This window comes from Euleptes europaea, chromosome 19 (genome assembly GCF_029931775.1).
Source record: "Euleptes europaea isolate rEulEur1 chromosome 19, rEulEur1.hap1, whole genome shotgun sequence".
In the NCBI taxonomy this organism is placed as follows: Eukaryota; Metazoa; Chordata; class Lepidosauria; order Squamata; family Sphaerodactylidae; genus Euleptes; species Euleptes europaea.
Window position 1 is genome coordinate 36,851,118 of NC_079330.1, and position 144,179 is coordinate 36,995,296.

The window sequence follows — 144,179 nt, forward strand, 5'->3', positions numbered from 1 at the left end:
TTATATCCCCTCCAGGCCAGAGAGGTCCCGCCCCTTCCTCCCTTAGCCCCGCCCCCGACCTTCTCAAATAAGGGCTCCAGCCGGGTCACCTGGCTGCCTCTGAGGTAGCTGGCCGGCCCGCCCTCATTTGCCCCGCCCGCGCTCGTCCGCGGCTCAGCTGTTGAGCGGGGCGGGGTGCAGGAGCGCGCGCAGTCTCTGCCGCGGCCGGCGCCGCGGCTGGGTGCTTGCTGGCGTCATCCCCTGGAGGCCCTGAAGGAAAAAAACAGGGCTGAAGCGCGGTCGCCACGCCGGCCGCCGGCAGGGCTGGCCACCCCGCTCTCATCTTCCCTCCCTCCAATGGTGAGTGGCACCCCCCCTGCATGGTCTGGTGGGGTGGTTTACGTCCCGGGCTGCGCGGGGAGGGGCTCGTCCCGGGACATCCTTACAAACACCACTGCTGTGGAGTAGACTGGGATGAAGCAGTGTAACTGGCCCAGCATCACCCAACAACGTTTTAGGCAGAGCGGGGATTCAAACCTATGTCTCCCAGATCCTGGTGGGGTACTCTAACCACTATACCACGCTAGTATGTACAGATACCAGTATGTGGATATGAGGGTTATTGCACAATTAAGAAAATAAGTCAATTCATGGGTTTCAGTTGATCAAACAGTTAAATCTGCATACATCTGCATTTGAGAAATGGTCTTTCCCCATTCACTCCAAAATACAACAGGAGCCCCTGTTATTTCTTACACAAAGAACGGCCGATCAGCACCTGCAACCCAGTTGGAGTGGTGAGAACCTGGGAAACGAATCGTCCAAAATCATAGATTAAATCAACATTTAAAAGCTGGAAGGAACAAGAGCAAATTGTCAAAAGCAACAAACCTGAATGATTATAAAATTAAGAGGAAAAAGCCCAGTTAAGGTACAACTCTTTTTTTCTCCTTTTATTAGACAGAGGATTTCTTTAAAATGCCATAACAAGTCACAGTGATTATAGATGGTTTACTGAAATGCAAATATACTGAAAGGAAATACCGTAACATGTTATGCTCCTGTTTTTTTAAATATGGTTTTACCCTGGTCCGCCAAACCATCTGTCTTTGAAGATTCAGATTTCAAAAGGATGCTCTGTCTTCTTAATCCAAAGGAAAGGTGTCTAATATTCCTGCAAAGAATCTGCCCGTATCAATGGCCTTCATTGATAATTATATTTATATATATATGTAGCTATAGGCAGGTAGATATATATATAAATATATATATATTTATATATATTTATATTCTTCTATGATTTTCTTTTTTTCTTACTCTATGCAAAGTCTCAATAAAGAGATCAGCCATTTTATTAAAAAAATTCTACAAAGAAGGTGACACATCAAAAAAAAGGTGGGGGAGGTGGAAATTTTTTTTAAAAGTCTTAAGAACGTTATTATGTCGTATCTTCTTGATTACATGTAAAAAGGGGGGATTAATAATCACTATGAAGGACCATTAAACGTTTTCTCTGATTGGGGGGGTTGGGTTTCAAGTGCAGAGCTGACCCGATTTCTCAGTTGCCGGGTTGCTTAAAGAAATGGAAAGGGGGGGAAGTGAGGGGGGGTATTTTTAAAATTTTGCCGGTGCCCCATCCCATCCCATCCTTCACACGATTCTCACGGCAGAGTTCCTGCACTCGCTGTGGTTCTCTTCTCTTCCTCTGGAACAGGGACGCACTTGGAATGTACGGAGTTTCGGTGGGCGCTCCACGTCACTCTCTCAGGCCAGCTTCAACGTGCTTACGGGGAAAGAAGGCATGGTGACCATAGTTACCGGGTTCAAGACCGTCTGCCCAACCAACTGTTGGTGATGGACCACTTGGGTTCCTAGGGCAGGTTTGGCCACGACCGCCGGCTGGCCGAGGCTGGTGGTTCCGTTCACTTGCTGGTGAGAGATGGTGTGAGCGATGTGGCTGACCACGGGCTGGCTGACCGCCACAGGCTGTGGGTAAATGGGGAGCTGCTGGCCCAGGTGGGCCACGTGGTTGAGGGTGGCCGGGTGCACAGTGATGTGGCCGATGGGCTGAGCCGTGGTGGGCAGCTGGACTGGGCTGGAGGTGGACGGTGCAATATGAGCAATGTGCTTGGGCTGGGGGCCCTGAATGACGTGGTTGACAGTCTGGATGACGGAGGCGTGGGTGGTGGCCGTGTGCGCAATAACAGTCGATTGCACCGTGGATGCGGCCACCAGGTGAGTCTGTGCGGGGACGATGGCCTGGGGCTGGACCAGTGCTTGAGGCTGGAGGGGGGGCTGCGTGTGGGGCGGGGTGTGCTTCTGGGGGAGAGGCAGCACCGACGGGTGGTAGGAAGCGGCGTTCGGAGGCAGAGGCTTCAAGAGCTCAGGGTGCTGGCAATGGGTGAGCTTCGGCAACGAATTCACCAGCCGGTCGTCTTCCATGTCCTCATCTATGTTGTCTTCGCCCTCTGGGGGAAGGGAAAGAACGGGAAGAGGAGGGACAAAGAAGGAGCAGGTCAGTGGAACAGAGATTTCACCAACAGACACCTCCAATCACGTCTCCTCCCTGCAAGCTGTTGTCTGGGCTGCAGCACCAAGTGAGGCTTCTCACACACGATGGGAGGCATCCTCATTAAAAAAAACACCACACACACAGAAAACCAGCATGCCAGAGACAAGGCTAGGCGCTTGTCCAAAATATGCTGGCTTTCTGCATGCAGGGGACCAAAAAGAGCCAAAAAAAGGCCCCGTGGATCAGACCCAAATTCTGCCAAGTGCAGCATCCTGCTTCTCACAGAAGCTCCAGCAAGACTCCCCAAACTGGACGTTTATGTAATTTATTCATTTAGAAAATGCACCAGAGACTGCTTGAGGCACAGAAAAACAATACCATAAAATCATGAAAACAGCATAATATTTGGAATAACTCACTGAAAACAAACCAGGGCATAAAACAACAACATTCAGCAGGTCAAAATAATCATCAAAGAACTGTTCTCATGCCAGAAGTAGGCCATAAAATCAGTTTAAAATAATGAAACCCCATCAGTTAAAAGTCTGGGGGGGGGGGGCCTACAGGAGAGCCGTGTATCAAGGGAATCCTTTCCTCTCCCCTGCCCAGCCCCCCATCCGTGGCTCAGGGGCACGCTGGGCACGGAGGTTCCATTTAATGCCAAGCAGGGCTACACTGGTCAGAACGTCAGGCTAGATCTGTGGAGACCAGATTTCAAATCCCAGCTTGCCATGAAAGTCACTGGTTGGCCTTGGAGCAATCTCTCTCCCGCAGCCTAAGCAACCTCAGAGGATTGTTGTAGAGGAAGGCTTGGATAAAAAGTACTAAAAATATAAATGAGTTTAGCCACCACCCTCTGAACGTGGGCCCCAAAACACCCAGTGAGTCAGGCCAGCATTAGTTTCTCAATCTTAGCTCTCGAGTCTGTGAAGTGGGATAACTGTGCCCTACCTCCTAAGGTTTAGTTGCACAGATAAAATTGTAATATTTTGACATCTAGCTTCATTGTTTAAAGCTCAATTTTTCTGAAAAGCAAGTTTTCTAGTCCTCAGAGTTGAATGGATAAGCTTGAAATTGTTCTGCAGCAACTTCACACATACTAAGACACACCCAGTATTTTCAAAACCCAAATAATTAAAACTAATGGGGTTTGGAGCCCAACTGCCTTCTCAGAAATCTGAGTCACAGCAGATGGGAGCAGAAGAAATAGCCTGAGAAAAGGGCAGATCTGAACATATGAAGCTGCCTGAAACCAAGTCAGACCTTCAGTCTCTCCAGATGAAGACTATCAACTCATGCCAGCAGCGGATTTCCAGGGTCTTGGGTCTTTCTCATCCCAAGACAGTTTTAGCTAGAGGTGCTGGGGACTGAACCTGGGACCATTTGTGCACACAAGAGATCTCTACCACTGAGATGCAGCACCACCCCACAGGAGAGTGGGGAGAGCTCCAGATATTCAGATTCTCTTGTCCAAAAATATTCATCCTGACACACAGGCAACAAAACAATGTGGAAAAATGGTATTCACCACTTCAGACTGTAGGCATGGAAGGTGGCACAGCATTTTAACGTTTCCCCATGCAGAAATCCCTTGGAGTAATAAAACTAGCCTAGGCTAGCCTGATCTCGTCAGATCTCAGAAGCTAAGCAGAGTCGGCTCTGGTTAGTATTTGGATGGGAGACTACCAAGGAATACCAGGGTTGCTGTGCAGAGGAAGGCACTGGCAAACCACCTCTGTTAGTCTCTTGCCATGAAAACCCCAAAAAAGGGGTCGCCATAAGTCGGCTGCGACTTGATGGCACTTTACACAATAAAACTAGCACATCAGGGAACAACTGCTCCAGCTGAGCCCTTCACGCATTGTGCTACCTTCATACTTCCAGGTAATTACAAGAAAAACAAGTAGGGGGCCGGCAAGGACTTGTGGGCAACATCACACTTCCGCCTCCTCTTTTGTTGTGCCTAGCCCCTCCCCCTTTCCTTCTCTTCCCACCCACCAGCCAACCTACATCTGCTCCCCTGTCTTCGGCTTTCCCCACTTCCCTCCCCCTGGCAATCTCTACTGAGGGAAACTACAGCCTAATTGCTTGGTGCCAGCCATCTAGCCACACCCAGGCGCATGGTAGGGGACCACAAGAACTTGCAGAGGGGAGCCTCATTCCCCCCTACGTCCCCTTCTACACACTATTCCCTCTTTCTCTCCTCCTGACAACCCCCATTTCCTCAACCCTTCTTTCCACCAACCAACCTACCTTTTATGTGTCCCTCCCATCTTCAGCTATATTCATTATTTATTGATTTCATCCATGCCTGCCTTTCCTCTCAATGGCGATGTAAAGCAGCTTACTTCATTCTCCTCCATTTTCTCCTCAGAACAACTGTGTGAGGTAAGTTAGACTAAGAGAACAAGACTGGCTCAAAGAGAGCTTCCACAGCAGAGTGGTGATGTGATCCTGGGTCTCAGAGATCCTAATCTGAAACCCTAACCACTACACCATACTCGCTTTCTTGGGGAGGTTGTGGTGGAACAACACCAGGCAGCCAGTGCTGGGTGAGTCATGCAAGTTCTGCGGCAAGGCTGGATCAGTCTTGGAGACTGCCTTTGCTTACAGAAACCAAGAATTGAAGGCTCCTGACACTGCAGGGTTGCCTAGCAATGACCACTGAGGGCATTTGTTTCTTAAACCTGCAGGTGCTGTTTCTATTATTTTAAGGGTTTTAACCTCCTCCCCAGTGCATTTTTTAAAATTGCAGTTTTTTCTGCAAACCTGGAGGATTTCTCGAGTTTGTAGAAAGATTAGTCTTGCCTGTTCATGTTCACGTATCCACAGATCTGGCCATACTGAGAATTAGATATACTGATGGTGATATGAACAGCGTAATTTCTCCCCTGCATCCTGAAGAGGTACGGCCCCATTTCCCTCTTCAGTACCTTCTTCCATGGCGAGTACAATCCTGGCCTAAGGGCCCAAGATAAAAACGCCACCCAGCCTGCAAGGAGGCAACACTATGGTTCGGAAAAGAGGGTGGTTTGATGCAAAACCACTTGTTGTGCATAAATGCTTTGTGTGCTTAAAAAGCACTGCGCATTTAGGGTTGCACTGAACAAGAGAAAAAGCACTACTCAGAGCACTCAGGCCACCCCCACAAAGGGGGTTCAAGAGTACCTGAAGCGGTCGAGGTGGACGCTTGGTCGTCCTCCGGCTGGACTGTCTGCCGGATGATGCGCTCGATCTCCATGATGTCCATCCACTGGCTCAGCTCGTGCTTCAGCTCCTCCAGCCGCTGCTGCGTGGCGATCTTCTCTCGGGCCAGGCGCTCCATCTCGTGCTCGTATTCCTTCTCTTTGCGCTTCAAGGTCTGGCAGGACAAAAAAAAGGACCGGTATGAGAAGAGGGGACACAAAGAATCTCATTCCACACACTTCCAACGAGCTGCCCTGAGACTCTTGCTCTACGTAGGGCTGCCCTGGAGACTGACCCGAAGGCTCCAGCTGGTACAGAATGCAGAGGTGAGGCTCCGGATGGGGGCCTTGCTCCAAGACCATATACAGCCAGTGCTCCGACAAACTGCACTGGCTCCAGCTGGAGTACTGAATCATGTTTACAGTGCTGGTTTTGACCTTTAAAGCCTTACGCGGCCTGGGACCCTTGCATCTTCAGGACCACCTCTCCTGGTACACCCCCTGAAGGGCATCACATTCTGTTGGTAATAACTTGTTGGTGGTCTCCGACTCTAGGAATGTGCAGCTGTCCTCTGGTGGAATGCTCTCCCTAGTGACATAAGGGCCCTGTAGGACTTGAAAAGAGTTCTGCAGGGCCTGTAAGATGGAGCTATTCCACCAGGCCTACCATTGAGGCCAGCTGCAGGTGAGATCAATGCCGGCCTCCTGGCTCTTCCCCCCTTACTTTTACAACTCTTGTTAGGGGGTGGTCTACGATTTGATTCTGGCATTTTTACTTCTGCAGCAGGTACTATCTTAATTGGTACACCATCTGCTTGAATAATTTTAATAATTTACATGATTGTTCTTATGCTTTTAGATGTTTTATTGTTTTGCATATATTTGTGATTTTACTGTTCGAATCAAATCTATTAATACGGTCAACTGACCAATCACATTCCAACACATCAAAATTTCCAGACTAAAGTGATTTTAGTGTTGTTATACTCGCCCTGAGCCTGGCCTTGGTTTGGGAAGGGCGGTTTAGAAATTCAATAAATAAATAAATATTACTTTTCATACATAATTGAAGCACTGCTTTCCATCCTTCCACAATGACAACACAAATCCCAATTTGTACCACCACCCCCAACCACAACAACACGAAATGGGCAAAAAGGACCGTTTCGTCCTGTGACACGGACAAATCAGGTGCAAGAGGGTGCATTCACTTGCAAGAGTCTAAAATGGTAGTTTCGAATGGTAAAGTCCAGACATAGGCTCACTCCAGGTTCAGCTCCGATCTGGGAGGAATTTGGAAGCATTTTACAAGAAAAAGTCATCCTGACAATACTATTATTAGCTGAGAGGAGGAGGGGAGAAATGCAGCCTTATGGGACAGTTCTCTTGTTGTGCTCCCTGGAGACGGCCTCTGGGCCACAACCTCCCTCTGCGCCGTTCTGCCTTGATTCAAACCATGGTATTTTTCTTGGCTACAACAACACTCCAATTGTGCATTTCCAATACCAAAACAAACTCTGGGTTTTCTTAGAAAAGTGAAGGATTTCGGAAGAGAATCCACAAACCAAAGGCAAAACTAGAAGGACAGACTGGGATGCCTTTGGGCACTGTGGGGCCCCAGCTCAAGGGATGGAAGGAGGGAATGACCACTGGGTTAGCAGCTAGAAGGACCCGATCGGACCTCCCCTGGCTTGTGATGCCACACTGTGCCCTTGCAGCTGTGGTCTGAGCAGAGACCCCACAGGCTGACGCTCATAAGGGATGAGGAAGAGAAAGGTGGCCGTAATGTTCCACGGCTGACTGGAAATTCCAACCTTAGGAGATGGAGAGTAAATCCTCGCGTTGTGGGGTCTGACAGCAAAGGAAATGCAGATGTGTTGACTGTGTCTGGTGTGCTGCCGTTCCTGCGTGTATGTGCACGCATACACAACTTCTGCACAAATCTGTCAAAATACTGCTGCCTACCAGAATGCAACCTCTGGGACACCAATGCAGCCTGCCATGGACTGGTGGACTCTTTGCAAACAGGGTGGAGGGTTGGGGTTCTAACTGTAAATCAATTCAGACTAGGACAAAAAAAAAGAACTGCCTTTTCCCCATAGATTCTAGTTTGGCTCACTGCCTTGAGACACCTGCTGCCCAGTATTTGCTGTGCTTAGTGCAACTACCATGTGGAGTAACCCAGTGGAAGGATCTGGGGGAGCCCCTTCAGCGCAAGCGGATGCCCTCAAAGGCAACCCAGGAGGGCAGTGGTGCTCGACATGGCTGCCAGCCTAACAAACGCTCCGCTCTCCAGTCAGAGGGGCAGGAAGATTTCCAGGCAAGAAGATCTTCCATGGGCACCATGCTAGTTCACCTTGAGATTCCACGCAATAACACAGAGACAGGGGTGGGCTTCCCAAGTTTATGCACCCATCCATGCCCAGGAAAAACCTATGCATGGCAACTGCCAGGGCACCCAGGCAGGAATGCCAGACAGGAATGCTAGCCTCTCCAGCCCCTCCTGGCTCTGTTTTCCTTTCCCTCCTCCTGCCAAGGAGGAAAAAATAAGCACGAGGCAAGGCTTTCATCACGTGCCAGGATCCACCCTCACCCAGCCGGGTCCCTCGTGACCCCGGGGTCAAAGGGTGCCTGTACACTTCTGCTGAGTCATGTGTTCCCATGGGGCCCTGGGGCTTGCGGGGGGGGGGGAGTGGGGCTGGTCACACAGGCTCTACCACAGCCCCTCCTCCTCCTGGGACCAAGGGCTGCCTCTTGCTTTCTGTGGCTTCCAACACCACATCTTGCACAAAGGGGAAGGAGAGAGAGGGCCTTTCCCTGCTTGGGGGCACCTTCACTGATAGGCAGGAGGAAGAAAGAGAGTGAAAGAAAAAGCCTGTCTCTCAGAGGCACAGGCACCGCCTGGAAAGTTCAACCTCCAGAGGCACGGCACTGCCTGGTCACACATCCAAAATGGGCACAGAGCCCATCCTGGCAAATGGCATCGATTTCTGTAAGCTTCCTCCTTCCGCTCTCAGCTGCGTCACAAAGCAACCTGTGAGAGAGCAGGGGTACAGTGGCTAAGATCACCTTTCCTGATGTTTGTGACATCCCCCCTTTTAAAGGAGAGTCAGCTTAATGTAGGGGACAAAGTGTAGAACTATATTATGTGAGACCCGTTCAAGCCCCTACTCTGCCATGAAGCTTAATGGGTAGCCTTGGCCCAGTCACATTCTCTCAGCCTAACCTACCTCCCAGGGTTGTTGTGAGGGTAAAATGGGGGGGGGGGGAGATCAATGTACAGCATTCCTTGAAAAAAGGTGGGATAAAATGTACTACTAATAAACAAACCTATTCTTCCATTCCCCACGCAATCTCAGTGCCAACACCTGGCCTGAAGCCATGTGAACACCACCTACTTTGTCATACCAGCCTTGTGGGCTGAGGTGGTAATAAGGCCAGACCTCTCACCCCATATCAAATATGATGCCCAGGGAGATGTCATAAGGGAAAGAACAGCCCACTCCTTCTGGGGTTTCCTTCTTCCTAGATCACACTGGGATGATGGGGAAGGTACACTGTCCTCACGCCTCAGAGGAAGATTCCCTGCCAGGCTCTCTTCCTGAGGATATTTAGTCTTCTACTTGCAAGAGGAGCCTAAATCCAGGCTCCCATTTCAGTTGGTCTCATCCCTTCCCCAGTGTTGCGAAATCCGGGTTGGGAAATTCCTGGAGATTTGGGGGTGGAGCCTGGGGAGGGCAGGGACCTCAATGGGGACATTTCCTCCAGGGGAACTGAGTTCTGGCATCTGGAGATCAGCTGCAATTCCAGGCGATCTCAGGCCCTCAAAGGTTCTCCAAAGGGACTCTCAGCAGCGCCTCCCCCCGCCCGGCCCTTCTACCCTCTGCATTCAAAGCATGCGTACTGCCCGCCCCCCCCCCGCCCAGCAATGGGCCGATCCTTGTTAAAGGAAGCATCGAGCATTTTTGCAGCTGCACGCACACACCCAAACAACGCCTGACGCGCACGGAGCACAGTCGGAATCAGACAGGAGGCCGCCTCTGACGCCCAGCCTCCTCAGGGCATTCTACAGGCCTCTGTCTGCCCACTGCTGGAAACAGGATGCTGGACTGTATGGACCTTTGATCTGATCCCACAGGGGTTTTCTTGAGTTCACAAAGAAACACAGAACAGAGATGCGCAAAACAATTCAGGCTGCCAGGGCAGACGTGCTCAGGTACCTGTGGCACAAAGAAGGAAGCTGAGCCCCAGGCACAAAGCGGAAAGGGGAGGGGTTTTTTATCGATGATCATCATGTTTCCTCCTCCATCCGAGGCAAAAAATTATGCCCAGGGAATCTGATACAGGAATTATAAAATTATGCTCAGTGCTGAGAAACAAACAAAGGACTTTCTCCTCCCTCTCACAAATAATAAAACTCAAAGGTTACCCAACCAAATTCACAAGCCAGGCCCGTCACTCTCTCTCCGCCAAACCTGCCTCACAGGTTTGCTTAAAGATAAAATGGAGAAGAGATGAGTGATGTAAGCTGTTTTGCACCCCCACTTTGTAGAAAGGTGGGGTATCTATGAAGTAATCAATATAGTTGAAGATGGGGGGGCAGATAAAAGGTAAGTTGGTGGGTGAGTGGGAAGGAGAGAAGGAAGCAGGGAAAGATGAGGATACGGGGGTACCAGGAGAAGGAAAAAGGGAGGGGCCGTGGCTCAGTGGTAGAGCATCTGCTTGGCATGCAGAAGGTCCCAGGTTCAATCCCCGGCATCTCCAGTTAAAGGGACCAGGCAAGGAGGTGATGTGAAAGACCCCTGCCTGAGACCCTGGAGAGCCGCTGCCAGTCAGAGTAGACAATACTGACTTTGATGGACCAAGGGTCTGATTCAGTATAAGGCAGCTTCATGTATTCATGTATATAAGTATTGTGGGGAAAGGGATACATGGGGAAATGAGGTGCCCCATACAAGTCCTTGCGGGTCTCCCCATGCAACTGGGCTGGACCAGCAGCTAGCACTGCGCAACTGGGCTGAGTTTTCCCAGGTCGAGACTGCCAGGGGGAGGGAAGGAGGGAAAGCTAAAGACAGCGGGCAGATAAAGGTAGATAGGTTGGTGGGTGAGAAAGAAGCAGGAAAGGGGGAGAAGGTATGGAGTTTTCAGGGAAGGGAGAGAGGAGAATAGTGGGAGGGAAATGAGATGCCCCCCCACAAGTCTGCAGGTCCTCCACTTGTGTGTACATACGTATGTGTGAGTGTGTGTATTTGAAAGCCCCACCATAATTAACTACAGCAACCTTACCAATGCATCAAAGAGACACTTTTTTTTTCAAAAAAACAAAGTGTTTGTTGTGCTTTTGGCATGGATATAAAGCACGACTGGACCATTTGGATGTTTCTACCTAGTTACTCACATAGACAGTCAGCCTGTGTCTGGGCTATACCCATTCAGACTGTTCAGGTAAGCAAATGTTGCTGCATGCTAATCAAAAACCCTACCTACGTAGGTAAGTGCCCTCAAGGCACAAATGACTTATGGTGACCCCTGCAAGGTGCAGCAGTAGAAACAAAAGTCCTGCAAGGAGAAAATTATCACGTTTTTGGTGTGCACACAAAGTTTGCAGATGAGGGAATATAAAGTCACATGAGTAGGACCCCATCTGCAGCCTGAAGTGGAACAGCTGGAGATTTAGATGCTTTATGATAATTCTATGCGTATACCCTGCTTTGATCCCCAATGGGGCACCCCACACAGCTTACAACATTGTTCTCTCCTCCTCCATTTATCCTCTCCACATCATCCCTGTGAAACTGAGAGAATAGCTGGCCCAAGGTCCCCTGGCAGGCTTCCATGGCCGGGAGGCAGGTTGAACCCGGGTTTCACAGATCCTAATCTAACACTCTAAACAGTCCCCCATGCTGCCTCAATTAGGACAAGTGCTTTCAGACCAGAAGGGCAGGAGCTAAACTGGGCCTCCTCCCCATTCATGCCACTGATGAAAAGTCAGCTGCCCCAACTCTGAGCAGCTGAGAGAGAGACAGAGGAGGAGCTTAGAGACAGCTGTAGCTGGCTGAAGGTAATTGCTGCGCTGTTGATTGCTGAGGGGTGGGGCTGACAGTATTTAAAAAGGGTCTGCTTGCCAGAGGCTGCCCTGAGCAGCTGGGAGAGAGACAGAGGAGGAGCGTAGAGACATGTCAGTGAAAGTTTTATTTTAAACTCACACAGATCGCTACTTACACAAAAACTCCAACCACCACCCCCGACAGAAAAGAGGAATAATCAAAATATTAATGGACTGTGCAAGACGGATCTGTGAACCACAATTTCTCAAGGAAGAAACTAATCATCTAAATCACGCACTGCTAGCAAACGGCTATTCCATAAATGAAATCAGAAGGGCCATTAAACAAAACAAAAACCAGAAAACTCAGGAAAAACAGTCTCCCATAGGAAAGGTATTATTGCCATTTATTAAAGGAGTCACTGATAGGATGGAGAAACTTTTGAAAAAACATAACCCACAAACAGTGTTTAAACCCACCAAGAAAATACAACAGATGCCTCGATCAGCAAAAGACAAAAGAGACCCCCTCACCTCTGCAGGAGTATATCGTATACCTTGCAGTTGTGGACAAGTTTACATCGGGACCACACAACTCAGCATACAAACAAGGATAAAAGAACATGAAAGATACTACAGACTTGGCCAACCAGAGAAATCAGCACTGGCTGAACATGGACTGACCCAAATAGGACACAGGGTCTTATTCCAAGACACTGAAAGACTGGACAATTCTACCAACTATTTTGTCAGGTTGCACAGAGAAGCCACTGAAATTCATAAACATCAGCACAACTTTAACAGAAAATAAGAGAATTTAAGAATGAATAAGGCTTGGCTTCCTGTCCTGAAAACCTCCAGACTAACAAAGACTACAGTCCACCATAGCCATGCGGATTAGCCTTGGATTCCACATGTTAACAGATCACTTCAGGATACAATGGTTCCACATTAACATACCACACCCTCATTAGCACATTATCTTGATTCTTACAGGACAATGATTTGCACATTACCTTTAATACTTTGCAGGACAATGACTCAGCTCAAACCCAACCCTCTTCTGACTATATATTACTCTTCCTACACACTTGACACTGAGAGACACTGTCCTTCAGTGTTACTCCTCTGAAGATGCCGGCCACAGCTGTGGGCGAAAAGTCAGGAAAGAAAATACCAAGACCACGGTTACACAGCCCGGATAACCTAAAAGAACCAATTTTATTTTAAAGTTTGTGTTTTTGTTTTCCTCAGTGGCTGGAGAGCAGTAGTTGAGATTGCTGTGTGTGAGTGAGTGCCTGTAGCCTGCTGGAGGGGGGTTTCTGACTGGTTCTCTTTGTTATTTTATCTAGCTGTAGCTGGCTGAAGGTAATTGCTGTGCTGTTGATTGCTGAGGGGTGGGGCTGAGAGTATGTAAATTGGGTTTGCTTGCCAAAAGGCGAGAGCACAAGGGCTCTTGGCCTGGAGGCCCTGTAATAATTTTTTTTTTTGGTGCGGAGTGTTTTACTTCTTTAAGGAGGGAGCCTTGAAAGAAGGTTTGTCAGGGAAACTATCAGAGTAGCCTAGGGAAGAAACTTCAGCAATGGATCACAGCACTGTGACTAGTGAGGGAGCTGAGGCAGTAACATGCAAGGTCTGTGGCATGTTTGTCTTTTTACCTGAGGGTAACATTAATTACACTTGCAGCAAGTGTAAGTTGGTAGCCCTGCTGAAGAAGATACAGGGTCTTGAGGCACGCTTGTCCACACTCAATTTTTTAAAGCAAGGTGAAGAGTTCATGGACAGAACTCATGAAGCTCTCTTTAGCGATCAACAGGAGCAGGAGAGTAAGGAATCTGAAGAAGTGGAGGTACAAGCAACACAGGAGGAGGATGCATGGAGGAATGTGGCCCACAGGAGTAGGAAAATCAGGACACATCAAGATCCTCTCTTGCACAGCAATCGGTTCCAGGATCTCCCAATAGATACTGATTCTGGACCACTGGAACAAGGGATATCCCCCCAAAGCGTGGAAGAAACTTCTCAGACTCCTGTGCATGAGAGGACTCCCTCAGTTTTTTTTTCGTGAGGGAAGTGGTGCTCAACATGGCATAAACAGAACATGTGATGAGGGAAGGGATTTGCAGCCTAGAATTGGCATTGGTGTAGTGCACAAACACCTGGTTTCTTTAAATGAAACAAAATCCTCTGGGCCAGATGAATTGCACCCAAGGGTACTCAAAGAACGTGCAGATGTAATTTCTGAACCTCTGTCCATTATTTCTGAAAAGTCTTGGCAAACAGGTGAGGTGCCAGAAGATTGGAGGCGGGCAAATGTTGTCCCTATCTTCAAGAAGGGGAAAAAGGAGGATTTGGGTAACTACCGACCCATCAGCTTGACTTCTATACCAGGAAAAGTGTTCAAACAAATCATCAAACAGGCAGTCCTTGAGCATTTAGAAAGGATGGATCTGATCACTAAGAGCCAGCATGGGTTTCTCAAGAATAGGTCATGTCAGACTAATCTTATCTCCTTTTTTGAGAAAGTTACTACCTTGCTGGATCAGGGGAATGCTGTAGTTATCGTTTATCTAGATTTCAGTAAGGCTTTTGATAAGGTTCCACATCGTATTCTAGTTGACAAATTGGGAAAATGTGGTTTAGATCCTATTATTGTTAGGTGGATCTGCAACTGGTTGACAGATCGTACCCAAAGAGTGCTAGTCAATGGTTCCTCATCCACTTGGAGAAAAGCGATTAGTGGAGTTCCTCAGGGATCTGTGCTGGGCCCTGTGGTGTTCAACATCTTTATAAATGATTGGCATGAAGGAATAGAGGGGATGCTTATTAAATTTGCAGATGATACTAAATTGGGAGGGGTAGCAAATACGGTAGAAGACAGAGCCAAGATGCAGGATGATCTTGACAGGCTGGAGAAGTGGGCTAGAACTAATAAAATGCACTTCAACACAGACAAAACAGAGTTTCACTTACCTGCAACTGTTGTTCTATGCAGTAACACATTGGGACTGCGCAGGTGCAGGCCAGCAACGGATAAGATTTGTCAGCTTCTAGCAAAATCGAAAGTGAGAGTGCTTCCCCTCCCCTCGGGGCATGCAGCCTTCCCACCCAGCGATCACATGACCCAGGGGGAGGGAGCACTCTCCCCTCCAGTTCTCCAACCTACCGCCACAGAACCAATAACCACATGATTGCGGAGAGGTCCCACAGCGGGGAAGGAGGGAGGGATGTGTTACTGTATAGAAGATCCACCAGATGAACAACAGTTACAGGTAAGTGAAACTCTGTTTTCATCTGCATGGCTTCTATGCAGTCCCACATTGGGAGAGTAGCAAGCTCGGTTCCCCGGATGGTGGGTGTGGGACAGTCACCGAAACCATGACTGCAAGACGGCACGTCCCACTACTGCCTCTCTAGAAGAATCCACGTCGACCGCATAGTGCTTCATGATGTCGCCGCTCGACAGATGTCTCGGAGGTCAATTTTAGACGAACAGGCGACGGAGGCAGCGTAAGCCCTTATGGAGTGTGCCTTGATCGTATCTGGGCAATCCACATGTGCTCTCTCATAAGACAGTCTAATGGCTGAGGCAATCCACCTGGACAGGGTCTGCTGGGAAGCTCGGTGCCCCCTACGGCAGCCACTACAGCAATAACATATTAATGTTTTCCCTGCAAACAAGGTTCTTTGTAATAGAGCCCCCTCCGTATTGAAGGAAGAAGGGGTCGGCAATGACATGGGTAAGACGAGACCTTGTGTGGGGAAGAAAGCTTGGGTTTCAACACCACTTGAGCAGCGTGAAACTTAGTAAACGGTGAGGAATGGCAAGAGCCGCTAAATCTCTGACATGACTGGCCGAGGCGATTGTGACCAGACAGGCAGTCTCAAGGACAGCAAAGAGAGGCCACCTGTGGCCAAAGGCTCAAACGGTGTTTCATGAGTTGGGACAACATGAAGGGAAAGCCCCACTGAGGAACAGGTGGAGATACCCGGGGATAGATGTTGATTATGTCCCCGTACAAAAACTTCTGTGAGTCTGGGTGTGAAAAAAACACAGAGAGTCCAACTCAGCGTGAAGGGCCGAACAGTAGTTGAGGGATTGGACAGTCCAGCATCGTTAAACATACGAGGTAGTCAAAAATTGACGACAGGAGAGAAGCAGCTCTGGACAAACCATTGTCAGCAGCCCACAGGGAAAAACGTTTCTGCTCAGCATCAAGAAAAACGTCTTGTGGACAACTTAATGGGGTGCAGCGGCAACAGGGCCACACTATCTGACCATAGAGTACATAGAATTCTCCATGCTGCCAGCTTGATTCTGGAAGGAATGTGAGAAATATCTTGGGGAGGGACAGTACTCCCTTAAGTCAGGGGCATTAGAATCGTGAACTGAGATCTCCTGGGCTGGATGGTGCTACCAGGATGCCACTTGTCCTCGTCTCTGTAGAGCTTTTTGCTTGGCTAGATTGAATGCTAACCTTTCTATGGTAATGCAGGGAAGAATTCTGAATATACCATACTCAGACAGGATCTGCCCTTGCTCTTCAGGCTCTATTGACTCATTAGCTCATGCCCTTTTGGAATGCCGCTTTTACGAGGAACTTCGATTGCACTATATTTCCCCCCTTCTAACATACAAATCCAATGCCTCTGTGATTGACATGCCTTTTTTAATAAGTGATAGGGACCCCAAGGCTACATTGTCAGTGGCAAGATTTGTTTCAGTTCTTATAGCCCTCCAACACTAGATATATGCTGCTCAAGATCAATTGATCAAGGAGCTTCTAAGGGATAAAAAGGAAAAGGAAAGGAATGCTGTCAGAAAAACTAAGCTTGCAAGGGGAGCATTCGCGAACGAGCAAAGGCAACAACAGCAGTGGAGAAAGCCATGAGTCTCAAGTAGTGAATTTCAGGGGTCGTTGGAACCTTTTCTAGAACAGGTTAACTAACTTTCAATGGAGCGTATTCCCTGTATTGGAAGGTAAGCTCTAGCTGTGGCCAAGTGCAGGTGGGTACCACAAATCTATGGCCTTAGAATAGGTGAATGGAGACTTTTATAGTTGACCAAGAGGCCCAGGTCTATTAGGGCGGAGAATAAAACTTCCACCTGACTAGCAAAGGCAAGCTCTGAGTAACCGGCTATTGGCCAGTCGTCTAAGTATGGAAATTGACACAGCCCTGCAGGGCCAGGTGTGTAACTCCCAAAGATAAACACTTCTTGAAGGCGTGAGGTGCCGTAGCACTACCAAGGGTGAACTGCATATCCATAGTGCTTGCCTTTGCAGAGAAAACGCAACAGGGTCCGCAGTCTTTGTGGATTGCAATGTGCAATATGCATCACTCCGGCCCAACGGCAAACCGCATCTCATCTGAAAGTGGCAGGACCTTGGGCATTTAACATATGAGCAACATATAAGTTTGTGGATCTCGACAGCGTCGTCAATTCCCCAGGTCTAGAGAGGAGCGTTCCCCCTGTTTTTGTTAACTAGGAAGAGACGGGAATAATACCCGTAGTCCCAATCCTCAGAGGGAACCTCCCGGACAGCCCCTTTCACCAGAAGTTCCTGAACCTCCTGTAGGGGTTGGGCGGGAGCCAGCGACGTAGTGCAAACCGGAAGAGGTAGGGTAGCAGCATCTTGAGCTCAATGAAGCATTAATGCTTTACTATCTTGAGAACCCAAGTATCCTCAGAGATGGACATCATATACTGTAACAACAAGACCACTGGACTGTGAAACACACTTGAGCGTCTAATTACGCTTGCTTAGGTTTGTAGGGCGGTTGAGAGATGGGCTAGGACCTTTCCTGGGTCTAGGTGTGCCCAAAGGTTCCTCTCCTGCTGGGCAGAAATGAGACTGGAGGGGGAAGGTACCTTGGTACCTGTATAGGCGGGATGGTTGAGACTGGCTGCCAAAGTATCTTGGCTATAAGCTGGCACAGTGGGGGCGATGCCCAAGGAGATGATCAAGAAGGCATCATTTAATCGCTGAAGAGCGAGATGCCCTCAAAGGGTGGGCTCCCAATACGCGACAGAGGTGCCCTCAAGGGCAAGGTCTTAGATACACGACCGAGTGTCATACGGATGGTTGGACTAGCTAAGTCATGCATGCCTCCGAAGGACTATGGACGAGGCCATGACCTTGCTGGAAGGGTCTGCAACGTGATGCGCCACAATAAACTGCTGTCTGTCGAGGGTCATGTTTATGCTCTGAGCAGTTTAGTCTGATGGGTGTTGATCCTCTGGTAGGATACTAATTTGGGATGAATTCCATCCCAGAAGGCATATTACTATCTGGCCATGATTGCCATGAAAGAGAAATGTGAAGGCCGCTGGCACTGGAAGTATAGACTTTCCTGGTTAAGGCATCCAGCCTGCGTCCCTTCCGGTTTAGGGGCAAGGAAAGTGAACACGAATCATATTTGCCTGACAGGGCTTCGACCACCATATAATTTGGGACAGGCTATTGGTACAGAAATCAGTGTCCTCACGACGGATCTTGTAAAGGTTCTCAACTCTTTTGGTGAAGAGGGAACGAAAGATTGGCTTGGTCCGATTAGAATCGACGACCTCCAAATGCTTGTAATCATTGGAAGGGCCGCAGGACTTGCCTCTGAGGAATGCAATATACCCATGATGGTCGTCATCCGAGACGTCAGGGAGTGAATATATATTAGCACCTTAGCCAGGTGGATCAAATCTACATATATCTCACATCACCCCGAGGGGGATGTGATTTAGTATCCCCCGCAATGTCTCCAGGTGAGGGTTGCGAGGTGTGGAATTCCAAGTCAGAGACCTGAGTAGCCGTCGCATTGGACTCAGAATGGACCATATCCTTTAATGTAGAAGGAGACCTTGGTTGGGAGAACCTCCAGGGGGAGTCTTTGCTATGACAGGTTCCTCTACGCCGCCTGGGCCCAGAGTAAAAGGTCGACAAATGACGAACTGAATTGGTAAGGCCTTAGGCGCCGAGACCGTAGGCACCGAGGGCCTAGGCGCCGAGAGCCTAGGCGCCGAGGGCCTCTGACGCCGAGAGCCTAGGCGCCGAGGGCCTAGGCGCCGAGGGCCTAGGCGCCGAGAGCCTAGGCGCCGAGAGCCTAGGCGCCGAGAGCGTAGGTGTCGAGAGCGTAGGCACCGAGAGCGTAGGAGCCAAGAGCGTAGGCTTTGAGAGCGTAGGCATCGAGAGCCTAGGCGCCGAGGGCGTAGGTGCCGAGACCTTAGGCGTCGAGAGCCTAAGCGCCGAGAGCATAGGCGTCGAGAGCCTCATCGCCTAGGGCGTAGGCTTTGAGAGCCTATGCTTTGAGAGCCTAGGTGCCGAGAGCGTAGGCATCGAGATGACATGGACGTCTGAATCAGCGCCGACACCTCCGCCTGCGGGCTGGGAGTATTTGGCGTAATGACGCTGACAGCTACCCTCGGGTCCGGTGACGGCAAAGGCGTATCGCTGTACAGTTGCGTCAGGAACTGCGTGCGGAACCGCCGGTCACCCTGGGGTCCACCCTGAATTATAACAGAGGGATATACCAGGAAATCACGAGGAGGCGAGTCCCCCAGAGTAATCGGTGATTCAAGGAGACATCGACGACCGCCGACAAACAGCGCTGAGGTGATGATGACCCCGATCGGCACCAAGGAGACTTCGAGGAAGACCGACGCTGAGGCGTTCTGTACCGAGGGAAGTTCGACGCCCGAAGGCATCGAGGCCCTCACTGACGGAGTTGAATGGCGCTCTGTGCCGAGGGAAGTTCAACGCCTGAAGGCATCAAGGCCCTCACTGCCGAGGAATTCGAAGGTGCTCTGCGCCGAGGGAAGTTCAATGTCGGATGACGTCGAGGCCCTCGCTGATGAGGAGAGTTCGACTGACGTCGAGGTGACTTCAATGGAGATTAACGACAGTCTGAAGGAGCCGGGGCAAGGGCTTGGCTGGAAGAATGATCGACTTAAATGTCTTGATGACCGAAGGGAGGATTTAGCACACTTAGACGTACCTCCAGCGTCCAGCCGAGCGTCCTGAGGAGAGGTTTCTTCTCAGGCTCCGTGGAAGTCTGTCCTGCAGGGCCAAGCCTTTTTAGAAGTGCCTTCTCCGGCATCCAGACAGTTTCAGACGGTCAGTACAAGCCTTCAGTGCTCTGAGGGTGGAATGAATGTGCGTTCCCTCAGGCAAAGGAGGCAAACCTTGTGGCAATAAGTCTTCGCATTTTGGTGCCACAAAAATGACATTGATTGAAAAGCGGAGCCTTCTTAGACTCCATTCAGTAATAACAGTAGAAGAGAAGCTATAGACACGTCCTCTCTCTGTGGCAGCAAAAAGAGAACTGGAGGGGAGATGTCAGGCTGCTATCTCGGTTTCGTTATTGCCTCTGTCTCTGTGCTGTATTGTCTGCCCCCCAAGGTCGCATGCCTAAGCCTGGGAACTCAGTTCCTGGGAAACTGTATTCCTGCGTGTAATCTCCCGCCTTTCCTGCCTTATAATATCTCCCAGCTAGTGAGCCTTTCATAGCTGTCATTTTATTCGTTTGCACTGTATGCCTATTTGATCAGTAAAAACCATCTGTTTGGACTCTATACGACTTTGTGGTGATTTCTGGTTCTGTGGGCCAAGGGCTGACATTATGACAGCTATCTCATCTTCACCGTTCTCCTAGCCAGGCTGGAGCCCAGGGGGGTTCGCCTGCCACTTGGATGGGAGCTGTGCAGCTCTCCAGGTGATCTACTACCCTGGAGCCCTTCTCAGAGGACCCTACTCTGTTACAGGACTTAATCGCTGAACTTTTCCGGACGAACCGAGAGGTTTGCCGCTTGAGGGGACTGGTACACGCGCAGTGGCAATCTCTTACAGGACGTCTCTGGATGTTAACATCGGAGGATACTGATGCTCGTTTAGATCTTCAGGACTTGGATCAATTACTGGACGATGCCCGATTGGCGACTGAGGATTTACAAATATTAACTGGACTTTTGGATAATCTTATTTCTCGACAAACTCTTTCTACCATGGCGGGAGCCCCACCGGAGGGTTTTTCCCTGATCCCGGATGCGGCCAGCTGCCAGGCTGAGGCCAAGCGAGTCGCTATTAGCACCGCTCTTCTCCTTGTGGAATGTACAAAGGACACCCCGGTAGCCACCTTGGCTCAAGTTTTGACCCCGACGTTTGGAGCCGAGGCATCCGCACTGGCGGTTCGAGTACAACCTCTGCTGGGCGGGGAACCTGACCCCATACTCTTGCTCCTCGAGACAGAACTTTTGCCGCGCATTACGGCGGAGGCTGCCCTAAGACTTGAGAACGCCAAAGTTCTTGCGGATCAGCAAGCCGCCGAAGCGGCTAGGGTCGCAAGAGAGAGAGAGGCGGCGGAAGCAGCCAGGGCGGCTGCAGCAAGGAATCAGGCGAACGTGGACACGCGCCCCAAGGACTATGTACTGGGACTATCAGGTCTAACTTTTTCCCCGGCGTTTGTCCCGTCGCGTGCGACCCAACGCGCACGCCGTTTGGCTGACCGACGTCGAGACTCAGATGAGTCTGAAGACGAGGATTTATATGGGGATAGCTCTCAATGGGCCACGAGCTTCCGAACCAGTAAGCCTCATCTTACTGGGGGCCCAAGTGAGGAGGTTCATCTTTTACGAGCCCAGAATCGGGAGCTCTCCGACCGTGTTGATCAACTCCAAGAAGTAATGGAACTTATGCTTCACGAGAACAGGCAATTACAACAAACCCTGATAGCTCAGAGACAGCCCGTTCCGATACCGGGTCAGGGGGTACCCGTACAACCACCCGCTAATGTGCCTGCTCCACCCTTACCTCCTGGAGCTCCTGTTGCTCCTCCGCCCGGACCACCCGTGCAACCACCTGCTAATGTGCCTGCTCCACCCTTGCCTCCTGGAGCTCCTGTTGCTCCTCCGCCCGGACCACCCGTGCAACCGGGTCAGCCCGCGCCCGGCCCTTGGAAGCAACTCAAATTGAGAACTACGTATGACGGATCTCTTGAGACTTTGCCTTGTTTCTTGCATCAAGTGGACAGTTATATGCGAGAACAAGGTCAACTTTTCCCCACGGAAGATAGCCGGGTGCGGTACGTAGCTTCCCTCCTGACAGGCAAAGCGGCTGACTGGATGGTCCTCCAGTTTGACACCCGCTCTCGTGCGATTCGTTCCCTCAACAACTTCATGACTGCCCTGAGAAGGAGGTTTGAGGACCCCTTCCTGGGAGAAAGAGCCAAAACGGAACTCTTACAATTAAAACAAGGCTCTGCTACAGTTCGGGAATTTGCCGATGAATTTCAGCGACTGGCAAGTAAAATTGTAGGTTGGCCCGAGACCACCCTAATCCATCATTTCAGGGAAGCCTTGCATCCTGACATTCTGAACTGGTCTTACATGCGGGGCGATCCCGATACCCTCGAAGGCTGGATCCTATTAGCCGAGGAAGTGGAAAGCCGCCGCCGCTTTATTTCTCTCGTCCGTCAAAAGCACAAGGAGAAGGGCACCCAAAAGCCTCAACCCAAGGCACCACTGCTCGTCCCACGAAATCCCCCACGTCCGCTCCAGGAACGTGAAGCCCGATTTCAGAGGGGTGCCTGTCTTACATGCGGAGAAATGGGCCACTTTGCAGCCGTTTGCCCACGCCGCCAGGAATTATTTCGTCCCAGCACGACAACCCGCGCCCGAGGTCGTCCACCACGCAGAGGCACCGCGGCCACCCGCAGCGCAGCTCCGGGAAGGCCCACACCCTCTGCACTCCATGCCGGGGACCCAGCCTCCCTGCCTGCTTCCAACGACCCCGCCGGGTCTCGGATTACAAGTGCCCCATTGGGGGACAGCTTTCCCTCTTCGGATGAGGAAAACCCTTGGATTGCTCCAGCCTTAAACCTGGAATCTCCCCTCGACTTGTCAAAAAACGGCTCCGGTCTGTGGTGAATGGAGCATCTCCACAGACCTCTCAGGATCTTCCTATCAAACCGAATGCTCCTACCAAAATCAAAGAAGTGGACTCCACCGTCTACGTAGATGCAGTTTTACAACAACTTAACGGAGGTCCACAAATCCCCGTCAAAGCACTAATTGACTCCGGTTGCTGTCGCACTCTCATAAGCGAAGCCACGTTTGCTGCCCTCAGAGCCGACTCAGAGGCTTTACCCGCCCCCGTCCAATTTGCTCAAATGGACGGGAGCCAATTCCAGGGGGGTCCAGTTGATCATCGCACCATAGGGGTGGCGATGGGAATTGGTTCCCACTGGGAACAAATAGACTTCACTATAGCCCCTATCCGATTTGACGTGGTCTTGGGAATTAACTGGATTAAAGGACATAGTCCCAGTATTGATTGGGAAACAAACACTATTTCTTTCGCTAGTCCCACCTGCGACCAGCATCGGCAAAACTTTGCTCTGCCATTTCCGCCCGTTCCAGCGTTAACCTCTACTGCCCCAGTACCACCGGCTCTACCCGCTGTATACCGGGACTTTGAAGATGTCTTCGACCTTAAGGAATGTGATGCCTTACCCCCCCACCGGGCCTCAGACTGTGCGATTGAAGTAGTAAAGGACTGTACATTAACCAAAAGTAAGATTTACCCTATGAGCGCTTCCGAGCGCACTGTCCTCCGGGACTTTTTGGACAAAAACCTCGCCAGAGGGTTCATTCGCCCTTCGAATGCCCCAAACTCGGCCCCCGCGTTTTTCGTCCGGAAAAAAGAGGGCGACCTTCGCCTGTGCATTGACTTCAGAAAGCTCAATGCGGTTACCCAGACCAACGCCTATCCTATCCCATTAATATCGGATATTTTGGGACAATTACAGGAAGGCCGTGTGTTTTCTAAATTAGACTTGGTGGAAGCCTACTACCGAGTCCGTATCCGCGAAGGAGATGAACACCTCACTGCCTTCTCTAGCTGTTTCGGAATGTATGAATTCCTTGTAATGCCGTTCGGATTAAAAGGGGCCCCGGGGGTCTTCATGCAACTCATCAATGAAATCCTACATGACCTTCTATATCGTGGGGTGGTGGTCTACTTAGATGACATTCTCATTTATTCGAAAACTATGGACGAGCATGTGACTCTGGTCAGAGAAGTTCTACAACGCCTGCGTAACCATCAACTGTTCGCTAAACTAGCTAAGTGTGAATTTCACCAAAGCAAACTCACGTTTTTGGGATACATCATCTCCCACCAAGGTCTTCGCATGGACCCCGCCAAAGTCCAAGCCGTCCTCGATTGGACTCCCCCCACCAACCGTAAGCAAGTACAGCAATTTCTGGGATTTGCAAACTTCTATCGGGGATTCATCCCTAACTTCGCCCAAGTGGCTCTACCCATTACGGACCTGCTGAAAACTAAAGGAAAAGTAAGCTCGGCTGCCTTGCCCTCCGCAAAAATCCTATGGACTGAGCAATGCCAAGCCGCCTTTCTGGCCCTCAAACGCCTCTTCACTTCGGAGCCGGTGCTACGGCACCCAGACCCAAATCAAATGTTCATTGTGCAAGTCGATGCTTCCGATGTAGCCATGGGAGGGGCTCTCCTCCAGCAAGGACCGGACGGTCTTCTTCACCCTTGCGCTTACTTTTCAAAAAAATTTGCGCACGCTCAATTAAACTGGCCCATCTGGGAGAAAGAGGCCTCTGCAGTTCATCATGCACTGACTTTATGGCGGCAATTCTTGGAAGGGTCTAAAGTACCCTTTGAAGTTTGGACCGATCACAAAAATCTAGCTGCCCTCACGGGGTCCCATAAGCTATCGGCGAAACAACAACGGTGGGCGGAGTTCTTTGCTCAGTTCCGTTTCACCCTGAAGCACGTCCCTGGGAAGCAGAACGTTCTCGCGGATGCCCTCTCCCGTTTACCACAATATCCGGTAAAACTCGAAAGACCCACCAACTCTCTGTTCACCCCTATGCAACGTGGGGCCCTACCTATGCTGGCTGTGCAAACCCGATCCCAGCATCAACACACCTTCCCTAACTCGCAAGCTCCGCCAGCCCAACCGGCTGCCCAGCCGCCACCGCAACAGACCTGAGTTAATTTGTGACCGCGGAAGTGGTTTCGTTTCTAAGTTTTGGAAAGCTTTCCTCAAGTTGGTGGGGGTGGAACAGGGATTGTCTAGTGCATACCATCCTCAAACTGATGGTCAAACTGAACGTGTCAATGCTGTACTCGAATGTTATTTGCGTTGTTATGTTAACTACCACCAGGATAACTGGGTGGAACTGTTACCTTTAGCAGAATATGCCTACAATAATGCCATGCATCAATCCACAGGTTTTAGCCCGTTTTTTGCTGTGTATGGACAAGATTTCAGTCCCATCGTTCCTACAGATGATGTAGAGGGGGAGGGGAACCCCGACATTGCCTCCTGGGCACACGCCCTCCGTACCACTTGGCCCTGGCTCGTTAGCAACCTCGACCGGGCCAAATGTAAATACAAAGCGCAAGCTGACAAACATCGCTCCCCCGGGGGTGATCTGCAAGTGGGTGCTTTGGTTTACCTTTCCACCAAAAACCTCCGTTCCACCCAACCGTGCCATAAACTCAGCGCCAAATTCATTGGCCCTTTCCCCATTACTCGGGTCATAAACCCTGTCACAGTGGAACTGGCTCTCCCCAAATCCTTGAGGCGTGTGCATCCTGTTTTCCACATAAGCCTCCTCAAACCCCATGTTGCTTCTCCACGGTGGCATCCGGACCCACCGCCTGCGCAACCCATCATGGTGGGGGGGGAAGAACACTTCGAAGTCTCCAAGATCCTTGACTCCCGTATTCACCATGGCACTCTCCAATATCTAGTTCGTTGGAAACATTTCCCCCCTGCCTATGACGAATGGGTGCGCGCACGGGATGTCTCCGCCCCCGACCTCGTCGACGCCTTTCACATTGCTTACCCGAACAGGCCAGCCCCCTTGCGAACTGGGAGGGGGCCTTGAGGGGAGCAGAATGTCAGGCTGCTATCTCGGTTTCGTTATTGCCTCTGTCTCTGTGCTGTATTGTCTGCCCCCCAAGGTCGCATGCCTAAGCCTGGGAACTCAGCTCCTGGGAAACTGTATTCCTGCGTGTAATCTCCCGCCTTTCCTGCCTTATAATATCTCCCAGCTAGTGAGCCTTTCATAGCTGTCATTTTATTCGTTTGCACTGTATGCCTATTTGATCAGTAAAAACCATCTGTTTGGACTCTATACGACTTTGTGGTGATTTCTGGTTCTGTGGGCCAAGGGCTGACAGGAGAGTGCTCCCTCCCCCTGGGTCATGTGACTGCTGGGCGGGAAGGCTGCATGCCCCGAGGGGAGGGGGAGCACTCTCACTTTCGATTTTGCTAGAAGCTGACAAATCTTATCTGTGGCTGGCCTGCGCCTGCGCAGTCCCAATGTGGGACTGCATAGAAGCCACGCAGATGAAATGTAAAGTTCTGCATTTAGGTAGGAAAAATCAAATGCATAATTATAGGATGGGGGAGACTTGTCTGAGCAGTAGTGTGTGCGAAAAGGATCTTGAAGTCTTAGTAGACCAAACGCTGAACATGAATCAGCAGTGTGATGCGGTAGCTAAAAAGGAAATTGCAGTTTTGGGCTGCATCAACAGAAGTATAGTGTCCAGATCATGCAAAGTGATGGTATCGCTTTACTCTGTTAGCTCAGACGAGGGAAGCCAGCCACTTATTGCAATCCGGGGCAATCCGATGGGGGGAGGAGAGAGATTCCGTCATGGCCATAAATGTGGCATGTGTCCCAGAAAGCAGAGTGGCTAAAACACCTGAAGCCGGTGGTAGAAAGTGCTGTCAAGTCAATTTATGGCGACCCTGTAGGGTTTTCAAGACAAGAGACGTTCAGAGGTGGTTTGCCATTGCCTGCATCTGCACAGTGACCCTGGACTTCCTTGGGGGTCTCCCAGCCAAGTATTGATCATGGCCGACTCTGCTGAGCTTCCGACGTCTGATGAGATAGGGCTCGCCTGGGCATTCCAGGCCAGGGCTGCCTGCAGGTTAGGCTGCTCATATTAACCTAGTGGGAAGCTGGGGCAGAAAGATACTAGGCTTGCCTAAAACTGCTTTTACAGTGCAGGTCTACTCAGAATCCTACCCAGGTCTACTCAATGGTGCTTACTCCTGGGAAAGCATTCTTAGGATTGCACTGTTAAAGAAGCTTGTGGCAAAGAGTCAAAGTGTGCACCCGCTGAGTCACAGCTCTGTCCTCGCTGTCAGGCCACATCAGGTTCCTACACTCAGCACACGTGATTCCTACTGTGCCGAAATAGGGTGCCTGTATGCAGACATGCAGATCCTGCTTTGCATACACAAGCTAAACACAAAATACAGGATTTGTTGTCATGGAGAGAAAGATTAGCATGCTCCAAGCCTTGTATTTCATTTTTAAAAAGAAGGTTCGAGTCCCTATGATGGCATGAAAGTACACAGTTAACGCCTTCTGACAGTTTGGAAGGAGAGAGAGGGCTGAGGAAGATTTTCATTGCTCATGTAGAACCCCCTCCCCTTTATTTTATTTGTAAAATAAGCAAATACATGCAGATTAGCCTCTGTATCTGGCTTACAGAGCATGCTCAGTCATATGTATAACAAGTACATTTTTGAGCACAGGCATCACAATCCCCTCCCCCTTCTGCAATTCATGGACCTTTCCCATGAGAGGCCCACAATATTTTCACTATTGCAAAGCAAGACTGCCCACGCATTTTACACAAAGCATTCATCCCACAGCACATGGAGAACCTGGCAGCGTTGCTAGCCCATTCTTCATCTACAAACCTCTTCCCCCTCCCACTTCGAAAAAAACAAGCAATTTAAAGCAGGGAGGGGGGAATCCATAATGCATGCAAAAAGGACAGGAATCCAAGTTTCCTAAGCACCCTCCACACTTCTATAATACACCACCACACACACATTTTTAAACATTTTATAAAGGGAAGAGGATTGCAGTAATTCAATATTCTTCAGGAGGGCACTTAGATAAAAGGAACAAGGTTGTAATTTATTGCTTGTATTGTGTGTGTGTAAAGTGCCCTCAAGTCGCAGCCGACTTATGGCGACCGCTTTTGAGGTTTTCAAGGCAAGAGACTAACAGAGGTGGTTTGCCAGTGCCTTCCTCTGCAAAGCAACCCTGGTATTCCTTGGTGGTCTCCCATCCAAATACTAACCAGGGCTGACCCTATTGCCTGTATTACCTTGGTTTTTAATGTATTGTTTTCTCATACTGTGAACCAGTTTTTTATTTACTTCTTTTATACCCCACCTTTCTCCCCTGTGGGGCCCCAGAGTAGCTTATATCATTCTCTTCTCTTCCATTTTATCCTCACAACAGCCCTGTGAGGTAGGTTAGGCTGAGAGTGTGCAGCTGGTCCAAGTGAGCCAGTGAGCTTCTGTGGCAGACCAAGGATTTGAAGCTGGGACTCCCAGCGCCTAGTCAGACACTCTAACCACTACACCACACTGGCTCCCAATGCTTTTGCATTGTTTATTAAAGTCTTGCTGCATTGCTTTCCAGTTTGGTAATCAGTCTTGAGTCTCAGCAAGAAAGGCAAACAAGAAATAAAATGAATCAAGAAATAAAATTAAACAAAAAGCCAAACAGAGCTACCTAATCTTCCATTCTTGCCCAGAGAGCCACTGCTGGTCAGAAGAGGCAAATCTGAGCTAGATGGACTGATACTCCAATCATCATGCCTGTTTTGCAAGTTCAATCAATCAACACCTTTATTGGCATAAACAAAAAGTTCATAAACGCTTCAGTAAGGGCAAGATCCAGGGCCCTCATTTCTATCCATGTGCCTGGGTGCTCAACCCATGCAGCATTCAGTATATTTCTCCCACCCTTGCGCCTAGCAAGTGGACAGGTTTGCACTGAACGAGCATCACATTTCAACAAACCACCTGCTTCACCCTCCGAGAACCCCCTCGATGGAGTCTCTGAAGAATCTGATACGGGCTCTTTTTAAAAACTCAAGAGGCTCAAAATGCACAATGCACAATTCATTATCTGCAAAACATTTATTTTGTCCACAGAGACTACTTTGCCAGTGAGCAATATGTAGAAAATCTGCAGGGGAGGAGGACAGGTCTAGCCCAGCTGATATCCATGCAATGGTCACCTCCAGGCTGGACTACTGTAACTCGCTCTACATAGGGCTGTCCTTGAGACTGCTCCAGAAGCTCCAACTGGTCCAGATTGTGGCGGCGAGGGCCTTATGGGGACCCCGCTGAGAGCACACATCCCGCCAGTGCTCCAGCAACTGCACTGGCTCCAGGTGGAGTACCGCATCAGGTTCAAGGTGTTGGTATTAACCTTTAAAGACTTATACGGTCTGGGACCTTTATATCTGCCGGACCTATGCTCAGCAAATAACAAGGTGCTGGTAGTCCCCAGCCTGAGAAGAGTCTGGCTGCCCGCAACCAGGGCCACAGTTTGTTCGGCTCTGGTCCCGGCCTGGTGGAACTATCTAATGAGACCCGGGTCTAGCTGGACTTGGTGCAGTCCCGCAGGGTCTGTAAGACTGAGTTGTTCCACCAGGCCTATGGTTGAGGGCAGCCACGGCTTCCATCATAGCTGGCCTCCCTCCACCTACCTTATTTGGTTTTGATTTGGCTAGGGGACCCGGACTCCCACCACAAGCTGGCTGCTGACCTTTCTGTCAATGAATTGGATGCCATTCAGATTTTAGAGTTAGTTTTAGAATTGTGGTTTTAATGGTTAAACTGTATTTACCGTAACTGATATAATTCGGATTGAATTGTAAAATGATTTTATGTTGTGAGCTGCTCTGAGCTGGTGTTGACTGGGATAGAGTGGGATAAAAGTTCAAAAACAAACAAGCATGCAAGATTTCTGTTTGCAGGGAATTTTTAACACATGGAGGAGCATTCACATGGAGCCCCCACCAACACACCTGAGTGACAGAGCCTAGACACAGGTTCACTGCCTCTGGGAGAACCTCTGCTTAGCACCGCCGTTAACAGCGCCAGGGAAAAGCAGGGAGCATCTCAGCGTGGATGAAGAGGGATGCTGGGAGCCTCCTGCACAGCCTCTCTCTGAAGACATGAGGTGGGTGGACTTTGCTGAATGCCCCCCCCCACACACACACACACATATAGAGGGGTCACCGAAACACCCCTTCCTCATCACGTCATCTTTGTCAAAAGCATGGTGGCCATTTTCAGCACACGAGGCAGGCAGGCAGAGCAGGCCACCTCTAGGGATCCGTTGCTAGGGCGACAGCACACCTCTCACACACCAGGAGGCTCACTAAGATTGTGGCAACCACACCTTGGAGATCACAACAGCGGCCTTTTGCCCACGCAGGCTGTGGGTTCTCCTCCCCACATGTTGCCTCAGAGCCTGGGCCGAAACAAACCACCACCAACGCCGCTTCACACTGTTCTCAGCAAGTCTCTTTTCCTCAGCAAAACTCTCCTCCCCTACAGATGGACATTATTGTTTTTAAACATGCGCACAGATATTTTCAAGGAAAACCCTGAGGCAATTCCAGGGAGATCTGCCAGGACACCGTACAACTAGGCAAAAATACCTTTCGAGGTTAAGGAATTTGTTGGGGGGAACTATCTTTTCCTCACACAGAAAGCAGAAATTCTTCTCCCACATGGGCTGCATTTGAAACCCCCACTTTCCCAGCTGTTCATTTTACATACATTTATTCTACTGTTGGTGTTTTGCCTCTTCTCAGAGAAGCTCCGTGTGATGCATGTGGTCTCCCCATTTTATTTTCACAACAGCCCAGCGAGGTAGGGTAGGGTATCAGGACAACTGGGTCAAAGTTGCCCAGCTAGCTTCCATGGCAGAGTGAGGATTCAAACCTGGGTCTCCTTGGTCTTCACCCAACACACCCACCACGACACCACACTGGGATGTCTGGTTCTGCTCATCATGCGGAAGGTACAGGGAGGTGTACGGGACACCGAAGGCCCCCCCCCCCCAGACACAGAGAAGGTCACGCTGCACCGTTCCGGTGCCCGGCACCATCAGCAGGCCCTGGACCCTCACCTGCGCAGGGTCCGCAGGGGTGGACTTCCACTGGATGGACTGCACACCGCTGTGCACCCCCCAGGCCGAGGGCACTCATCTGGCATCAGCAGGAATTGGGAGGCCCCGATCCCAAACCCCATTCAGCCAGAAAACTCACTGAGTGACCCTGGGCCAGTCACTCACTGTCTGGCTTACCTCACAAGGTTGTTGTGAGGACCAAACAGTAGGGGGAGAAAAACAGTGTTGCACTTACCTGTAACTGTTGTTCGTTGAGTGGTCTTCTGTGCAGGCACACATGGGACTGCGCAGGCGCAGGCCAGCCACGGAGAAGATTAGAAAGCTTCTGGAAGAGTCAGCTCCCTAGGAGCGCTCCCCCTCCCCCGTCAGAGACCAAGCCTTAACGGCTTTTCCCGCCCTCAGGTCACCTGACGGGGGGGGGAGCACTCTTCCCTCAGTTCTCCATTCGCTGCCGCGGGGAGTACACGCTTTTACGGTGACCACCCACAGCGGGGAAGGAGGGAGGGATGTGTGCCTGCACAGAAGACCACTCAACGAACAACAGTTACAGGTAAGTGCAACACTGTTTTTCGTTAACGTGGCTTCTGTGCAGTCCCACATGGGAGAATAGCAAGCTCACTTACTGTGGAGGTGGGTGTGCGGTGATCAACGAAATAACGTGTTCAACACTGCTTTCCCCACAGCCGCATCAGCCCTGGAGTCGACGTCAATGGCATAATGGTGAATGAAGGTCGTCGGTGTGGACCATGTCGCAGCCTTGCAGATCTCTTCGATGTCGCCCATCGCGCTGAAGGCTGCCGAAGATGCCTGGGCCCTAGTGGAGTGTGCATGCAGTTGAAGGGGGCAATCTATCCCTGCTGACTGATATGCCAATTTGATGGCGGAAACCACCCAGCGTGTTAGGGTTTGTGTGGAGACTACCTTCCCTTTACTTGGACCGCTAAAACAAATAAACAAGTTATTATCTTTACAAAACGGTTTGGTTGCTTGCAAGTAAAACAGTAAAGCTCTGCGCAGGTCCAGAGAGTGGAGTTGTCTCTCGGCTGGAGAGGTAGGGACCGGGAAAAACACTGGCAATGTGATGTCCTGGGACAGGTGGAACTTGGAGACCACCTTTGGGAGATAAGATAAACTAGGCCTCAGGACTACCCTGTTGGGAAAAAACTTCATGAAAGGGGGGTCTGCTCTCAGAGCCCTGAGATCACTGACTCTCCTAGCTGAAGTGACAGCTACCAGGAAAGCTGTTTTATATGACACCAGAGAGAGATCAGCTGATGCCATAGGTTCGAAGGGTTTAGTTGTAAGGTGGGAAAGAACTAAGGAAAGGCTCCACTGGTGGACAGGAGCTCGAACTGGAGGAAATACATTGTCCAGTCCCTTAAGAAACTTTTTACAAAGTTTATTGGAAAACAAAGTAGCACAATCTATACCATCATGGAAAGATGAAATAGCTGCCAAATGACACTTAATCAAAGAATTCGATAGCCCACCATCCTTTAAGGATAAAAGGTAGTCGAATACTAAAGGCAGTGAAGCCCTTTGCGGTTGAATCCCCAAACCAGAGGCCCAAGAGGAGAACCTTGCCCATTTGAGAGCATAAGCTCTCCTGGTGGAGGGTTTGCGGGAGGAAAGGAGAATGTGAGCTACCCTGTCCGACCAAGAGGTCACGGCATGATCCTCCAGGCTACCAGATGGAGTGATGCGGGGTTGTGGTGCAAAACTGACCCCATTCCAGGAGGTATGGGGTGTCTGGAAGCTTCCTGTACATGCGACGAGACATGCCCCATAGGGTGGCAAACCAAGGTCTCTTTGGCCAAAAAGGAGTTATCCGCCCTTTCTTGTCGAGCTTTCCCTACTACCCTGTGAATTAGGGGGGTTGGAGGAAAAGCGTACAGCAAATTCCGCCCCCAGTGAATCTGAAACGCGTCCCCCAGGGAACCCGGTTCTGTAGCCGCCCTGGAGCAGAAAAGGTTGCATTTTGAGTTGTCTGCCGAGGCAAAAAGATCTATCTCTGGCCAACCCCATTGTAGGAAAATGGGTTGAAGGAAAACCAGGAGTATAGCCCACTCGTGGTCCTCCGAAGTATCCCTGCTCAAGGCATCTGCCATTATATTGGAGGTTCCCGCTACATGTATAGCTGAGAGGGACACCCGATGCTCTATCGCCCATCCCCAGATTAGGGTAGCCTCTCTGCATAGAGCTAGGGAGATGGTTCCCCCCTGTTTGTTCAGATAGAACTTTGCGGTAGTGTTGTCTGTAGCGATGAGGACGACCTTGTCTGTCAGAAAGTCTGCAAAAGAAAGAAGGCCGTATCTAATTGCCCTCAACTCTAGGATGTTAATATGCAGCAAAGCCTCAGGAAGAGTCCAACGGCCCTTTGCTGAGAGGGAACCCATGTGAGCTCCCCAACCCCCTAGAGAGGCGTCTGTAAAGAGTTGAACGTCATGTGCAAGGACCCCGAAGCGCACCCCCTTAAGCAGGTTAAGCTCGTCTCCCCACCACTCGAGGGATCTGACGATGTACCTGGGATTCGATAATTTCTTCCCCTGAGGGTCCACATTCATTTTGAAAGCTCTTAGGAACCAGTTTTGTAATGGTCGCATGTGGAGCCGTGCAAATGGAACCACCATCATGGTGGATGCCATTAATCCCAGTAATTTCTGAATGATCACGGCCTTTTGGAACCTCTGTAGTGTGAGAAAGCCCACCAGTTTCTGTAAGGCTCGGACTCTGGGCAGAGGAAGGAAAGCTGCCTGAGAGTCCGCCCGCAATACTGCACCTATGAATTCTATGGATCTCGTAGGGACTAATCGAGATTTCTCGAAGTTTATAACCAAGCCCAATTCCGTGAGGGTAGAGGTGGTAATGGCTACTGATTGTACCAAATCTTGCTGTGAATTGGCTACCACCAGCCAGTCGTCGAGGTACGGAAATATACAGCACCCCTGTAAGGTAAGGTAGGCTACCACCTCGGACATGACTTTGGTGAAGGTACGTGGAGCTGAGGAAAGTCCGAAAGGTAACACCCTATACTCATAAGCTACACCTGCACACCAAAATTGTAAATATTTCCTGAAATTCTCATGAATGGCAATGTGGAAATAAGCGTCTTTCAGGTCCAAGACGGCGAACCACAAAGGACCTGAAAGAAGAGGCAAAACGTCTTGTAACAAAAGCATCCTAAACTTCCTGTAGCGCACATACTTGTTCAGCCCTTTAAGATCCAAAATAGGTCTTTTTCCTCCTCCCTTCTTGTTAATCAAGAAATATCTGGAATAATACCCCGAGAAAACCTCGTCAGCTGGAACAGCCTGGATCGCACCCTTGTGTAACAGGGAATGCACCTCATCCAGGAGCCCTTGTTGGACCGGCTCGGTATTGAACTGATGAATATGAGGAGTATACTTAGGAACAGAAAGGAATTCGATAGAATAACCATGCTGAACTACATTCAAAACCCAGGAGTCATGGGAAATCTGCAACCATTTACTGAAAAACTTAGAGAGTCGGTCTCCAAACATGGCATTATCACCATATACTGATAGTCAGGCAGGGCCCTTCTTGTTGTGCTGGTCCTGAGGAAAGTAATTACCTTTCCTGCCCTTCCCTTTAGGATTGTATTTCTTCCCTTGTTGGGGAGTGGGGTGGAAGCGTGGGTTAGCCTGAGATTGCTGATACCCCCAAGAATGGGACCTGTTAAATCTGCCCTGAAAATATGGCTGAGACTGTTTGACATATGCCCGGGGTTTGTAAGAATGGCTTGATTGGAGGGTAACCCCTAGGGATTTAGCTGTCGCTTTTTGTTTCCTGAGGTTATGTAAAACCTCGTCAGTGTTTTCACAGAACAATGCCTTGGCATCAAAAGGCATGTCCTCTATGCGCGCCCTAACATCAGGGGCAAGAGAGGATGCCCTGAGCCATGAGTGACGCCTTAGAGCTATGCTAGAAGCTATAGCCCTGCCCGAACAGTCCGCCACATGCCTTGAGGCAGCTATCTGGTTCTTTCCCAATATTTGTCCCTCCAGCTGGATGGATTTTAAGAGAGCCCTTTTATCATCAGGCAGAGACTCAAAGACTTCTGCCACCCTGTCCCAGAGGAACATCTGATAACGCCCCATAAGGGCCCCGTAGTTGGCTATGCGGATACCCAAAGATGCCGAAGAATATAACTTCCGGCCTAAGCCGTCCAGCTTACGGCCTTCCTTGTCTAAAGGAGAGGAGTGGGCGTCCGATTTGTACTTTGCTGCCAGGACTTCGGTAATAATAGAATTAGAGGGAGGGTGCTTATAAAGGAACTGACATTCCTGTTCGTTAACCTTATATAAATTCTCAACCTTTTTGATTGAGGCCACCACTGAAGCCGGTTTGTGCCAAGATGCCATAGCCACCTCCTTAATACCCTGTACCATAGGTAACTTGGGGGGTCCTGCATCTGGGCTATACAATACCCCCATAATGGGGTCGGAAGGTCTGGGATCTGATTGAACCGAATGCAGACCTAGAGCCTTAGCCAAACGGAGCAGTAACTCCGAAAAAGACTTTACATCCTCTGTAGGGGATATTGGTGTGGGGTCCCCCACCGCATCGTCGGGGGATGGGAGGGAAGTATCCTCTGAGTCCTCAGAGTCTCGGTCTGTGTCGACGTCGACCTCACGGACTTGCCTTGGCGCCGAGGCAGCGCTCCTGTGGTCGGGGCCGATGGGCGCAGTCGACGTCGATGGCAAAGGGTCTTGTGCCCTCGAAGCCGATATGGAGTCGAGTCGTTTCGCTCGACGATCGGGTTCGGCGTCGACCGCACCCTTCAGGGACCTCGTTGCGCGATGGTCGGAGCCGCGACGATGATGCTCGACGTCGACTGAGCAGGCGTAGTCGCTTCCTGGATGACGTCGAAGACCCAAGTCGGCATGGCGCCGATAGTCCCCATAGGCGTTCGGGAGGCCCCCGTATGGGAACGGAGTGTACCAGGGCGGTGGGTAAAACCCATAACGGTTCCATTCCTGAACGTGTGGGCGATAGATCATGCCTGGGGGATCTCTCTCTGGAACGTCGTCCGAATCGGAAGCGACGACCTCCCCGACCTCCATGACGTCTTCCTCCGAAGACGAAAGGTCCACCTCGACCCCCACGGGCGAGGGGGTTCGAGGACGCCCTGAAGCAGGTGCTACCGCACTCTGCGGGCGCTTGGTAGGGCTACGGCCCCGGTCCCCAGGCGAGCCGGCCCTGGGCGACTTGGATCTCACTCTTGGGGACCTGGAACCTCTGGATGGCGCTCTGTGCCTAGGAGAAGCTGACGACGCCGTAATCGGGGGCGGCGAGTAAGACGATGCCCTGGCTCTCGTTCCTATCGGCTCCGAGCCCGGAGTCGATATTTCTCTGGTCGACACCGAAGCTGTCGGCGCCGACTGCAGGCTGCCCCCTCCCTTGGAGCTAGAGCCCTTCTCGAGGTGAACAAGATGTTTCTTTTTCTCTTTATGTTTTTTTGCTGTTGGTTCAGACGAAGCCCTAGGGACATCAGGGGTATCGAGTGGCCTCTTAGAAGTTGACAGAGAGCCCCCGGGTCCCAAATCGGGTTGGAAGGCCTTCTCATATAGGGCTGCCTTAAGTTTTCTGGCCCGCTCACGGCGACCCTTGTCAGTAAATAGGGAGCAGGGCCTACAGGTAGCCACAATGTGGCCCTCCCCCAAACAAAAAAGGCAATCATGATGTTCATCCGCTTTCGCCATTTTAAGGCCGCAGGAGCGGCATTTTTTTAAAAGGTGCCATATCCATAAAACTCTTCCGAAAACAAAAAAACAAAAAACACGTCTTCCCAAAAAAGAAATAAAAAGGCGGTAAGAGGAAAGAAATCTATAGAAAAAAATCGATTTACTTTACCTCAGACAAACCGCAAAGGAAGATCGTGAAAATAGCTGTTCTCTCCGCGGCGGCAGAAAGAGAACTGAGGGAAGAGTGCTCCCCCCCCCCGTCAGGTGACCTGAGGGCGGGAAAAGCCGTTAAGGCTTGGTCTCTGACGGGGGAGGGGGAGCGCTCCTAGGGAGCTGACTCTTCCAGAAGCTTTCTAATCTTCTCCGTGGCTGGCCTGCGCCTGCGCAGTCCCATGTGGGACTGCACAGAAGCCATGTTAACGAACCATGTCTCTTTGGAAGAGAGGCAGGATAAAAACATATAGCTAGAAAAGGCAAGGAGCCAAGGAACAAATGTCTAAACTGCCTTTGCCACTCTTTCCCTCACAAAATGTTTTGTAGGTCCCCATTTTTAATAACAATATTACATGGATCTGATTCAGGGCTTGAGCATGGGGGGCTGGGGTGGGTCAGATCAGGAACGGTTCTCCGGTGCGTTGCTGATGTCACTCTGCCCCAGAACCCAAACTGGTGGAGCAATCTCTCTCTCCCTCCTCCTCCTGCCACATGTTACAGATGCACTGCCAAGCTCAGAGTGCAAGTCAGTTTCTCACCGAATCCCCCCCAACACACACAGACACACACACACACACGAAAAACACAAAAATCAGGAGATTCCAAGTTCAGGCACAAAACGTTTGAGGATTTTGGGGGAATCCCAAAGGAGCTGTGATAATCATGAGTTCGTCCAGGGGAGTCCACACTTCGGGAGGTGGGAGGGACAACACACAACTGCTTCAACTCCTGCTTCCAAGACGCTTCAGCAAGGCGCCTCTTCTGCAGGTGCACTTTGCGCATGATGCAACATGCGCTGTGGCAGAGGGTGAGCAAGACCAGGGGCGCCATTGTCTTGGCTGAAATGCTGGCAAGGGACGGAAGAGAAGGCACTCTCACCTTCTGCAGTCCACCCACCACAGTTGCGGAACTGCCTCCTCGCGCTCATGGAAGCTGGCTGTTGATGGAGGAAGTTGGTTCTGGGACACTTTTTGGCCCGCGGATTCCAACACCAAGAGCAAGAAAGTAGCGCAGAATTAGAGTTGCCAGGTCCCTGCTGGCCACTGGTGGGGGTTAGTGTTGCCAGGTCCAGGTTGGGAAACTCTTGGAGATTTGAGGACGGAGTGGGGTACAATGGAGTCCACCCTCCAAAGCATCCATTTTCTCCAGGGGAACTGATCTCTGTAGTCTGTGGAGATGAGCTGTAATTCCAGGGGACCCCCAGATCCCACCTGGAGGCTGCTGGCATCCCTACACAGAATAGTTGCTAGAAGCAGTTTGAATCTTAGCTGCAGAGAATTCACTAGGCGGTCTCAGAAAAGTCAGCCTCAGCCCTCTGATCAGTTATGTGTGTGTGTGGGGGGGGATAAGTCAGGCCTACCTAAGAGGGAGGTTGTTGAGAGTAACAGCAATAGCGAACATCTCAGTGCCTCCATTTCCTTTTAAATGCCTTCCGGAGAGAGAAACCCAGGCTCTGGGCCAGGCAGTGGCATTGTTCAGTGCGCAGCAACCCCCATTCATGATTGTACAAATATTGCCCCCAATTTTCTAGCCGACTGTAATTAAGTTGCTCGTTCAGGGCGTCTGGGTTGAAAGAAAAAGAAACCAAAACAAAGCTCCAGGGGTATATCCTCGGTGCACGCCTCACCTCCGGAAAAGCACTCTGCTGTACAATTTGCGTCTGGGAGGTTTGTAGAAAAGGTCTTATTAAAAGAACCGAAAAGAAAAGGAAAAGCAATGTGCTCATAAACGCTGGAGCAGCAATTGGCATACATGAAACGGCGCCGTCTGCTGTATCCTGACATCGAATGGCTCTTTCAGAGAACACAAGGAGGATCGCTTTTGAGCCTTTGAGGGGTAGTGGTCAAAGTGTCAGACTATGATCTGAGACTAGACCCAGGTTCGAATCCCCAATCTCCCATTAAAGGTCACAGGGTGACCTTGGGCCATTACTCTCTCAGCACCTAACACTACCTCGCAGGATTGTTTTGATGATAAAATGGAGGAGAGGAGAACAGTGCTGTAAAGTAATTTCAGGTCCTCGTTGGGGAGAAAAATGGGGTATCAATGTCTAAACAAATACTTACATACTGTTTTCCCCATTTAAAAAACACCTTGACAGCATATTAAAAATTCACTGATACACCTGCAGAGAGCTATTTTTGTGAGGGAGTAATAAAAAATTACTCCTCCATCTGCTGTCCGAAGTGGTACAGTCTAGGAACCTGTCAAGTGTCATATGTGATAGAACTAGGTGGTAGAGTCTTTAAGACACAGCAAGGCCTTTAACACTTCAGATCACAGGTAGAAGAAACCATTTCTGAACATTCCCCCACCATTCCTTTTTTTAAAAAATAGCAAACACAAAATAACTTCCCTGCAAGTAGAAAATTAATACAGAAGGGAAGGGGATAGGGCTGAAAACTTCTCAACCTGGTATGTAGTTCAGCTTGTAGAATAATTTTTTACATGGAAGTATACCTGAAATGGCATTCCTCACCTGCAGTCTGAAGTGGTACAGCACATCCTGCCACCTCAGGACGCTACCACCTGAGCCCCGCTGCCCATGGACTAGGTTTGTAAGATGGCTCAGATGTCCAGTTCTTCCAAAGGCTAAGCAGAGACTTCCGGGAAGGTATGAAACTGAGACAGAGTTCTAGCATCTTAAGAATTACAGCTTCTGCTTTGTTTTCCTCCCTCAGGTGTCCCTCTAGGACAGTGGTTCCCAACCTTTTTTTGACCAGGGACCACTAGGACTTTTTTGTTCGGAGCAGGGACCCCAAGGTTCAAAATAAAAATTCCGAGAATTTGAAAATAAACTTTAATCATAACTGTTAGTTAAACATTAAACTTAGAATAATATTTAAATATTTTTATAATACAGAACTTTTAATTGAAAATATTAATTATGGGTTTATAACTTTGTTTCAAGGACCTTAATTTAGTTCTCGCGGACCCCTGGGGGTCCACGGACCCCCGGTTGGGAACCAGTGCTCTAGGGAAAGGGCTTCTCAAGTGCCAAAGAAAGCAAGATCCAATACAATTTGCATAAATTTACCAAATCTGCATAATTTATTATGAGTACTTCTCACCCACAGGGTGTAGCCAAGAACCAGAGCCCTGGCCCTCGCCCAACATAAGCCCTGCTCAGACCACCACCCCCAATCCCATGTTGGGAGGGTTAAGAGGACTAGAAACTTGGCTTTGCATTTTTCCCCAAAGCTGATACTCAATTGTGTGATTGTGCAACACAAAAGAAAGGCAGAGAACAAGCACACCCCTGAATCGTCACAAACCTTGGGGGGGCATCAGCAAGACTGAGCGGGGACTACAGTGGGGGTTATCCCACTTGTATTCCCAGCGATGTATTAAGAGTTTGAAAACGTTATAAAAAACACTGTTCACACTTTGTTTGGCCCCTTTAGCTGTGAAGATGTCTCCCAACCATTTATAAGCTGTGGTATCCTAAAATCCTTTTTTACAACATTTTCAAACTCTTAATACATCACTGGGAATACAAAGTGCGATAACCCCCAGTGTTCAGTTGCTTCTCTTACAGGAAAAACCATGGACGCTGGAGGACATTCAAATGAGCCAAATTCACTGTAAGGTCTGAGACGCCAAGTATGCGGCAGGATCGAGCCTCAGCATTGTATTAAAAAGGTGCAAATTTCATATTCTGCATGTGTGAAAACTCAGTTTCCTAGGAAACCAAAGCTAGGGTTTCCATAGCAACTGTTGCGCGTGGCTGGCTCTTCCAGACAGTGGCGCCAGCAGCAGAGAGGTTCCCTTCCTCTGCTCGCCTTCCACAGAGGAGAAAATAAGGGGAAATCTTGGCACTGGGGTTGCATTAGCATGCAGAAATGAGAAGTGGTGAAGGGGCAAGAAATCCTAGCTTGGCAGCTCCTGTGAGTTTAAATGGTGAGGGAAGCAGGCAGGGAAGCGCATCCAGCAACATCCCTGGTGTTTCTGGGTTACGGCTGAGGCTCCACTATGTGAATCTCTGCCTACAGCTTCTGAATGACTCAGACCACCCAGTGAAAGAAGCAAGCAGAGACTAGATCTGCCCAGGAGGCGACAGTGTGGTTGTACTCACTTTACGGAGGGAGTATTTCAGAATGGTTTCCCCAAATTGACTCCCTGCAAGCAGAAAACTAGCACTTCAGGGAGGAAAGAAAAATCCTTTCAGCCTTGGCATGGTAGTTTTCAACCAGTATGGAAGTACTGCATTCCAGTTAGATAGCTGAGTATAACACCTTGAATGAAAGACAATAGAGAGCATACTCCATCAGGCCCCTCTCCCAATGAGAGCAAGTATGGTGTAGTGGCTAGAGCATCATTCTAGGATCTGGGTGACCCAGGTTTGATTCCCCGCTCTACCGTGGAAGCTCGCTGTACGACCTTGGGCCAGTCCTATACTCTCAGCCTAACCTACCTTACAGGGTTGTTGTGAGGGAGAAAATGGAGGAGAGAAAAATTATGTAAGCCACTTTGTGTCCCCATTAGGGAGAAAGGTGGGGTATAACAAAGCAAAATAAAGAATAAATAAATAAATTCCAAGTATTTGTCCCAATCACTCATATGATGATCCAGCATAACTAATCCAAGAAGACCTGATTCTGAATTCGATTTCAATATCCTAATTTTCAGATTAACTGCTTTCCACGAAGCCTTTGCTTCAAAAGGCATCTCCCCAATCTTGGCTCTCAAAGCCATTCCTGCCGCACATCTCGGAGTTCCCAGGATATTGTGAAAAAATCTTAGTAACTGTCCATCAATATTATCTGTTACCACACTAATCCAAATCCCTACAGCATACAGAAATAAATTTGATTTAAGACAATTTCAGCACTCTTTCTGTAAAGAAGGCCTCTAAGACCTCATGAAATCACCCTTCCAACGAGTGTGCAGTCAAGACAGACCGCACCAAACATTATTTTGGCAAAGGAAAATTAATGAGAATGAGGCAGCAAGGGGGACTCTTAACATGGGCAAGATACGCAGACTAGAAAGAGGGGCATTAACCCCATAGCGGGCCTGCCAATTCTCGTTTTAGAACCCCCCTCATCCCAGATGCTTTCCCCCTAGCCAAGATTGCCACTTTTGCCCTCAGAGCATGTGTGGGGGGCAGGGGGGCTGTTGGGGAGGTTGTAGGGTAGAAGAAAGGGTGACGTGTCACTCATTTTTGTAAGCCTCTGGGAAAAGCCTGCCTGTATTTTTAAAGGCTTTTTGTGCAGTATTTTACTGAAACACATCTGTACCACCGTGCAGCACGAGAGCACCACAGAAAAAGAATTTTGATACCTGATCACCCCAAAAAAGCTCCTCTGATTTTGGGAGTCTGGGGTTTCCTTCATGGCGTCCTGTTCTGCCCATAGAGTAAGGCCCAATTCCCGCAGAAATATCACATAGCCCACTGGGGGTGGGGGGTGGGAGAGTGTTCCCTTCTATGCTATTTTTCTATTTGCATGGTGTTCTTTTAACGCACAAGAGCATTCAAAGCCGAGATCCACTACTTGCCATCTGAGTAGCTCAGCCTATTCTGCCACCTCCGGGCTTTGCTTCCCCCCCACCCCCAGGGCCACTTTGGCCTCATCCTGCATGCCTTACAGCTGCATCAGGGAGACCCTGGCTAAAGGCCCAGCCATGACACCCACCTTGGATAAGTCATTGTGTGTCAAATCAAATGAGGAAAGGGGGTTCTATAATTTTATCGGCTAATGAAGATTCTACTGCAGATACTCTGGACCTATCCGTTCTTGCCCACTTCAATCAGTTTTCCCTCTGCAAAAAGAGCTGCACACCTCACAGCGATGTTGTGACCATGATTGCCAGACAGCACAAATATGCCCTATAAACATAAGAATGTAGGGGCAGAAACTGTAATTAAAAACTCTGTACCAACAGGTACAAAGTCCGCAAATGGTTTAAATTACATATTTTTGAATAATTGAACTGGTTCTGGCTTCTTTACAATTTACACAGAAATCCTGCTCATGCTGCCTGTCCCAAGACTGCACAGGTTTAGCGCACATGTACAAAACATTAAGGACTAGGAACATCCCTTTCCAAATTAAATTCTGTCCTGGAACAATGAACAGCTCACAGCAGCACTGAAAGAACTTACTAGTTTCTAGCATTAATTCAAAGCCCACAAAGACATGAAACACGCTGGGGTCAGGGCACCAGCTGGTAACTTTTGAAGGCTCCGATCCAGGTCCCGTTGGTTCTAGAAGCTAGGCTGGTGGTGACTGGCACCGGGGTCTTCTCAGTTACAGGTTCTCATCTTTGGAACACTCTCCCCAAAGAGGTACACTGGGACCCTGAGCGCTTTCTTTTAGATGGCAGCCCAAGGAGATTTCATTCCCCCTTCCTTGACTTGATCATAGGTTTTAACTACATCTTTAGCATCTCTCCAGGATTTCTGTGTTTGAGACATTTTACTGAGTTGTCAATAGTCAACTGATCATGAGCAGGCCTTGAGCAATTTTTGTAGCAACAAATGGAGACCCACAAGAAATTTTCAGAGATAGGTGGGCAGAGGTTCCCCCCCAATGGCGCAATGAGGCTTCCCCTCCTCAGCGGCTCACCTGGAGCAGAACGGGCGGGTGCGCCGAGCCTTCCCTCCACACCTGCGCTCTCAGCGGCTCGCCCAGACTGCTCCAGGCAGGTGCACCAAGGCCCCCGCTGGGAGCCACCACTGCTGCCGGGCATAACACAGCTCCCAGACTGCACCGCCGCTGCCAGCCTGAGGTAAGCTTGTTCTCTGTGCTTGTGAAGAGAACACTTTTTTATTTATGGGGAATTTAAAACTCCAATTTTAAAAAAAATGTCAGATTTTTCTGCAGACCTAGGAGGTCCCCCAAGTCTGCAGAAACATCCGTTGTGGGTAAGTGTGCTCCCAACCTGTGGATTTAGCTATCCACAGATTGGGGGAACAATGGGAATTAGATATATCGATGGAGGATATGAGGGTATTCAAGCAGTGTGCTGAAGTGAGACTGCCTGGTTACAAGCAGATGAGTCTGAAAACATGTAGCTGTGTGCCTTCTTTACTGTCGGTGCAAGAAACACATTTCTCTTGACCCAGGCTTTTAATTGAAGTTTTAACCCATCCTTCTTAGTTTTAACCCATCCTTTTTAGCCTTTTGTTTTTATATCTTGTATCCTGCCAAAGTGCTGACTGAAGGGAACCTTTATGTTCAGAGGCAGCAAATCTCTGCATCCCAGGGCCAGGAGGCAATATCAGGGGAGGGCCTCAGCCTCTACGCCCTGTTGCTGGACCTCCAGAGGAACTGGTTGGCCACTGTGTGAGACGGGATGCTGGACAAGATGGACCCTCACTGGTCTGATCCAGCAGGACCAAAGTGGTTTTATTGCTGTTTATAAATTCTGCTTTATGCCTCTAGTAGTGAGGGATGGAGTTTTGATGGGTTTTTTTTTTTTTTACATTTCATGGTGTTTTATGGTTTTACTGAACTGCTTTTGTCAGCAGTATTCCTTGAGCAGATCTCTGGAGAAGCAGTCTATACATTTTCCGAACAATAAACCCCAATAATTTTAAATTTAGCATTCTACTGTTAAAGAAGTCACATCACAGCCTCCTGTTCAGATCCCATTCTTATGCCTCACAAACACCACCACAGGAAATCCACACTAAATGCCCATGCAGTTTTCCGATCATTTTGTGGCAGTCATCCGATTTGAGAGGTGGGTTTTTCCTTTTTTTTTTTTTTTTTTTGCATGCTTTCCCTCCAAGCAACAGTGCTTCCTTCCACCTGTGTTATTTTAAACACCACACACCATCACAGCCTATTGTTGTCTGGCTGGATCTCACAGACAAGCTAGACGTAATTTAATACAGTAGCCCAAATCCTTTCTAATTTATTAGGTTAAAAGGGAACCGAGGCTCAGAAGAGGTCTTTTAATACCAATCGATCGCCTGCCATAGGGGAAGAACAACATGGTTTGCAATTGCAGGTGGGCTCAAGCTGTCTTCAGACATTAATGAAATTTGTCTGCAGTCTCAGCCCCATCAATTCATGTTTACTTCGCTGCTTCATCAATGAACAGAAAGGATTCTAACCGCAAACAGCTCCCAAGTCTCGTCCTCTTTGAAATCTTTCTCACAAGGCTTGGGTGTGGGCCCCTTTTCACTCTCCCCACCAAGAGAATTAAGCAGACGGACCTGACCGTGGTTCCCAAAATGGACAAGAGCTTGGCAAATTCAGAGATTCCATGGTCAGAAGCAGTGTGCTGCTGATACTTGCCTAAGAGCCAAAACTCTAGCAGAGGGCTATTGCCTTCAGGCTTGGGTAGCGAACTTCCTGGGGATTTCTTCTAAGTCTTTTATATTGCTTTAAGGCCCACTACTGCTAGCAAGGCCAAAAAGAAGGACGAGTGACCATCTGCTCCTTCCAGCATGAAATGGGAGACTGGCCCCAAGACCCTCGGGACAGCACAAAGATCTGTGGATGATTCCAGGCAGAAGCCAAGGAGTCAAGCAACGGCGCCTGCAGGACTACTGGAGTGGCAGATGGCCCACCACAGCCTTCGTGGACAACATTAGCCATTCAGTTAGGCAGCAATGGAGAGCTTCAGGTTACAACTTAAGGTTCTAGTCCTCATAGAGGCCTTCCGGTATGTCAGCAGCCAGAACAATACCAACACATCAGAAAGGAGGAGTCAAGGTCCCAATTAATTTCATCTTCGGACCTTCATGAACTATGGGAATCCATCTCAGCAGGGAAGTCCCCATTTGTTGCAAATGTGCAGTAAAAGTATAGGAGAACTAATGCAACATGCCTCACAGTGGGAGAGGAGGTGTTCATCAGGATTGGAAGCTGGACAGGGAGGGGGAGACAAAGTGGGAAAGCCTGGGCAAACAGAGGGGTGGGGGACACAGTCCTATATTTCAGGAGGGCTTGGAAATGACTGAGAATGTTCATCCACGATGGTTTCCCACCACCAGCTAGAAGAAGGTATTCCTGACTTTACCCAGCTATTTAAAGAAACTAGGGCGCCCACCTTCACTGGCAACCTTAATCACTCCCCCCCTCCCGCCCAGAGTCATTCTTAGACCACAAAGCTTTCACACAGGACACCCCTGGGTCGCTAAGCCTGTCACGGAAGCTGGCCTCTGGGGCAGAATGTGGAGGGCTTCAGACCCTTCCAAAAATCACCGCTTGCACCGACTTAATGGCCCCCCTTCCCCCAACACCGGAAAAAAGCTGCCCCAAAGCCTCTGCGTATTTGGTGGAGGAAGGGAAACATGGGCACCTTGAAGTTTTCTCTGGCCAGGGTAAAAGTGACACGGGCTGGCTTTTTTCTAGTAGGAAAATGGCCAAAGAGACCCTCTTCCTGCTGCTCTGTTCCCCCCCCCCCCCCGCTGATAAAGCAGCTCCAACAAATTAGTTTGGAAAGGGAGGGGGGAGTCTTCAAACCTTCTCATTTGGGTATGTTACCACAAAATACTCTTTTGCTTTCCTCATTTTGTTCACTGAACACTTGATCACACCAAGTTACTGGAAGCCATTTTGTTTAGTTTTGGCGTCAAGCTAAGTGCAATGGGGGGGAGAATAATATGGCTCCAAGTGACCCCCTCCACCCCCAAACTGCTTAACTTTATGATCATTGCCCATTAAACAGCTTGCAATTTGTTTTGATCCCCCCACAAGAACGTTGTTGAATACTGAAGATGAAAAGATTCCCCCCCTCCCCCAAAAGTACACAACCAGGCCCTGATAAGCTGGGGAGAGTTGTTGTTGATTATTATTGCTCCATATGGTCCAACCCAGGCCGATCAGAAGAGAAGGAGCGAGTGGGTCAGGCCAGGTAAACAACCCTGAGGGCACGTGAGCAGCCAACACGTGGGGACTGCAGGAGGAGGGACCCTCAGTAGGAACCCACCCGGGCCTGCGGCTTGGAGGAGGTCTGGTGGCTGCTGCTGCTCAGAGGTCAGCAAAAAGCAAGGAGGTCAGCGCAGATTTCTCAGAAGATGGGGAGAGCAGAGAAAGGGAGGGAGGGGGAGATGAGAACAAAATCCTTTTCAGTTTGAGAGCACTGCTGGAAACTTTTGCCTTAATTTCTTTTACATTTTTGAACAATGGGGGCTATAAATTTACTTTAAAAAAAGAGACAGAGCTAGGATTGCAATAGGCTGTCCGCAAGAGCTTTGGGTGTGATGGGCAAGTTGCAGGTTGCAAAGCTCAGAAAAGAAAACCATGGGGTCTGGGGGTCGGGTGTGCTGGTCCTCCCGGGGTGACCCCTTCAGCCAATGTTTCTGTCCCTGCCCTAATCATCCCCCCCCCCCCGCTCCCTTCCATGAAGCGAGCTTGCCCTCCTCTCGGCAGGCATTCCTGGGCCTGAGCGTGGGCCCTTTGCCTCTCTCTTATCCTGCTTCCATAAGCAAGGGAAAGGGGCACTCAAAAAAACAGAGGTCTGTAGAATTTATTTAGACTCCTGCTTTTGTTAGCAGCAGACTTTGGCGGGGGTGGGGGGGACAAGCTGAAGAACAGCACTAGCAAAGGCTCCTAGGGTGCCAAGGAGAAAAGCCACTCTTGACCCAGATTCCCACTTCTGAATGTCTTTAAATTGCACACTATGGAGCACAGGATCCAGAATCAGCAGCACTGCTCTTCTTCGGGAAGGAATAAACAGTGCAGTAGCTCAGAGAATGAACTGTGATTTGGGAGGGTTGTGGGTTCAAATGTCAGCCCAGCCACATACTCTCTAGATCAGTGATGGCAAACCTTTTAGAGGCCGAGTGCCCAAACTGCAACCCAAAACCCACTTATTTATCGCAAAGTGCCAACATGGCAATTTAACCTGAATACTGAGGTTTTAGTTTAGAAAAAACAACTCGCGCTTGCTGCACCACCAGGCACTAAACGCCGGGGGCAATGGAGAACCAGGCTCAGCTGGAAAGCAGCGGGAAGTTTGCCAGTTTTCATCCCTCACTCCCCCACCCCAAGTCTCCTCGGAAGAGACTAGTCCTTTCATGCTTATGCCGTATGATTGTTTATTGCTATTCCTTATTGTTACTTATGGAAGCTGGCCCTGACCCGGATGGCCCAGGCTAGCCTGATCTTGTCAGATCTCAGAAGCTAAGCAGGGTTGACCCCAGTGAGTATTTGGATGGGAGACCTCCAAGGAATGCCAGGAGCAAGAAGCGGAGGCAGGCAGTGGCAAACCACCTCTGACCAATATATATATATATATATAAACTTTTGGATTCAGATGGACAAATATTGTAGAACTTAGACAGAAAACACGCACACACATTTCCAATTATTGGGTAATCTCTGTAGCAGGCTCAAAGAACCAGCTGTGCCCCAGGAGGTCCTTAGTTCAAGTCTTCCCATGCCATTAACTCACTAGGTGACCTCGGACAATCTATTCAACCTCAGCTCTGGCACTATCTGCAGGAAATAACAACCCTGTAAGGTAGACTAGTAAGACAACATGTACATATAAATTCTAAGCATAAAGTATTCCAATATGGCTTAATCACTAAGACAACCGCACAGAATTCTGAGTCCAGGAAACTACGTTTAAAACAAGAACAAAGCAACCTCCAAAAATGGCCTGAAATGTATTTAAAATGATGATTATTATTTTAATATTGCATTTAATTTTCACAAAACTTTAACAACATTAAATATATATATAAAGCATGTGTCAGGAAAGAGAACAAGCTTCATGTAAGAGGATTTTCAAACACATTTCCCCCCTGCCAGGGCTCAGCCTGGAAACATGCAAAACAATGGTGCTTTTGAACACATGCAGAATGTTTTTCCTCTTGCTGCTTGGCAGTCTATACATTTAATTTTTATCCTGTCCTTCTTTCAAACTCAGGGGGATGCACATGTTTCTCCCTTCTCCCATTTTACCCTCACAACAGCCCTATGAGAGAAGTTAAACTGTGGGAGTGAGTGACCCAAGGTCACCCAGTGAGCTTCATGGCAGAAGCGGCATTTGAACCCGGGTCTCCCTAGTGCTAATCTGGCACTACACTATTCTAGCTTTCAGGCCAGATAGTTGACATCTAAAACAAGAGAGATGATTTCCCAAGTCAATTTGCTGCAACTTCCATAAATGCTTAGGCACCAACATCTTAATTTGGGAGGCGGGGGAAGAGACCGAGGTAGGGAGGAAGTTGCTGGCTTTATGCCCTGCTAGGGGAGGGGCCATGGCTCAGTTATAGAATATCTGCTTGGCATCCAGAAGGTCCCAGGTTCAACCCCCAGCATCTCCAGCTAAAAGGATCAGGTAATGGGTGATGTGAAAGAACTCTACTGGAAATTCTGGAGAGCAGCTGCCAGTCTGAAGAGACAACGATGACCTCAAGGGACAGAAGGGTCTCTGCTTCAGTACAAGGAAGCTTTGTGTGTGTTCATGTGTGCTCTGTCTGAAAGACAGACTGAATTTAAATGTTTCTCAAAGAATCACTTTTCTTGAGGATAAAACCTCCCAGACAATTATTCAATCCAAATAAAACACACAATCCCAAAAATGCAAAAACTTCTAAAAACCACTAATCAAAGGGAGGAATGCAACGGGTACACTGTGAGAGCCCATGTTTTGATACTGGGGAGGGGTCAGAGGAACTGCATCGAATGGGAATTCTCTCCTGGCCTTGGTTGCTTGCAGCGTGCAGTAACTTAGGCAGGAAGCATGCAGGTGGGCCCATGAAAATGAAAGCACTTTCCAGCCAATCCATTCCAACAGGAGCCATTTACACTCAGGGGTTAACTGGCTAAACGCAACCGGACCGGAGCTGATGTTGGCCCCGCTGTAGCCCAAGGGATGGGGAGATGCTCTGTGGAAAACGAACACCTCCTTTTATACTTCTGCACATCAAAAGAAAGGCTGGCTTCTTCAAATGATGGTGGCTCGTAACAAATAAAAATGCCAGTAGCATTAATATGCAGTCGTTATTGCTACGCCCTTCCAGAAGCAAGGCCTGTGAATGCGAGCTGGATGCTGCATCAGCCCTCGTTTACCTCTGGCTGCTTGCAAATCACCAGACCCACAAGAGTGGAAATAAAAAGCAGGGTGGCGGCGGCAGCGGAAGAGTGAGCTGGGATCCCCAGCCAGCCAGACACTCGCTTTTCCGTCAGGGGAGCGCACGCCTCCCTCCCCTTTCTCCAGGCTGCAGCTGCGTGTGTAACCTCGTGCGCAGCTCACATTCCTGTCTGGGCAGGCAGCCCTGGTGACGTCACATGGCCGGGGCAGGCCATGTGCTTGCTGTACACGTGGACCTGCTGGCGGGATAACAGAGGACTGGGGGTGGGGAGGAAGGAGGGCCATGTGGATGGAGTGACCTTTGGCTGCCAGGGAGGAAAAGGCACACAGTTCCTTGCTTGGCACCCCACCCCCCAGACTCCTGCCCAGGAGCAGAATACAGTGAGAGTTTCAGTCAAACACAGCTAGAGAAATAGTGGACAAAGACGACAACAACCCCCCCCCCACCCGCCCTGCATAGCCAACTCCTGCAAAGGAGCACATCCCCTTTCCAACCCAAGTATTCCCAGTGCGGCTGATCTACCAGACATGCATCCTCCCCCACGTATTAAGGGGGGGGGGAGAGAAAATGAAAAGAGGCTGGATATTTTAGCAAGGAACTGGATCTTCGGGGGGGGGTGGATGACGACACAGTGGTCTGTTTTCTAGGCATTGGGGTACTTTACAACATATGGTTTGGAGGATTATTGATTGCATCTGGGGGCCCCAATCCTTCCATCAGCTCTAACAAACTATGAAGAACCACACACCCCATTTATTTATTGCATTTATTTATTTGTTTGTTTGTTTAGTTAATAAATGTCAACTTTTGCCTGGGGCAAAATCCATCGCAAAACTAGAGATCTTAGAGCAGGGATCCCGATGTGGAACCATGTGCACCATGGCGCCTGCAAACACCCTTTTTGCCGCCTACCAAATGTTTTTAGGAAGTGGGTGGGGCCAGGTAGGGCTTTTGCCCAGCAAGACTTCTGATTTACTACTAGTGATTTGATTGGATGTGCAGATTTTTAAAAATGTTGTTTTGGCAGCAGCTGCCACCACAGCACAAGGATCTACACCGTATTACCGAAGTTAAGCTATAGCAATCATTTTGTGGCTGGCTCCCCCTCCTGTGGCAGCCATTTTGTGGCTGTTCCCACGGTGCTGTGTCATAATTTTAAACGTATCCACAGGCTCAAAAAGGTTGGGGCCCCCTGCCTCAGAGGCCATCCAGCCCAACCCCGAGAGCAACCCCCAACAGGCAGCATTTCAACCTCTGCTTGAAGACCTGCAGGGATGCCAGACTCTCTCTAGACCGCTCCTTCCCTCATCCAGCCGCTCCTACAGCAGGAATTTTCTCCTAATGGTCAACTGAAATTCACCCTTCTGTAACTTAAGTCTATGAGCTCAAAGCCTGCTTCACCCTCGCCAGGGAATGAGGGTGCTGAGTCCTGAGGTGGGAGAACAGGCTGCGGCACTTCAGACCACAGGCAGTGTGGACTCCAACTTTGAATATTCCATCACACACACAAAAAATCTTTGCATTCAGAAAGCTAGCAAAGCAAGGGAAAAGGCTCTACCTTTTCTGTTTGTTTGCTTGCTGTGCAGGTTTTCTGCTTTCAAGAAGAGTTCGAAATAATGCAGTATTCCAAAAATATGTGATCCTTCACCCCCAGCCTGAAGCTCCACAACCTCATTCCCCGGGGGCACATGCGAGTGAGGCCTGGCCTCGCCCTCTGGAGCAGCTGAGATTGTCTTTGCCCACATCCACATGACAGCCCTTCAGGAATCTGAAGAGCATGTCCCCGCTCACTCGTCTCTTCTCCAGGCCATTGTCTTTTGTTGTTGTTGTTGTTGGTAAATTACTTTCAGGAAACCCTTCCTGGGCCCCAGTACCACACCCTGTGCTCTGCAGAATCGGGGCAGACACACCACTCTGAACTCGGCCTTACAGTTAAGCTAGGTTTTGGTAATCCACCTCTAACTGTGCCCCCCTTCCAAACCCCAACAGGAGAAACGGGTACTGAAAGACAAATACTGTCGGCACTTTGGTTAAAATAAAAAAAAAATTAAGTCTCTCTGTTGGCACTTCTAAAACACCAAACACTGCTATTCTTGGCCTGCTAGTCACTCTGCGCTGCTCCGGCTGTTCTAAGCATGTTTTAAATATTGTTTTAGTGTTTTATTGCTGCCCATTCAATTGCTTTACTGCTAATAAGACTTCTGTTTATTTTCCATTGTTGATACTACTTTTTAAAATTGCTGCAATTACTCGACTATTTAATGTTTTATTGCTAGTGTTTGTAATTGATTCTTGATTTTTATTGATTGGTTTAATTCCCTTTCTTTGAAAATTAGTAAGCTGCCTAGGGGGGCCAAATTGGTTGACAATGTGGGTGGAGGGGCGGGGGGAATGTGGCTCAATAAAATATCTGATTGGCAGCTGTCCATTCCACTGCTGCGCCGGCGTAGGCCAAGGGCCGGGCAGTGCCCACAGTCCTCAGACGTGCGGGAGGTATCTAGCCCCTTTCGGAGCAGGCGACAAAGATTATGCTGTCTACCGAGGTCAGAAGTCGGAGGCGTCGTCAAAGCAGGCAGGAGTCAACAGCCGGAGAGATCAATCATGAGCGGTAGCGGGAACACAGAGAAACTGCACGGTTGCTTCCGCAAAGTGAAAGCACGCCTGCACTGCCTTTATCAGGCACTGCATTTCCAAGCTAGGCTTCATCCTGAAATGACTCAGCACCAGTTCTCTGTCTGCTTAGCCTCTCCAAGCGAGCACTTCTCCTTCTACCTTGCAGAACCACACGCTGCCGAGTCCTGATACGCCTATCAGGTTCAGGTGAGCTTGGAGGGCTGCCATTCTCAGCTTCCACTGCAGGGGTTGGGGGAAGAGTAGCTTCTGTCTGCCCTTGTTCCATCTCTCTGCCTAGCTGTGGTTCCTGCTGAGTTGTTTCAGGCTCCTGTGCTACTGACTGCAATGGAGGTACTGAGGGCCCAGAGGCAACCTGTTCGTCCACTTCAGCTTCCGAGTCCTCAGCTTCCAAGGCAGGGCCCATGACACCTGCTGAGCTTGAAGAGGTCTACCAAGCAATGTACAGCTAACTCATGCCTCACTGCAGAAAGGCTTTGTGTCGTAAGACAAAGCAAACTCCATGATTACAGTTCTATCTCACCCTTCCCCCAAGGAGCCCATGGTTCACCTCCATTTGATCCTCACAACAACCCTTGCAAGGTAGGTTAGACCAAGAGAGCATGACTGACTCACGGTCACTGAGTGAACTGAATACTAGAATGGAGCTTCGAACCCAGGGTCTTCTTGACCCTGCTCAGTCTGAGTACCACACCACAATGGCTCTCTGCACGTACCCTCCATTGATCTAAAAATCTACAAATTGAGAATTCCCTCAAAGCCAAAAATGCACACAACACCTTGGAATGGAACCAAGCAGAGACTAGATGGCAGAAGCCACCAGGGCGGGGGGGGGGGGGAGAAGCAGCTTTTACTGCAGCAAAGATCCCATTTTGGCTTGCTTTACACGTGATGACGTTAGCCAGGCATCTGAGGACACGGCTCCCATTTTCATTACTGCTCGTCCCTTGCAGAGAGCTCCATCACGGGTGAAAGGGAGAGGAAAGGCGGGAGAGACAGAGGCACTTAGGCGGATAATATGCAGGCAGCAAAGAACTGCACCAAAATTTTAGGATGAGTGAAGAGAAGCTACGTAAAGCAAAGGGGGAGGGGAGATTTCAGTGATGCATCAAAAGAGAGCTGCTGTTTGCAAAGACAAAGGTTTCCAAGGCTGTTGGTTGCCCAAAGGCAGAAATGTCCTTTGCGGAGCACATCAGTTCCTCACAGCTAGAGTGACATCCTGGCCCACGACACCGTGACCCCCACCCTACCGGAGCAGGAAGGTGAATGGACAGCTCTGTCTACAGTGGCATGAATGGAGGCTCCAGTACGCATTAATACCCCATAAAACTGCAGGTCTCGGGAACTGCCTTCTGCATGCACCCGCCGTCCCTCTTTAGCAGGGGCTGTCCCCTTTCCCAGCTCTGATCCCGATAAATCGCTGTCCCTCTTTTTGCTCTAGCACTTCACTATGCCAGCATCCCCCCACCCCCGGCCGGGTCTGTAGAAGTTAAATCTCCAAGCACAGAATGATGCAGCTCATCTCTGTGTCAGGCTGTTATCTCGGTTTAGATGTTTCCTTTCGTTTCTCTTCTGAACCGTCCAGACTCAAGGACGGCTACACATACCAAAGCCTCGGAACGCCACTCCTGGGAAATAATGCTCTGTTTATGCTTTGTAATCTCCCGCCGTTTCTCTGCCTTATATTTCCAAATAACGGGCAAGACAAGCCATAGCTGTCATCTTGCCTTCCATGCACTGTATTGCCTATTTGACCAGTAAAGCCATCTGCTTGGAATCTGATTGTCTCTGTGGTGATTTCTGGTTCGATGGGTCAAGAGCTCACATTATGACAGCTATCCCTTCTTCATCAATTCTTTAGTCAGGCTGGAGCCCTGGAGGGTTCGCCTGCCACTCAGATGGGAGCTAGGAGGGCGCTCTCCGAGTGAACCGTGACTACTGCTTCTTGGAACCCTGGAGTCCTCCTCAGAGGATCCTACCCTCCTACGGGACATAGTAGCTGAACTCTTTAGGACTAATTCAGAGGTTTGCCGCTTGAGTGGACTGGTCCAGACGCAGCGGCGATCTCTAGTGAGGGTTCTCTGGATGTTAACGTCGGAGGATACTAATGCTTGTTTAGACCTCCAGGATTTTGATCAGTTGCTGGATGATGCCCGGCTGGCAACTGAGGACTTACAAATACTAACCGGTTTATTGGATAAGCTTATTGCCCGTGAGACTCTCTCATCCACGGCTCTAAGGCGTCCTGTCGCCTTGGGGGAAGGTACCATGGCGGGAGCCGCACCGTCAGGTTTTTCTTTGGTACCCAATGCAGCTGACTGTCAAGCTGAAGCCAAGAGGATCGCCATCCAGACAGCCCTCCTCTTTGCGGATTGTACAAAGGATACCACGATAGCCACCTTGGCTCAACGTTTGACCCTGACCGATGCACCCGCAGTCGCGGTCCGAGTGCAACCATTGTTAGGTGGGGAGCCCGACCCCCTACTCACGCTCCTGGAAACGGAACTTTTACCGCACATTACCGCAGCTGCCGCTCTGAGACTTGAAAGCGCACAGGCTCTCGCGGATAGGGAAGCTGCTGAAGCGGCTAAGGCGGAAGCCGAGGCTCAAGCCGCAAGGGACAAAGAGCAGCAGTTGGCTGCGGATCGGGCGCGGACAGGCGGCCGCCCCAAAGACTCCGGATGGAGCAGTCCTCCATTGGGTCTGTCGTTTTCCCCGGTATTTGCCCCGTCGCGCACGACCCAACGTGCACGCCGCCTCGCAGAACGACGCCAAGACTCCGAGGAGTCTGAGGAAGAGGACTTGTATGGGGACGGTTCTCAATGGGCCACAAGTTTTCGGACAAGCAAACCTCATCGTACAGGTGGCCCGGGTGAGGATGTTCACCTGTTACGAGCTCAGAATCGGGAGCTATCTGGCCGTGTAGATCAACTCCAGGAGCTAATGGAACGCTTGCTTCAGGACAACAGGCAGTTACAGCAGGCCCTGACAACCCCGGCACAACCCGTTCCACAGGGGGCCGCAGTACCGGTTCAACAGGGAGTGCCAGCCCAGCCACCCGCTTATGTGCCTGTTGAACCCCTGGTTCCCGGAGGTCCCGTTTTACCTGCACCCAGGGCACCCGTGCAACTGGGTCAACCTATGCCCGGTCCTTGGAAACAACTCAAATTGAAAACTACTTACGATGGATCTCTCGAAACCCTGCCCTGTTTCTTGCATCAGGTAGACAGCTATATGCGAGAACAAGGACAGTTCTTCCCTACAGAGGACAGCCGGGTTCACTATGTGGCTTCCCTTTTGACAGGTAAAGCAGCCGACTGGATGGTCCTCCAGTTCGACACCCGATCCCGCTCTATCCGTTCCCTCAACAATTTCATGACTGCCTTACGGAGGAGGTTTGAGGATCCCTTTCTGGGGGAACGAGCCAAAGCGGAGCTTCTACAACTAAGACAAGGCTCTACTCCAGTTCGAGAGTTTGCCGATGAATTCCAGAGACTAGCAAGCAGAATTGTGGGCTGGCCCGAAGCCACCCTAATTCACCATTTCAGGGAAGCCTTACACCCTGACATTCTGAACTGGTCGTATATGCGGGGTGATCCCGACACCCTCGAGGATTGGATTCTATTAGCCGAGGAGGTGGAAAGCCGCCGGCGCTTTATTTCCCTTGTCCGCCAAAGAAACAAGGAGAAAAGCGTCCAAAAACCCCAGCCCAAGGCACCACTCCCCAATCCACGGAAGCCCGCGCGTCCACCCCAGGATCGCGAAACACGGTTTCAAAGATGAGCTTGCCTCACTTGTGGGCAACTGGGCCACTTTGCGGCAGTCTGCCCACATTGCCCTGAACCCTTTCGCCCCAGCATGGCAACCCGATCTCGAGGACGACCTCAACGCAGAGGCACCGCGGCCACCCGCAGCGCAGCGCCGGGGAGACCCACACCCTCTGCACTTCACGTTGAGGACTCATCTAACCTTCCTACATCGAGTGACCCCGCCGGGTCCCGGATTACAAATGCCCCATTGGGGGACAACTCTCCTTCTTCTGACGAAGAGAACCCATGGGATCCTCCAGCTTTGAACCTGGAAACCCCCCTTGATTTGTCAAAAAACGGCTCCGGTCTGTGGTGAGTGGAGCGTCTCCACAGACCCCTGCAGAATCTCCTGCTAAACCGAAAGCTCCCACCAAGGTGAAGGAAGTGGAAACCACCGTTTATGTGGACGCAGTTTTACAACACTATAAAGGTGGTCCCCAACTACCCGTTAAGGCACTCATTGACTCCGGTTGCGGTCGCACTCTAATCAATGAGGCCACTTTTGCAGCACAAAGTCAAATCCGAGGCTTTACCAGCCCCCGTCCAATTTGCCCAAATGGACGGAAGCCATTTCAAGGGGGGCCCAGTTGATCATCGCACTACAGGGGTGGCGATGGGTATTGGCTCCCACTGGGAGCAAATAGACTTTACCATAGCCCCTATCCGATTTGAAGTGGTCCTGGGAATTAACTGGATTAAAGGTCATAGTCCCAGTATAGACTGGGAGACGAACACTATCTCCTTTGCCAACCCCAAATGCGATCAGCACCGACAGCAAGTCACGGTGCTGTCTCCACCCGCTCTAGCATTAACCTCCGATGTCCCATCACCGCCGTCCCTACCTGATGTATACCAGGATTTTGCGGATGTCTTTAACATTAAAGAATGTGATGCCTTACCCCCCCCCCACCAGGCCACTGACTGTACAATTGAGGTGGTGAAGGACTGCACCTTAACCAAGAGTAAGATTTACCCTATGAGCGCTTCCGAGCGCACTGTACTACGGGACTTTTTGGACAAAAACCTTACCAGAGGGTTCATTCGCCCATCAAATGCTCCCAACTCAGCCCCCGCATTTTTCGTCCGAAAAAAGGAGGGCGACCTGCGCCTATGCATCGACTTCCGAAAGCTCAATGCAGTTACCCAAGCCAACGCCTACCCTATACCGCTGATTTCAGATATTTTGGGGCAGTTGCAGGAGGGACGTATATTCTCCAAGTTGGACTTAGTAGAAGCCTACTACCGCGTCCGTATCCGCGAGGGAGACGAACCCCTCACTGCCTTCTCTAGCTGTTTTGGAATGTTTGAATTCCTTGTGATGTCTTTCGGGTTAAAAGGGGCCCCGGGGGTCTTCATGCAACTCATCAACGAAATCCTCCACGATTTACTGTACCGCGGGGTGGTGGTTTATTTAGATGACATTCTTATTTATTCAAAAACCATGGATGAGCATGTCGCTCTGGTCCGAGAAGTTCTGCAGCGCCTGCGCAATCACCAACTCTTTGCAAAGTTGGCTAAATGCGAATTTCATCAGAGCAAAATAACGTTCTTGGGATATATAATCTCCCACCATGGCCTTAGCATGGACCCGGCCAAGGTCCAATCCGTCCTCGATTGGACCCCTCCCTCCAACCGCAAACAAGTACAACAGTTTCTAGGTTTTGCTAATTTCTATCGCGGGTTCATCCCTAACTTCGCCCAAGTGGAGCTGCCCATCACCGACCTGCTGAAAACAAAGGGTAAAGGAAGCTCAGCTACGTTACCCTCCGCTAAGATACTGTGGACTGATCAATGCCAGGCCGCTTTTGTAGCCCTCAAACGCCTTTTCACTTCGGAGCCCGTGCTACGGCACCCAGACCCAAATCAAATGTTCATTGTGCAAGTCGATGCCTCCGACGTGGCTATGGGAGGGGCCCTTCTCCAAAGAGGACCAGATGGTCTCCTTCACCCTTGCGCTTACTTCTCCAAGAAGTTTGCGCACTCCCAATTGAACTGGCCCATTTGGGAGAAAGAAGCATCGGCTGTTCACCATGCACTTACTCTATGGCGACAATTCCTGGAGGGGTCTAAAGTACCCTTTGAAGTCGGACCGATCACAAAAATCTAGCTGCCCTCACGGGGACCCATAAATTGTCCGCGAAACAACAGCGTTGGGCGGATTTCTTTGCTCAGTTTCGTTTCGTCCTGAAGCATGTCCCTGGAAAACAAAACGTTCTCGCAGATGCTCTCTCCCGACTGCCTCAGTACCCGGTGAAACTCGATCGGCCAACAGACTCTTTATTTACGCCTGCGCAAAGAGAAGCCCTACCCGTGCTGGCTGTACAAACCCGATCCCAAACACTGCCCCCACAACGGAAGCACGGGACCGACGCACCAACTCCTCCAACCCAACCGGCCGCCAAGCCGCCTGCAGTCAGCGCACCACCGCACGTAAGCGCTTCCCCCTCGTCGACCCCCATATCTGCTCCTGCTTCCACCGTAAAACAGGGGGGGGGCTTCCCGTCTCCGAGTCTTTCTTAAATTCCCTTCGGGAATAATGCCTCATGGAACGCTCTGCTCAAACCCTGCCTCCCGATGTAATCGAACAAGGAGGTTGCTGGTACAAAGACTCGAAATTATACGTGCCCAAAACGCTCCGAAAAGGTCTTACATTTGGCTCATGGAGTAAAAACAGCTGGACACTTTGGGTTCCTAAAGACCCTTCACCTGTTGCGCAGGCAGTTCTGGTGGGGGGGAATGCGTTCTGACATTGACTCTTTCATTCGCAGCTGTCCTGTTTGCGCCACAGTCAAACGATCTCAAGGCAAACCCCCAGGACTACTGCAACCACTTGAAATACCAAGCAAACCCTGGGAAGTGATTGCTATGGATTTTATGACGGATCTCCCTCTCAGCGGGGGAAAAACTGTGTTATGGGTTATCACTGACTTATTTCCTAAGCAAATACATTTGGTTCCATGTGCGGGGATCCCCTCCGCTCAGAAGTTGGCCGCCTCTTCGTGTCACATGTCTTTAGACTACATTCGTTTCCGCGCAAGATAATCTGCGACCGCGGAAGTAGTTTCGTTGCTAAGTTTTGGAAAGCTTTTCTCAAATTGGTGGGGGTGGAACAAGGGTTGTCTAGTGCATACCATCCCCAAACGGATGGTCAAACTGAACGTGTCAATGCTGTACTCGAATGTTATTTGCGCTGTTATGTCAATTACCACCAAGATGACTGGGTAGAACTGTTGCCTTTTGCAGAATATGCCTACAATAATGCTGTACATCAATCCACAGGTTTCAGCCCGTTTTATGCGGTGTATGGACAGGACTTCGGTCCTATCACCCCTGTAGAAGGATCGGAGGGGGAGGGGGATGCCGACATTGCCTCATGGGCTCACACCCTCCGTACAACATGGCCCTGGCTGATTAGCAACCTGGACCGAGCCAAGCGCAAATACAAGGCGCAGGCTGACAAGCATCGTTCCCCAAATATGGACCTGCAAGTGGGTGACCTGGTATACCTTTCCACCAAGAACCTGCGTTCCACCCGTCCTTGCCATAAGCTCAGTGCTAGATACATTGGCCCATTTCCCATCACCCGCCTCATAAATCCTGTCACGGTGGAACTGTCTCTCCCCAAAACTCTGAGGCGTGTGCACCCCGTTTTCCATGTCAGCCTTCTAAAGCCCCATATTGCTTCCCCACAATGGCACCCGGAGCCGCCTCCTGAACAACCCATAATGGTGGGGGGGGGGGAGGAACATTTCGAAGTCTCCAAAATCCTGGATTCCCGCATACCCCATGCAATACCTGATCCGCTGGAAACACTTCCCCCCTGCCTATGACGAGTGGGTTCGCACGCGGGATGTCTCCGCCCCCAAACTCGTCAACGCCTTTCACGATGCCTACCCGGACAGACCAGCCCCCTTGCCGGATGGGAGGGGGACTTAAGGGGAGCAGGATGTCAGGCTGTTATCTCGGTTTAGATGTTTCCTTTCGTTTCTCTGCTGAACCGTCCAGACTCAAGGACGGCTACACATACCAAAGCCTGGGAACGCCACTCCTGGGAAATAATGCTCTGTTTATGCTTTGTAATCTCCCGCCGTTTCTCTGCCTTATATTTCCAAATAATGGGCAAGACAAGCCATAGCTGTCATCTTGCCTTCCATGCACTGTATTGCCTATTTGACCAGTAAAGCCATCTGCTTGGAATCTGATTGTCTCTGTGGTGATTTCTGGTTCGATGGGTCAAGAGCTCACATTCTGCTGCACAAGCAAGGAGACTAAGCCCCCCACCCCCAGCCAACAAATGAAACACACCACAGCTGTTTAGGAACTTAGGAATGAAGATAACATCTTCAAGAACAAGTGGATCTCCCAAATTCAGCAAAATGCACAGCCATGTGAGGCTTCAGGCAGGATTCCTCTTGCACATGGGAACTGAGACCAGGGAATCACAGAATTGGAAGGGATCTCGTAGATCTAGTCCAACCCTTTATTCAACCCAGGAAACGCTAACGAGAGCAATCCCTGCATGAAAACCTCCAGAGAGGGAGAGAAAGAGCTCCTTCCTCTCCAGGCAACCGTGTCACTGGCGAACAGCTCTTGCCATTAGGGAGATTTAGGGAACTACTGGGTGTGACCCTGTGGGTGAGAATATTGAATGAGAAGGGAGTACATGAAGGATGGGAAATTCTTAAAAGGGAGATATTGAAGGTGCAATTTCAATCACTTCCCACGAGGAGAAAAAAAGGTATAGGTTTGAAGAAACCAGGGTGGATGACTAAAGAACTTTTGGTTGAGATAGGATTTAAGAAGGGCATGTACAAGAAGTGGAAAAAGGGAGAAATCAACAAAGAGGAATTCAAACAAGTAGCCAGCACACATAGGGAGAAAGTCAGGAAGGCTAAAGCGCAGAATGAGCTCCGGCTAACCAGGGAAGTTAAAAACAACAAAAAAGGGTTTTTTGGTTATGTCTGTAACAAAAGGAAGATCAAGGTAACGATTGGGTCATTGCGTGGAGAGAATGGTGAGTTATTAACAGGGGGAGGCAGAAAAGGCAGAATTACTTAACTCCTTTTTTGTATCAGTCGTCTCCCAAAAGAGGAATAGTGCTCAACCTGGGAATAATGGAGCAGAGGATGCAATAGGGGAATTACAGCATAGTATAGACACTGAGATAGTACAGGAATACCTGGCTACTCTCAATGAATTCAAGTCTCCAGGGCCGGACGAACTGCATCCAAGGGTGTTAAAAGAACTGGCTGAAGTGATTTCACAACCAGTGGCAATAATCTTTGAGAATTCATGGAGAACAGGAGACGTTCCAGCAGACTGGAGGAGGGCAAATGTGGTCCCCATCTTTAAAAGGGGGGGGGAAAGAAATCCCAAACAATTATCGCCCAGTCAGCCTGACATCAATACCAGGTAAAATACTAGAGCAGATAATTAAACAGACGGTTTGTAAGCACTTAGAAAGAAATGCCATGCTCACTGACAGTCAACATGGGTTTCTCAAAAACAGGTCATGCCAAACTAATCTCATACCTTTTTTTGAAAGAGTGACAAGTATGGTAGATGAAGGGAATGTTGTAGATGTAGTGTACCTTGATTTCAGAAAAACCTTTGATAAAGTCCCCCATGATCTTCTTGAAACAAAGCTAGTAAAATGTGGGCTGGACACTGCTACTGTTAGATGGATTGGTAATTGGTTGACCGACCGAACCCAAAGGGTGCTCATTAATGGCCCAACTTCATCCTGGAGTGACCAGTGGGGTACTACAGGGGTCTGTCCTGGGACCGGTACTATTTAATATCTTTATAAATGACTTGGATGATGGAATAGAGAGCATGCTAATCAAATTTGCAGATGACACCAAGTTAGGAGGGGTAGTTAATACCCCGGAGGGTAGGGTCAGAGTTCAGAATGACCTCGATAAACTGGAGAGCTGGGCCATAAGCAATAAAATGGATTTCAATAGGGAGAAGTGTAAAGTACTTCACCTAGGCAGAAACAACATAAGGCACAGGTACAGGATGGGAGAGAGTTGGCTTGACATGTGAAAGAGATCTGGGAGTCTTAGTGGACCACCAACTAAACATGAGTCAACAGTGTGATATGGCGGCTAAGAAGGCCAATGCAATTCTGGGCTGCATCAATAGGAGTACTGTGTCTAGATCAAGGGAAGTAATACTACCACTGTATTCTGCATTGGTCAGACCTCACTTGGAATACTGTGTCCAGTTTTGGGCTCCACAATTTATGAAGTATGTTGACAAGTTGGAGCGTGTCCAGAGGAGGGCGACCAGAATGGTCAAAGGTCTGGAATCCATGCCCTATGAGGAGAGACTTAGGGAGTTGGGTTTGTTTAGTTTGGAGAAGAGAAGGTTGAGGGGAGACATGATAGCCATGTTTAAATATCTGAAGGGATGTCATGATGATGAGGGAACTAGCTTGTTCTCTGTTGCTCCAGGGACTAGGACACGGAGTAATGGATTTAAACTAATAGAAAAGCAATTCCACCTAAACATTAGGAAGAACTTTCTGATGGTGAGGGCTGTTTGACGGTGGAATGTGCTGCCTCGGAGCGTGGTGGAGTCCCCGTCTTTGGAGGTCTTTAAGCAAAGGCTAGATGGCCATCTGTCGGGAGTGCTTTGATTGTGGGATCCTGCATGGCGGGGGGAGGGTTGGGGTCACTGGGGATGTGTGGGGGGGAGGGAGTTGTAAATTTCCTGCATTGTGCAGGGGGTTGGACTAGATGACCCTGGTGGTCCCTTCCAACTCTATTATTCTATGATTCTCCAAATGTCCATCTGAAATCTACCCTCCAGAAACTCACAAGCTTTTACAAGCAAAGCACCTACACTACCGATTGCCCTTCCTTCCATCCCTGAAAAGGGCTAAACGTAGTACTACACTGCAGGTTAAAAGTGTGAGCAAGGAATCTCTGTTCAGGTTTCAGCTCCCAGGCAAGCTGCTTTCTCTCAGCTTCTTCAGGTGTAGTGGTTAAGAGCGGTGGTTTGGAGCGGTGGAATCTGATCTGGAGAACCAGGTTTGATTCCCCACTCCTCCACATGAGCGGTGGAGGCTAGTCTAGTGAACCGGATTGGTTTCCCCCCTCCCCCACATGAAGCCAGCTGGGTGACTTTGGGCAAGTCACACTCTCTCAGTCCCACCTATCTCAATGGGTGTCTGTTGCAGGGAGGGGAAGGCAAGGGGATTGTAAGCCGGTTTGACTCTCCCTTAAGTGGTAAAGTTGGCATATAAAAACCAACTCTTCTTCTTCTATAACATGTGGATAAAAGTGCCAGCCTACCTTGTAGGAGTGTTGCAAGGCACTGGAGGTCTTGAACCAGGGATTATGACCACATGTGTGTGTTTTGCTGTCAAGTCACAGCTGACGTGAGGCGACCCCGGTGAGGTTTTCAAGGAAAGAGAAGTTGGGAGGTGTTTTGCCCTTGCCTGCCTCAGCATCACGCCCCTGGAATTCCGTGGTCTCCCATCCAAATACTTGCCAGGGTCAGGGCTGAGAGGGTGTGACTGGCCCAAGGTCACTCAGCAGGTTTTCATGGCAGAGTGGGGATTCGAACTTGGGTTTCCCAGGTCCTAGCCTGACACCTTCCCCAGTGCCCCCCTGGCAGCTTGTGGACCTGAGCCCGGCTGCTCCGTAGCACCATCGCTGCAGGTGGCCGGCAATCAGGTGACACAGGAAACCTCACCTGGACAAACAGGGCTGCCGATTCCATCCATGCTCTTCAATCCGAGCAGATTCGTGGCTGAGGAGAGGATAGAGGCGGCTTCTCCACCTACCTGTTTCTTTCTTGTGGGGAATCCTCAAGCCCCAAAGGATTTTCAAGGTAATACGCAGAGCTTTTGGCAACAGTACTCACCGGTACTGAGTACTGGCATCTTGTTGGGGGCTCTCCCAAGTCCTGATCCTCATGCATCAGCCCACCCCACTCAGCCAGAGGAAGAGAAAGGAGACCCTCAGGAACTTCCAAAGGGGGAGTCTGCAGGGGCAGCATTCAGCAAAACCTTAAATATGAGTACTGGGACCTTTTTAAAAACAAAAAAAGCATTGTAAAATGTGCTTAGTACTTAAGACAAGGATACTAATGCTAAGCATCAGCATTTTGTAATGGGGCCAGATTCAATACAGGACACTGTTATATCAATTGTCACTCTCAAGGGAGAATTCCAGAAGGAGCCACTTCTCCCGTGACAGGACAGCAGCTGCAAACATAAATACACCCCAGCCCCACTAGCAAGAGGGCCTGCAGACAAGTCCTGTATAGAACCTGGAAACTTCTGCACTTGCATTCCAAATTTCTGGTACCTTGCCATACACACACACACACACACACACACACACACACACTGGCCTGGAGGGTAGATTCTACACAACATCTGGGCCCTAACTCTACCACCCCAAGGCCTCAAGCCAGAAAGTGGGGAGGGTTCTATCCTGCATCCATCCCAGACCTTCTGCATCCCCCTCAGAGGCAGTTTACTTTCCCATACCCTGCCTGCCAGATCTGGCAGCTGCAGGGCCCACAAAGAGAGCTCCTTTGTATGGGATTACAAAAAGCTCATCCTCCAGTGGGGCAGCTCTTCTCTATCTGCGCTGGGATTTGCCACCGTGGCAATCAACCACAAGCAGGTTGTAAACAGCCACTCCCAACTGTAAACAGCCACTCCTCTCTCTGCGTCGCATTTTTAACCCAACTCGATCAGCTTGACTCCTTTTTTTTATACATTAATATTTCACCCATCAACACAACATTCCAAACTTTACACAACCATCTCTCTGCTTTAAGGTCAAATTTGATGTTTCCAGAATTGTGTCAACCCCATTCTAGCGCTGAACATTAAAATCTTAAGAAGATACAACTGAATCTTGGAAAGAACCTTGCTACAATAACCCCATGTTTAATGCTAAACAAAAAATTTTCCAGATCTCATTGTGAATGTTATTCCAAGGTTCCTTAGCAACTGAATGTTCCCACCACAGGTAGAAAAGAGTCCCAATTTGTTTCCTGCATCTCCATCATCATCAAGTGACTCTATCTATAGTACATAAAAATGAGAAAAAGACAGGAGTTTTGAGACTTCTTGTTTTGCAATTCTATTGTACACAAAAGGTAAAGTCCCAGCCGGGCCCCCACCTGCACTCCCAGGAGAGCTGGGAATCAGATTTGGATCCAAAGCTGGACAACACAGGCTCCTGATTCTACTGACACTAGACAGCAGTTTACAACCACACCCCTGAGAGCTCAGATCTACAAGCGGAAGTGCCTGGGCAAAGCAGCTTTCGCTCATGAGCACTGGAAGCATCCTTGAAAGGAAGAAGATGCTCCTTCCAAATCCCAATAGAGAAAGGATGCCCAAGGGGGACATCGCGGCCCACCCGACTCTCCTCAACATCCCAATGGGTCGTGGACTGCAGGGGACAGAACAAGCCAGCAGCAGCTCCAGAAGCACCATGTGAACAAACATGGAGGACCCTTGGCCTTAGAAGGGGGACAATCCTGGAGACGGATTGTGCGACAAAGTAACTAGTAGCGGCGGGATGGGGGGGAAGACTTATTCACACCCAGCAGAAAGAGAAGCAGCACATCAGAAGTGAGCCAGGTGCTTGCACAGCCGCCTACTCCATGCCACAAGCTCTGAAAAGCCCCACAGCCAGCACCTTTGCTGCAGAAACAAACAGAAGCGGCTCAGATCAGGGCTCAGATCAAGGCTGTCAAAAGCCACCACTGGCTCCAAATCACACCATCACTTGCCGAGCTTCAGAGGCCCCAGGGCAGCCAGGGCCCTTGGAATTGAGAAACCCCGGCATCCCTCACAGGGACCAGCCAATGCGTTTTCCTAGTCAAGATGGGCTTTTAGCACACGGGAAAAGCCAACGATGTACAGAAAGTGACTCACAGCATCTAAAAAGTCAGCCCACCACACACAGAATTGCAACCAATCAAAATCAAAGAAATCTGCTCACAAAGAACACATAGATGATGACTTTAACATTTAAAAACATGCATGTGCACGCATGGGAGGAGCTCCACTGAAACCTTTGGCCTATTTCAACCCAGAGCATTTCAGAAACCTACACACGCCCCCTTGGACAGCCCCTTTGCCCCCAAGCAAGCACGTCTGGGATCACAGCCGGATAAAAGACCTGAAGCCATAGATTTACCCAAAAAGAACACAACAGTTTACACGAGGCTCGGCCAAACGGGGGTGCTCACAGAGCCACAGGCGCAAGTGGAGACGGATGGGGCTCCAAGATCAACTTTTCAGACCTTACCTGGATATATCTCAAGGCACTCCTTAGGACGCTGAGGTTAGAGGTTTTCTTGTCATCGATGTTGGGGATGTTGCGTTTCAGGGTCTCAAAGCATTCTTTCAAGTGGGCGCGTCTGCGGAAAACAAAAGCCACATAGTCATTTAGCACTCGGAACAAACTTTAACCCAAAAGGCCCACTGATCTGGAAGTTGTGGGCCGATTACATGTGCCACGTGGTGGCATGCTTATTTGGGAGATGCTGAGCACTGAACCAGGGACCTTCGGCATGCCAAGCAGATACTCTCCCACTGACCCACAGTCCTCCTCCACACACACACCACACACACATACACACCAATTCCAAGGAATTCCCTTCAAAGGACAGTCGGTTTAGCTTCATCATTACATGGCTTCATGTGACAAGTAAAAAAGACCTGGGCAAGAGCCTGCTTGGCACAGCAGTCGGAGTAGGACTAGACGCCCGAGTTCAAATCCCCACTCACTCATAAAGCGCACTGGGTGATCTCAGCCACTCGTACACTCAGGCTAACCCGAAAGCCAGCATGAAGCAGTGTTTAAAGGTCCAGACTTGGGCCTGGGGGCCCCGGGTGTAAATCTCAACTCCGCCATGGGAGCTTGCTGGGTGTCCTTGGGCAAGCCACACACCCTAGGCCTAACCCACCTCACAGGGCTGGTGTGAGGATGAAATGGAGGAGGGGCAAATGAGGAAATCTGCTTTGGTTCTCACTGGGGAGAACAGCAGAGTATAAATGGATAAATATATTAAATAAAAATCCTTCACAAGGCTGTTGTTGCGATAAAATGGGGAGGGAGCTATCCTGGCTCCCTGGAGAGAGGAGAGGATAAAAAATGTCAGCCAGCCACCATCCTTCCAGAAGGTTTAATGGCCAACAATAATTCAGTATCATGGTGTGAAGATTTTTTTAGGCTTTTTGTCTGCTTGAATGTTGCTTCATTAGGTAGCAGGATTTCATTTTGTTATCACTTCGTTTTTGGCTCCATCCAGAACGAGAGCAGGATGCAAATCTCAGGTTTGTTCCCCAGCACAGCTTTCAAGAAGAGCACTGGCAACCCCCGCCCCCATCCGGTGGAACGCCCGAGAAGGCAAGCAGCGCTTTTCCCAAAGGGAGGCCGGCCAATGCTGTACCCCTTTCCCCCAAAGAGGAGACCCGGTCAGCAAGCAAACAAATCTTGTTTTAAGCCCAAGAAGGTCAGAGCTGAGAAATGGAAGGTCTTCGGGGGCTGCTGGAACAGACGACAAAGCTACTTATCAATGCACCCTTCCAAAGCGTTTAGAGTGGCAAACGAGGCTCTCCCTCACCATCCTATCCCCACAACAACCCTGTCAGGTCGATCAATAGGTTTCCCAATTTCTCCAGGCCTAGATAGGGTGTGGTAGAGCAGGCGGCTGCATTGGGGAGGCGCCTGGATGGTTGGGGCTCTCAGGGGGGCACAGACCTGGGAGACAGCTAATGAAATGGGAATGAGATTTGAGGAAGGCAAGAGGTAGAAGAGGTCGGTGTTCCTCGCCATCAAAGGCCCCGGTCCCCACTGAAGCTGGCAGCTTCCCAGTGCAGATCCTGGTGCCAAAGGCTCAGCCTCAGACGTACTCTCCGCTTGCGTGGAATGACCAGATGGGCCCCACTTCTGCGCCACAGTCTGCCCTTTGAGGCTGCACAGTGAAGGAGACCAGAAGGAACAGGACGGCTGCCTCAGTGAAGACACCACACCAAACCAGGGGTCAAGAAAGGTTCGGCATGACTTACAACCCACGAGGCGAGGGGCCAGCAACCCAGAATTGGAAACCAGTTCAACGTGGCCTTGCAAACTGTGGCTCATGCTAGTTAAAGTTTCATGCAAACCCAAAGGCTGCAGATACAGCCTTCATTCTGCCCCAGGAAGCTGCACTACACCAGGTGGAAAACAGATGCAGACCATGGCTTGCTCAAAACATGAACCATGGTTTGGGTTCAAAATTATGATCAGTACAAACTGTGGCTTGTTTGATGTCTGCCTTCAGTTGGGAACTTTCCCTACCACTGCTGGCCTTCTGATCAAGGAGCTTCTAATAATGTTCCAAAAAGACTTGGAATTCCATTTACACCCTCCTCCCCCAGCTTAAAAAACCAAAATGCCTATTTACTTCCCATTTTTCAACCATCTACATACCTGTTCTTCTCCAATTTATTATGGACCTCCCGAGTGCCAACCCTGGAATTTGAAAAGAACAAAACATGCCATCAGCATCATGTTCTGAAAAATCTCCCCACTGAGGTTTCCAAACAGCGACTAAGACCCAGAGGCCCCAGGGAAAGGCTTGGCTTCCCAATTTCTGCATGATACGGTGCTGCAAAGGCACCAGAACAAGGCCACAATTGTGCCTGAGCTACATGCGCAGCAGAATGGTTGCAGAGCACTGAGGAGGTCAAATGGACTGTACCACTTGAAACTGCGTGTTTCCAATTTTTTTACGCTTCCTTGTATTAAAGACTCCTTGTAAGCAGAACATCAGCACAGTAAGGTTCTATCCCAACTCTTTGCCTTTCCCCCTGCAACACAGCTTTTTTATTTGCAGGGAGTTTGTCACACAGAGAAGCAGTCAAACCACAGTCTGTAACATATGTTTGGAGGCTGCAGGTTAGATGATAGCATGCTCAAGGCTGGGGGGACGATATCTGGCACAATAACTGGCAATGATCAACATTCATGGCAAGCGTTAAATTGATTTGTGTGGCATAAATTATTTTTTAAAATCCCCTGGAACTCTGGACAATGTATGCCATAAGTCATTGCAGGGATCCTAAAGGAAGTTGTAGAAGTCAGTACTTTGAAAGCAGAATCATAGACACACGCAGTTAGTCTCCATTCTTTCAGAAGGTTTGGAATCAGAACTCTATGGTCAGCCATTACTGAAAGCCTCCTTCCCCAGGAGTATAATACAAACATTCTAATTGCCAATGGCCAAAAAAAGTTCCCAGGGAATTACTGAGGTGGAATATTGATGTGATAAGAGAGTGCATATGTCGTGAAAAATGTCCCTGTAATACCTGGAATGTCTAGACTAAGAATGGTTCACTCCTCCATTTTATTCTCTTGCATGGAGTAGGAGTCACTGGGGGTGTGGGAGGGAGGTAGTTGTGAATTTCCTGCATTGTGCAAGGGGTTGGACTAGATGACCCTGGTGGTCCCTTCTAACTCTATGAGTCTAGGTGCAAACCAGGCCTAAAATTGTGGCTGTGCAGCAATACATTCAAGGGGAGAGGGGGGATATCAGAAAGTACACAATAAGATGGGGAAAAGATCTCTCCATCTTCGAATGCGTTTCAATGGAATTATTCATCCTTATCCTACCATACAGAGCAGTGGATACCCACAATAGAACCCATGTTTTTCCAGGCATGCCACACTTGCATGGTGCACTGGATTGCCACATCCCAATTGCCCTGGCAACAAATGCAACTGTTTGCAGCCGAACTGCTCAGGGAGCACACACCATGAGCATGAGGGGCTTCGCTTAGCATGTCATGCAGCACAGAAGTCTTGCAATTCAGACTGCAGAATGCTTTGCTGTTGTTGGGGGGGGAGGGGGGAAGGAAACACCTCTGGAATTTTGTGTGCCCCAAATATGTTGATTGCCAACTTTGCACAAAAAGCCTTAGGAACACTGGCTGCTGTAGAACTGATTATTTCAATTGAATGTGGGCATTTGGTTGGTTAGCTTTGTTTACATGGATGTAAACAGTGTCAACGAAATGGAACATGGTGGCACATACTAATCTGCCCAATACCGAGTCGAACCACTGGCCCACAGCCCTCAGCACCGTTCTCCTCTGCCTGGCAGAATCCGCAGGCACAGAAAGCTCTTCCTCTGCAGCTGCTACCCAGGAGCTCATACATGGGCCCCTCCCCAATCAGAAACTGCCAAACCACTGGCCCACCCGCACAGTGGCTCACTCTCTTATGCTGCTGGTAGAGACCTTTGTCTTTTGCTACCGTTTTGCTACCCTTTTATTGCCGCGCAACATAGTGACGGCCATGAGCACAGAGGAGTCAACACGCACGGAGGAGGGACGTCCATCAATGGCCACTGGACATGGTGAGTAAAGGGAGACTCCACATACAGAAGCAGTCAACGTCTGACTCCCAGTGCGGGAAGGCAGCATCAGGGGAAGGCCTCGGCCTCTAGGCCCGGTTGTTGGCCCTCCAGGTCCACAGGCTGGCCACGGTGTGAAATGGGATGCTGACCGTTGGCCTGACCCAGCAGGGCTCTTCTTACGTTCTTATCTGGAGAGGCCCAGGGAACAGCCCAGGGACCCTCCTGCATATGGAGCAGGTCCCACTGAGCTACAGCCTTTCACCAGAAGTCTGCACCATCACCAGGATGTTTCTCGGGATATGGAAACATGTGATCTGCGCAGAGAGGGGAAGTGTTTCACAAGACTACACAGCTACAGACGGTTGAAGTTAACCCAGGAGGACTCTTCCAACCTGAACAAAAGCTGTGTGAAGAGGATGCAACAGGATTTAAGCCGATACAAATCACATTTAGACCGATTTGCTTAAGTTCTTGATTTGGGATTTATTCTGTGTGTGGAGAGGAAGAACAGGGAAATGAAACACGAGCAGCTGCAGGTAATGAAAAGGTCCCATGTTGGGCCTGCTGGATAAGGCCAGTAGTCTATCTAGCCCAGCATCCTGTCCCATACAGCAGCCAACCAAAGGCCCTGGAGGGACCACACAAACAGGGCACAGAGGCCGAGCCCCCCCACCCAATGCTGCCTGCCAGCACTAGCATTCAGAGGTTTGCTGGCTGGGTATGGAGGCTCCCGTAAGGCACTACAGCTAGAAGCCATGGATGGCCCCTTCCTCCATGAATCTGTCTAAGCCCTTTCAAAGCAACAACAATACTGAATTAGATCCTTGGTCCATCAAGAGCAATACTGTCTACTCAGACCGGCAACAGCTCTCCAGGGTCTCAGGTTGAGGCCTTTCATATCCTCTACTACCTGGTCCTTTAAATTGGAGCTGTTGGGGACTGAACCTGGGACCTTCTACAGGCCGAGCAGATGCTCTATCAATACTACTCCTTTCACAATCTCCACCTCTACCACTGAGCCACGACCCCACTACACTCCTCTCAGGGTGACAGATGCACACAAGAAAAGCTTGACCCAACAGTCTGAAGCTGGGAAATGTCCCCGAATGCCCCGCAAGAACCACCATGAATCCACTTCTGGGCATCATGATAACAACATCTCCAGAGGCGCAGAGCCTGGGAGATAAGGAGTGGAATGCGGTGGGACGGGGTGGAGGGTGGCAAAGGATGGCACTGGCAGATCACTGCAAGTGGGACTTCAGAGAGGGTGCCTGACAACACATCGGGAGGGCCAAACAAAAGCTCTCAAGCCAAGCAGCCACCAGGCCGCCCCCTACAATCTGGCCTTTGGCTGAACGGCTGCATGGGGCTCGGCGCAAAACCAAATATGGCTTTTTAGAAACCAAAAACAGCATTTTTAAGTTAAGGGGTATCAGAGGGGTAGGTGGGATACTAGAATAATCAGCATATGAAGGGCAGAGCAAGAAAAGGCTTTTATGGGACTGGAGGACTCCTTAGAGATGCTTGACAGCAAGAGCCATCAGAGAGGGGAAAAGCTGCCAGGAATTCAAGTGCAGACCACACACAGATTGATGCCCATATGCTAAAAGGTGTGTGCAGGGTCCTCCTGAGTATACTACTTATTGCGAGATCTTGTGTGCACCACTCCCTCATCAAGGTCTCACCGCATCCAGTCTTTGTGGGTGATTCACCCGCATGCCAGCTGTTGGTAACAAGAGGTGGTATAGTTTTACTTATGCCAATAGGCTTCCTGACACTGGCCCATTCGTGATTTTCTGCCCTGAACTCTGAGGTTGTTTGGCTCCTGAGTTGTAAAAGGTCGCTGACCCCTGGTTAGCCCACCCTTTCCATGCAGCCTTCAGCCAGCCCTTAGGAGGGACAGGTGACCCATCTGAAGCCCCAGAGATTCCTGCAGCGCGGCCACTCACCCGCCCGGTCTCTTCTTCTGCTCGCTGGGTTTGGCGTCCTCCGAGGGAGCCAGCTTCAGAGTGCCGAGTGGCTGGGGGGCCACCAGATGCTGCTGCAGCGGCTGGTGCGAGGGCGGCTGCGGCTGGATGGGGTGCTGGACCAGGTGATGCTGGGAGATGGCCAGGACGGGCGCGGCGTAGTGGGGGAGCTGCTTGGGGCTCCCAGAAGGGGGCGTGGGGGCTTTGATGTCGGGGAGGAGGGGGCCAGACGTTCTCTGGATCACGGGTGCCACCAGGGCTGCCTCCTTGCTGAGGCCCGGGGGGGCCACAAGAGGTTGGTGGCGCGGGATGAGAGGCGGGGGCAGGGCACTCTGGGCTGCCTGCTGGGCGGGGCTGGCGACCACAGGGATGGGAATGACGGAGATGGGGGCTGTGAGCGGAGGGGGAGGAGCCGGGGTGGGCGGAGACAAAGGCACAGCCGCTGACGCGCGTTCGTTGCAGGGCTCCTCGGGGTGAATAGCATGGTTAACCCTCTGCACGCTGGCCTTCTTCTGCTCCTGCTCGCGCTCCAGGCGAAGTTTTTCGTTCTCCTCTGGCAGAGAAAAATATTGGGAAGGGGGGAAGAGAAGAAATACGGCTGTATGTTAATAAAACAAGGATAATAGGAACCTCAAGTGTTTCTGTGCTATAGAGCACACCTATTGACTTCTGTTTACTATTTATTGTGTGACAGACACAGAAGTCTGGTCCCTGCCCCAAGGGGTTTGCAATCTCAATGTTGCCATGACTTTGACAGAGGGATTTCCCACTGAGTTAGTGTCCTCCCCAGCATAAGACACCAACTGCCAGCTACTCTTTGTTATTGAGCTGCCCCTGTTCGAACCTTTGAGCGGATATCCATACACACAGCACGCTGGCTTCAAGCTGCTAGTCCCCACTTGCCTGGCTGCATTCCTTCCTTCCTCTTTTCAGCTCCTCCCATTCTGCTCTCAGTCCCCCTCCTCTGTCTTTTCCTACTCTGCCCATTTCTACCTTTTGCATTTCTGTTCTCTCTCTCTCTCTCTCTCTCTCACACACACACACACAATGTTTTAAGTTGCATTTTCTCTGCCTTCTTCACACAAGGGGACATAAAAGTGGATCAACAAAATCATTCTTCCTTGTTGCCATCAGAGCCACCTAAAAACTCCAGCTTCGGAGGCAGTATATCTGAGTACAGCTGATGTGGGATACCAGCAAGAAGTGACACATAGCCCTGATTCCCAAACACACCAGCTCAGCAGGAAACCGGGTGCCACACAGGGAGCGCTTTGGCCTGACCCTGCCGGCCTCACGCTCACTGGTGCCCACTGGTCAAGCCTTTCGCTTTCCTAAGAGCATCCATTGCCACCCTTTGTGCTTGGATGAGACCAACAGAATGATGTAATTTAAAGACCACACCTTCCAATCCGGGGCGTAACAGAGCCACGGGGACCGCCGGGGGGGGGGGCTTCTCTACGCAAGACACCCGAGGGTCCCTGAACAGCTAGGGGCTTTGCAGCCACACAGATATCGCTACAATTACTCACATCTGGGGGGGGGGCATGGGATGGCATGGGCACGCAATGGAAGTTGGGAGGAAATGCTTACATAAGATGTGCAAATTATTAATCCATCCATGGTGCAGTGGTTAGTGCTGGATGAGGATCTGGGAAACCCGGGTTCAAATCCCCACTGTGGCACGGAAGCTCACTGACACCGAGTTGCGTCATGACAGTCACTCTCTCTCAGCATAACCCACCTCAGAGGGTTGTAGTTGTGTGGATAAAATGGAGTAGGGAAGGATGATGTTATAAGCCTCTTTTGGTCCCCAGAGACATGATCTGTCTTTTAACTGGGCAGACGCCCCCCCACCCTGGATTAAGCTCTTTATGCAAGTGTGCCTAGGCCATGTTCTGTCAGTTAAACAGTTTGTTTTTTCTGCTACAAAACATTTAAATAAACTAAGGAGCCCCCATTTAGAAAAGGAGCAGTTTTTTAACAAATTTAAATGTTATTTTAATTCTGCTAACCTTTGGAAGGGGCAGGAGCCCCGTGGCGCAGAGTGTTAAGCTGACTATCAATTGTCAGGAGCCACACTGGGCGAAGGGCTTGGTCCCCTCTACGCCCTGCTTACAGGCCTTCTATGAACATCTCTATGTCGACTGTAGAAACGCGAGGCCAGAGGAGATGGACCTTTGGGTCTGATCCAGTCGGGCTCCGCCTACATTTTTAGTTAAGCCTGAAATCAGCTCTTTGTTCACACAGCAAGAACCATGTTGGACGAGGCCACGGCCTACAGAGCTGCAAACTCACAGCCTGCCCATCCAGCACTATGCAAAAGGTTATCACTGTCTCAGTGGTTTTCACGGGATACCATCAAATAATCGCTTTGTTCTTTTGTGACAACACCACACACTGCAACGCAAAGGAAATATGTTTTTCTTATCAGACCTGCCCATCCTCATGAAAAGCCAAAGAAACAAGACTGGAGGGGGGGGGGTGGAAGAAAAAACAAACAAACAACCCACCACCTATCCAATTCTAAGATTGGCAGAACAGCCTGATGTGACTGCAAAAATTACTGCTTGGAGGCTCATCAGAAAGGGCAGCGTGGCACAACAGCCAGTGTCAGACTCTGTTTGACTCCTTCGCCCCTAACCTGCCGCACGAGCTTGCGGTAAGGATGTAAGGGCAGCTGGAAAGAAAACCACGTCCCTCACCCTAAGCTCCTTGAGGGAAGGATAGGTTAAAAAATGTATTAAATATTATATTCTAGTAGTGAAGTTGGCCATATCTTTGGATACTTAAATCCAGAGACTGGAGCTATGAATGGGCAAGACAGATCTTTCTACAAACCTGAAAAGGACCCCAGGTTTGCAGAAAAATCTGAAATCTAAAAAACAAAACAAAAAACAAAAGCAAACATTGGGGTTGTTTTTTATAATAAAATCCAAAAATGATAAAAGGAGCACCTGTATCTTCAAGCAATGGATTCCCTCAGTGGCCGTTGCTAGGCAACCACAGGTTCCAAGGTTCTGTCAGTAATAGCAAGGGGGAGAGGACAGGCCCTTTCCAGGTCTATTTTGGCCTTTTAGGGAGGACTCAGCGGGGCCAGGCCTGGCCAACTCAAGGCTGGGAAATTCCTGGGGATTTTGTGGTGGATTCTGAGGAGGGCAGGGGTTTGGGGAGGGGAGAGGCCTCAGCAGGATATAATGCCATAGAGTCCACACTCCAGAGCAGCCATCTTCACCAGGGGGTTAGATCCCTGTTGTCTGGAGCTCAGTTGTAATTACGGGGGATCTCCCGTATCTACCTGAAGGGTGGCAACCTCAGGCCTGGCAGCAACCTCTGGGTGACTTGATACCACATAACTTGCAGGACTCAACTTGGCCTGGCTGCTAGCTACTCTTCATCAGTAGCCACTCCATGAAAGTATGGTGTAGCACTCAGGGCTTCAGAGTAGGGTCAGGGAGAGCCGGCTTCGAATCCCCATCTTTGCTGCTGCGGAAGCTCACTGGCTGATCACATACTTTCACCCTAACTTACCTCACAAGGTTGTTGTGTGGATAAAAAGGAGGAGAGGAGAATAATGTAAGTTGTTTTGGTCCCCACTGGGAAGAAAGGTGGGATATAAACGAAGTGAATAAATAATAAATATAGCTGAAGATGGGAGGCAGAGAAAAGTTAGGTTGGTGAATGGCTGAGGAGAGAATGAGGCAGGGAAAGGGAAGAGGGTATGGAAGATGCCAGGAGGAGGGAAACAGGAAATAGTGTGGGGAGGGGGGATATGGGGAAAGTGATGTGACCCCCCCACAAGTCCTTGAATGTTCCCCACCATTCAAAGTGGGCATGGCCCAGTGGCCAGCACCACCACAGTTTTCCTAGGTAGAGTCACCTGGAGGGGGGGGGGGCTAGAGCCTCAGACAGAGAGGCAGATAAAGGGAGGTTGGCTGCTGCATGGGAATCATAGAATCCTAGAGTTGGAAGGGACCACAAGGGTCATCTAGTCCAACCCCCAGCACAATGCAGGAAACTCACAACCACCTCCCCCCACATCCCCCAGTGACCCCCACTACATGCCCAGAAGATGGCCAAGATGCATTCCCTCTCATCATCTGCCTAAATTCACAGAATCAGCATTGCTGTCAGATGGCCATCTAACCTCTGCTTAAAAACCTCCAGGGAAGGAGAGCCCACCACCTCCCGAGGAAGCCTCATTCCACTGAGGAACTGCTCTGTTAGAAGGAGATGGAGTTGGCAACTCCAGGTTAGGAAATATCTTGAGATTTGGGGGCTGGAGCCTGGGGAGGGTCCTCAGAGGGATATGACCTCCAAAGCAGTATCAAGTCACCCCAAGGTTGCCTGCCAGGCAGAGGGTTGCCAACCTCCGGGCGGGACTAGAGATCACATGGAATTACAACTGCTACCCAGATGTCAGAGAACAGTTCCCCTGGAGAAAATGGCTGCTTTGGAGGGTGGAGTCTATGGCAATATTCCCTTGCTGAGGTCACTTCCCTCCCCAAACCTTGCCCTCCCAAGGCTCCACCCCCAAATCTCCAGGAATTTCTCAATTTGGAGCTGGCAATCTTAATCAAGGAGAGAAGGAAGCAGGAAAAGGGAAAAGGTTATGGGGACTTTCAGGAATGGTAAAGACGAAATAGGGGAAATAGGAGGAAATGAGATGCCTCCTGCACGTGCTTGCGAGTTTTTGCTTGTAAAAACATATTATTTGGGCAGGCATAAGAAAGAGGGTGAGGGTGTGCTATCCCAAAAATAGAGGTGTCAGTGTGGAATAGGGGTAAGACTGTCTCCACTGAGGAGAAAGATGGGGGTAAGAAGGAAGGAAATGAATAAAACCTGTTTCTCTGAAGTACCAAAATGAACCTTGCTGGGACAGATTAAGTGTCTCCCTAGCCCTTCATTATGCTTTCAACCCAGATCCTTCCATGAAGGCAGTGCCCCCCACCCCCGGACCTGTCTCACCCCCGGCCTGCCGCATTCAGAGGTAGTGTAGTGGTTAGTAAGCTGAAGTCAACCTGGGAGACCTGAGTTCAAATTCTTAACCCACTGCAAAGCTCACTGGGCCATCTGGCACCGGTCACTCTCTCTCTCTCTGCTAAGCCTAGGGTTGCCAGCCTCCAGGTGGGGCCTGGAGATCTCCTAGAATTACTAATGATCTCCACACAACCAAGACCAGTCCCCCAGGAGAAAGCTGCTGCTTTGGAGGGTGGACTTCATGGCATTACACCCTTCAGAGGTCCCTCCCCTCCTCAAGCACTGCCCTCCCTAGACTCTATCCCCCAAATCTGCAGGGGTCTCCCCTCCTCCATTTATTCTCACAACAACCCGGTGAGGTCGGTCCAACTGACAGAGACGGACCGGCCAAAGGTACACTTCATGGCAGCTTCCCAGAAGCACCCGGCCGTCCATCGAAGGCTGCCGGATCCTGGAGGACAAAGAAAGCCTTTTGCCTTCACTGCCACTGTACCTCACCACAGGATCAGCAGCACAACGCTGGGCAAAGAGTTCCGGGGCAAAGGAGCTGAGAAAATCACTGAGCCTGCCAGAGGCTGCAGAGGGAAACGCCTCCCTGGTGAAAGCCCCAAGGGCCAGTTCTCGAGCACGTGTCTGCCTGCCTGCTGCACACCAAGGAACACAAATACAACGGGACCATTGGCTCGCAGCCAGAAACCAAAGCCAAGCCTGTCCCTCAAATACCACATGCCAGGACCGCCAAGCCAGCTGCCGAGCATCCGTGACGCAACCGCACATAGCATCTGTGGTATGGCATCTCAGTTGGCGGGCACGACTAAAATGACTTCGACAGAAAAAGACAATCCTCAGAGTTAGATAACCACATTGAGCAGAATTGGAAGGAGGGGGAAATTACAATTGAAATTCTACACCCTGAAGAGAGATCCTGCAACTTGAATGCATAATTAATCTGCACTATGCAATAAGCAATGCTATATATGATTTGGTTATTTTCTCAGCCTTGCATGTCAAAGGACATCAGGGGTGCAGCAGACGGTCCTACAGAGCATAGAAAAGCCATTCCTGGACTGTCAGAAAAATTCCACTCCAGCTGCCCTGGGGTTTTCCCTGCTCTCACTGTTAGGTCTGTTTTTTCACTCTTAAGGACTAGAAAATTTTCTTTTTCAAGTCAATGATATTCCATAGTCTATAGTCTGTGCCCACTCCAGTTCTGCATCTGCATGATTTGGTGCAGAATAATAATTAAAAAAAACCTACCAATGCAATCTTTTAAAAATAGCATCTTGGATCTCTCAGGCAAAAATCAAACTAAGAAGGGTGCAGGAGAGATTAAGTGGATCTCGAAGAGAAAGGAAGAGCTGCAGGCGTTATTCAAAAACGTTATGCGCCCAGAATCAACACAGGGTAATACTGAGAGCCCCGGGCCTGCCAAAGGAAGTGGCAGAATTTTGAGACGGTAGAAGGGGCTACCACATCCGAGCAGGCAATCACAGTTTTCAGATTCTTCCACATAGTGCCTGTCACTGGCTTTCCAAAACTGATATTGTCCACAGCACAGGAGTCTCTTCAACAAGCAGCTTGAGATACTCCCAAGGAGCAGCGAAAGACCAGCACCGCCCTCCCCTTGGCTACTAGCAAGGGCTGAGTATTTCATCCCTTTGGTGGCTCTTACAGCACCAGTGTCGTAACACCCTTGGGGAGATATATGGTGCAGCCACATTTGTAACCCTGTGCACAGTTGTGGTCACTCCATCTCCAAAAAGGGTAGTAGAGATGTGGAGAAGTGCAGAAAAGAGCTAACAAAATGATGAAAGTCACGCAGTGCCTTCCCGATGGGGGAAAGGCTGAGCTGGGAGCTCCTTTGCTTACAAGAAAGGGGACAAGGGAGGGGTGGGCATAGCAGAGATTCATAAAATTATGCACAAGGTGAGAGAAATGGATGGGGAAAAAACATTTTCTCCCTCTCCTGCAATATTAGAATTTAGGGTCACCAACAACAGGGGGCAGAGACAGGACTCAAAAAAGGAAAGAAAACCTTCACAACAACGCATAATTAACTTTTGAAATTCACTGCCATGAGATGCCGTCTCTTGCATGAGGTCAGGTGAATTTTAAAAAGGGTCCAACAAAATTCACAGAGAGCAGATCCACCAATGGCATCAGCCACAATGGCTCCATGGAGCACCCCCCCCCCCGCTTGCCAGCCTTGCAGGGCGGGAAACAGGTAGTAGAAGAGTGGGTTTTTATCACCTTCCCTTCCCCACAACATACAAGCTGAATGCTGAATTAAATCGACCTGCGGCCCGATTCAGCAAGGACTCTTCTGATGGTTTTATTCTCCTTTATGACTCACAAAGAACTTACCCCCTGTCCTGAGGCGGGTGGTCAGAGGTCATCAACCTTATGCTGGAAGGTGAACAAGACCCAGAGGGGAGCTCCCACTGGCGCATCTGCCTCCCCCAAGTGATCCTCCCACTTCCTGTTATATAGACAAAAGCCAAGAAGCGGGTGGCCCCATGGGCAGATGTGCTCAAGGACACAGCAAGGCCCATGGCCACTTCCACAAGCTCTCGGCCCACAGGAGGAGGAAGCCTTTCCAAACTCCCAGCTCCTCTGACCCAAACTGAAACCTCAAGCACTGGCAAATTCCACAAGGAGGAAGCCTTCAGAGAGCGCGTCTTCTGGACTATCTCAGGACTGGAGGAGAAAGAGAGCACTCTGTGAAGAACTCAGAGGCAACTGAAGAAGAGACAAAATGAAGCATGAATTTCCCAACACAGACCGTTTGGGAACTCCCAACACTTAGCACAAATCAAATCCTTCATCAGCCTTTTATCAGCCACAGACATCTCCAAAACAGCCTGCAAACTGCAAAAAAACCAAAAACCACCCTCTATGTCCAGTGACAGAACCTCTCTGTAACGCTGCCAAAACAAACAGGGGAAGCCTGGGTGCCTTCATGCCATTGTTGGGTACAGGATGCCAGGCTCCAGAGGCTGTGGTCTGATGTGGCAAGGCACTCAAATAGGGCTCTGCCTCTGAGGGAGTCAAGCTCCGTGGCAGAACACGAGCTTTGTGCGCGCACAGCTCTAGCCTCAATCCCAGGTAAAGGATCTCAGAAGACAGCCGTCTCTTCCCTAAGGCCCTGGAGAGCTGCTGCCTGCCAAAGCAGGCCACCCTGAGCTATACTGACCAATGGCAGCTTCGTACTGCTCCACCTGACATTATCAAAAACATGCAAGAGGCAATTAAACGTCCCAGAGCAGTCTCTGGAACCCACTCTGGACACAGACAATGAGAACTGGTGGGATTAGATTAGTGTGCAGTTATCTAGGGAAACAAACCATCAGATCTCCTAGAGCTTTAATTTCAATTTCCTCTCCACCTTTCTTCACTTGACTCATCCCTTGAAATAATATATGCCAGGCTACCTCCCGTCATAATGACACATAATAAGACACACTGGTTCCTCCCTCAAGATCGCAAAAGTATGCGCTACCTGTTGCTGACCCTCACGCTGCCACCAAAGACACTCCGCCATCCCAAAGCTACAGTAATAAGCAGAAGCCAACAAAGGGGATCCCCGAGAAAATCTGACGCTTCACTTCCAGGCCACCCTCTCTGGCTTTGAAACCACACACAGAATGCTCCAGGTTATTAAGCTCACAGCCCCCCTTTGTCTGCCAACATGGCCGTGCACATCTTCCCAGAAGCCTTCCGGGAAGGTTTCATTAGGATTGCAGAGAGCGAACAGCCTCAAACTGTGCCAGAGCTTGGTGGAGCAAACACTGTCCAGATTGACAGGAAGGCGGGGCTGTCACGCAGGTAGTGCTCTTGAGGGGAGGAGCCGTCCTGTTGTTTCTGTAGTGCGTGTGCACATGGTGCTCCACAAAGTAAACAACAGGCAGCTTCCTGCCCTGAGGGGCACACAGTCTGGAATTCCACACAGGGTGGAGGCGTGGCAACAGAAAGAGGGTAACAACAGTAGGAAAACACACCAGCTGACCCAAACTACCACATTTAGCCATTTTCATACGCACGGTACCTCCGAATTCCAGTTGCTCATGGGACAAACAACGGGGGAAAGCTTCTTGGTTTTGTAAGGTGGTTGGGGGTTTCATGAAAGCCACTGGGGGAAACCAGAGCCTGGGTTAGAATGAAGCCTGGCCTGATCCAACAGGACTTCTTGTTTTGTTCTCCTGTTAAAAACATGTGTGCCTATCAAAGGAAAATGAGGCAGGGCCTATAGCAGTGACTGACAACGGGCCAGCTGTGAGCCAAATTTGTCCATTAGCAGGATGCATTAGGAAAAGGGAGCCCCAGTCAAGAATGTGTTTTGAGCACAGGGCCTCAGGAAATCGGAGGCAACCATGATGAAAGGGACCTTGGCCAGAGGCTGAGTGTGTCTCCCTTAGCAGGGAGCTTCCACAGCTCATCTCCCCTCCTGTACACACCGAGTATTTCTCAGAAACTTTTTACCCACTCACCTACGGTGACCAAGAGTTACCTCCTAGCGACCAAGCTGGAAAGCTTTAACTTGGCTTCTTTTCTTAGGCTACCAGAGTGCCATTACTGGAGAGTAACCTCTACTGAGCTGAGTAGGATTTACTCAGCAGACTAAGCAAGCATCCTAAATGGATGTGTTGGAGAAGAAATGGAAATTCAAGGTGGACTAGTAATTTCTGTGGACGCACTTGTAGGACTACTGATCTCCCCCTTGTATGCATGGTTTCCAGAGAATCATGTCACAATCAGCTCTTTAGACTAATTCTATACACCACTAGGCATACAGGCTCAGAGCAAAATCTCAGCCCTTTTACTCCAGAACTAGTGGAGAAACCAGATCTTAATAATTCTTTTCTTGTATTTTTAAAAATCCTGCAGTGATCCACTGCAAAGATCTTTACATGGTGGAAAGGGATGCTTCAAAATAAATCTATGCGCATAATAATAATGAGACCTGGATCAAAAATAAGGGGAGGTGATAATCAGATATTACAATGAGTGATGTGCTGTGTACCTGATCTTCCCTGCACGTATTTTGCCACAATAATATCTGAGTAACAAAAATGAGAAGCACGCGTACTGGATGGGCGATACACTTCTGGGTAGCAGTGTGTGTGAACAAGGTTTATCGGTACAGGTGGACTGTAAGCTAAATATGAGCAGTCTGTGTGATGCAGCAGCAAAAAAGGCTAAAGCTGTTTTGGGGTGAATCAACAGGGGCATAACATCCAAATCGCAAGATGTCATAGTTCCTCTATACACAACATTGGTCAGGCTGCACCTGGAGTATTGTGTGCAGTTCTGGAGGCCTCACTTCAAAAGGGAAGTGGACAGAATGGAGGCGGATGCAAAGGAGAGCGACGAGGATGATCTGGGGCCTGGAGACGGAGCCCTACGAGGAAAGGCTGAGGGAGTTGGGAAAGTTCCATCTGAAGAGGAGGTTGAGGGGGGACGCAGATTGCTCTCATTTACATATTCGAAAGGCTGTCACTTAGAGGAGGGCAGCAGAGGACAGGACTCACAATAATGGTTTTAAATTACAGGTGGAATGGTACTGGCTGGATATTAGGGGAAAAATTTTTTACAGTGTGTATTTCAATGGTGGAATCAGCTGCCTAGGGAGGTGCCCTCACTGGCAGTCTTTAAGCAGAGGCTGGATGAACACTTGCCAGGGATGCTTGAGGCTGACCCTGCATTGAGCAGGGGGTTGGACTAGGTGGCCTGTATGGCCTCTTCCAACTTTATGGTTCTATGATTTTACTGCGGGTTGGGGGGGGGGTTGTGGCATCTAAAAGACTAATTGATTTATGGGTGCTCCAAGTATTCATGGACTACAGCCCTCTTCATCAGATGCCTTGAGCTGTATGCAATGGGCATCCATTCACTTCACGATAAATGCCATGAGTTTACACTTTAAGCATCTGATAAAATGAACTCTGACTCACAAAAGCTTCTTGGGGGGGGGGGAGGGACTGGGTGTCTTTAAGGAGCCGCTTCTGCTGCACTGGACAAGGCACTCCTTGCAGGCGCACGCACACAGGATCATGGGGGAGGGGAGTAAAAGGTTGCGATGCGATATATGTCAGCCAGAGCAACACTGCACCCCCTCGCAGAGTCAGTCGATGTGACTGGAGGAGCTCTACCTGCAGCTGCCCGTTAAGAGGGCGCCGCGGGGCCTAAGTGAGCAAAGGCCAGAGGACGCCCCGGCCTGTCACTGCGCAGCCCCAAGCAGAGAGGCGCCCTTTCGGAACACCCCCACGCACGCACGCACACCCGGTTCTGCCCCGATCGCCCCGCAGGCTGCGAGCCCAGGCCTGGGCGGCGCGGGCTGGCGGGGAGACGACCGCCGCCGCCGCGCAGCCTTAGAAGGGCATCCACGGAGGGAGGGGGGGCCGCGCTCCCTCCCTCCCTCCCTCTCCACGCGGCAGCCTCCCAGCCTCGCCAGCGGAGACGGGGCCGCGCGCGCCTGCCCCTCCCTCCCCCCTCCCCCGCCGTGCGCGCGCGCCGCTGCAGAACTGAGATCGCGGGCAGCGAGCGGCGAACCCCGGAGGGCGTGTCCCCCGCGCACGTGGTAGGGGGCGGGGCTGGACACGTCACCCCTCGCCCCTCCGCCCGCCAGCCAATAGAACGCGCTTGGAACGCCGAGCGAACACGCAACGTTCCAAACCGGGGGGGGGGAGGAGGTGCGCGCGAGGCCGCCGCTCTATTGTGCCCGCAGCCCCCCCCCCGCCACGGGCACTCCCAGCAGGGTGGGCTCCCAAGAGGGGGGAGGGGCTCGGCCCGCGGAGTCGCCCGTCGTGCGCGCGAGTGAGAGCCCCCCCCGGCCCCAATGCTCAGGAGGGCGGGGGGGAGAGGAGGGGGAACCCCTTTTGGCGCAGGACTGCGCGGCACCCCCCCCCCGCAGAAGCACGCGTGCCCCCCCTCCCCTCCCCTGGCCGCTTTTCCGAGGGCGCCGCCGAGCGCAGGAGAGCGCGGGCCCGGGGGGGGGGTCACCGCAAGTCGCCCCCGCCCCCCCACGGCTCAGCCACACGCGCGCAAGCCCCCCCCCCCGCGCCACTGCAGAGGGAGGCGCGGCACGTCCCGCGGGCGGAGGGAAGCGCGCGGCAGGCAGGCAGGCAGGCAGGCGAGCGCCCCCCCCCCCCGCTGCCCTTGCCGGGTGGCCGCCCCCCCCCGAGAGCGCTGCGGGGCCCCCCGTGCCCGTGCCCGTGCCCCTCACCAGGCGGCGCCTTCTGCTGCTGCTGCGCCTGCCATTCGAGGAAGCGCGCCGCCTCCAGCAGCGTCTCAATGCTCATCGCTCGCGCCGCTCCCCCGGCCGGCTCCGGCCCCACCGGCACGGCGGCTGCAGCGAGCGGGGCGCACGGAGGGGGCCGCCGGGCGGGCGGAGGCAAGATGGCGCTGCGCGACAGGAACACAACAAGGCAGCGGGACGGGCGCAGCCCCCCCCCCCACACACACACACACGCGCCCGCGCGCGCGCACACGCTCCGCCGCCGGACGACGCGGAAACCCGGCCCGGACTCCAACGACGCGCGGAGCGGCAGCCCCGCCAGACGGGGGAGGCGGGACCACGTGTCCCCGAGGGAGGGGGAGGGGGCCGAGGGTCCGTCCTGTCCCCCCCCCCCCGCCGCCGCCGCCGCCCCCGGCCTGCGGAACGCCCAAGAAAGGCGGCCGCGAGCGGGAGAGAAGCTCTGGGCCCTTCCCGGCCCCGAAGCCCCTGACTCCGGAGGAGCTCGTTGAAAAGAGGCAGCCCGGTGCAGTGGTCACAAGGGTGAATCGGGGTCTGGCGGGGGGGGGGGAGGAGGGCCGGCCTCACATCCCTTGCCCCAGGCGCATCACGCTCGGCCACAACTACCTCGCAGGGCTGTCGTGGGGAGAAGTGAGAAAGCAATGCACTGGACGAGTAATAGATACACTAATACATCACCTACAAATAAATACCTCTGCATAGTACTCCACTGTTACAGCGAAAACAGCGGGCACTTGAAGTACAAGATTTCCCCCCAGCATAAATATTGAAAACTACCGTATTTATTTGTACGGGAGTAGTTATGAACACTTATGCCACAATAAACATTAGTCTTTGATGGTGCTGCAAGAATGGTTGTTACGTATGTGAGCAGCACACACACACGTTAAATTTCAGTACACTTGCCATATGTTAACCAACTGATGTGCTACGCTAGTACATGAAGCATGGCAACACAAAACAGGAACCCATTAGCATAAGTGTCACATTTAAGTTGGTTTTCAGGTGTCATATTGTAGTAGCACATCGCTGACAGAGGGGAGTCCTGTGTCGGTGTGGTTCCAGAGCACATCAGTAAGTGCATTTACACATCACAGGGCATTCACGGAGTACAGCTGCCCAGCATGGCAGTCAGTCCACTGTTTCTCTGGCACTTCTAAGCAGCCGGAGACGTACCCGCCTGTTGCTCTGACGGGGGTTGGGTGGGGAGCCGTGGCTCAGGAAAGCTCGCAGCCTTGCTCTGCTACGGCAGACGATTGTGGCTGCCCATCTGGGATTAGGGTGGTGTACGGCCTGCTTCCTGGTGCTGCCACTCCAGAGGGTCGGCGCCAGGCAGCTGCACCCACCACAGGGATCCAGCCGAAAACAGGCTCACCAAAGTTAGTGATCCTGTCTTGTCAAATGTGATGGGAAACTATTGAGGCAAACAATTCTACACATTCCTGCAGGTGAAGCAGTCCCTCCCTGTGGGAAGGCCAAGGTTCTGGCAACTCTTACATGGATTTAAGGAAACAAGCCGGGAGCTCCCAGGTTCAAATTTTGCCACTGCCGGAAACTCGCTAGTGGCTTTAAGCAAGCCACTGTTTCTTTTTGCTGCAGGTTCCCGCCTGCAATATAAGCGTAAGACTACTAGCCAACCTTATAGGGCAGTTGTAAGAATGACAACGAGACAATGCAGGTGAAGCAATTTGAATGCTGAACAGTTAGTTTATTATTACAGTCCTGTAAGTGTAAATTCCAATCCTATGCATGGAAATAAAATGAGTAGAGAGCAACATAATTTGTAGTGTAATCCTACACAGCCTGGCTGCAGTAATTCTGCATAGAATTGCACTGTGACTTCCTATCAATTTCAACCAGGATTGAAACTAGGGTTGCCAACCTCCAGGTAATGGAAAACAAATCAGACACCTCTATACACTTATCCTAAGATGAGAAATTCAGTATAGGAATAGCTGTAAATAATGCCAACAAATTTGTGGCTATATATTTTCAGTATGTGGTAATATACCCACCAACATCTCATATTACCAACAAAAACATGTATTTATTTCTTTTGCACATAGAATTTTTAAACAGTGAAATATTTCAGCAATTCCTATAAGAGATAAGTATTGCAATAGTTTAAAATGTCCCCTATAAGGTATATAATGTCCTATAAGATGTATTTCTTTTCTTTTGCAGCAGCTGGTTGGTTGAAGGAGAAAACGATCGTTTCAAGGCACAAAGGCCAATTCTTCTTCAGTTCTTCCTATATGATACAACAAATAAAGCTTTTTGATAATTATACATATCTTTAAAAATTATTATTCTATATCAAGACTGCAATAAATAACAATTCCAACACTCTCATTAATAAATATATACTTACAAAAATACGTCCTATGCAATTACTCATCATCATCCATTACCTCCAGGTAATAGCAGGAGATCTCCCGCTATTACAACTGATCTCCAGCCAACAGAGATCAGGTCACCTGGAGAAAAATGGCCACTTTGGCCATTGGACTCTATGGTGTTGAAGTCCCTCCCCTCCCCAAACCCCACCCTCCTCAGGCTCCACCCCAAAAACCTCCCACCAGTGGCAAAGAGGGATCTGGCAACCCTAATTGAAACAAAACCAAAATAGCTTGATTGTGCACAAACCCTAATTCACAGCACATTTGCAAGTTTTTTGTGTTTCACATAATCCTTCTTCAGGCAGAATCTTGGGGGGGGGGGGCTTTCTTCCATAATCAGTTTTAAAACAGCAGATCAAACCCACGCACAAGACAGAAACTCCCCCAGCAGAAGAAACAACCATTACTGCTTGAAATTTACCCCAAAGGTGGATCTCATAAAACAGTTATAAGAGTTTTTATACAGAGGGAAAAGATATAACCAGCCTACAAGAATATTATAAAACCAATTAACACCAAACAAGCAGTATCTAGAGAGCTTTGCTGTGTGAATCTCGTCTGTTTACTAGTTTGCAGACTTGAACAGAACTCCCTTAAATGCCCTGGACTTAGTCATCTTTGAGGAGTCAGTTGTCCCATTAAAAATCATACTGCAAACTTTGGCTGATCACAAAGAAGTGATTGGCACATCACTTGGTGACCCAGTCACTCTTCACTGCAGATAATAAGAAAGGTCTTTTTCAGGGAGAAAAGGTGGTTCGAGAGTGTACAAGACAGAACTCGCATGCCATAAGCCTTTCTGGCAGGGGACTGGTCTCCGCTGGGCATTTGACGTTCCCAGAAATGTCACCTGCATGGTGTTGGAGGCCTTGGCCTCCAGTTTACTTCCCTTCTGTATTGCTCCCTTTCTACTGCATCATAGACTGCAAGCTCCTTGGGGTAGAGACTTTCTGCAAGGCACGTCGGTGGCACTATTTTATTATTTCCTTTATCCCTAGAAGCTCCTTGATCCATTGATCTTGAGCAGCATAGTTTTGAATCGAATGTTTGGGAATGGCACTATTTTAATGCTGATAGTAATATCAGCGCCGCAGTAACTATCATGTATTTATTGACGTCATCCAAAGGGGTGTACGACTTTCTCCCTTCTTCCATTTTATTTTCACAGCAACCCTGTGAGGTAGGTTAGTCTGCGAGAGCGGTTGGCCCAGTCTCACCCGGCATACGTCCACGGCAGAGTGGCCATTCAAGCGTGGACCAGGCAGACCTTCGTCCGACATCCCAGCCAGTGACGGGCGTGGCTCCTCCTGCGTGGCGGGGCCGGCTGCGGGGCGCGCCCTTCCCGTCGAGCGCGGCGGCTCGGGGCTCCTCCGGGTTTTGCGGCTGGCCCTCCCCCCGCAGGGCGTCCGCGTGCTGCTCGAAGACGTCACCCGGGCGCCAGCCAATGAGCGGGCAAAACAACAAGGCATGGAGCAGCTCCACATGGGCACTCGGCGCCCCGCGGCCCCGCCCGCGCCTGCCTTAAAGGCCCCGCCGCCCCGCCCCGCCGCCCCACGGCGAGGGGCAGCAGCGCCGGCCGGGGGAGCCGCGTCCCTTGCTTGCTGAGCCCTCCCGGATCCCTCGGTCAGCCCCCCCTCCCCGCTGGCGCGGCCGCGACGTCCACCGCTCGCGCGGGATCCGGTGGGGGGGGAGGTGGGGCGACCCCGCGCAGGCAGCATGACCCGGGAGCCCCGCCGCCGAGACGGGCCGCCCTCGCTCGCTCGCTCGCTGGCTGGCTGCGGAGCGCGGGGCCGGCGGGCGCGGCTCGGTCGAGGCGGGGCGGGGCGGCGCTCTCGCCGGGCCCTGGCCAAGACGGCGCGGGCTGCAGCGTGGGCCTTGCCGGGGCTTCTCCCCACGGGGCCGGAGCGCCGGCCGGCCGGCCGCCCCCCTGCCGCGAGGCCGGGCCTCGGTGGGCACGACGCCTCCCCGGGGCCCCGCCTGCCTGCCTGCCTGGCCGGCCGGCCACCACGGGGCGGCGAGGGGGGGCTGGCGCGCGAAGCAGCCCCGCCTGAGCTGCGTGGCGGGCCAGGCGGAGTGTCCGGGGCCGGCTGGCCGGCCGGCGAGTCAACCCCGCTGGGCTCCAGGGCCCGGGGCCCCACGACGCGTCGGCAGAACGGCCGCCGGACAGTTATTGCAAGTGGGCAAAAGGGGTTTCCTTTCCTTTCCCTATTCGTTTCTTGCTTTTCTCCCCATTGCAGATCTGTCTTAGGATAGTCTCCACCGGTCCTCCATTCTACCCCCACGACGACAACCACAACCCTGTGGGGTAGGCTAGGCTGAGAGACGGGCCCCAAGCAACCCGAGGCGCTTCTGTGGCAGAGCGGGAATGGCACCGCGGGCGTCTAAATCCTGGTCCTAATCCTCTGTCCGCTCTGCCACGCTCGCCGTCCTTTAGAAGCCCACCCTGTGTGGCCAGTGGGGCCTTTGCCCCCAGGCTGGCGGGGGCAACCACCGGCATTTAGCCAAGCAGCCTCGTGGCCGCTGAAATGCTGATCCCCTGATCCCACTCGCGTTCCTTTGTTGCTGCTGCACAAGACCGCGTTCGCTGAGGCCGGTCAGGTCACGGCTGCCATAGGGCAACCCCGTAGGGTTTTCAAGGCAAGAGAGGTTCAAAGGCAGTTGGCCTCCGTGTGGGCTGAGAGGGTTTGGAGAGAACTGGGACTGGCCTGAGCAGGCTTCACCTGGAGGAGTGAGGAATCGAACCCGGTTCTCCAGATTAGAGTCCGCCGCTCTTAACCACTACACCGTGCTAGCTCTCTCAATTAAGCTTATTTGGGAATCAGCCCCACTGGATTTACTGCTGGGTAGACACACATCAGACTCTGCTGAGGCTGGGCAAATGGATGTGCTGAGCTCAACAGAAAGTACCCGGCTTGGAATGGCCCACGAGTAAGCAGAGTCGCATGACTTCACAACAGCGTGTGACGCCCAGATGCCCGCGCATAACACGTAACGAGGCAGTGAAGAGACAGGCCTGCCCAAAGAGAGCGTGCTTTGGGTTGTGGAGGACATCTCTCTAGAAAGGTATCTTTGAAAAAAGAAGTCCCTGCCTGACTTTATTCTTCTTCTTATGTACATGTATAGATGTAATTTAGCTTTGGTTTGAATTGTTTTTATGATGCTCTTTAGTAATGCTTGTTTTAACTGATAGTTGCCTTCACGGGACAGGCAGGCAGGGTACAAATTTTGTAAATAAGTAAGTCCCACCCTTCAGTGTTTTGCCAGAGCAAACGGGACCATTCCTGTAACCCCCCCAGGTCACTGCCCCAGCTGCCAGGTTATTTCTTGTGTTTTGCTTCCCCTTCTGCACACCGAATCCTTCTCTTCCACCGGTGTTAAAAACCAGGTTAGTGTTGATTCTTCCGGTTAAAAGTAGACAAGTTCATCTCATTAAAAAGGACAAGGGCGTACCTCAGCAGCCCCGGGGGCAAGCAGAGTACAGCGTGGGGAGACTCAGGCAGGCTACAAACAAGGGGACCCCCTCCTGCTCCCCCCACCCCCAGTTTTAACTTCTAAAGATTCTGAGAAACTCATGGCGAATGGTGACTGGGGCGAGTGGCTTGGCATGCTGTCGTCCCCCCCCCCCCCGGACAGTCTGATGTAGTGGTTGAGAGTGCCAAACTTGGAGCTGAGGGACCCAGGTTCGAGTCCCCACTCTGCCATGGGAACTTGCTGAGTGACTGTGGGTCAGTCACACACTCTTGGCCTAACCTACCTCACAGGGTTGTTGTGAGGATGAAACGGAGGAGGGCAGAATGATGCTGGAAGCTGCTATGGGTCCCTGGTAGGGAGAAGAGTGAGGAGAAAACCGGGCCAGCTTTCATGGCGGAGGGGGATTCGTTCGTGGTTCTCCAAGGTTCCAGTCTGACACTCTGCTACGATGACCAGAATATGAGATTGGAATAAACCCCGGCCAGCATGACATTTGCCACCTTAACAGTTCTGCATCTCCACTCAGGGACGAGCCGCTTGTTCAGAAGCGCAGCAGGCAGGGCGGCCATTTCCTGTTGCATCACAAACAGGCCAGAAGGAAGGAGGAATAAACTTCGTAACCAGTGACTGTGCATGTCGAGACTCCTTTACCAAATATTAGCCGGATGATGTGGGACGTGGTTATACATCCTCTTCCAGCAATGCTCCACTACTTTTAGTCAAATGTGAGAAAACACAGAGAAGTTACAAGCCCACTCGTGTATCTGCGGCTGTTGTTTGTGTGTTAAGAGGAGGAGATTTCAGGGCTTGGAGACATTTGCAAAGAAAAGCTGTCTGTGTGCCTGATGTTCTAATATGGCACAGTGAAGGTCACATTCATCTGATCTCAGCCTTCCGTCTGGGCATTCACTGTAGCATTCTGGTGTTCTCTGCTTCACAACAACCTTGTGGGGTAGGGTAAGGTGAGAGACAGTTACCTTTTTATCCAGTGATCTTCATGGTTTAGTGGGGATTTAGGCTTCCCCAATCCTAGTCTTCTATTTTAAACATTTGACATAGGATTGCCAGCCTCCAGATGGGGCCTGGAATCCTCTTGGAATTATAACTGATTTCCAGACGATGGTTCCACTGGAGAAAATGGCAGCTGTGGAGGGTGGATTCTATGGAGTCTCATCCCTGCTGAGGTCCCTCCCCAAGCCCTGCCCTCTCCAGCCTCCACCCACAAATGTCCCGGAATTCCCCAGCCCAGAGTTGGTCACCCCAACTGGACAACGCTTTTCATCTGTAGGTGTTGTGGGCTGATCAAAGACGAGAAAGGCTGCGATAGGCCTGCACTGATGCGGGCGGGTCGAAGTGCTCCTGCTGCTCGCGCTCTCTCTCAACCAGCTTTATGTAGCGGTTACTGTTGACTAGAATCTTGGAGATCCAGGTTCAAATCCCCATACTGCTATGGTTTGCTGGGCCCAGTTACTCTCTCTCAGCCTAGCCTACCTCACAGGCTTGTTGTGAAGATAAAATGGAGGAGGGGAGAGCAACATTGTAAGCTGCTTTGGGTTCCCGCCAGGGTGTGTGTGTGTGTGTGTGTGCAGAGTATAAATATTTAAATAAACCTTTCCAGAGCCAGCGTGGTGTAGTGGTTAAGAGTGGTGGTTTGGAGCGGTGGAGTCTGATCTGGAGAACCGGATCTGTTTCCCCACTCCTATGCAGGAAGCCAGCTGGGTGACTTTGGGCTAGTGTAAGCTCCTGACCCTTCGAACCAGAAATCACCACAGAGTCATATAGAATCCAAGCAGATGGCTTTTACTGGTCAAAAAGGCAATACAGTGCATACAGGGAACTATGGCAGCTATGAGAGTCTCACTAGCCGAACGATAATATAAGGCAGTAAATGGCGGGAGATTATACAACATCAGCATACACAGACAGAGTCAACTTTCCCAGGAGCAGTATTCCCAGGCCTTGGTATGTGTGGTCGGCCTTGAGGCTAGACAGTACAGTACCGACACAGAAACAATACTGAAACCGAGATAGCAGCCTGACATCCTGCTCCCCTTAAGGCCCCCTCCCAGTCTGTAAGGGGGATGGTCTGTCCGGGTAGGCAGTGTGAAAGGCATCGATTAGTTTGGGGGCGGAGACATCTCGTGCGCGAACCCATTCGTCGTAGGCAGGGGGGAAGTGTTTCCAACGGACCAAATACTGTAGGTTTCCATGGTGGACACGAGAGTCAAGGATTTTGGAGACTTCGAAGTGCTCTTCCCCCCCCACCATAATGGGCTGTTCGGGGGGCGGATCGGGATGCCATTGTGGAGAGGCCGTATGGGGCTTTAGGAGGCTAATGTGGAAAACGGGATGCACACGCCTCAGGGTTTTCGGGAGAGCTAATTCCACCGTGACAGGATTTATGACCTGAGTGATCGGGAATGGGCCAATGAATTTAGCATTGAGTTTAAGGCACGGACGGGTGGAACGTAGGTTTTTGGTGGAAAGATAGACCAATTTACCCACTCGCAGTTCGCCCCCGGGGGAACGATGTTTATCAGCTTGTGCTTTGTATTTGCGCTTGGCTCGGTCGAGATTGCTAACAAGCCAAGGCCAAGTGGTACGGAGGGTGTGTGCCCAGGAAGCAACATCAGGATCTCCCTCCCCCTCCACATTATTTCTGGGAGTAACAGGACCAAAATCCTGACCATACACTGCATAGAATGGGCTAAAACCTGTAGATTGATGTACAGCATTATTGTAGGCATATTCTGCAAAAGGTAACAGTTCTACCCAGTTATCTTGATGGTAGTTTACATAACAGCGTAAATAACATTCAAGGACAGCATTTACACGTTCAGTTTGACCATCGGTTTGAGGATGGTATGCAGTAGACAATCCTTGTTCAACCCCTACCAACTTGAGGAATGCTTTCCAAAACTTGGAAACAAAGCCACTGCCGCGGTCACAGATTATTTTGCGCGGAAACGAATGTAATTTGAAGATATGTGTCAAGAAGAGGCGGGCCATTTTTTGAGCAGAGGGGATCCCTGCGCATGGAACCAAATGGATTTGCTTGGAAAACAAATCAGTAACAACCCATAATACAGTCTTTCCCCCGCTGAGAGGGAGATCAGTCATAAAGTCCATAGCAATTACTTCCCATGGTCTGTTGGGTGTTTCTAGAGGTTGCAGTAGCCCCGGGGGTTTGCCTTGTGATCGTTTCACTGTGGCGCAAACAGGGCAGCTGCGAATAAAAGAGTCAACGTCGGAACGCATTCCCCCCCACCAAAATTGTCTGCGCAATAAATGGAGAGTTTTTAGGAATCCAAAGTGTCCAGCCGTTTTTACTCCATGAGCTAAGTGTAAAACGTCCTTTCGAAGTGCCTTGGGCACATACAATTTAGAGTCTTTGTACCATGAGCCTCCCTGTTCTATTACCCCAGGGGGTAGGGTGTGAGTGGAGCGTTCAGAAAGGCAGTGGTCCCGAAGGGTATTTAAAAAGGATTCGGAGATGGGAACCTTGGCGGGAAAACCCCCCCCCCCGGCTATAGTAGTCTTAGGACCAGCTATGGGGGTAGTGCTTACGTGCGGTGGTGCGCAGATTGTAGGCGGTAGGGTAGCCGGTGGGGTTGGAGGAGTGGAATCGTCGGTTCGTTGTTGTTGCGAGGGCGGTTGGGTAGCCGCTCGGGTTGGAGGTGCTGGAGAACTGGATCTGGGATGCTGTTGCTGAGATCGAGTTTGCACAGCCAGTACAGGAAGGGCTCCCCTTTGCGTAGGGGTGAACAGAGAGTCAGTTGGTCTCTCGAGTTTTACCGGGTATTGTGGCAACCGGGAGAGGGCATCTGCGAGAACGTTTTGCTTCCCAGGAACATGCTTTAGGACGAAACGAAACAGAGCGAAGAATTCAGCCCAACGTTGTTGTTTTGCTGATAGTTTATGGGACCCCGTGAGGGCAGCTAGATTCTTGTGATCGGTCCAAACCTCGAAGGGGATATTGGACCCCTCTAAGAATTGTCTCCATAGAGTCAGAGCATGGTGAACGGCCGCTGCCTCTTTTTCCCAAATGGGCCAGTTCAATTGTGCGTGCGCAAATTTTCTCGAAAAGTAAGCGCACGGGTGAAGGAGGCCATCCGGACCTTTCTGGAGGAGGGCCCCTCCCATAGCTACATCGGAGGCATCGACTTGCACAATAAACATTTGGTTTGGGTCTGGGTGCTGTAGTACGGGTTCGGATGTGAAGAGGCGTTTGAGAGCCACAAACGCGGCTTGGCATTGATCAGTCCACAGGATTTTTGCGGAGGGTAAGGTAGCTGTGTTTGCTTTCCCTTTGGTTTTTAGTAGATCAGTAATGGGTAGGGCCACTTGGGCGAAGTTAGGAATGAATCCTCGATAAAAGTTCGCAAATCCCAAAAACTGTTGCACTTGCTTGCGGTTGGTGGGAGGAGTCCAATCGAGAACGGCTTGGACTTTGACAGGGTCCATGCGAAGACCTTGGTGGGAGATTATGTATCCTAAAAATGTGAGCTGGCTTCGATGAAACTCGCATTTAGCCAGTTTTGCAAAGAGTTGGTGGTCGCGCAGGCGCTGCAGAACTTCTCGGACTAGAGTTACATGCTCTTCCATGGTTTTTGAATAAATAAGAATGTCGTCTAAATAAACCACCACCCCGCGATACAGCAAGTCATGAAGGATTTCGTTGATGAGTTGCATAAAGACCCCCGGGGCCCCTTTTAATCCGAACGGCATCACGAGGAATTCATACATACCGAAACAGCTAGAGAAGGCAGTGAGGTGCTCATCCCCTTCGCGGATGCGGACTCGGTAGTAGGCTTCCACCAAGTCTAACTTGGAGAATACCCGGCCCTCCTGTAACTGTCCCAAAATATCAGATATTAATGGGATAGGATAGGCGTTGGTTTGGGTAACCGCATTGAGTTTCCTGAAGTCAATGCATAGACGAAGGTCGCCCTCTTTTTTTCGGACAAAAAACGCGGGGGCCGAGTTCGGGCCATTCGATGGGCGAATGAACCCTCTGGTGAGGTTTTTGTCAAGGAAGTCCCGGAGAACAGTGCGCTCGGAAGCGCTCATAGGGTAAATTTTACTTTTGGTTAATGTGCAGTCCTTGACCACCTCAATTGTACAGTCCGAGGCCCGGTGGGGGGGTAAGGTATCACATTCTTTAAGGTCGAAGACATCCGCAAAGTCTCGGTATACATTAGGTAGGACTGGAAGTGCTGGGACATCGGAGGCCAATGCTGGGACGGGCTGATATAACAGTGCAAAGTTCTGCCGGTGCTGATCGCACATGGGGCTGGCGAAGGAGATAGTGTTTGTTTCCCAGTTAATACTGGGACTATGTCCTTTAATCCAGTTAATACCCAAGACCACTTCAAAACGGATAGGGGCTATAGTGAAGTCTATTTGCTCCCAGTGGGAGCCAATTCCCATTGCCACCCCTATGGTGCGGTGATCAACTGGACCCCCCTGGAAAAGGCTCCCGTCCATCTGGGCAAATTGGACAGGGGCGGGTAAAGCCTCAGATTCGGCTCTGAGTGCAGCAAAAGTGGCTTCGCTTATGAGAGTGCGACAGCAACCGGAGTCGATTAGTGCTTTGACGGGTAGTTGTGGGCCACCGTTAATGTGTTGTAAAACTGCATCCACGTAGACGGTGGAGTCCACTTCTTTGATTTTGGTAGGAGCATTCGGTTTAACAGGAGGATCCTGAGAGGTCTGTGGAGACGCTCCATTCACCACAGACCGGAGCCGTTTTTTGACAAGTCGAGGGGAGATTCCAGGTTTAAGGCTAGAGAATTCCAAGGATTTTCCTCATCCGAAGAGGGAAAGCTGTCCCCCAATGGGGCACTTGTAATCCGAGACCCGGCGGGGTCGTTGGTAGTAGGCAGGGAGGCTGGGTCTCCGGCATGGAGTGCAGAGGGTGTGGGTCTTCCCGGAGCTGCGCTGCGCGTGGCCGCGGTGCCTCTGCGTGGTGGACGACCTCTGGCGCGGGTTGTCGTGCTGGGACGAAATAATTCATGGCGGTGCGGGCAAACAGCTGCAAAGTGGCCCATTTCTCCGCAAGTAAGACAGGCACCTCTCTGGAATCGGGCTTCACGTTCCTGGGGCGGACGTGGAGGATTTCGTGGGACGGGCGGTGGCGCCTTGGATTGAGGCTTTTGGGTGCCTTTTTCCTTGTGCTTTTGACGGACTAGGGAAATAAAGCGTCGGCGGCTTTCCACTTCCTCGGCCAATAGAATCCAGTCTTCAAGGGTATCGGGATCGCCCCGCATGTATGACCAGTTCAGGACGTCAGGGTGCAAGGCTTCCCTGAAATGATGAATTAGGGTGGTCTCGGGCCAGCCTACAATTTTACTTGCCAGTCGTTGAAATTCATCGGCAAATTCTCGAACTGTAGCAGAGCCTTGTTTTAGTTGTAAGAGTTCCGTTTTGGCTCTTTCTCCCAGGAAGGGGTCTTCAAACCTCCTTCTCAGAGCAGTCATGAAGTTGTTGAGGGAACGAATAGCCCGAGAGCGGGTGTCAAACTGGAGGACCATCCAGTCAGCTGCTTTACCTGTCAGAAGGGAAGCTACATAACGCACCCGGCTATCTTCCGTGGGGAAAAGTTGTCCTTGTTCTCGCATATAACTGTCCACTTGATGCAAGAAACAAGGCAAAGTCTCGAGAGATCCGTCGTACGTAGTCCTCAATTTAAGTTGCTTCCAAGGGCCGGGCGCAGGTTGGCCCGGTTGCACGGGTGGTCCGGGCGGAGGAACAACGGGAGCTCCGGGAGGCAAGGGTGGAGCAGGCACATTAGCGGGTGGTTGGGGTGGCTGGATGGGCACCCCCTGACCTGGTATCGGAACGGGCTGTGCTTGGGCTATCAGGGTTTGTTGTAATTGCCTGTTATCCTGAAGCATACGTTCCATTAGTTCTTGGAGTTGATCAACACGGTCGGAGAGCTCCCGATTCTGGGCTCGTAAGAGGTGAACCTCCTCACTTGGGCCACCAGTGAGATGAGGTTTACTGGTCCGGAAGCTCGTGGCCCATTGAGAGTTATCTCCATAAAGATCCTCGTCTTCAGACTCTCCTGAGTCTCGATGTCGGTCAGCCAAACGGCGTGCACGTTGGGTCGCGCGCGACGGGACGAACGCCGGGGAAAAAGACAGACCTAATAGCCCTTGTACAGTGTCCTTGGGGCGCGTATCCATTCTCGCCCGATCCCTAACCCTTGCTGCTACCGCCTTGGCTGCTTCAGCAGCCTCTCTCTCTCTTGCGACCTTAGCCGCTTCGGCGGCATCCATATCCGCAAGAACTTTGGCGTTCTCAAGTCTTAGGGCAGCCTCCGCCGTAATGCGCGGTAAAAGTTCTGTTTCCAGGAGTGAGAGTATGGGGTCGGATTCCCCGCCCAGCAAGGGTTGTATTCGAACCGCCAGTGCAGGTGCATCGGCTCCAAAAGTCGAGGTCAAAGCTTGAGCCAAGGTGGCGACCGGGGTGTCCTTTGTACATTCCACAAGGAGAAGTGCGGTGCGAATAGCGACTCGCTTGGCTTCAGCCTGACAGCTGGCCGCATCCGGGACCAGGGAAAAACCCTCCGGCGGGGCTCCTGCCATGGTAGAACTAGAGGAAAGAGCCTCTCGAGAAATAAGATTATCCAAAAGTCCAGTTAGTACTTGTAAATCCTCGGTTGCCAACCGGGCATCGTCCAGTAATTGATCCAAGTCTTGAAGATCTAAACGAGTATCAGTATCCTCCGACGTCAACATCCAGAGAGTCCCTTTAAGAGATTGCCACTGGTCCTGTACCAGTCCTCTCAAGCGGCAAACCTCTAGGGTAGTTCTGAAGAGTTCAGCGACTATGTCCTGTAACAGGGTGGGATCTTTCCGAGAGGAATCCAGGATAGTAGGTCACTCGGAGAGCTTCTCAGCTCCCATCCAAGCGGCAGGCGAACCCCCCTGGGCTCCAGCCTGACTAGTAGTACAATAAAGAAGGTGAGAGATAGCTGCCATAATGTAAGCTCCTGACCCTTCGAACCAGAAATCACCACAGAGTCATATAGAATCCAAGCAGATGGCTTTTACTGGTCAAAAAGGCAATACAGTGCATACAGGGAACTATGGCAGCTATGAGAGTCTCACTAGCCCAACGATAATATAAGGCAGTAAATGGCGGGAGATTATACAACATCAGCATACACAGACAGAGTCAACTTTCCCAGGAGCAGTATTCCCAGGCCTTGGTATGTGTGGTCGGCCTTGAGGCTAGACAGTACAGTACCGACACAGAAACAATACTGAAACCGAGATAGCAGCCTGACAGCTAGTCACACTCTCTCAGCCTCACCTACCTCACAGGGGTGTCTGTTGTGGGCAGGGAAAGGGAAGGTGATTGTAAGCCGGTTTGAGTCTCCCTTAAATGGTAGAGAAAGTTGGCATATAAAAACCAACTCTTCTTCGTCGTCGTCTTCTTCTTCTCCCCCCCCCCCACCCCCACCAGTGGTAGGACAGAACCCATTGAAGTGCAAAAACATGACAGGAAGCAATGTGACACCACAGTCCCGTGGCAGGAAGAGCCCTCTGCCTTGGCTAGAAAGGAATCCTCTCCGCCACTGACTGCCCTCCCGGCACTCCGATGTGGCTCCCCGTGGGGGTGTGTGCAGAGGGGGAGCGGCTCAGCGGCTCAGTAGGGACTTGTGAGCCAGCACCTGAGGGCCCAGACCTAGGGGTTGAAGCCTACTGCCTTACAGGGTTGTTGTGGAGATGTGCTTATTTCCTGCTTTGCTGCCCACCGGCTTTCAGCACTCTCCCCTCCTCTGTGGTATCCTCACAGCAGCAGCCCTGTGAGGTACGTTAGGCTGTGAGAGAGTGCCTGCCCAAGGCCACCCAGTGAGCTTCCGTGGCAGAGTGGGGATTCGAACCTGGCTCTTCCACATCCTAGTCTGACAGTAACTACTATTCCACTTGTATCCTCAAAAGGGGTTAAACCAAGTTTACCTAGGACTCTTAAAGCCTGTTAGACAGATAGCTTAATGGAACATCTAGCTTCAGAGGCAGTATACCTCTGAATCCACGTTGTTGGGCCACAAGCAGCAAGGGAGAGCGGCTGATGTCAGGATCTACCTCTGAGCTTTCCAGAAGTGTCTGGTTGGTCACAGGATGCTGGACTAGTTGGAGCTGAGTTTTGATTCAGTTGGAAGCGTCTGATATCAATAAGAAGCGAGGTAGAGTCTATTGCAGTGGATATGGAGGAGGAGCGGGAGGAGGCAGAAATGTCTTTTAAAAATAAGAGTATGATCTGCCGATTGAAAAGACATCCGCCCCCCGCCCCCCCCCCCCCCGGCCGCCCTCCGTATCAACCACTCTCTTCAAAGGGTTCCATTTGTCATGTTCCCGAGCCGTTCCTACCCTACAATGGCCTGTCTGTTCGCTTTTGCAAATTACTTACCAAACTAGGATTCCCTCCCCCCCCCCGCAACATAAAGGGGGATGCTTGATCAGGCAGCACTTTCAAGCCTGCGGGGTTCCGGGGGGGGGGGGGCGGCAAAAAGCTCTGCTTCTTCAGCTCTAGGGTGAAGGGAGGATTTTGTTTAAAAAAAGAAAAATACCACTATTATTTTAAAAACAAACAGTTCCTGGGATTGCTGGTTGGGGGCCTGGCAAGGATGAACAGGCTACATGGGCAGCCCCACAGTAGGATAGACGACCGCCTTGATTTGGCTGGGGAAATGGCAGGGGGGCTGGCTGGAGCCCCTTCGCTTCCCCCGTGCAGTGGGCCTGACCCGAATTGGGGCTCCGGGTGCTTGGGAAACAAGTTCCCTGCCGTGTGTGACTCAGGGTCCGGATCAGAATGTATATGCCAATGGCTGGGTTGGCCCACGGTGACCTTCAGCCTTGCCAGGCTTTAACCCCAGGTGGCAAGGGGGAACCTGTTGAACTGCAGTCCCATGACAGGAAGTAATGTGACCTCACAGTCCCATGACAGGAAGAGCCCTGCCTTTGCCAGAAATTAATCCTCTCCACCACTGACTGACCTCTTGCCATTCTGGTGTTCCATTCTTAGTTGAGCATGAAAGCAGAGACAGGTGGGCTGGCACCCTTGCTCTGGGCATGGTTGTCCGCTAGCAGCAAACACTTTCCCCCAAATTGGTGGCTTACAGGTTTGCAACCCAGGGGAGGGTCCTGCCACCACCGTAGCAGGAGATGCCAAAGGCTGAAAACACCTTCTGAGTGTAAATCAGTGGGGATGGCCTGCTGTGTGAGGACAGGAGAGGCTGAAGTTCAAATCCCCGTTCACCCATTAAGGTCCCTGGTGACCCTGGGCTCCTCTCTACTCAGCCCACCTCACAGGGCTGCTAGGTGGATAAAATGGGGAGGGAAATACAGCTGCCCTGAGGTCCTTGGGAAAAGGCAAGGACATAAAAACAGGTGACAGTTGGAATGTTTTCATCCACATAAGAACGTCTGAACGTTCCTCAGATCTAAGATGTGATGAAAAATGTACTGTGGCTGGAAGATGTACTGGGTTTTCTGTAGTGACCATCCCTGGCCGGTCAGCCAATAGTCCACAGAGGCTCCTGCCTTCTGCTGCAGCCTCTGCATGCAGAGGTTCCATTTAGTCATCATGGCTAGTAAGATGGACCCCCACCCTCCACCACGAATTTGTCTAATCCCTCTTTAAAGTTGGTTAAGCTAGTGGTCATTGCTGCATCTTGTGGCTGGAGTTTTACAGGTTAATTAGGGGGGGAAAGACTGGGAAAGACTTCTGCCAGCAATCTGCTGCTAGTCAGAGCAGGCAATGATAATTTGATGAGCTGATTAAGTAAGAAGGAGACCTCACTGTAGAATATTCATTTCTGGCAGTACAGGAAGAGCGGTGAGACGCACCTGAATTTCTGGTTACCTCTTCTGTAACAGTAACCTCCAACGAGCCCGTGTTTGTTCCAAAGCCAGCAATCTACTGGGCTCGGTCTAGCAAGATTCTTTCGGAGTCTGGCCGGCAGCCAGCGTAAGGTTGGCAGCCGCTGTGCTGCTTCCTGACACAGACTGGCTTTTGCTTTCTTTTGCCAGCAACTCCAGCATAAGCCTTTTGCCTCCATAGGAGGGACATACCCAAGTAGGAGTGTCCAGGAAGAACATGTTAAGCTGGAATGGAAAGGTGTGCCAGCAGGGATTTAACCTACAATAAACAAAGTGGTTTGCAATGCTTTGCTTGGCTGTATCTCTCCATTAAGAACATTTGATGTTTCCTTATACAGGGTGGGCTCATTGGTCTGCCTAGTTTAGCATAGTCTATATGATCGGCAGCAGCTCTCCACTGTCTCCGGCAGAGGAAGGGCAAAGATCAGCGTTGTTGGACCCACCTGGGCTAGGGGGGACAAATAAACCAAGAGGACAGTTCTCAGAGCCCCAAATGGGCCACGACTCTTGCCAAGGAGGTTGTGAGCTCAGGAGGAGGAAGAGGGTGAGCTGGGGCCAGTGGCTTTGGCAGGCTCCATCTCTGTATCATGCGGGAAAGAGCCCAGGAAGACAGTCTTTTCCTGGATAATGATGTATATTTATAAAAATGAAAAAATCTGCTCTTGGTCAGGTGTTAAATGATGCGAGATTCCAGAGTTTTATGTTGGAGAGCAAGAAAGCAGCACAGACTTTCTTTTGTGACCCCCCTGGGCCACATGGGGCAAATAGCAACTCCTGGGGGGGGGTCTGATGGGGAAAATAGCCAGGAGCTCCCTGTTCCAGCACACTGTGGTTCTGATCCGAATTAGTCCCCTGCTCACCAGCGGCCACGTGGGTGACACAAGGCTTTAGAAGTGGCCCCTGGGTACGTTGGGGAGCGGAATGCATTTCTGACAGGCGGCGGGGGGCGGTTTCACTCCAAATATAGTTTGGGCCCACTCTGTCAATAAATGAACTGGAGGAATCTTGGAAGTAACAACGTCTCTGCCTGCTGGTTATCTCCAGAGACATTTCCCTCTTTTTCAAGAACTGCTTCCCCCTCCCGCTGCTTTCTGAATTTCTGGCACTTTACAGCACCAAGTCTGCTTGGCAGGAAGGAGAAGTAGAGATCTGGGGGAGGGGAAGAGGCAGGGGCCACTGGGATCCAGGAGGGTGGAGAAAGGCAGGGACCGGCCATGAGAGCCACTGGAGGCCTGACCCTTCCCATTCAGGGCAGTGGCTTCAAGGAGTCATGTACCCACCTGCCTTCTGGGAAGCCCACAGTTCAAATCTGCCAGCAGCTGATGACTCTAATGCCAACTGCTGTGCCAGTTTTGGGGAGTGAGAGGCCACCAAGAGCAGGGGCAGGTTGGCTCTTTAGCTTCCTGGGAAGGTTCCCAGTGGGCCGTTGCCCTGAGCCCAGCGGAGTCCAGGCAGTGCTGGCAGGGCCAAAGGGGCTGTTCAGCTCAGATCCATTTGCCATTATAGACAACAGTCTCCTTGGAGACTTTTTTGTTGTTTGTTTAAATAGCTTATCCTTCTTTCTCACTTTTGAAAAGTTTGCATGATGGCTTACAATCTTCCCACAAGTTATTTCTGACTGCGGCTTCTGTGATCTGAGGACCCTTTCCTTTATTAGGCTTATTGTACAGTCTATGTTGTTTTAAAAATTCATCTCTCTGTGTGTAAAGTGCCTTCAAGTCGCAGCTGACTTATGGCGACCCCTTTTTTTGGGGGGGGGGTTTCATGGCAAGAGACTAACAGAGGTGGTTTGCCAGTGCCTTCCTCTGCACAGCAGCAACCCTGGCATTCCTTGGAGGTCTCCCATCCAAATACTAACCAGGGCTGACCCTGCTTAGCTTCTGAGATCTGACGAGATCAGGCCAGCCTTTGGCCCATCCAGGTCAGGGCAAAAATTCATCTAAGCCCTACCCAAATCTTAGGGACCCCAAAGCAGAAAGTATGTTGTCATTCAGATAAATGAGGTCAATGAGCTTAGTGGGATTTTAAGACTAATGCTGCCACCCACTGTTTGCAGAAGGTATTTCAGAGGATCAAGCAGGCACAACATCAGTTCTGGAGGGCTCTGGGCCGAATTACCTTGTGCATGTGTTCTCACAAATACATATATGAGCAAGCATTGCAGACACATGCTCTCCCTCCTGGGTTGGCAGCTTTGTTCTCCTTCAGGGCTCACTGGTCCAACAGGGCTTAAAGGAGTGTGGGAGGACCTTCCTTCCCCTGCTGCCTCTACCAGTCAGAAATGGGCTGTTCCAGAGGCCTTCGTGATTACCTGTGGAGCAATTTCCCATTTCCAAATGGGGGAACCAGTACAGCACATGCTCCTTCAAAAACACACACACACTGGTCAGGAGTTGGTGCCGGGTCTCCATGCCCCACAAACAGAGGTCAACGGGAGCCCAGGCAGTTGACCAACTATGCAGCCTTAAAATCTAACAGATTTATTGTGTCTCAGGCATTTGTGGATTAGATTCTACTTTATCAGATGCATGAAGTATTATTCCCAGCTGGTTCATTCTCTCTCCCTCTCCCCCCCCCTCTCTCTCCCTCGTGCCGCCTCCTTTGTCTCAAGCTCCACCCAAGGTGAGGTGGGGAGGCAGTGCCCAACCTGTATGGGGTGATAAGAGGGAGGCGGTGTCTGGCCAACTGAATGGGGCATCTAGCCAGCCTTTGGGGGAGTGGTTCAGAGGCAGGAAGACTGCCTCTTCCTCTCTTCCCTCCTCCTTTAGCGGTGAGATCCTTTTCCAGGGCTGTTTTTCGCTCCCAATGTGTCCCTGCCTCCTCACTCAAAGCAGCCCTGGAAAGGACCATGCCTCTTCCACCTGCTACTGCCTTTTACTGTCAGAAACCAAGGCTCAAAGCCTGGCAATACTGCTGTGGTTGCCTAGCAACCCCCACAGTAGTCATATGTTTATTAAAGGTACAGGTGTTGCTTGTATTGGCGGTTTTTAACCCCTCAATGTTATTTTTTAAAGATTTCAGCTATTTCTGTAAACCTTCCGTTTTTCTCAGGTATGTAGAAAGATCAGTCTTCTGTGTTCATGGCTCCAGTCTCTGGATTTAAGTATCCACAGGTTTGGCCGCATTGAGAATTATATCTATTGATATACACATTTAACCCAGCAGACCCCTGGCTACATAGATCCCTGTTGGAAAGTGGGAGGGGGGGGTCAAAATCAATGAAACAACAGCACCCTTGTGGCTAGGTAAACAAATGTGAAATTGCTTCTAACAGGAAAACAACATTCATGGTAATAGGGTAAAAAATATTTACTATAAACACAACAACTTTACAGCTAGAAGTAAAACTAAATCATAATGGCTTTGAGCATAGTACAACTGAAGAAGACAGGAAGGGCTCTCAGAACAATAACAAATAACAAACAGGTCCCAGTAATACAAAGAAGGGAAAATGTTGACTAGAAGTGCAGGGCTGCTTCTTTGTTGCTTCTGTGGCTCCTGCTGCTCCTGCAGATCTTTCTCCGGCTTGGGCCTGCAAGGAAGTGGGAGAGGAAATGGCAACAGTGGAGGAAATCCGAACTTTTCCACCTACGGGGCAGCCACCCAGGCTTTACTCCGGACTTTCCCAAAACTTCTGCGCAAAGCAGATTTGAGAAAATGCAGAGAAAAGCTAGGGACACCCCAGGAGGTGCATGAGTGCACCACGATGAAGCAGGAAGAAGCCCACTTCCCAGCAGCATCGAACTTGGGGCAAATACCATGTGCCCTATGTCCCCAGAGGGTTTGCAATGTAGCACTTCCCCACCATTCTTTTTACTTGGCCACTAGGTGGTGACCTATCCCCACTGTCTGATCCACAGGCGTTTCCTCAGGAGACTATAGCTACTGTCCTAAACCGGCCTTCAGACTCGGTTTTTGAGAAGAACGGTGTCAACAAGAAGGCTTGGGGGTGGGGGAGTTTGGTGCCTTGGAAGTAAAGGAAAATTTCTTAAAAGAAGCCAGTCTTCCTTGGTCGAGATCAGGCTAGATGGGCCAGTGTTCTGACTGAATATAAGGCAGCTTCCTATGGCCGTCTCTGGCTGTGAAATGCACACCCATGGAAACGGTCCTGAGCCCGCCTCTCGTGGAGACCAGGCCTTGTGTCTGTGGTAGGGTCCCCCCACCCTTGTTCATTGGTGACACAGCTGCCACATGTTCATTGGTATGTTCATTGGTGTCACAGTTGCCACATGTGGGAATTTTCTGCACACTTCCCTTTGTCTTTTCTCTGGCTTCTCCTGGGATTCCTCATGCGCCACAATGAATCCAAATGGACTCTTGGGCGGGAGGTCATCAGGGCTGTCCTGGTGCTTTGCCAACCCTTTTGCTTCTTCGTCTAGGTGCTACACTGCTATAATGGCCATAGTAACCACTGAAATCTGCAGGCGGCAATTGAGCCAGTGTGGAGTAGTGGTCAGAGTGCTGGACTAGGATCTGGAGACCCATCTTGTTCGCGGAGAAACCATCTTGTTTGGGAACGGAGCTGTCAGAAGCCCTATCTGACAGTTCCTCAGGGATCTGTCCTGGGCCCTGTGTTGTTCAATATCTTTATAAATGATTTGGATGAAGGAATAGAGGGGATGCTTATTAAATTTGCAGATGATACTAAATTGGGATGGGTAGCAAATATGGTAGAAGACAGAGCCAAGATGCAGGATGATCTTGACAGGCTGGAGAAGTGGGCTAGAACTAGTAAAATGCACTTCAACAAAGACAAATGTAAAGTTCTGCATTTAGGTAGGAAAAATCAAATGCATAATTATACGATGGGGGAGACTTGTCCGAGCAGTAGTGTGTGTGAAAAGGATTTTGGGGTCTTAGTAGACCAAACGCTGAACATGAGTCAGCAGTGTGATGCAGGAGCTAAAAAGGCAAATGCAGTCTTGGGCTTCATCAACAGAAGTATAGTGTCCGGATCTCGCGAAGTGATGGTATCGCTTTACTCCGCTCTGGTTAGACGTCACCTAGAGTACTGTGTTCAGTTTTGGGCACCGCAATTTAAGAAAGATGTAGACAAGCTGGAACGTGTCCAGAGGAGGGCAACAAAGATGGTGAGGGGTCTGGAGACCAAGTCCTATGAGAAAAGGTTGAAGGAGCTGGGTATGTTTAGCCTGAAGAGGAGAAGATTAAGAGGGGATATGATAACCATGTTCAAGTACTCGAGGGGCTGTCATATTGAGGATGGTGCCGAGTCGTTTTCTGTTGCCCAAGAACCAATGTGTTGAAATTAAATGTCCATCTAGACATTAGGAAGAATTTTCTAACAGTGGAACAGGCTTCCTCGGGAGGTGGTAAGCGCTCCTTCCCTGGAGGTTTTTAAGAAGAGGTTAGATGGCCATCTGTCAGCAATGCTGATTCTATGACCTTAGGCAGATTATGAGAGGGAGGGCATCTTGGCCATCTTCTGGTCACTAGGGGTGTGGAGGGGGGAGGTAGTTGTGAATTTCCTGCATTGTGCAGGGGGTTGGACTTGATGACCCTGGTGGTCCCTTCCAACTCTATGATTCTATGATTCTATTCTAGGAATGGTTTGATCCTGCAGTAGTTTTGAAACAGAGCCATACACCACGATCATATCTTGTAGAAACCAGTACTGGAACAATTAGAAGAAATAGAAGACATTTGCAACTTGTGCCAGTAGAACGTTCAGAAACAACACCAACAAAAGATCCAGAAACTGAAAACCCAGACAACGTTCAAAGCTTATCTGCAGATCACCAGACCGGAACTGACTCACCAGTGTATGACCCAGGTCCAGTTCAGTCTACACTTAGCAAATCTTATTCTCCACCTTCAAACTGTAATGCCTTAGAATCTTCATTAGTATTGGAAATATATGCTTTTATATTCAGTTCGCATATTCACACTTATAAAGATGCTAAGCCCGGGGTATAAGGGTTAGCATCTAGCACAATACCATATTCTGCACACATATATATAATGGCAATACCCCATGCATAAGGGGTCAAGTATTATTCTTTGGTTCCTATTCACTCCTGTGTGAGCACCGAGTTAGCATAAACTAGCAGCCATTATGAATCAGGTGCTAGTGAGATCATCCTTTCAGGCCTGGTACTGCCAGCCACCTTAACAGGGCCTAAAGCTTAAGACACCAAGAATGTTAAGTTTCATTTCTCCGTTCCAGATCATGTAGCCACCTAAATCCCCGCCTCAATCCACACTGATAGGCCTATGCTAATCCAAAGGTGTCCATCATTGGGTCTTTGTGTATCTATGCTCTATATTATGCACTATATTACGTATATTGTAACACCCCTGACCAGAGGTTATAAATGTTGTGGCAATCCTTTGCTCTGGTGTGTGAGCTGTCCTGCGCCTTAGGGCAGCCCTCACCCGGTATGTATTATTAAGCTTAATAAACAAACTGCCTTGAAATATCAACCTCTTCCTGTGTTATGGCCGTTGGGACTTAATACTATAACGCAGGCTCTTCAAAACCCTGTCAGAATGACCTCAAGAGGTAGAGTGATTCAGAAACCAGCACGCTTCAGAGATTGACCTCTTTTCCCTATAGATAGCAATAGCAACCTGCAATGGGGCAGAATAATCCCCAGGTGCTATTAGGGGTGGTTGACAGTCTACTCACCACCTCAAGGTAGGATGTTCATAGAGAATGTTAATAGCTTATAGTTTAATGTTGTTGTTGGTATAATTAAAGCAAAACTGTTAACTCAAAGGAGGGGAAATGTGGTGAAATGTAGTCTTGGTTGGGGAGTTGGAACGGGAGGAGCAACTAATAGGAAACAGGAAGTTACAAGGAGATTGAGAGAGAAAGAGCAAGCAGGCACTAGTGAGGAACTGTTGACTTTCTTTTTTGTGGACCCACGGGCAAGTGGCTCCAAGGAAGTAGGGGAGTAAGAAAATCAAATAAACACACATACACTGTATTCTTTGGGAAATAAATGGCCACAGTTTTATTGATCAAACCAGAATGGAGCGTTGACGGAAAATCATGGGGGCGGATCCAAGATATCGGGTCACCACCCTGTAACCCGATAGTATCGAACCACTCGATAAACACCCCCCAACACCCGTGGGGGGTACCACACCGGAGTAGCGCTTAGGTGGCCCCACCGGACGCACATCTCTATGTGGAGCCAGCGCCACCTGGGATTGTAGCTCCCAAACAGGTCCCTGAGCCGGGCAACGCTGTTGAGCTCCATCCCAAGACCCCTTATGGGGGTCCCCACAAACGGGAAGGAAACGCCCATCTTCCCTTCTTGGATCAGACCCCATGCAAAAACCCGCCAAAGAGCAGGGCATTCGCCCTGCTCCCGCCAACGCTCCTACTGCTGTGACCAACAAAGTAGCGAGCCCCGTACAGCATGTAGCCACAAATCGTGACCCCAGTCTGACAAGTGCACACCATCAGGGCGATACAGCTCCGGTAACCGGAATGAGATCTCCGTGTGGGGAATCACAACGCCCCCAAGTGACTCAATGAAACGGCCCACCGCACGGGACAACTTCTGTCTGGCGAAATCCACTCTTGTCGGTTCCTTCGCGCCACGCCACACCCGCCGTTGCAACAGTTCTGACCAAAACAGCCGGGTGTCCGGCAGCTCTGCATGCAAAGTCCCAAAGTCTCTGGACATCCTAGAGCACAAGTCCATTCCGTTCTGAGCCGGCAGGCCGTTCTCCCCCAGCTGAACCACTATGGCATCCGGAGGTCCGAAACGGGCCATGGACGTCCTTATCACTTGCGAAAAGGAATCCCAACGCATCCCACGTCGCCCGATCCACCTCACGGAAAAGAAGTCCTGCAGTCCAAGCACTCTTCCCCAACCCGTTGACTCCGCATATCGCCTGGCCCAGTGCACTATGCTATGGCCCAGGATCCAAACCACCTTCCGATGCCCTAGAAAGAGAAAGAAAACAAAACCATTGCCAGGACAGCATCCAGCCAAGTCACCTACGGAGGTAAGTGCGAAAGGCCCCAGACTTCCACCGCCCAATCGAGCGAATGACCTCCTGGGGTAAACCGCAATCTGCGGGGTAAGAGGCCGCCCCTATGCGGAAGGAATGCGTCCCAAATTCCTCAGGGGGCAAGCCTGCCGCTCTGAGACAGGACCGTAGAACTGCCATGAACTGGTATCTGGTCAGCAAAGACCCGTCCTCATGTAGCAAGAGGGGGTCACCGGCAGAAGGACGAGCCCGGAGGTAGGCCCTAAGCGTGGATACCGGGCAACAGGGCCCACCCTTTACTGCATGAAGCACTACCGTAACCCCACGGCCGGACTGGTCGGTCTTGGACTGTCTTACCGTGATCGTAAGAGAGGATGCACAGATAGTGACATCCGCCAACCTGATGGCACGACCTGAGACATCCCGAGCGGAGGCCGAGACAATCTCACTGCATCGAAAAGCCCCGTAAAAGGACAACACAAAAGCAGCAGAAAACAGTTTCACCTCAAATCTCGAGTGACACAGCGAAGGGAGGAGGCCCATCAGTCGACGGAGGATGGGGAAAGTGATGGGGCGTCTGGCATCAGGAGGACGGGGGTTGGTTCTCTTCCATCCTTTTATCGCTCGTGGTATGGTGAAACCCTGGCAGGGATCATTGTGGCCGTATGCCTTACTAAAAAAGGCCACGGCGGCCATATGCAGGGACATAGTTGTTGGAGCCAGGCCCTGCAGCCTCATCCCGGCCAGGTACCGAAGAACCGTGTCCCGAGCCAGAGGCAAGGCCCCGTGTCCCCCAATACTCCGGTCAAAGGCCATTACTTTCTCAAAGGCCCCCTCATAAGCCCGCAGGGTGGAAGGAGCAATGGAATTCAATACTCCCTGCAAAACTATGTCCCTCCAAGTGTCCACAGGTCCGCAGGAAACGGGTCTGGTTGAGGGTTCGCCTCCGGGGCCAGGGTCCGGAACCTCTCCTCCTGAAATCGAGATAAAGCATCTGCGACCTCGTTATTAACGCCTGGAATATGCTTGGCGGAAAAAGAGACATTGTATGTAAGACAGGCCAACACAAACCTGCGCACCAGGCGCATCACCCGCTCAGAGCGTGAGGATTGACGGTTGACCATGCGAACAACGGCCTGATTATCACACCAAAAGGTGACCCTTGAATTGGCAAAGGAAGGACCCCAAATCACCACCGCAACCAAAACGGGAAAAAGCTCCAAAAACGTTAAATCCCGCAGAACCCCGGAGCCCTGCCATTGCAGGGGCCAGCGCTGAGCACACCATCGCCCATTAAAGTAAACCCCAAACCCAACGCTACCTGCCGCATCGGAGTGAACCTGCAGGGCAGGACTAAGTGCCTGGGGAGTCTGCCACAAGGAAACTCCATTGTAGCTGGCTAGGAACGTCTGCCAAACCCGCAGGTCAGCCTTAATGCCTCGAGTTACCCTCACCCGATGGTGCAGTGACTTAACCCCAGCAGTCGCCCTCGCTAGCCTGGCGCAAAAGGCCCTGCCCGGACGAACCACCCTGCAGGCGAAGTTCAAGTGACCGAGAAGAACCTGTATCTCCCTCAAGGTGCATTTCTTCTGCGCCGAGAGCCAGGAAAGAAGCGCCCTAAGGGCAGCTAACTTATCCTCTGGCAGACTAGAAGTCCCTCGAACCGAATCCAGTAGGATGCCCAGGTACACCAACTTAGTGGCGGGGCCTTCCGTTTTTCCCGGGGCCAAAGGCACCCCCAGCTCCCCAGCGAGCTCCCCGAAAATCCTGAGGCCATCCGCGCAAGCCGTAGTCCGGCATGGCCCAGCGAAAAGGAAGTCATCTAAATAATGGGTCACCCAAGAGGTGCCCGCCCTCCTCTTAAAGGCCCATTCGAGGAAAGTACTAAAAGTCTCGAAGGCTGCGCAGGACACCGAACAACCCATTGGCATCGCCTTGTCAACATACCAAGCCCCATCAAGTTTAAATCCAAGCAAGCAGTGGTCCCGCGGGTGAACTGGGAGGAGTCGGAAAGCAGATTTAACATCACATTTTGCCATAAGGGCCCCCACTCCGCAAGCCTTTACTATGTGTACGGCCTGATCGAATGACGTGTACCGCACCGAGCAAAATTCAGTGGGTATGGCGTCATTCACGGAAGATCCCTTAGGGTAGGACAGGTGGTGGATCAACCGGTACTCACCCGGGGCCTTCTTAGGAACTACCCCTATCGGAGACACTCTGAGATTGGGAAACGGCGGGGAGGGGAAGGGGCCAGCCACCCGGCCCGCGTCACACTCCTTCCGAACCTTAGCTGCCACTACGTCAGGTAACTCCCGAGCTGAGCGCAGGTTAGGTGCATCAAAAGGAATGCGAGGGCCACTAAAGGGTATCCTGAAACCAGCAGAGAAACCTTCCAACAAGAATTTCGCCGCTGGGCGGGAAGGGTACAGTGAAAGCAATTTTTCCAAGGGGCGGAGGCGAACAGGAGTCGGGCAAAGGGGCAAGAAACCGGTGGTACCTGATGCGCTATTTACTGGCACCGGCATTGTCGGGTACGGCGGCCCCCTTTCCACCCTCTCCCCAGCCAGCAATTGGGAGGGGGCGGGAACGGCGAAAGGCCTGCTGATTATGCCGCTCCTTGTTACAGGACAGTCTGGCATGGGGGCCAAAACAAACCTCACAGTCATGTGCATATCTGCATCGCACACGGTTGCACCGCCCCTGATTAAACTCCCAGCACACCTTCCGGTTGGGGTCCCCTTTGAAACCACCCTTGAATGGTCTCCGACCTTCCAACCTGCCCTTCATCCGAGGCCCCACCAAACGCAGCCACAATTTATCATTCACTAGATCCCACCTAGTGTGTTGACTGTGCGAGGCTCGCTTTCTAAACGCCTCATCGTAACTAAAGGCCGCAGCCTCACCCGCCAGCTCTACAGCGGACAGTACGTTGGCCATATGATTCGTCAAGTGCCAGGCTCGCTCTGGGAAAGCTGCCTCGACCACCCCACGAAATACTGCGAACCCAGCCATCCAATTAAGCAAGGTACGCTCCGCCCCTCCAGCCTTGCCTCTCTTCTTACCGGATTTAGGCCCGTCCTGCCCGTCATCCGACTCAGATTTGAGCAGCGAGAAGACATCTATGAAGTAGCCTTCTAAAATCCTTTCCCTGACCTTTCTAGCCAGGTGAATGCCCGGGGGGTCCTCCGAATCTAAATAAGCCGATGAGGACTGCCCCGATCCAGGCAGAACCTCTGGGACCCAACCCGCCGCAGGGGAAACCTCCTGCGCCAACCTACTCCTCCTAATCACCCATCGGGGGAGCCCAGGAACCCGCGCCCCCGCCAACCAATACCGGCCCCCGGTGTGTGCAGAGTCCTCATCCGAGGAAGACTCACCAGTGGAAGACCCATCCGTAGATGATTCCCTGGGTCGCCGAGCTCTGCATCTCCGCCGCTCCTTCTTCTTAGTCGCCGCACGGACCCCAACCTCAGGCATCACCGAGCCATCGGACGAGTCGGATGACTCGCCCCTCCGCCCCACCAACCTAGTCATCTGCACGGCCCTGGGCCCAGGAACGTCAGACGAGCTGGAAGACTGATCCTGTCGCCGTGCACCAGCCCTGGTCCCAAGTGTGCCCACGCTCGTGGAAGGAGCCTCGGTCAAGGCCGAACTTGCTGACCCTTGCAACCCCTGTGGAGATTCCCACCTCTCCATCCTCTCCACCAATCTGGCCACAGTAGTGGTCAAACCAACCAGTATATCTGGTGCCTGTTGAGCAGCAGCGGCCGCCATAGGGGCAACAGCCCTGGGCCCAGCACCCCGCCCCCCCCTGGAGGCAGTTGCCTTACCAGACTTGGCCGGAGCTTTCGCCCCTGCAACCTTAGGGGCCGGCCGGGCCTTAGCCTTAGCCGAAGTAGCTGGACGTGAAGGCGCTGTTGTTAGGGCAGACTTCCATGATGGCCCTGCAGAAACCTTATCTGGTCCAGGCCGGGCCCTCTTTGGCTGCGGAGTAGCCTTGCCCTCCCCTTTGCCAGCATTGGCCTTGCGCTTAGGCCCCCCAGCTTGCTTTGGTGCCATGTGGTTGCTATCTATGTATGCTTTTAGTGAAAGCGCAAATAGCCTCTGCAAACACTGCAAGCAAACCCAACTAATCTAGCGTCAAAAGAACAGGCAGAGAATCACCCCCCCGGCCCCTAAAGGCAAGCAAATCAATCAATTGAATTAACCAAAGCAAGGTGCCCAATGAATTCACCACTCCCAATTGATTACAAAAACACAGACTACCTTGGTAAATAACCAAACATAAGCTATCACCCCTCCCAGAAGCAAGATCCTATAGCCTACAACCAAGTAAATCCTGCTCAGAAAAGAATGGGTAAGAAGAATAAATTAGCAGCAGTTCAAGACAAAAGTGGGAGGGGTGGGGGTTGGCGAGAAGTGGGGATATAAGCCAGGGAAACCACTCACACACACAGCTGCAACCACCCGGGTAATAACGGAGACCAACCAGGAGCCTAGGAACAATGTAGGGCAAGTAAATCCCTAACAAAATGGAGGGGGGGGGGTAGAAGGTCGCTGCCGCCCAAAAAAGCTATCCAACACCAACCGGAAAGCAGGGGCAGACACACCCAAGTCCCAACCGAGAAGGGGACCCACTGGTGCCGAGGGGGGGGGGACTTCAAAGGCCACCTGCACGTGTTCCCCCCAAAAACCGGCAAACGCCCTTAATCAGACCCAATCGTGGAGGGAAGGGGAGCTTTATTGCGCAAGCTACTCACCCAGCCCTGGCTGCGGCAAGGAGAAAGGGAACAAATCCTTCCCCAAGGAGCTAGGACCCAGGGAAACCGCCTACCAGAGCCTCCGTGCAATCCTCAGCACAGCCCAGCTGCAGTACAGCTTTAATGCAGAAGCTACTCACCCAGTCCTGGCCGCGGCAAGGAGAAAGGGAACAAATCCTTCCCCAAGGAGCTAGGACCCAGGGGAAACCGCCTACCAGAGCCTCCTGCAGTACAGCCGATCCGTCCCAAGCCACGTGGTCCCTGCCTGGCTCTGCTCCGTTCACCGCAGCCACCTTCTATCCTCGCCTTCCCCCGGCAAAGAGGACTGCTGCCTGGCTGGGACCCATTAAATAGGCGCGGGGGCAGGGTGCCTGACGTCACCTCCGCACCCTATCCAACCCCATGAGGAGAGGGGAGAAACCGTGAGGCCAGCTTGGCCTCGCGAGAAGGCCCCACGCACCGTCTGGCAACAAGAGACCTCCCCCCCTTCCTCTGTGCCGCCCGGTAAGCCCACAACGGGGCGACCTGTTGAATCAGGACGCCCTTTTTATTATAGAAGTTCAATAAACACCTTGTTATACAAATACCTGAAGTCCCTGGCATTAATAAGACAATTATATTTACCTCTCTAGTCTGACGCCGTCTTATAGAGTACTTATTTAATTACTATATAGCAATAAATTCTCCATAATTACAATTTTGCATACTCAAAATAGCATTTTCATTTTTTTGCAATTCTTCTAAAGACCTTTTATTTAGCAGATGCATCAGTTTGGCCATCACTACATATTCAGCCATTTTCTCTTGCCATCGTTCAATCTCTGGGATTTGCTCTTGTTTCCACATTGCTGCTAGTACCACTCTGGCTGCCGTTATCATATAATTAAAAAGTTCTGTGTTATTATTATCTAGTCCTGTCAGCAATATTCCTAATAGCATTGTCTCTGGGTCTAGAAGAAAGTCTGTTTTCAAGACCTTTCGCATTTCTTGAAGTATATCTATCCAGAATTGCTTTGCTTTCTTACATGACCACCAGGTATGAAAATAAGTCCCCTCCTATGTTTTATATTTCCAACATCGACTATCAGCATCTTTGGTCATGTTTTTAATGTCCACTGGAGTTATATACCATCTATAGAACTGTTTATACCAGTTCTCTCTCAAATTGTAACTGTCTGTAAATTTTATGGATGTTGGCCATAAATGTTCCCACTGTTGCATTATAATTTCTTTCCCACAATTCTGCATCCACTTCACCATACAACCTTTCACTTGCTCAGTTTCACATTTAAGTAATAATTTACATATTTTGCCTAAAAGATGATCCTTCTGTTTGATTATCAACTTCTCAAAGTCTGTGCTTTCTCTTATTTTCCCTTGTTCTAAGCAATCTTGCCTCAGTCACGCAACTAGTTGATTATATGTTATATAGTTATATGTTAACCAACTAATTTTCTTTCCTCCTTTGTTAAATTCCTCCCAGGATTTAACTTTGCCATGATCAGTAATCATATCTTGATATCTTATACAATCCATAGTCCTCCTCTCAACTGCATTGTAGTAAGCCTCTGTCGATGACATCAAAAGGGCAGGTGTCGAACTCAGCCTTTTTTTATTTCTCAGCCAGATCTTCATTAGGCCATCTCTAATAACGTGTTGATGCTTCACTAGATCTTGCTTCTTAGCTTTCCAAAGATAATAATGAAGCCCATGAGTCCAGTCTCCTTTCTCCATTCTCATCATATGTAATTCCGGATCATTAATCCAATCAGTAATCCAAACTAGTCCAGCAGCCTGATAGTATAATTCTAGCATAATAATTAGGCAATGCTAAGTGTCGTTTTGCAGGCAAGGAGTGAGGGCTGGAAGCTGGAAGTGTAGTCTGGGAAGCAGTCCAAGGTCATTCACAGTTCAGGCAGAGTCCGAGATATCAATACAGGCAAGGGCAGTCCAAGGCGTTAGTCAGAGTCAGTCCAAGAAGTCAGGATACCAGGAATCCAAATATAGCAGGGAGACAAGGCCGATACACACGGAGGTTGGTGACAAGTTGCTTGCACAACAGCCAAGTCTGCTTGATGACTTAAGTAGGCCTGGGGGGAACCAGTTGTTGCTGGTTATCCCATCTCAGCACTCCCTTCCTGGTCAAGCTCATTATCTTCATTGCTGTCAGCAGGGAATGTACCTCTCTGGGCCTGCAATCTAGCACTTCTTCTTTTCTCATGAATCTGTGCCCTGAGTCTCTTGCACCTCTGTTCCAGCGGCTTTGGGGGGCTCTGGTGGCACTGCCTGTGGCTGGACCTCTGACACATGTGAGTCTTCAGTGCTGGGTGGCTGCAGACATAGGGAGGACTCATCTGCCTGAGGCTGCTCTGTTTGCAGCTGCTCAGCCTGCTGCTGCTCCTCTCTTTCACAGCCTTCAGTTTCAAGGTCTTCCTCATCTGAGGAAGCCCCAGCAGGCTGACCTATGACACTAAGCCTCCTTTCTCCTTTTAATCTTGCATCACTTTAAAACTGATTCTTGGCTTTTCCCCTTTCCAAATGAATTTGTTAATTTGTCTTTGCCAATTTTGCAGCATCTGGAACAAAAAAAAATTCAATCTGGGTAATACATTCATTTTGATGGTCGCAGTTCTACCCAGCCGAAATAACTTCAATTTATTCCATCTTGATAGATCTTTTTGAATAAGAGTCCATACCTTTTGGTAGTTATCTTTAAACAATGTCATGTTTTGTCCAGAAATGTTGATTCCAAGATATTTCACTGGGACTTCAGAAATTTTACAACCTAATTTCATTTGAATCACGTCTTTTCAGATTTATCTATGTTTTCACTATTATTTTAGTTTTGATCTTGTTTATTTTATACCCAGAAAATTTTCCAAATTGCTCAATTTGATCCATTAAATATTCAACTGAGTCTTTTGGTTTCTTCAATATTATAACCTCATCATCAGCTTAGCATTTAAATTTAAATTCTTCTTCTCTACTTTTAAGCCTTCCATTTTGTGATCATTTCTTATCCTAGATGCCAGCACCTCCAAAGCAGCATTAAAATGTAATGGTGAAAGAGGACAGCCTTGTCTTGTTCCCTTATTAATTTGAAATTCTTCTGTCCATTTCCCATTAATCAGAAGTCTTGCTGTCTTTTGTGATAGATAGTTTATTTGCGGCCCTTGGCCAGATAAAACAAGATACATGGACTAAAATGGTCTTACCGACTGTGAGCTCTTGACCCAAAGAACCAGAAATCACCACAGAGACATTTAGAATCCAAGCAGCTGGCTTTTACTGGTCAAATAGGCAATACAGTGCACAGAAGATAAAATGACAGCTATGAGTGTCTTGCTAGCTAGTTGGCAATATAAGGCTTGAAAACAGCGGGAGATTACAAAGCATCACCAAAGCCTAAACAGAGCACACTTTCCCAGGCTTTGGTATGTGGAGCTGTCCTTGAGGTCTGGACGGTTCAGCAAAGGAACAGAGGCAACATAGAAACTGAGATAACAGCCTGACATCCTGCTCCCCTTAAGGCCCCCTCCCATTCTGCAAGGGGGCTGGTCTGTCTGGGTAGGCAATGTGAAAGGCGTTGACGAGTTTGGGGGCGGAGACATCCCGTGCGCGAACCCATTCGTCATAGGCAGGGGGGAAGTGTTTCCAGCGGACCAAGTATTGCAAGACTCCATGGTGTATGTGGGAATCCAGGATTTTAGAGACTTCGAAATGTTCTTCCCCCCCCCACCATTATGGGCTGTTTAGGAGGCGGCTCCGGGTGCCATTGCGGGGAAGCAACATGGGGCTTTAGAAGGCTGATATGGAAAACGGGGTGCACACGCCTCAGGGTTTTGGGGAGAGACAGTTCCACCGTGACAGGATTTATGATGCGAACGATGGGAAATGGGCCAATGTACTTAGCATTGAGCTTATGGCACGGACGGGTGGAACGCAGGTTCTTGGTGGAAAGGTATACCAGGTTACCCACTTGCGGGTCCCCCCCGGGGGAACGATGCTTGTCGGCCTGCGCCTTGTATTTGCGCTTGGCTCGGTCAAGGTTGCTAACCAGCCAGGGCCATGTGGTACGGAGGGTGTGTGCCCAAGAGGCAATGTCGGCATCCCCCTCCCCCTCCAAACCTTCTATCGGGGTGATAGGACCGAAGTCCTGTCCATACACCGCATAAAACGGGCTGAAGCCTGTGGACTGATGTACAGCATTATTGTAAGCATATTCTGCAAAAGGCAACAGTTCTAACCAGTCATCTTGGTGGTAGTTGACATAACAGCGCAAATAACATTCAAGTACAGCATTGACACGTTCGATTTGACCATCCGTTTGGGGATGGTATGCACTTGACAACCCCTGTTCCACCCCCACCAATTTGAGAAAAGCTTTCCAAAACTTAGCAACGAAACTACTTCCGCGGTCGCAGATTATTTTGCGCGGAAACGAATGTAGTCTAAAGACATGTGACACGAAGAGGCGGGCCAACTTCTGAGCGGAGGGGATCCCCGCACATGGAACCAAATGTATTTGCTTAGAAAATAAGTCAGTGATAACCCATAATACAGTTTTTCCCCCGCTGAGAGGGAGATCCGTCATAAAATCCATAGCAATCACTTCCCAGGGTCTGTTGGGTATTTCAAGTGGTTGCAGTAGGCCTGGGGGCTTGCCTTGAGAACGTTTCACTGTGGCGCAAACAGGACAGCTGCGAATAAAAGAGTCAATGTCAGAACGCATTCCCCCCCACCAGAATTGTCTGCGCAACAGGTGAAGGGTTTTCAGGAACCCAAAGTGTCCAGCTGTCTTTACTCCATGAGCCAAGTGTAAAACGTCTTTTCGGAGCGCTTTGGGCACATACAATTTCGAGTCTTTGTACCAAGAGCCTCCTTGTTCGATTACACCAGGAGGCAGGGTTTGATCTGAGCGTTCCATAAGGCATTGTTCCCGAAGGGACTTTAAGAAGGATTCGGAGATGGGCCCCCCCCCCTTGGTCATAGTGGCATCAGGAGCAGTCATGGGGGTTGACGAGGGGGAAGCGCTTACTTGCGGTGGTGTGCAGACTGCAGGCGGCAGGGCGGCCGGTAGAGCTGGAGGAGCGGGAGCGCCGGCCATCATGAGTTTCGGTTGCGGAGGCGGCTGGGCAGCCGGTAGGGCTGGAGGAGCTTGCGCTCCGGTTATTGCGTGCTTCCGTTGCGGCAGCGTCTGGGATCGAGTTTGTACAGCTAGTACAGGCAGGGCTTCTCTTTGTGCGGGTGTAAATAAAGAGTTTGTTGGCCGATCGAGTTTCGCCGGGTATTGAGGTAACCGGGAGAGAGCATCTGCGAGAACGTTTTGTTTCCCAGGGACATGCTTCAGGACGAAACGAAACTGAGCAAAGAATTCTGCCCAACGCTGCTGTTTTGCGGACAATTTATGGGACCCCGTGAGGGCAGCTAGATTTTTGTGATCGGTCCAAACTTCAAAGGGGACTTTAGACCCCTCCAGGAATTGTCGCCATAGAGTGAGTGCATGGTGAACGGCCGATGCCTCTTTCTCCCAAATGGGCCAGTTCAATTGGGAGTGCGCAAACTTCTTCGAGAAGTAAGCGCAAGGGTGAAGGAGACCATCCGGTCCTTTTTGAAGAAGAGCCCCTCCCATAGCCACGTCGGAGGCATCGACTTGCACAATGAACATTCGATTCGGGTCTGGGTGCCGTAGCACGGGTTCCGAAGTGAAGAGGCGTTTGAGGGCTACAAAAGCGGTTTGGCATTTATCAGTCCACAGTATTTTAGCGGAGGGTAAAGTAGCCGAGTTTTCTTTACCCTTGGTTTTCAGCAGGTCGGTAATGGGTAGCGCCACTTGGGCGAAGTTAGGGATGAACCCGCGATAGAAATTAGCAAAACCTAGAAACTGTTGCACTTGTTTGCGGTTGGTAGGAGGGGTCCAATCGAGAACGGATTGGACCTTGGTAGGGTCCATGCTAAGGCCATGGTGGGAGATTATGTATCCTAAGAACGTTATTTTGCTCTGATGAAATTCGCATTTAGCCAACTTTGCAAAGAGTTGGTGATTGCGCAGGCGCTGCAGAACTTCTCGGACCAGAACTACATGCTCATCCATGGTTTTTGAATAAATAAGAATGTCATCCAAATAAACCACCACCCCGCGATACAGCAAATCGTGGAGGATTTCGTTGATGAGTTGCATGAAGACCCCCGGGGCCCCTTTCAACCCGAAAGGCATCACGAGGAATTCAAACATTCCAAAACAGCTAGAGAAGGCAGTGAGGGGCTCGTCTCCTTCGTGGATGCAGACCCGGTAGTAGGCTTCTACTAAGTCCAACTTGGAGAATATACGACCCTCCTGCAACTGCCCCAAAATATCTGATATTAGTGGTATAGGATAGGCGTTGGCTTGAGTAACTGCATTGAGTTTTCTGAAGTCAATGCATAGGCGAAGGTCGCCCTCCTTTTTTCGGACGAAAAATGCAGGGGCTGAGTTTGGGGCATTCGATGGGCGAATGAACCCTCTGGCAAGGTTTTTGTCCAAAAAGTCTCGTAGTACAGTGCGCTCGGAAGCGCTCATAGGGTAAATTTTACTCTTGGTTAGTGTGCAGTCCTTTACCACTTCAATTGCACAGTCAGTGGCCCGGTGGGGGGGTAAGGCATCACATTCTTTAATGTTGAAGACATCAGCAAAGTCCTGGTATACATCAGGGAGGGATGGCGGTGATGGGACTTCGGAGATTAATGCCCAAGCGGGTGGAGACAGCACCGCAACTTGCTGTCGGTGCTGGTCGCATTTGGGGTTGGCAAAGGAGATCGTGTTCGTGTCCCAGCCTATACTGGGACTATGACCTTTAATCCAGTTAATTCCCAGGACCACTTCAAATCGGATAGGGGCTATGGTAAAGTCTATTTGCTCCCAGTGGGAGCCAATTCCCATCGCCACCCCTATAGTGCGATGATCAACTGGGCCCCCTTTGAAATGGCTCCCATCCATTTGGGCAAAATGGACGGGGGCTGGTAAAGCCTCGGACTTGACTTTGAGTGCTGCAAATGTGGCTTCATTGATGAGAGTGCGAGCGCAACCGGAGTCAATAAGTGCCTTGACAGGCAGTTGGGGACCCCCTTTATAGTGTTGTAACACTGCGTCCACATACACCGTACTTTCTACTTCTTTCACCTTCGTCGGTTTCGTAGGTTTTACAGGAGAAACTGCGGGGGTCTGCGGGGACGTTCCATTCACCGCAGACTGTGACCGGTTATTAGACAGGTCAAGAGGCGAGTCCAGGGTTAACGCTGGGGTATCCCAGGAAAGATCCCTGTCCGAAGACGAAGAATTGTCCCCCACTGGGGCACTTGTAATCCAGGACCCGGAGGGGTCTGCGGAAGTAGAAAGTGCAGAGGGTGTGGGCCGTCCCGGTGCTGTACTGCGGGTGGCCGCGGTGCCTCTGCGTTGAGGTCGTCCCCGACCTGGCGTTATACTGCGGACGGCCGCGGCGCCTCCGCGTTGAGACCTTCCCCGGTTTTGTGAAAGGTCAGGAAGCGAGTCCAGGGTTAACGCTGGGGTATCCCAGGAAAGATCCCTGTCCGAAGACGGAGAATTGTCCCCCAATGGGGCACTTGTAATCCAGGACCCGGAGGGGTCTGCAGAAGTAGGAAGTGCAGAGGGTGTGGGCCGTCCCGGTGCTGTACTGCGGGTGGCCGCGGTGCCTCTGCGTTGAGGTCGTCCCCGAGCTCGGGGCAATGCATTCGGTCGAGGGAGTTCCAGGCGTTGAGGACATGCTGAAACAAAGTGGTTCATCGCGCCGCAAACGAGGCAAGCTCCCCTTTGGAATCGGGATTCGCGATCTCGAGGGGGCCGTGCTGATCTCTGCGGGCAGGGAACGGAGACTTCGGGGGGAGGCTTTTGGTCTCCCCTCACCTTGGGTCGCTGACAAGGTAGTATCTCTGCCGAGTCGGCAAAAGAGATCTTCAGTTTGGGTGGTCTCCATGGAACTGGAGGTAGTACGGGTGCTGGTGTAGATCCAAGCAACGGGACCCCTGGACTTCCTGGGGGTGGCAGGACGGGAGCTCTGGGGTCCCCTGGCGCCACAGGCACTGCTAGAGTTACTGGCAACATGGGCGTTCCGCCCAGAGGTGCCGCAGGTTGCTGCGGTTGAGCCTGATCCGGAGACCCTGGTTGTGGAGCTGGGGCCGAGCCATCCGGGTCGGCTTGTATCTGCTGCAAGCAGTCGTTGTCGTGAAGCAAAACGTGCATTTGACCCTGCAAGTGGGCCACCCGGTCTATGTGTTCCCGATTGTGCTGTCGGAGCAAAAACATATCCTTGCCCGCATCACCTAAGCGACGGGGCTGGCTGATTCGGAAGTTTGCAGTCCAGAGAGTTTCCTCATAGTGCAAGTCCTCTTTGGTTCCCTTACGATCCGCTAAAACTTGATCCGTTTCAAGTTTGGTGGTCAGGGTCGTGGTCACTAGTGGCAGAGCTTCCTGCTCCCATGCCGACATAGAGCCGGCTTGATCCGGAAGATCCAGTTGCGGCAGGACCTGAACCGCTAAGGTCGCTGCGTTGACGCCAAAGACGGGGGTTGACAGCTTAGCAATCCCGGCCATTGAAGCGGTGGTCTAGGTCATTCCGTGGAGGAGCGCAACCATCCGTTTTGCCAGTACTTTTAACCCGGCTCCGCACAACCGGGCCAGTTGAGCATCCTCCACTAGACAATCTGACACTAGGAGGTCGTGGCGGGCGCTGGCCTCCACGCTACGCCCTTACAAGTCCAGTCAGGCGGCTACGTTCCACTTCTGCCCGATGAACGTAGTCTAGGGCTTCCCCAAAGGAAGGTATCAAGGAGGAGACCCTTCCAGAGCTCCTGCTCCGGGGAACAGATCCACCGGGAACGGGCTCACTCGGAGAGCTCTGTAGTAGCTCCCATCCGAGCGGCAGGCGAGCCACACGGGGCTCCAGGCACGGTAAACTCACTCGGAGAGCTTTGTCTTAGCTCCCATCCGAGTGGCAGGCGAACCCTCCTGGGCTCCAGCCTGACTGATGAAAAGGGTGATGAAGGTGATAGCTGTCATAATGTGAGCTCTTGACGCAAAGAACCAGAAATCACCACAGAGACATTTAGAATCCAAGCAGCTGGCTTTTACTGGTCAAATAGGCAATACAGTGCACAGAAGATAAAATGACAGCTATGAGTGTCTTGCTAGCTAGTTGGCAATATAAGGCTTGAAAACAGCGGGAGATTACAAAGCATCACCAAAGCCTAAACAGAGCACACTTTCCCAGGCTTTGGTATGTGGAGCTGTCCTTGAGGTCTGGACGGTTCAGCAAAGGAACAGAGGCAACATAGAAACTGAGATAACAGCCTGACACCGACAAAGGTTTACAGTCCGAGTCTTAAGTCACTTTAAAAAATAATAAAATAAATAACATCCAAGTTACATCTGCCATTTGGACTAAGAGACTACTCTGTGGCAACGAATTTTAATTGCAGCCGTACAAAAGTTTGCTACCTGAGAGGTGGTAGAGGGGTTATCTCCTTGTAGGAGCTTTTCTATCTTTTCTCTTTCCCTGTCGGGTCCCATTCTCAGTATGAGGGGCTCAATAAACTTAGAACGGGGTATAGTGTAAAAGTTACAGTTCAGGAGAACATGTTCAGTGGTTTCTAAATCCCCGGATTTGCAGGGGCATAGTCTCTCTGCCCTGGGTATCTTCTTGAATTTCCCCTCTAACATAGGAAAGGGTAAGGCTGCGCACCTAGCCAAGGTAAAAGCCCTCCTATATTTCTAAGTAACGGAGATAGGCTGCTGGTGCAAGGATAAATTTGGAGTGGGGGGAGCCATAAATAGGGGCACTCTTGCTAGATCTACTTGTCACTCGATATCTTTAACCCTTTGGTTTATAGTTGACTTAGCTTGATCCCACCCTTACTGAAGTGGTGCTAGGGGGGTAAAACCCAGGTTATTTAGTTTGTCTTCAATGGCTATTATCCACTTTGACCTAAAGGTATCACAAAGAATCAGTGGAAGAAGACCCTTGGGGTTGAAATTAATTTTCAGCCAGAGATAAAGCGAGGACAAGACAACCCTTGCCTCCACCTTCATCATGCCAGTTTCTAAACGGATCATAGCATTTGATACGCATCTTGGCAATTGCAGGGCAGCTCTAAGAAACTTGGATTGCACTCATTCCATGGGAGTAAGACATGAGGGTGGAGAGTCAAGTTGTGTTCCATATAACATTTGTGCTAGAGTTTTCGCCTGAAAAAGTTTAAGGGCGGCTGGAATATAGTGTGCCCCTTTGGTCCTGAGAAAATTTATTATTGAATGGGCTGATCTTTCCCCTAAATTGGCAACATAGGTATTATGGGCCAGCTTGGAGCCAGATGCCTGGATTGTCGTGCCAAGATATTTGAATTGGGTTACCTGTTCCAACCTATGGCCATTTATGCTCCACCTCCTATAATTAGGGCGATTACCAAAAGCCATTACTTTTGTTTTGTCATAATTAATAGTCAGGCGTTCCTTCTCACAGAATGTTCCCACTCTCACTAGCGCCCTCCTTAGACCAACTGGGGTTCTTGAAACAAGTACCGCATCATCGGCATAGAGCAGAATATGAATATGCCTGTCCGCTAGTTTAGGTGGATGTAAATCTGGTGTGTTCAAGGAACTGACTATGTTATTTAGCTGTCTTTTGTGAATATATGCTGCTTATCCATTTTTAAAAAAACCTGTCTCTGCAATTCAATCTCTTTAAAGTCTTTAATAAAAAAGTCAAGAGAATGTTATCAAAAGCCTTTTCAGCATCTAAAAATATAAAAGCTGACTTTATTTTCTTTGCCTTCACATGTTCCATAGCATTTAAGACAACACACGCATTTACTTGCATTTGCCTTTTTGGGATAAAGCCAGTTTGAGCTGTATGTATCACTTTCTCCATTTTCTTTTTCATTCTCTCTGCCATGATTTAAGTAAATATCTTATAATCCACATTAAGTAAAGAGGCTGGTCTGTAAGAAGCTGGTAATGTAGGATCATTTCCTTCTTTATGAATCAAAGTTTTAAAAGCTTCCTGCCATGATTTTGGTATCCTGCCATTCGTTGCAATCTCTTTTATCATTTTCTGAAGATTAAGTGCGATTTCTTCTTCGAAACATTTATAGTACTTTATAGACAAGCCATCTGGTCCTGGAGTTTTGTCTAGCTTCAATCTTGCAATTGCCCATGTGACTTCTTGCATGTAATATTATGGTTCCAGCTTTCTTTATCCTCCTCTGAAAAAATATCTAATATATATAGAATCAATTCGAGCTTTTCTAGAAGAAATAACGTTCCAAGAGATATTCTGGTCAAATTTTGCCATAAAACTATGAGACGCGATTCTACAACTTCAGAGAGAAAAGCCTTTAATCTACAACGGTGAACAAATACAGATTTTTCAGGATCTAACAACTTCTGTGGTGAAAAGGAGGAAAGAATTTCAGCCGTTAAGACAGATCCTTCTCAGAAGAGGAATCAGATACCGTTGGGTGATACCAGCTGGTCTTGAGGTATTTCTTCCATTAGGAAGGAGATTAATAACGGATCTGGAATAGGCAGATTCATTGGCAAGATAGTTATCTAACTCAGAGAAGAAAGGGCAACAAGAGCAGGGTGAGAAGGAGCCACAAGTTCCTGATAGTCTGAAAAGAGGAAATGGGAAGAAGAAAGACTCTGTAAAAGCACAACAGAAAGATAAGGTAAGACACAATCAGGAAAAGATAAAGAAGAAAGCACAAAACTGGGAAAAGCTGCTGCATATTGAAAAGAAGGGGGGACATTGAGAAATTAAAGATCATTTCATTAAATGTAAATGGACTTAATTCGTCATCTAAAAGGAATAAAGCTTTTCATTTTTAGGAAAAAAAACCATGAGCATTTGTTGAAAAGTAAAAAATTAGGAAATCTTATAATAGCATCAGGAGATGAAAAGAAGAAGGATGTTGCCATCTACATTAAGAATCCTCAATTTAATGTAGTTAATGTAAAAGACCCAGATGGGAGATATCGATTTATAAAATTAAAATTACTAGATGGGAAGGTTTTCTCACTGACTGGCATTTATGTCCCCAGTAATGGCACAGAACAATTTTTAAGAAGGTGTTTCAAACAATTATGGATGAACAAGATGGAGAATTAATTTTGATAGGCGACATGAACAGAGTACTGAAGCCTAAAATTGATAGATCTAAAAATCATAAAGGAGGAAAATTGCCAAAGAATGTACTGGAATATATGCAGCTATTACAATTAGAAGATGCTTGGAGAAGCAGAAATCCTAAGAAGAGGAGCTACATTTTTTATTTGGACAAAAATGACTCTTATTCAAGAACAGATATGTGTTGGTTGCTGAAGACTCTACAAAAACAACTTGGAATCCATTGAAATCTTACCAAAATCAGTTTCCGACCATAATCTGTGGGAACTGACATAGACCTTTTCTTTAAAAGGAAGAAGAAGGTGGCGACTGAATGATAACATTTTACTTAAAGAGGAGGTAGTTAACCAATGCAAAACAGATTTGAAAGAATTTTTTGAGATCAATAACACACCAGATATGTCACAAGCAACAATATGGGATGCAAGTAAGGCTTTTATAAGAGGAAGATTAATAGCCATTAATGCGAAGATTAAAAAGCAAAAGATGGAATGTAGAGTGAAGTTGATGGAAGAATTGAAGAAATTAAAAGATTAAACATCAAGAAAAAAACAAAAAAAAGTATATTAATGGAGATGAACAGGAAAAGAATGGAAATTGATGTGATTGATACTGAAAAAATGCAGAAGAAAATAATGTTTGTCAAACAAAAACATTTTCAACATACAAATAGACCTGGAAGATCTTAGCAAATTGCTTAAGGGAAGAAATTGAAAGAAAAATTATAATTGGAGTTAAAATGAAAGAAAACATTAGTTTCCTGGAGGAAGATATTCATAATCAATTTAGAGACTACTTTAAAAATCTTTAGTAATGTGAGCAAATGACGAGTCCAGAAGATATCGGGAAGTATATTGAAGGCATCCATGATTTGGGAGGGGGGGGGAGTTCTCCTTATTGAAATGGATTGGGGATGTGCAAGCACGCACACCCTGGTGTGTCTTCTGTTCAGTTCACTGGCATCCTGAATTGGCTACTGTAGCTCTGCCACACTTGGTGTTGTGAGGGTTCCCAACCTCCCTGTGCAAACTCCATAAAATCACTTGCTCAGACGGTCATGCAGAAACAAGAAACTTTATTGGAAGCTTCAGAGAAGTACAGGCCTTACACTGGTAAAGTTGCAAGTGAATCCAGATTCACAAAGACAGAATTATAACCCCTACAGGGAAGCAGATGTCAAACGTGTATTATGGGAATCTACGAGATAATTGTGCATGGTACAAAACATCAAAGAACTCAGAGCTTGTTAGTACTATCTACCCACCAAGGCCACAGTGGTGGAAGGGAGTCAGTGAGAGCAAGGGAGGGACGTGGGAAGAGGGGAGAGACATTCCAACCTGGGGCCCGTCAGACGCTGCGCCTGAACCAAGGAAAGTCAAGAGACCTGGACTGCTTTTACGAGTCCAGGGGGGGGGGGAAGCATACAAGGCAAAGGCCTACCCAAGGCCAGGCATACAGACCCTCACATTCTGCCCCCCTTAAGGCCCCCCTCCCCCGAGTCCGGGCGGACGAGGCTTGTCAGGATAGGCAGAGTGAAACTCTCGAACCAGATGGGGAGCCGCCACATGGGGAGCGGCCACCCACTCATCCTGGGCGGACCCCAGGTGCTTCCAGCGGATCAAATAGAACAGTTTTCCCTTTTTCAGTTTAGAGTCCAACACTTTAGAAACTTCAAGATGCGTTTCCCCTCCCACAACTGTAGGAACTTCAGACTTAGGGAGGGGGTGGAACTGAGGGGCAGCAACGTACGGCTTAAGTAGGCTGATATGGAACACCGGATGCACCCCTCGAAGAGACTTGGGAAGTTCCAACTCTACCGTGACGTCATTGATCACCCGGGTGATGGGGAAAGGACCTACATACTTGTCACTAAGCTTTTTGCAAGGCCGAAGTGACCGTAGGTTCTTTGTGGAAAGGTAAACCTGCCCTCCCACCTTGAGTTCCCACCCCAGAGACCGATGTTTATCGGCCTGGTCTTTGTACTTGCACTTGGCCTTTTCCAGGTTCTTTTGCAGCCAGGGCCAAGTGGTCTGCACTACTTGTATCCAATCCCGAACCTCCTGCACCCCCTCAAGTTCAGGAGTGATGTTAGGAGAACCAAAGGGTCCAAAGTCCTTTCCATAAACCACGTGAAAAGGACTGAAACCTGTGGAGGAATGGGGGGCGTTACTGTAGGCATATTCAGCAAAAGGCAGTAGGTCTACCCAATCGTCCTGGTGGTAATTGACATAACACCTTAGATAGCATTCTACTACAGCATTGACACGTTCGGTCTGACCATCGGTCTGGGGGTGGTAGGCTGAAGAGAGTCCTTGCTCTTCAACCCCCATGACTTTCAGGAAGGCCCTCCAGAATTTGGCCACGAACTGAGCCCCTCTGTCGGAGAGGACCTTCCTCAGAATCGAATGATGCTTCACCACGTGATTAATAAACAGTTTAGCCAACTTCTGGGCCGATGGTAGTCCCGCACAAGGAACAAAATGAACCTGTTTGGAGAATAAGTCTGTTATCACCCACAGTACAGTTTTTCCCCGACTTGGGGACAAATCCGTGATAAAATCCATGGCGATCACTTCCCAGGGCATGGTTGGGGTCTCCAGAGGCTTTAAGAGTCCGGGAGGCTTTCCCATCCGTTTTTTGGGCATGGCGCAAACAAGGCAGCTGCGCACGTACAACTCCACATCGGCTCTCATACCTGGCCACCAAAATTGATGCCGCAATAAATGCAAAGTCTTTACAAACCCAAAATGCCCCGCAAGTTTGGCCCCGTGAACCAGTCCCAGCACCTCTTTTCGGAGTACCTCGGGGACATAAAGCTTACCTCCCTGCAACCACAAGGAGCCCTGTTGGTCGAGATGTGCGGGGAGCACCTGCTGATCCGCCTCCCTCAGAGAAGCGTCCTGGAGCCACTGTTGGAAAGCCTCCGGGATTCCCTTGAGGAGGGGAACATCCTGGCGGTGGGACTGGGACCGGGTGGTTACTGCGAGTCCCGAGACTTCGCCTCTCTGTTCAGGGGTAAACAGGGAATCCACCGGCCGGTCAAAGTCATTGCGGTATTGGGGGAGCCTAGAAAGAGCATCCGCTAACGCATTGTCCTTCCCTGGCACATGTTTCAGGACAAAGCGGAATTTGGCAAAAAACTGTGCCCAACGAATTTGTTTCGCGGTGAGCTTTCTAGCCCCCTTTAAAGCCTCTAGATTCTTGTGATCGCTGCAAACCTCAAAAGGGATCTCTGCCCCTTCCAGAAAATGCCTCCAAATGGTGAGGGCATGTTTAACAGCAGCGGCTTCTTTCTCCCAAATGGCCCAGTTGATTTCAGATTGGGAGAATTTTTTAGAAAAATAGGCACAAGGTTTCAGCTGACCGTTCTCGTCCCGTTGCAAGAGAGCCCCCCCCCATGGCGACGTCAGAGGCATCGACCTGGACCACGAAAGGTTTTTCACAATCAGGGTGCGCAAGAACGGGTTCGGACGAGAAAAGCAGCTTGAGCGTATCAAAAGCCTGCTGGCAGTCCAAAGTCCATTGCAACCGAGCAGAGGGCAAGGCGGCTCCCGCCCCTTTCCCTTTTGTGCGCAGGAGCGAAGTGAGAGGGAGCGCTACCTGGGCAAAATTAGGGATGAAGTTTCGGTAAAAGTTGGCAAAGCCCAAAAACTGCTGTAAATGTCTGCGCGTGGTGGGGGGGTCCCACTCCATTACCGCCCGAACTTTCTCGGGATCCATCTCTAAGCCTTGATGGGAAATCACATACCCCAGGAAGGTGATGGAGGGTTGATGGAAATCACATTTAGAAACCTTAGCAAACAGTTTGTGCTCGTGCAGCCGCTGCAGCACTTCGCGTACCAATTGTACGTGCTCCTCCATGGTTTTCGTATAAATGAGGATGTCGTCCAAGAAAACCACCACCCCGCGGAACAACAAATCATGAAGCACTTCATTAATTAATTGCATGAACACACTCGGAGCCCCCGAAAGTCCAAACGGCATCACTAAATACTCAAACATTCCAAAACAACTGGAGAAGGCAGTCTTTGGTTCGTCCCCTTCTCGTATGCGGACTCGGTGGTAAGCCTCCACCAAATCCAATTTGGTGAAGATTCGGCCCTCTTTCAATTGTGCGAGAAGGTCTGGAATGAGAGGGAGGGGGTATGCATTAGACTGAGTGACAGCATTCAGTCTACGGAAATCAATACACAGTCTTAAGTCTCCCGTCTTTTTCTTGACAAAGGCGGGAGCTGAGTATGGAGCCTTAGACGGGCGGATAAAGCCCCGTGCCAAATTGGTGTCCAAATAGTCTCGCAACACCGCCTTTTCATTAGGACTCATGGGGTAGACCTTCCCCTTGGACAATTTGCCGTCCCCCACTATCTCGATAGCACAGTCCGTTTCCCGGTGGGGGGGTAGTTCGTCGCATTCCCGCACGTCAAACACATCGGCAAACTGGGAATACTCTTTGGGAAGCTGGGGCAGTGGAAAGGTTATGTCAAGGTTATGGATGCACATTCGTTGATCTCCACATTGCACAAGGGATCTGTGAAGCCTGGTTTGCAGATGCAATCGTAACGGTTGATGCCGTCACGGCAGATGCCATAATCACAAGGGTTGCTGGCACAGTCATCAAAGTTCATCTCGCAGTTCACACCTGAGGTGCCTGGCTGGCAGTGGCACAAGTATTTATTGACCAAGTCAATGCACTTGCCACCGTGCTGGCAGGGATTGCTGTGGCACTCATTGATCTGGTTCTCACAACGGTAACCGGTGTAGCCAGCTGCGCATGTGCTGGCGAAGCTGGCAATGCCATCCACGCACTTGCCATGGTGACAGGGATCCGGTGAGCAGTCGTCAATGTTCCTCTCACACAGAGGCCCCTCAAAACCTTCTGTACAACGGCACTCATAGGCATTGGGACGATCCACGCACTTGGCACCATTCTGGCAGGGCGTACTGGCACACTCATCTATGTCAATTGCAGGGAAAGGTTGCAGGGAAAGGTGAGCATCCGCTCAACCCAGTCTATGGAGGGATTGTGCCCCAGCAACCAATTCATCCCTAACACAACGGGCGCGGTGATGGGGGCAATGGTAAAATAAAGCCGTTCCCAATGCTCCCCTATAGCCATGACGACCGCGGCAGTGCGGTGAGTTACAGGTCCTTTTTTAAAGTCACTGCCATCCATCTGGGCAAAACGGATCGGTTCAGGTAGCCGCTTTCGCTTAACGCGCAATTGTCGGGCAGTCTCTTCGCTTATCAGGGTGCGGGCACAACCCGAGTCAACTAGGGCCGTAAATTCTAATGTGGGCCCCCCTTTGGGCAGCGAGAGATTGACTTTTACATACACATTGTCTTCCTGAGCGCTTACCATCAATGGAGCTCCTTGCACAACGTTCGGGGCGGTCTGCTGAGGAGCCCCCTTTACAGCAGACCGACGGCGTTTTTTGCTGGCAGTTCCCATTCTTCCTCCTCACTGGAGGAAGCAGCTGCGGTATTTGTAATCCGTGACTCCGATGAGTCAAAGGCTTCATTTGTAATCCGTGGCCCCGATGGGCCGGGAGAGCCCGAGGCTTCGACCTCGGCGCGTGCGTGCAAGGCCGAGGGTGTGCTCCGGCGGTTTGGTGCACCGCTCCGGCGGCGAGGTTGCCCCTCGGGAGGGGGCTTCTCAGGTTCGGCCGTTGCTGGACGAGACGGTCCCGGACGTCCGGGTCGTGAAGGGCATTGAGAAGCAAAATGTCCTTTTCCCCCGCAAACGAGACAGACCCCGCTCTCAAAGCGTTTGCGGCGTTCGGTCACGGAGGGTCCTCCCTTCGAGGGGGGACGAGAGTCCTTCGGACCGCCGGGCCTGTCTCCACGGATCTTGGTCTCCCGTCCGGTGCGTTGTCGGGACAGGAGCAACAGTTGCTTTCGGTTTTCGATGTCCGCGGCGTGACGGACCCACCCTTCCACATCTGGAGGGTTACCTTGCATGAAAGCCCAGTGTTGCAATTCCGGGTTAAAATCTTCGCGGAAACACTGCACCCTGGTAGCTTCACTCCAATCCAAAATTCGACTCGAGAGCGACTGAAATTCGCTTGCATTCTGCGTGACAGATTTAGTCCCTTGGCGCCGTTGTTGTAAGGCAGTTTTTGCTCGCTCACCCAAATGCGGGTCCTCGAAACGGTGTCAAAGGGCGACCATGAAGTCATCGAGACTTCGCAAGACCGGGGAGCGGAGCTCATACTGCTGTACCATCCAGGCGGCCGCCTCACCTTGTAGGAGGGACGCCACGTATTGGACCCGGGAGTCTTCCGAGGTAAAAGTCCGGGCCTGTTCACGCATAAAAATGTCCACTTGCACCATAAAAAACGTCAGCTGGTCACTCGACCCGTCATACGTGATTTTCAAATCTCGGCGGGCCGGTGGAGCGGGACAGATGGGAGGTGCGGGGGCCACGGGTGGCTGTTGTCCTCCATCCGGCGGAGCCACGGGTGGAGTCTGAACCCTCAGTTCGTCCATGGCTTGGGCCATGTCCAGCATCACTGCGTGCATGGTATCCATCCGGTCCAGTAAATCCTGGCGCTCTGTCTGCCAGCGCTGCCGCTCCTCATCCATCTGATGAAGTAGCAGGGCTTCCTTTCGGGCGGGATCGTCCTCGAACCCCAACCCGTGAACCACAGTCTGTCTTGACTGCGCGTCGCTCTTCGGGAGCGACCAATGCCGGGGAGATTCCAGCCAGCTCTCCAAGCGAGTTTGCTTGGACTTTGCACCCAAACCTGACCCTGAGTCAGTTCCACTGGGCGTCTTCCCAGTCGACTTCCCTTCCGAAGGGGGTAGGTCAGGCTTTTTGGGTACAGCGTTGTCCTTCTTGTCGCTGTCGTCCGGCTTGCCATTGTCATCCCCGTTGCCTGCCATAGCTGTCCAGGAACGGTACAGGAGCAGGTCAACAAGGCAGTTGACTTGCAACTTAATGTGAGGGTTCCCAACCTCCCTGTGCAAACTCCATAAAATCACTTGCTCAGACGGTCATGCAGAAACAAGAAACTTTATTGGAAGCTTCAGAGAAGTACAGGCCTTACACTGGTAAAGTTGCAAGTGAATCCAGATTCACAAAGACAGAATTATAACCCCTACAGGGAAGCAGATGTCAAACGTGTATTATGGGAATCTACGAGATAATTGTGCATGGTACAAAACATCAAAGAACTCAGAGCTTGTTAGTACTATCTACCCACCAAGGCCACAGTGGTGGAAGGGAGTCAGTGAGAGCAAGGGAGGGACGTGGGAAGAGGGGAGAGACATTCCAACCTGGGGCCCGTCAGACGCTGCGCCTGAACCAAGGAAAGTCAAGAGACCTGGACTGCTTTTACGAGTCCGGGGGAGGGGGGGGAAAGCATACAAGGCAAAGGCCTACCCAAGGCCAGGCATACAGACCCTCACAGGTGTCCCAGGAGGGTTGCAGAGAATCCAGATGTTTTGCCCTCCTGGTACCCCCAATGTAGTTGTTCGTTGGTGCAGAGAAAATGCTTTGACACGCCTGGGTTGGTGGCTCTGAAATTGCTAGTACAGAGTTAGCGCCATTCCTTCTCCTTGTCTTGGAGCCATTTTGTTAACTTTTTTAAAAGGCATTGACTTGTTTCTAGGAGTATGCAGTGATCACACAAGTGTCACCGAATGCAGGAGCTGTTCTGGGGGTAGTCTGACACCAGGGGCTGTGCATGTTCCACCAGTCATGCTGCAGAAACATGGAAGCCAAGTTTGCCAAGTTTGCAGATGACACCAAATTATTTAGGGTGGTTAAAACAAAATCGGACTGTGAAGAGCTCCAGAAGGATCTCTGCGTACTGGAAGAATGGGCATTAAAATGGCAAATGAGATTCAGTGTGAGCAAGTTAAAGTGATGCATATTGGGGCAAAAAATCCCAACTTCACATATACACTGATGGGATCTGTGCTGGCAGCGACAGACCAAGAAAGGGATCTTGGGGTGGTAGTGGATCACTCTATGAAGATGTCAACCCAGTGTGTGGCTACTGTGAAAAAGGCAGATTCCATGCTGGCCATAATTAGATGAGGACTAGAAAATAAAACTGCTGATATCATACTGCCCTTGTACAAATCCACACTACGACCACACTTGGAATACAGTGTACAGTTCAGGTCACCACACCTAAAAATGGTATTTCAGAGCTTGAGAAGGTGCAGAAAAGAGCAACCAAAATGATTAAGGGACTAGAGCAACTGTCCTATGGGGAGCGGTTAGGACGCTTAGGGCTGTTTAGCTTGGAAAGAAGGCGGGTAAGGGGAGACATGATAGAGGTCTATAAAATTATGCATGGTTTGGAGAGAGTGGACAGGGAGAAGTTTTTCTCCCTCTCCCATAATACTAGAACATCTGCTAAAGCTGGAGAGCGAGAGATTCAAAACAGATAAAAGTAAATATTTTTTCACACAACGCATAGTAAAATTGTGGAACTCCCTGCCCCAGGATGTGGTGATGGCTGCCAGCTTGGAGGGCTTTAAGAGGGGAGTGGACATATTCATGGAGGAGAGGGGTATTCATGGCTGTTAGTTAGAATGGATACTGGTCATGCTGCATACCTGTTCTCTCTAGTATCAGAGGAGCATGCCTAGGAGCATGCCTACTATTTTGGGTGTGGTGGAAAACCGGCAGGATGGTGCTGCTTCACTCATTTTGTTGTAAGCACTTGGTCCATAGAAATCCAAAAACCAAAAAAGAGTAGGTTTACTGGTAACATAGGCAAGCAGAGCTTAGAAATCCAAAGGCAGGAATGGAGGGGAAATGGCAAGCACCTGATTATATGAGAATACCAGAAAAGCAGCAGCAATACAGTCTCATGAGAGATAACCCCAAACAGTCTAGAAACACCAAGGCTCCCACGGGCACCCGCTAGCTTCAAAGGGAACAGGAATGCGAGCGTTTAGAGAAACAGTTTAGAGAAACAGAAACAGAAACAGTCCTTGAACGGGAGTCTGTGAGAAAACGAAACCATCTTAGACACAGCGAGCAGGCCTGACACTTGTTTGTGGCTTCCTAGAGGCACCTGGTTGGCCACTGTGTGAACAGACTGCTGGACTTGACGGGCCTTCTGGGTCTGATCCAGCAGGGCCTTTCTTATGTTCTTAAGCCGGTGTAAAATTCTGCATCCTCAGATGTCCACATTGAAGGATGTTTCTAGTCCTCATGATTACAGAGATAAAGCTGAAAAGGCAGGGGACTGGGAATGGACTTCCTGGCCTCGGAATGGGGTTAGGTGCTCTAAATTCTTCCTTAGTAGAAAAGAGCAAGAGTCCAGTAGCACCTTAAAGACTAACAAAAATATTTTCTGGCAGGGTATGAGCTTTCGTGAGCCACGGCTTACTTCTTCAGGTACAGCTAGAATGTGAATCCATCTGTCTTTAAGTAGAGGAGAGTGAATTCAGACAAGCATTAGTATGTAAATGTTAACACTATGTAAATGTGAATAGCAGGCGTAATGGGATTAGGTGTGGTATGCAGAAGAGTCTGTGATGTCCAGGGGAGAGATGGGTGTGGAGAAATCAGCATTGGTAATGAGCCATGAATGCAAGGTCTTTATTCAGCCCAGGTAAATGCATTGTCTTTAGTTTGAATATCAACTGTAATTAATCAACTGCCAGAAAATATTTTTGTTAGTCTTTAAGGTGCTACTGGACTCTTGCTCTTTTCTACTACTGCAGACAGACTAACACGGCTACCCACTGTGAATTAAATTCTTCCTTGTTCCTCTAGCTGTGCTGTGTCTAGAGGAAATGGAATCAGTTCTAAAAAAACACACAGACAAATGGGATGAAATAGCATTCCGCCACTAACCCCTGTGTGAAGTTTCCCTGTCTTCCTCCTCTTACTGCAGACAAACCTTCCAACATTTGCCTCCAAAGGGAGGATACAAGATTGTATATTGCAGACATGGCTTTCCTGCACTCGATCTCTGGATGGTATGTTAGTGCGGTCTTGTTGCACAGAGTCAAATGAGAAGATGCTTGTCATGATCCACTAGATCTCCCCAACCCCCTGCAATATTTCACGTGACTGTAGCCTGTAATCCACCTGAATTTATACTGAATTTATGTCATCTGCAGTTGTTAGTCTTCCACTGATTTTAAAGCCAGGTTGTTCTTTTAGTTTAAAATCTCCTAGAATAGTCTAATTATCCTAAAATAGGTTGCCAACCATTCACAGTAGAGCTCAGCCACCACAGCGTGTGAAATGCTGCCTCAGAGCCCTCTGCTCCATGACGCCTTCTTGCCCATTAGCATCCTTGGGAAAGCAGGTGGACTAAAATCCAGCTGCGTCCACTCCCCACTTCTAGAGACTCTGGGAAGGAGGCCAAACCCAGAAGGGCAGCAGCTCCGTGATTTGACAAGGCATTCTCTTAAAAAGGGACAAAATATGGAGCTGCTGCCCACCATGGTTCAGGGTTTGCTCTGGAAGGGACCAGAAAATCGGAATCGCTTCTAGGAACATGTGAGGCACACGGGGCACACAGACCTGCTCTCCTGAACACCAGAAAAATGGCCAATGGCTGTGCCACACAGGAGATTGAGAGCCCTGGCACCCTGACTGGAAAGAAGACCCCCCCCCCCAGAACCAGCGCCAAACGCTCACTGAGAGCAGGCCACACAGACTGGAACGCAGACGTTACCATAGAAACTTGCAAACCTTATACCACCGAGGTTTGCAAGGGGAATGTAGGCCAATATTTCTGCTTAACTGGTTTCTGAGCACAGTGTGTTTTCTTGCATGCCCCTGAAACCACCACTGGATGTGGCCTGATTCCTGCCCATCCCCGTCCACCCTTGCTCCCATCTCCCTGGTCTCTACACACTGACACACACAAACTGGGCCCCTGTTCAGGAACTGTTGCTGGGTTACTACAAATCACTGGTTGTGCTCTCTCTCGCTCTCTCACTCTCGCTCGCACTCTCTCTATCACCCATCCACCAACCCGCATAGCTGCAGCTTAAGTGGACCGTTAAATAGAACACCGGGGAATGGATTGTTAATGGGTTCTTGATGAGGAGAGTCATACAGCCAAGGTCTTGATGGCGATGCAGAGTTTGCCAAAGCCGTACAGCTGGCAGCGCAAAGCAACGAACCAAAAATGGAAGAGGAAAGCGTTCACCAAATGGTGGAGCCTTCCAAACTCTGGTTGACCAGTGTGATTCTTAGGGCCAAACTGCACATGATGCTGGGGACCCCAATTGGATCCTCAGGTGTGCACATTACCTGCAAAAACCGCTGTGTAGAAGGTTGTGGTTCAGTGAGGGGGGGGCATAGCTGCCTTCCTCCCACACAGTTTCCCAGATCAGAAATGCTTGTTTAAGTCCTGGGGGGTGGGGAACTCCATCAAAGTGTTGTATTGCTCACTCAGACTTGCAGCAGCTCTCCAGGGTCTCAGGCAGAGATCTTTCCCATCACCTCCTACCTGATCCTCTTAACTGGAGATGTCAGGGATTGAACCAGGGACCTCCTGCGTGGTAGCATGGTCTACCTGTGAGCCATGGCCCCTCCTTTTATGCAGAGATTATTCGCTGTGTGGCTTTTGTTGCTGCTGTGAATGTAGAGGCAATTGCAGTGGCAACAGAGCACCCAGGCAGCCGTTCCCCCTGGGACTTTCCTAGCCTGAACTACACCCTCACGCCCATTTCCTCCCTTTTTTTTTTCCTTCTAAAAAAGGAATTGCCACATCACTAGAGTATTATAACATATAACAACTGGGGGAGTTGTGGCTTTCATGCTTCCCGGAGACATCTGGTTTGCTAGAGTAAGAAACAGGGTGCTAAATTAGATGGACTGATCCAGGAGGACTCTTCTGTTCTGAAACCCAGCCCATTATTATTATTATTATTATTATTATTATTATTTTTTTTTTTAAAGGACTCCGTGATGGATGATCCTGACAGCTGGGGAAGCAGGTGGCTCGTGTTTGCACCATTCCTTTGAAAACAGGATGGAATGTCTTAATTTGTGAGAAAGCTTTGTCAGTTCAGCTATGATAGGAACGTGATATCTCATGCAATTTTCAAATCCCTTGGGTTCCGCGTAATTGCATTAAGCTCTCCACTGAATGGGAAGTCAAGATGTACGCGTGGGGAAGGAGGATATTAGTTCTGCCTTGGATTTCTGCTGTTTTCTCCTGGGGAGATGCAAAAGATCAGAATTCCTGCTTGTTTATTTATTTATTTAATTTCTTCTCAGAGTTGGAAGGGACCACCAGGGTCATCTAGTCCAACCCCCTGCCAATGTAGGAACTACAACTATAATATCCCGACAAGTTGTTATCCAGTCGATATTTTAAAACCTCCAACAACAATGAACCCACCACCTCACGAGGAAGACTGTTCCAGTGTCAAACACTCCTTGCTGTCCGGAAATTCTTCCTCAAATTTAGATGAACCTTCTTTGCTATAGTTTATATTCATTCATCCGAGTCCTGTCATCCAACATGACCAAAAAGATATCTGTTCGTTCCTGCACATGACATCCCTTGAGGTATTGGCAGGTGGCAAATATCACTTCACAAGCATCTCTTCTCCAACGTAGAGATTCCCAGCTCCTTCAGCCTCTTCTCATTAGGACATGGTCTTCAAACCCCTCATCAGCTTTCTTGCCCTATGCTGGACTCGTTCCAGCTTATTGACATCCTTCCTAAATGTGGTGCCCAAACCTGTACGCAATACTCCAGGTGAGGTCTAAACCAAGCTCCAATACCTTGCATTGCCTTGGGGTGCATTCCACACACTCTCAAAGTCCTTCAAGATTGTCTCGAGCTGCATCTGGTTGATGTGGTGGACCCCGACCATGTGGATCCCGAGGGCTTGGAACCACTCGAGCCCCAGCAGACTGGCATGTTCCCCTCGATGACGACAAGGCGGAGCTCACCCGAGAACTGCTTCTGCCGCATGTGGACGGTGGCGATGCCCTGGACTGGAACCCTTCGCTTCTGGATGTCGGTCAGGATGAGCCGCTCTGCCGTAGCCAGGGAGCCCATCCAGGAGTGCACAGCCAGTTGAACGTTTCGGCTGAAACTATGGAGAGCTATGGAGAGCTATGACTATGAGTCAACCTCTATATCGCATGCCGTGCCCTGGATGTGGACAGTCACACGGATCTTTTCCACGGAGTGAATCTTGTTCAGCTCCACACTTAGGATGTGACGCTGTGGTGATTCGCGGCGGCAGCGTGGCCACTGCTGTTTCACCGCACGTTCGGCAGCCAAGGAGTGAGTAGGTTGGGTGGCGCCATCTCGTCTGGTGGGAAAATTTGAAGTCGCCCCTCACTTCGTAGTGTGGCAGGCCCTGGTGATGTGGCCGACTTTGCCACACGCCTGGCATTTTGTATTGCAGAAATTGCACGTTTGGTGGTTGTGCAGGTCCCCGCAGCTTGCACACTGCTTCCCCACCGGGGTCCTTGGCCTGGCCCCCCTGGTGGACATCTTGTGGGCCTCTTCCTCCTCCTCCTTGCTGACGTCCTCGAAGTGAACTGGAATGGGCCCCCGAGATGGCAGCGCGGTTGCTTGGTCGGAGTGGCGTGGCAGGTCAACTTGTCGGCCATCTCTGCTGCCATCGCTTCCTCCAGGGCCGTTTCGAAGGTGACGACCTTCTTAGCGAAGAGGCGCCGCTGCAGCTTCTCGTTGCGGAGGCCGAAGACTAGCCGGTCCTGGAGCGTGTTTTTGAGGTCAGGGAAGTTGCAGAAACAGGCCGCGTGGCATAGGGCAGCAGCGTATGCGTGGTCATGGACTCGTCGGGGCCTTGGTTCCTCTGGTGGAAAGCACGGCACCTGGCAAGCTCCAATGACTGGAGTGCGAAATGGTTCCCCAACGCTTCCATGATGGTGTTGTATGAGGTTTCGTTCAGCCGGGCAGGGACCAGCAAGGCCTGAGCCAGTTCAAACGTGTCCTGGCAGCACATGGTGAGGAAGGTTACGTGCTTCAGGTTGGCGTCTGTAATTGTGTTGGCCTCCAGGTAGAAAGCAAGCCGCGTGGTGTAGCTCTCCCACCGCTCTGGGGCAGCTGGGTTGAAGGGCTCCATGCTGCCTTGGCTTGCCATAGTGAGTTGTGTTGCCTCTCCCTTTCGTGGTCTCCCCTGTGATTTCAGCTGGGTTTAGCCGGGCTGCCTACCAGCTGCTGTAGTGATTTCAGCAGAGGTGAGCTGGGCTGCTTACCAGCTATCGGAGTGATTTCAGTGGGGATTAGCTGGGTTGCCTACCAGCTTTAGTATCCCACCTTTGTTGCCAATATTATGTCCGCGTGGGTGAGACACGAGACCGGAGACAGAGTTCCAACAGCAACTGCTTTATTAGGTGAACAGAACAAGAACTAGAGAACTGTGCAACGAACCCCTGTTTATATGGCCGCTCGGGGCCTCGCCCCCCAAGTCCGTGATGGGGCGGCTGAAACCCTTACAGCCATTAGGGACACACAAGCGCAGGAGCCTGGAGCGGCTCCAAGCTCAACATGTTTCTAGCTTCCCGCTGCATATATAACAGTAAGATATAAATCTCTAAATAGGTATGTTCAATGAAGCTGGAGAGCCTCAGCCAGAGGAGAGCCCTGAGATTCCCCTCTTCATGCAGAGGAGCTGCTGCCCCCTGTTGGCATTGCCTGGGGATTGCATTTTGGCTGGGATGGTCAAGATGGTTCCGGAAAACATGGCCAAAAACATGAAATTACAGCATCCAAACCTGGATGACTGAATTGCGATGCATGAGTGGTTTATAAATAAATCTCATTTGGAAGAAAAAAAATATTTTACAATAAACATAAAGAGGACAGGGAAATATTTGCTGCAAAGGGGGATTCAGTCGGCTAAAGGACACTGTTCATCTCTGTGGAGAAAATGGGTAAAACCAGAACCGAGAAGTTGAAAAAAGAGAGAGTGGTGGTTTGAAATATATTAATTGGGCTTAGCTGCAAACAGAAAACTGGCCAGGCAAAAATGTATTTCCCCCCACCCCCACCCTCTTTGCCCTCTATCTAGGAGGGGAAAGTAGGTTAGGGCTCTACAAAGAGTAGATGAATCCTTTTCTTGAAGGACCACAAAGGCCGCTGCCTCCCTCTGGCTGAGCAGAAAAAGAACCAACCGCAGCCAGAAGCAGCAAAGAAATTCACGTCACCATTACAGCCAAATCATTGGGGTTTTTTCTCTCTGTTTCCCATCATGCATGAAAATCTTCCCCGTTACCTTGACCGGCTTCACTGGGCCATGAAACTACACAATGGAAGGCTGGAGCAAGGGGGTGGGGGTGGGGACCGGGACGCATCTTTAGAAAGGCCCTCAAATGGTTTTGGAAGCAAAACAGGGGGAGGTGGGCAGAGGACTCCCGTGGAGATTGTACATGTTATGGTTCATATGTAGATACATTCCATGTATATACAATTTTTTGTGTATATACAATTTTTTGAATAAATTGAATAAATTTTATATGCCTCTCGATACATGTGGCTGCCATTTTGTCCTTAGAGCAACATGTGTAGTTTCCAACTTTGATGTGTGTAAATTCATTTCCTCAGAAGTCTGGGTTTCCAGTTGCACATACCAACACGGGAAAATATGTGCCTTGCTCTAGTCACACAAAATGGTGACCGTGCATATCAAGAGGACCGTGTCTGAAAAGGGCTTCTGTTGCAATCAATGCACCGAATTCTGAACATGTGATCTAAACCCCACATTTACCCAGGTCCCCAGAGTCATAGAACTTTGGCTGGCATCTAGCATTCTGTTGAAGGACAGTTTTATTTTTGGCGGTGCAACATCTTTTTCTTTTCTTTTCTTTTCTTCTTTTGCTGTGAATGCCAAAGGTTAAAGAAGAGTTCTGTCTGACTCTCCAACTTGCTCCCCTGTATTTCAGCAACCAGTTGGCTCAATAAAAAGGCATTTTATGTATTTGAAACTCAGTGATCCAGCCTTTTAGTTAGGAAATCTCCAAGGTACCTAACAGCTTTGAACTAATAAATGGATCACATCAATTGAAAATGCCCAAAAGGAAATAAAAAGAGGAAAATTATAAAAAAAAGAGGAGCAGGAATGATAAAAAGCTAGGTCAATAGTTCAGCAAAGACACAACTTTGAGAGAGCTAGTGGGGAATGGTAGTTACAGTGTTGGCCTAGAACTGAAGAGATCCAGGGTCAAACCCCACTTGCCATGAAGCTTATTGTCACTGGGCCAGTCATTCCCTCCCAGTTTAAACTACCCTATAGGGTTGTTATGAGGGTAAAATGGAGGAAAGAACCATGGAGAGAACGCTGCCCTGAGTTCTTTTGGAGAAAGGGTGGGGTTAAAAATGAGTTAAATAAATAAAGATGTGGTGCCAAAAAGCCAGCAAAGATGGCATCGTGCAAGTGTTCCTATTCCTATTCCTCCAGGCCTATGGCTGAGGACAGCTGCAAATATCATCTGCTGGCCTCCCTCTTACCCCTCCTTCCTGTTATACTATCAATGTCAATGGAGGGGTAACCTGCTGCAAATATCCAGCAATACGAGTGTGGTTAGGCGCCTTTTGTAATTTTGTGTTCTAAGTTTTAATTGGGATTTTATTATTTTAAATTTAGATTTTTATATTGATGTTGTAACGGTTTTATATGATGTTACCCGCTCTGAGCCGGCTTCGGCCAGGGAGGGTGGGTTATAAATCACAAAACAAACAAACAAACAAAAGGGTGTTTCACAGTGTCCCACCACCAAGAAGGCCCTGAAGGCAGGGGGCCCTTGGAATAGGGCCTTAGAAGCAGATCTTAGATTCATAAAATATATCTGCATGTGTGGAACCCATTACCTGGGCGGATCATGAGCTTTCCCTCACTGGAGGTCTTCAGGCACAGACTGTAGAGCCATGTGTTGGCGATGCTGTAGCTGAAGATTTCTGGCACTGAATAGGGGGTTGGACTAGATGGCCTCTAAGGCACCCATCCATCTATGATCTTATGATGAACTATGTTGGGAAATTATAACAAGAATAGGGGTGTAGCCTAACTCTACACTGGTTGTGCTGTATGGGAACACTTATTAGAGTGCCATCCTGCTCCTGGCAAGCTCTGGATTCAGATCACTCCTCTGCCAAGAGGTGTTCTCCATGGCCGTGGACTGGCTGCTGCTGTCAAGCTTCAGCAAATTCACAGCGTTTCAGGCAATAGACCTTCAATCCAGGCAGAGCAGCGATTCAAAGATTTATTTCAGAAGTCAGTGATTTCAGTAAGAGACGCGCAAGGTTGGAATACATGACAGGGGGAGTGGGGATACATTTATAGGGCTGATACAATAGGGTTACAGAAACGAAGAGACAATGTAGTCGTTTCCTGCCAGTATCGACTTAAGTAAAACTGAAGCAGAAACAATCATGAGCAATCCGTGGAGGAGATGGCCGAGCTCTCGGCTTTGTGCGCGGGACCCGATATCAGATCGAAGATTTACACGGGCGGGTCCCAATACAATTGTAAATCTCTGGCCGGAGCTCGTGTGCAAAACGGGGGGGGGGGAGTGGACGGAGAAGTCCATCTTGTTTGCGGGGGAACCATCTTGTTTGAGGACGGAGCTGTCAGAAGCCCTATCTGACAGCTGCCTATCAGCTGGTGCTACCTCACAGGGGTGTTTATGCTGCCCTGACCGCCTCAGACGGGAGGTGGAATAAAACTCAAACCAATAAAGGCTACCATTTTTACAGGACTCCTGGGAGTTGTAGTTCTATGGAAGAGAGGATGAGCAAGGGCCCTCCACGGGAAATCCCATTGCCTTAAATAGCTGAGCCAGGAATTATGTTGGCGCTAACATAGTATACTCTGGAGAAAGGGAGATGTGTGTGGTTAACAGGACAATTCACGGTCTTCGCTTTGTTGTTGTTTCTTAA

General features: G+C 50.2%; 1 protein-coding gene across 1 annotated transcript; it reads right to left on the reverse strand.

Moving 5' to 3' along the window:
• Positions 1 to 1,676: 1,676 nt before the first annotated feature.
• Positions 1,677 to 74,144, reverse strand: MNT (MAX network transcriptional repressor). The gene is made up of 6 exons (XM_056865044.1): positions 74,126 to 74,144; positions 72,415 to 72,985; positions 68,539 to 68,580; positions 66,370 to 66,481; positions 5,660 to 5,852; positions 1,677 to 2,447 (listed from the first exon to the last, which is right to left on the reverse strand). Exons 1-6 carry the CDS (start codon positions 74,142 to 74,144, stop codon positions 1,744 to 1,746), a joined length of 1,641 nt encoding a protein of 546 aa, XP_056721022.1. The 3' UTR covers positions 1,677 to 1,743.
• Positions 74,145 to 144,179: the final 70,035 nt, after the last annotated feature.

Coding starts and splice junctions, on each gene's coding strand:
- MNT (XM_056865044.1), bottom strand. Junction 68,581..72,414: donor CAGAAGAAGAGACCGGGCGG/GTGAGTGGCCGC, acceptor TTCAAATTCCAG/GGTTGGCACTCGGGAGGTCC. Junction 66,482..68,538: donor AATAAATTGGAGAAGAACAG/GTATGTAGATGG, acceptor TGTTTTCCGCAG/ACGCGCCCACTTGAAAGAAT.